The sequence below is a fragment of the Nesoenas mayeri genome (assembly GCF_963082525.1).
Source record: "Nesoenas mayeri genome assembly, chromosome: 21".
Lineage (NCBI taxonomy): Eukaryota > Metazoa > Chordata > Aves > Columbiformes > Columbidae > Nesoenas > Nesoenas mayeri.
Window position 1 is genome coordinate 5705829 of NC_137571.1, and position 138156 is coordinate 5843984.

General features: G+C 53.6%; 8 protein-coding genes across 18 annotated transcripts; 3 read left to right on the plus strand and 5 right to left on the minus strand.

Moving 5' to 3' along the window:
• The first annotated feature begins 16587 nt into the window (after positions 1–16587).
• Positions 16588–24511, plus strand: ZC3H12A (zinc finger CCCH-type containing 12A). Its single transcript, XM_080357623.1, has 6 exons — positions 16588–16737; positions 16821–17330; positions 20261–20400; positions 20744–20978; positions 21485–21591; positions 21685–24511. The coding sequence occupies exons 2-6, from the start codon at positions 16864–16866 to the stop codon at positions 22704–22706; spliced, it is 1971 nt and encodes a 656-aa protein (XP_080213749.1). The 5' UTR covers positions 16588–16737; positions 16821–16863; the 3' UTR covers positions 22707–24511.
• A 6923-nt stretch (positions 24512–31434) lies between these two features.
• On the minus strand, positions 31435–37872 carry MEAF6 (MYST/Esa1 associated factor 6). Of its 6 annotated transcripts, XR_013923118.1 has the most exons (9): positions 37669–37872; positions 37420–37535; positions 37257–37344; positions 36828–36873; positions 35888–36080; positions 33484–33513; positions 33323–33380; positions 32654–32687; positions 31435–32209 (listed from the first exon to the last, which is right to left on the minus strand). XR_013923118.1 is itself a non-coding variant. In XM_080357446.1 (8 exons), exons 1-8 carry the CDS (start codon positions 37762–37764, stop codon positions 32201–32203), a joined length of 585 nt encoding a protein of 194 aa, XP_080213572.1. In that variant the 5' UTR covers positions 37765–37872; the 3' UTR covers positions 31435–32200. The 6 variants fall into 6 exon arrangements, 4 of the variants coding, with proteins under 4 accessions (XP_080213572.1, XP_080213571.1, XP_080213573.1 ...); XR_013923117.1 differs by lacking the exon at positions 33484–33513; XM_080357446.1 differs by lacking the exon at positions 33323–33380 and having other exon boundaries at positions 37257–37317.
• Positions 37873–38422: 550 nt separating this feature from the next.
• Positions 38423–42251, minus strand: SNIP1 (Smad nuclear interacting protein 1). 2 transcript variants are annotated; one of them, XM_080357440.1, is made up of 4 exons: positions 42032–42251; positions 41879–41954; positions 40289–40878; positions 38423–39844 (listed from the first exon to the last, which is right to left on the minus strand). In XM_080357440.1, the coding sequence occupies exons 1-4, from the start codon at positions 42190–42192 to the stop codon at positions 39580–39582; spliced, it is 1092 nt and encodes a 363-aa protein (XP_080213566.1). In that variant the 5' UTR covers positions 42193–42251; the 3' UTR covers positions 38423–39579. The 2 variants fall into 2 exon arrangements, with proteins under 2 accessions (XP_080213566.1, XP_080213565.1); XM_080357439.1 differs by having other exon boundaries at positions 41864–41954.
• A 124-nt stretch (positions 42252–42375) lies between these two features.
• On the plus strand, positions 42376–44967 carry DNALI1 (dynein axonemal light intermediate chain 1; the record flags this gene model as incomplete). Of its 3 annotated transcripts, XM_080357442.1 has the most annotated exons (6): positions 42376–42458; positions 42549–42673; positions 42753–42922; positions 43475–43653; positions 43930–44094; positions 44838–44967. In XM_080357442.1, the coding sequence occupies 6 exons, from the start codon at positions 42378–42380 to the stop codon at positions 44871–44873; spliced, it is 756 nt and encodes a 251-aa protein (XP_080213568.1). In that variant the 3' UTR covers positions 44874–44967. The 3 variants fall into 3 exon arrangements, with proteins under 3 accessions (XP_080213568.1, XP_080213567.1, XP_080213569.1); XM_080357441.1 differs by having other exon boundaries at positions 42378–42673; XM_080357443.1 differs by lacking the exons at positions 43930–44094; positions 44838–44967 and adding an exon at positions 43848–43903 and having other exon boundaries at positions 42378–42673.
• An 847-nt stretch (positions 44968–45814) lies between these two features.
• On the minus strand, positions 45815–54677 carry GNL2 (G protein nucleolar 2; the record flags this gene model as incomplete). Of its 3 annotated transcripts, none has more annotated exons than XM_080357428.1 (16): positions 54518–54677; positions 54351–54435; positions 53802–53896; positions 53300–53439; positions 52432–52616; positions 52009–52075; positions 50606–50764; positions 49928–50041; positions 49529–49657; positions 48812–48916; positions 48542–48700; positions 48287–48394; positions 47548–47981; positions 46972–47051; positions 46179–46282; positions 45815–45964 (listed from the first exon to the last, which is right to left on the minus strand). In XM_080357428.1, the coding sequence occupies exons 1-16, from the start codon at positions 54579–54581 to the stop codon at positions 45815–45817; spliced, it is 2178 nt and encodes a 725-aa protein (XP_080213554.1). In that variant the 5' UTR covers positions 54582–54677. The 3 variants fall into 3 exon arrangements, with proteins under 3 accessions (XP_080213554.1, XP_080213553.1, XP_080213555.1); XM_080357427.1 differs by having other exon boundaries at positions 46179–46285; XM_080357429.1 differs by lacking the exons at positions 54351–54435; positions 54518–54677 and having other exon boundaries at positions 46179–46285; positions 52432–52608.
• A 5563-nt stretch (positions 54678–60240) lies between these two features.
• RSPO1 (R-spondin 1) lies at positions 60241–64401 on the minus strand (the record flags this gene model as incomplete). Its single annotated transcript, XM_080357444.1, has 5 exons — positions 60241–60398; positions 61240–61428; positions 61851–62000; positions 62641–62832; positions 64308–64401. The coding sequence occupies 5 exons, from the start codon at positions 64399–64401 to the stop codon at positions 60241–60243; spliced, it is 783 nt and encodes a 260-aa protein (XP_080213570.1).
• A 64118-nt stretch (positions 64402–128519) lies between these two features.
• On the minus strand, positions 128520–130201 carry AIRIM (AFG2 interacting ribosome maturation factor; the record flags this gene model as incomplete). Its single annotated transcript, XM_080357610.1, has 4 exons — positions 128520–129228; positions 129323–129441; positions 129518–129697; positions 129924–130201. 4 exons carry the CDS (start codon positions 130199–130201, stop codon positions 129161–129163), a joined length of 645 nt encoding a protein of 214 aa, XP_080213736.1. The 3' UTR covers positions 128520–129160.
• Positions 130202–130382: 181 nt separating this feature from the next.
• Positions 130383–134186, plus strand: CDCA8 (cell division cycle associated 8; the record flags this gene model as incomplete). Its single annotated transcript, XM_080357732.1, has 10 exons — positions 130383–130464; positions 130568–130696; positions 131028–131068; positions 131364–131439; positions 131670–131812; positions 132077–132156; positions 132489–132587; positions 132764–132890; positions 133387–133473; positions 133835–134186. The coding sequence occupies 10 exons, from the start codon at positions 130383–130385 to the stop codon at positions 133877–133879; spliced, it is 909 nt and encodes a 302-aa protein (XP_080213858.1). The 3' UTR covers positions 133880–134186.
• Between the last annotated feature and the right edge of the window lie 3970 nt (positions 134187–138156).

Sequence of the window (138156 nt, forward strand, 5' to 3'; positions counted from 1 at the left end):
CCCCGGTACCGCGTGCCTGCTGCTGCACCCTCTGCTTTAGTGCCTTTGCGCTATATATATAGATTAGTCCTGCTTTAAGTAGTTTAATGAATCCAGGCCTTTAGGGAGAATTAACAGTGTATTAGCACTGCATCTGAAAAATTAAAGGAATAGTCAAGCAAATTTGTTTTTATTGACTTTTAGTGAGGCATTTAATCCAAACATCTCGTTAACTGCAATATAACTGTACTATATAATGGGTTTTGCAATAAGAACAATTAGCTTTGCAATTAGCATAGAGCGAGCTCTCTGCAACTGCCTGCGATTGGCAACGGGCCTATTAAAAACATGTCCTGTGGAGAAAAAATAATAGCATTTCAGATGGGTGGATTGAAACCGCTTGACTTTAAGCACCAATAATATTTCTGGTATTGATCCGGTGTCCCGGATGATGGAGCGGGGAGGGAAGGTCAGCCCTGAGCCCTGAGCCGCTTTCTCCCCTGGCATCGGCACGGCATCGATCGGCATGATTGGTGGGTGAACTGCGGAGCCCTGCGGTTATTAGCCCATCCCGTTAATACTCGGCCTGTCTGACCGAGCGGGGCTGGGTGGAGATTGTGCTGTGGGGATTTTCCGTGTCCCTGGGGCTGCCCCCGAGCCCGTTTTTGGGGGAACACTCACCCAAAGCGCAGATGAAGTCCGGATCCATCACCTTGGCGCAGAGCTTCTCCCTCTCTGGAAACTGAACCCGACAAGGTTTGACATCTATTGAATAAATAATAGCCATCCAAAATGTCAGGATTTAGGTTTTATTTAAATCTCCGAGCCAGCAACACTAACTTAAACTTTATGATGCACCATTACAGTCTCCGAGAGCGTTCTGCCTGCCAAACAATATGTTCCGTGAAAACTGATATAATCTGCTTGTTATCTGCAGCGCCGCCTCGTAGTGGTGCTTTATTGATTTTCTGCACAATCACACTAAAAAAGTCTTTTTTTTTCCCCCCCTCTGGTATCTTTTTATGATTCTGGAGGATTTGTTGCTGCTCATCTGTCATTTTTTACCCACTCGGATCTTGGCTGTTCTGTAATGGTAAAAAAGGAAAGAAACAACAACCCGCTGTTGATTTGCTTGACCATGTTAACAAGCGTAAAGCTGATGAGGAGTAGAGACGGTGATAACCAGCTACATGGACAGACAGACAGACAGACAGACAGACCCTCATGCTCTGCCCTCCTTCCCCGCACCACACTCCATCTCCAGCAATAATCTAAAGTCAATTTGCTCTAACAATTGAGAATATTCCCTTCTGATGAATGCTTGTTTGCCTTTAATTTGTTACAAGACGATGAGACTTAAAGGAAATGTTCGGCTGTCAGGGAAACGCGCTCTTAAGACACTTAAATGTGTGAACTCTGGTATAATTTCCTAAGCCATTTTCTCTTTTCTAACTCCCAGCATTGTCACTGCTGGATTTTCTGTCTCGCTCGCATTTTCTAATGCAGCAGGCAGAATATTTTACTTCTGGGGAGCCTACCTGTGCCTTGCTGAGGTTTAGATGCTTTGAAATGTCACTCGCCATATGCTGCCATTATCATTAAGACCTGCATTCAAACGAAGAGCCTTCTCTCCCGGGTCCGTAGCACCAGACCGTTGCACTTCGGGGGATGCAAAGAGTCCCTCATTCAAATGCCAGTGGGAATCTCATCCTCCTGGTGAGCACCTGCTCCATTTTCAGCATCTGCACATGTCCCCTTTGAGAGCAGGTCGTGGGTTCGGCCAGGGCTGGGACCTCATCTCCAGCAGCACTGGGGTTGCAGCCTGGCTGGGGGTCCTGGGCTGGGCCACTGCAGCAGAGTCATTAAGCTCAGCTTAAGGCCCTCCTTGTCCTCAGGCAAACCACTTCCCAGCTTCTCCTTTGCAGCCGAGAGGCTCCTCAGGGACAACTCAGTCTTCATAACCCAGAAGGAGATGGTTTTCCTCCGGCACATGGCGTTTGTAGGTCTGGTTTACCATGCTGGGGCACCGCGGCAGCATCGGCGTGTGCGACACCGCCTGCTCTCCCAGCGCTGCAGTGCATCCCTGCTCCTCCTGCACAGCTCTGCTGCTGCTTCCCTTTAAAGAAGGCAAGGAAAGAGTGGGAAAAAACCTCCTTGCATTTCTGAGAGTTATGAAATAATCATGCAGTGCTGCCCTTCATCACTACTAATCACAAGAGCAAGCTCTCACACAGAGTTAGTTTGCACTAAACCTTCTGTAAATCTCTGAAGCCGCAGATGAGAGGTCGCAGAACTGGAGATTATGACTTTTAAGTACAATTCATTACCTCAAATTAGCATCAAACTACACAGACCCGTAGGCAGAGCTCTCACATACAAAACCGCCCCTGCCCTGAGCCATGAGCCGTCCTAACCCAGCGGCTCAGATTGGATTAGTCAGAGCAGGTTTGGAGAGCAAGGCTGGAGGGGAACAGTTCACGTTGGATTGCATTCAAAATAGCGTCTTCTCCCCTGCTAGAACGTATAATTGCGTTATTAGGCAAAATAGATTTTAGCATTGATTTATCATCCCCTTTGGAAAGGCGTTTTGCTGGGGTATTCCATTTAAACTGAGCTTAACAGGCCGTGCATGGGAACGCATCATGAGCCGGTGGCCGAGGAGGAAGGAATCTGCTGTCAGGGCTTTGTGTGTGTGTTCTTGTCACCCTGACAGCAGCAGGAATAGGGCGGGCAGGCTCTGGATGGTGTTATTATTATTTTCACCTATCAAGAAAAAAGGTCCGTTACAACCTGCAAACATCAGAGGGAGGATCTGCTGACAGTTTGGTGGCTCCCGTTCCTCTGTGCCGGGGGGAAAGTGTATGAATAACTTATTCTGACTCCAAGAGCTGTGGAAACTTGAGAAATAATTCCTGAAACTGATGACTGTGAAATGTCAATAATATCACTGAGGGCTCTGGAAGGAATCAGAGCAGTGGGAGCCCAGCGCTGGGCCACCACGCTCCCCGCAGGAGGGCTGCAAGGGACGTGCCGGGACAGCCGGGCAAGGGGGACATCGAAGCCCTGGGTGTTTCCGTGTTGCTTGTTTGCTTTGGCTCCACAGCGCTTAATCCTGGAGAAGTTCCCCTCGTGAAGCTCCCAAATGACAGAACATCCCGTCAGCGCTTAGCAGCGCTCAGGGGAGACAGCCTCTGATTACCTACCCTCGTTTGTGCGTGAGTCGGATGAGAACTATCAGCTCTCTTCTTAAAAGCCCTTTCTTAAGCTGCAGTAGCCTCAGTGGGTGCCTCCACAAGCCCACGGTGTGGGGGCCTGAGGTGACACAGTGACCACCCTTCATGCCCAGCCAGCACCGTGGGCTGCGGCAGGGGCCGGAGGGGGACCCGGCTGTCACCAGCACCGCCGAGCCCGTCAGCATCGCCGCTGTCCCCATCCCTGACCCGGGGGCCAGAGAGGGACACACTGGGGACACAGCCTGGGGACACACTCTGCCCCTCCCTGCACCCAGAGCCAAGGCAGCTCATCGCTCAGCACACAATCCAGATTTATTTATATGTGCACAACAGAGGGAAATGGCTTTGCTGCCAGGATCAATCCTTCAATCTAATGCCTCTCACTCCATTGTAACTGTATTTCATGACCTTCTCGGGGATTTTCAGGTTTTTCACTTGAAGGAACAAGAGCTGTGGAGAGAAGGACGTGAGAATAAAGAGCTCTCTGGCTTCCATTCAAGTGCAGGATGACCCAGGCGGGAAAGGAAAACTCATGAGTGATGATATGCCGTTCAGATCTTTGCGGCACCCAGCGATGCTGTGTTGTGTCTTTGTGTTCTGTTACCACAGGGGTCACCTACTCGAGCATCTTCTGCTGCTCGTGAACCCGGCGCCAGCGCCCGGCTCTGTGTGCGGGAGCAGGGCCGAGTCCTGCACCGCGTGTGCCCGCAGCTTCCTCTCGCACTCCTGTTTCCTCCCATTTGGGATGCAGCCAGGAACGCGACCGTGGCGCCTGTTCCCCCTCGTTTCGGAGCAGACTGGAGCGGGAGGGCGGCTGAGCCGACCCAGCGGCCGGGAGGGCAACCAGGGGCTGTGTCCCCCGCTCCCCTGCCTGCCTGCATGAGAACACGCATCCCGCAGCAGCGGTACAGCAACAGTCCGTTAATTATGCCATTTAATTAGATAACGAATATTCATATTTCAGTAATGACTCTGCTGCTCATTCTGCATTTAGCGCCTCGTGCTGCGGTGACGCAGCCCTCACCCGTTCGCTCACTCTTAATGAACAACCACTTAGAATTTTAAAAAGTGGAGGATATCTTTCTGAGTTAATTAGCTTGAAATTAGCTTAATCACAGCTCATTTAAACCTATCTAAACAACAGCACAAGGAACTCTAGGAAAACTTGGGCTCAAGCTTACTCTGTGTTGGGTGCTGTGAGAGGAAGAGAATCGTTCTGACACCAAAAATGATTAATTGTCTCTTTTAGAGATAAAATGAAGCTGCTTTTGAAATGTAAGCCAGGCTTCTGCCTTAGGACACTCCAGGTGAGCTCCAGCTGGGAGGGTGTTCACCAGAACAGTGTGTTGGTGGGAAGGGACGTGTGTGCCCGGTTAATGCCACCTCAGCTTCCCTGCCCCGGTGCTCGAGTCCCCCCGGTTCCTCCCGTGAGCTGTTTCCATCCTTCACGCTGCTCGTGCACAGTCTGCAGGTATACGAGATGTATTATTCCTCGCTCTGTGAGATTGATTTGAATATTAATTGTACATGACCTGTTGACTTCAGCTCGTGCAGAATCCACCCCACAATTAGTTGGCTTAACTGCTCTGTCTCCTGCAATAGCTGTCAAGAATAATGAATTAACCCTGAATTTGATCCTGGACAGAGAAGCTTCACACTGGAACAAGTTTATTATTTCATGTGCTTTTCGGAGTTCTGGAACTCGTCGTTAAGATCTAATCAATTGAACATCTGGGTTTCCTGGAGGCTGAGGCAGGATCATGCAATATTTACATCAGTATTCTGAGATCAAAGGCCGCTACAGGTCTTGGAAAAAAACCTCCACGCAGAGGGATGAAACAGAGGGGAGAAAATCAGAGCTGTGTCTGAGCCCTGTGCAGACAGAGCCCGGCCCGGGCGGGACACAGAGGTCGCTCAGGGAGCCATGGGACCCGGGTGCCATCGAGGGGCACGAGGGAGGCGGCAGCGTTTTCTTCTTCAGAAGGAGCCGATCACGTTGCCAGCGCCAATCCCAGAGAAACCAGCTCCTGTTTCTGTGTTTGCTGTTGGCAGCTGTGTTGCTAAAGCTCCTACAGCACAGCGAATGTCCCCGAGGAGCGGTCGGGGGAGCGCAGGGCCGAGCGGGACGGGATCCACTGAATCCCGTGGGCCGGTGCGGAGCATGGCAGCACCGTGCGGGAGTCTGTGCGCTCCGGCGCTCCGTCCGCAAACCGCCACGGGTCTCATCTGCCCTTAGCTGCAGCTTCACAGAGGGAAACCCTTTAACACCACGTCGCAGCTTGCGGAGCAAGTACCGCATTAAATTCCCTTGCGAGCGGCCGCGAGCTGCGTGGGAGCAGGAGACGCTGGGGATCTGCCCACCGTCCAGCACCGAGGTGTTTCTGCATCCATCCTTCTCCCCTCCCAAGTGTCTGGGTGGCCCCGTTTGCAGCCTCGTTACCCAGGGCTGGGGCACATTCTGCAGGAGGAGGACGGGGGCTCACCCAGGTAACAACCTCATTGCAGGTTTGCTACACGAACGGATTATTTCCACTGTGCTCGTACTTAACAGAAGCTGCTCCCTTTGAGGACTCTCTTATTTCCCATATCATGAAAAATGTAAGGGCTATTTAGGGCCTGTTTTCCCACTCTTCGATTTGCGTAGCTCTCATTAGCAATAGGCGGAAGCGTTGTGCTGCTCTTGGAGCTGGAAGTGGCTCCTGTGTTTTTAAATCAGACACAATATAGAAATACTTCAGGGCTCCTTCAGAAGAGAAATAAACACCTCTCTAACCACTGCAGCGAGGTACCCAGTCCCTCTGGCTTAGTCATTTAGTCTGCAGTTAGCAACAAGGTGAATTTTAATTCCAGGCCATTTTTTTCAGTCCTGCTGCTCTTTGCGTGTGTGCTGCTTTTCTAATAACAATGCGAGCCATATGGTGCCTCCAGCGCTGGGACCGCAGCCACGGGGTAACAGATGCAAAATGGCCCTAGACAATAGATTTAAAAGTTTGCCTTCTCACTTTTGAGGAGTTTGCAGAGCTGCTAAACACAACAGCATGAAATATTCAGCAAACCAAACATGGCTGGAGTACATAAAGACCAGCCCTTCTGGACGTGATTTCTTCTGGGGACCCTCTCTAGGACACTTTGGAGGAGCAGCTGCAGGAACCACGTCTGCCCGAGAGCAGCCGCAGCTCCACCCTGGATCATTTTGGGAGCCCTGAGGTGTCGTCAGAGCCAGGGCGAGGGGTGAGGTGCACCCTGGGGTCCTGCCCATCCCTGGCTTTGACGTCCCTGGACTCTCTTGCGTTTTCGCACCCCCAAGCTGGCCTGACCTGCGCCGCTGGGCTCCGCGCTGTCCTGCTGTAGCCAGGCAAGTCTTGTTCTCCAAGAGCTTCCTCTGGCTCAGAATAACAGAAACAAGGGATAACTCTTCAGCTCTGGAGAATGGGCTGCTCGGGTTCAGCGGCCTGAGCTGCGCAGAGCTAATCCTGCTCATTAGGAGACATTAAAACCTGAGTTACAAATGACTGCGAAGTTCCACAAATGTCACTTCCGCCGAGCTGTTATTCATTCATTGATTTCTATTAAACAAGTAGATAAATACTTAATCTGAGCAGCAACGGCGCTCTCATCATAAAGTGAATTAGTGCTTAGAGTGTGTCTGGCTTATTAGCAGCCTTGCCACACTTTGTCACTGTTCCCAGGACCGCCAGCCAAACCTTTTCATCATCATCATCATCATCCTCATCGTCAGTGGAGCCGGTGGGCTGCGCCCCAGCTGCGGTGCTGGCACCATGGACACGGCACCAGCAGCAGGGCCACGGTGAGGAAGCAGGAGAATTGTAAGTAGTTTGGAAAGGTAATTAAGACTTTGGACAGCTTTCTTATTACAGGCAGGAGCTGGTACTGATAGCGTTCTTCCCGGGCTATTCTCCTGTGAAAGGAATTGCTGCCCAAAAGCGATGCAACAGCATATTGGAAGAATCCATACTCGTCATCCCCTTTCGCACCCCGTTTCCCTTCCCTGGGCGCCTCCTCTCCTTCCTTCACCTATCAACCAACCACCAGTTTGGCTCTAATTCCATAGGACAAGCGTTGGGAGCTGCGAGGGCAGCGCAGCGATGGGCGGGATGTTCCCTGTGTCCCGCTGCACGGGGCGGGGAACAGTCTGGGCTGATGTACTTTAGATTTGAGCTGGGAGTAAATTGGAAGACATGAATCATCTTGACACAGACGCTCCTCAGATGGATTACCTGGTCTGGCAGCTTGTTCCTGTCTTTCCACAGGCTTGCTTTCTTCTTCCTTTCAGTGAAAAGTGTAATTTCCCAGACGCAGGAGGTTCCCGCTCCATGCCCCGGCACGCCGGGGAGCGCAGTGCCGCTCTGCGGCGCTGCCATGGCCAGGCTTGATGCTGCCAGGCAGGATTCAGCCCCTGCTCTGGCCCAGCGGGCCTAAATTGCTCGTTAAATACATCCAGACACCTTGCCACCTTAAAGATTCAGCACTTCACCCCACAAATTATGTGCAAAACAGGCAAATAAGCCCCGTCCCCGTTTTGCAGTGATTGCAGCAATCAGAGCCCAACTCTGACTTGCTCCCAGGGACTGTAAATCGTGAACCCTGCAGGCACAGCCCCCAGGTTGATAACGAGTGATTAGCCTTAATTCCACCTCTTCCTCTCCTTTAAGACGGTTCATCGGGAGCCCCCACGGCGTCGGTAACCGCGGGTTAATCACGGCCCCGTGCGGGAGCGATGCGCGGGCAGCAGCCCTGCCTTGCTGCTCTGCCCTGGCCTCCTTTGCGTCTTTGTCTCCATCTTCTGCTGGACCTGATGCTTTTTTGTGGTGAGAAGGGATTGGAAAGCACAGGGACACCTGGGGAAGGAGGCAGCACCGTCCTGGGGGACTCTGGAGGAGCTGCCAGCCTGGGGCAGGTACATTTGGGAGCCAGCCCCTCTGCAGCACCGAGCCCTGAGCTGGGCTGCCCCAGCTCCCTCCTGACGCCGCCATTCCCATTATCTTTGCCCTTCCGCGGTGTTTCCACCTGGGCCGTGGGGTCTGAAGTCCATCTGAGGAATGTGAGGTAGGACGCAGTTTTGTTTGCATTTATTTTCTTAAGAGCTGGTGAATTTTGGAGGGCAGCGTGGCTTCCTCTCCGTCCCTTTCTCCACCCCTTTGAACACATCATTCCTTTTGCAGAGCCCCGTTGTTTCATTTTGCCAAGTGCTCATGTTAATTAGTTTTGCCCGTCTTTGTGCATTCTGTTAAACGAGAAAAATGCCACACATAAAATTCTAATTTCGAAAGCCGCCTTGTTTGTTTTATATTGAAATCACCCACGCCGCTCCGGCCTGCAGAAACAGACGCTTTCTCGTTTCATTAAAAACTCTTTGTGATGATAAAACGCAGTAGAAATGAGATAAAAAGTGGTGTTTCCTTAAAGGCACATGAAAGCGAGGGAGATAAATCCCGCGTATTGTAGGGGATCAAATGCACGGCGAGGCTGCCGAGCGGCGATACTGGTGGGTGGCGCTGTGCCCGCCCGGCCCTGTCACCACCCAGGGGACACGTCGGGCTTTTAGTGCTCCCACAGTTATTCCACCCAACAGGACCTGCAAATCAGTGCAAAGGTGAAACAAACTTCCAGCTTCACGCTTAATTGTTTCACTTTTTATTTCCCCTCGTCACTTCACATCAAAGTGAGTTTCTTTCTTCTTGATTTTCAATTTTCTGTTGCTGAATTGCTATTCGGCTTTACTGAGTTTTTCCACCCACTGCCGTTTTAAAGGTCATTTAATTATTATTACAAAGAATTACAGAAAGATAGAGAATTGTCTACGTGCCTTAAGCTGCAACAAGTTATTAGAATGGATTTTTTCTTTAGTAGCTGTGTTAAATTAATTAGTGTTTGCAGCTTTGTGCTAATCATAGCTCAGAAGTCTTTGCGTGGGACTGTGTCGTCCCGCTGACGTTGGGTGGGGGGTCAGCCCCACGTGGGGCGGTGGCTCCTGCCAGCACCGCTGCCTTATACAATAATGGAAGATGTTTTTGGGGGATTTCAGGGTGGTTTCACTGGTTCCGCTGCAGCAGGACCAGAGCTGAGCCTGCACGGAGCATCAGCCCTGTCCCGCTGGGAATGTTTTATGAGCAGCTGTTGCGTGCACAGGTTTTTCCCTGCATTTCAGCAGCTCATTAATGGGCAGAATCCCTGCTACAGCAAAACCTCAGCGGGCACCGAGAGCCGGGCTTCTGTTTCCACGAGAACACGGTTTGTATCACAATGCAGTTCTCGCTGGTGACCAGCCAACCTTCCAGCCTTGCCAGAAACACAGAGCGAGAGGGAAGAGAAGGGTGTGCGGGCACCACGCTGGCAAACAGGGACTTGGGAGCGGCACACCAGGTTTATCTGCTGCTCTAAGCAATCAGAAGTTATTGATATTTACTGTACAGACAATTCAAGATTATAAACCAAAGTAAATACTTCCCCTTTCTACATGTAAGATTGGACAGACAAGCCCAGAAATGCAACACGTGTTTATTGGCGTGATGGGAAGGTGGCATTAACTGGACCTCAGCCTCTCAGTAGCCTCCTCTCTGTACCATATCATCCTTTTCATCCCCAACGCTCATTCCACAAAGACAGGCACAATCAGCCAGAAAATCTGGACTAAATTGTAAAACCTTGTTCAGTCCTCTAGGTGGAAGGCTGAGAAAACAAATCTAGTTATTAGAAAAAGGGTAGTTTGTCCCGAAGAGCAAAACTAGGAGTGCAATCATTTCTTTACTTGATGTCAGATGTGAATCAGGCATGTGGGTTGGGAGGATATTGTCAAAGGCTTGAAACAGTCTGACAAACAGACCTCAGATCCCACATGCTGTTCCTGAATATTGTGTCTCTTGAGCCTTGTGCTCCAGATGCTGTTTTGCAATTAATGCATCACTTCTTTTGTACGCTGTTGTGTAAAAGTGGAAAGACAGGCTGGAGCCTGGCGGTGCTCTCCTGGTGCGGCACGTCGGGGCTTTGCCGAGCAGGACGTGGTTTGGCAGCGCAGGGTGGCAGTGCCGAGGTGCTGGCCGCAGCGTCCGAGCGCGGTGCTGCGCCAAGGGGGTCCCTGCGCCAAGGGGGTCCCTGTGCCAAGGGGTCCCTGCGCCCTGGCTGCTGCAGAAACCCGCAGCTCCCCAGAGCCTGGCACAGCACAGGCTGCTGCGGCGCCGTGCCAGCGCGGCACTCCTGGCGCTGGGGAAATCCCCAGCCACGCATAGCGAAAGCACCGTCCTCTCCCACGGAGCCAGGACCAGGGAGAGGCCAGTCCTGCTCGCACTTCTGCATTGTGTGCGTTGCACAATCGCTGCGCCAAACGCAGAGCTTCCCTCTGACACCAGGCGGCTCAGCCCTTGCCCGTCTGTCAAACGCTGGGAAGGAGCTTTGCTGCTGGGCCATTGGCCAGTTAACACCTTCTCTGTTTTAGCCTGAGCAGGTAGGAAACCACATCTCGGCCCCTGCCCACCGGCTCGGCCGGCTGCCGCGCTGACACAGGCTGACTCACATCAAATCGGCAGCCGGAGCGGCCGCTGCCGCTGACATCATGGGAGCCGCGCGGGGAGAGCCGTGCCGCTGTTTGTGTCTCTCGGTGACACACATCCGTCCCGTGGGAGGGCGTGGGGCGGCCGGCGCTGTCCCGCCTTGCGCAGCCGGCGGGCGGGCAGCGGCGCAGCCCCATGAGCCCGGGGTCCGCGCTGACCCCGCCGGCCTGGCCGGGGAAGGAGGAAATGAGAGTTTCCTGACAGGCAACGTGTGCTCAGCTCCGTGCCCTGCGGAGCGGGAACCCCGACCCACGCAGCTTCACTGGGAGCACTGGGGAGATCCAGCCAATGTCCCAAGGGGCTCCCCATGAGCCCCCATAGCACAAGAGCTGCTTTCGGGATTTAACCCCTTGGGTTTGGAGACTTCAGCGGGGCTTGTAAGGGAAGGACTGGAGATGTCCGTCCCTGAGCCCCTGGGTGCCCAGAGCAGACACTCCAGCCTGGGCACATCTGGAAGGTGGTTCCGGATGGACAGTCCTCCTCCCTGTGACACTCCCTCTGCATGGTGGCATCACCAGTGTGTGCCGCGGGTCGGGACCGGCCTGTTGGAGAGTGGCTGCTGGCACCGGTGTCCTGGGCAGGGCCCCCCGAGCTGCTGGTGCGAGCACATCCCTGTGACCCAGGGAGACGCTCCTGCTCTCAGGGCTGGAAACACAGCAGCAAAGCGCAGAGCAGACAGCGCGGGGACACGTGTCCCTGTGCTCAGGAAACGTTTGACACTTCTGATTTTTGCTGCATGTCTCCGTTCATCCCGCAGACGTGCCTATGGATGACTAATAGCTGCGAGCCATGACACCGCACGGTCTCAGCGCCTCTCTGCGCAGCCAGCCTTGCCGACACGGAGCCCGGCGTCACCGCACGCCCGTGGCACGTGAGGGACGCGCTGCCACGAGCGGGCACGGGGCTCTCCCCACTTGCTTGTCTGGGGCGCGCTCTGCCTTCCGCTCCTGAGAACAAAATCTCTTTCCCCAATGGATGTGGCTTCTCAAGAGGTATTTGCTCAGCAATGGGTATAAATCCTCCGTTCTTCACATTGCCCTGGGTGGGATAAAATAGTCCGTGACTGTCTATTTAAACATCTTGTATTAATACCATGAAGTGTTTGTTCAACTTATATTATTCTTTGAGCTCTGAAGTAGTAAACCCTCCCCAGCCTGCCAGAGTACAGCAAATCCACACCTACGGATGCTGCATCTAAACCAAACTTGGCTGAGCAGGCAGGGCTGCATCTGGAAAAGGGGCAGCTGACATTTTCCGGCAGAGGGGCTGTGAGTGGGAAAACGGTAAATAGCTGCTGTCACAGACACTTGCGTAACTGCTTGGTTTTCCCCATCATTATTTATTAGTGAAACATGTTGCCTGTCTCCGCTTTTGACTCTGCTGCAGTAAAGCCGAGCTTAGCCGGTAAGCCGGGAACGCTGCTTTGGAAATGAGAAGGTGCTGCCAAAGTGTAAATGCTCTTGCGTGTTTCTGTTGAACAGCTGCTGGGACGGGCTGGTGGCAGCGGGAGGAACCCTGCAGACATCGGGCTGTGGGACCTGGCGGCGGGCAGGGCCGTGGGGACCGTTCCCCAGCACAGCTGAGCCCCGTCCTCGTTGGTGCCACCTGGGAGCCATCCTGGCACAGCGGGTTCGTCAGGGCGTCGCTGGGTGCAGGGTGACCTCTCATGGAAGACTTTGGGAGACACCCCGAGCGGCACAGCCCCGGGTGGGTTCACTCGCAGCCCCTCGCAGGCTGCTCAGCTGAGGCCACACAGCGCTCGGAGGGACAGCGGGGTGACAGCGCGGCTCCCGCCATCTCTGTCCCGTCAACCCTCGACAACAACAGATTTATAGGCAAAAAGACCTTGAAAGGGATGGCTCTTTTCCTTGATGGAAGCGCAAGAGGAAAAAATAGCCAGGGTGTGCCTGATCCATCTGTCACTGGGGAAATAAGCCCGCCCTCCTCTAGCTTAATGACACCATTCACTAGGACCAAAGGTAGAGCTCAAGGCTGCTTACACCAAGTAGTACCGTGTATAGTCGGCACACGGGCCGTCGCGGTGACAGCCAAATAAATGACTCTGGCACGGTCCCTCGGGAGCGAGCGCTCTCCTCCAGGGCAAGCAGTTGCCTCCAGAACACATCTGCTCCTCAGGGAGCCCTCGGGCTACGCAAGGAGTAAGTTACTCTGCATAGTGCTTAGCAGGATCTCCTTAGAAGCCAGGAAATAAGTTCAAGACAGAATATTTGAGAGAAAAATCAGTCTGTCTGTCTGCAGCTGCGAACGAATCCCGTTCTCCTGGATGAAGGCGGCGTTGGGAAGGCAGCTGGTGATGTGCCGAGTGCTGTGGGCACACGGGCTCAACACGCGAGTCAGTTCTGCACATCCTTGGTTAACTTCTCCTCTAGTTCTCCCTCACCACGTCCCTCTGGTTCCTCTGCTCCCAAACCCCCTGAGGTGCTCTCGCTCTGCACCCCGTTATGGTGCTGCCATCAGGGACATCTTTATTGAGGCGAGCACGAGAAGCAGATGGTCTCTCAATCAGCATCTCCATAAATGTGAGTGGTTGCGGCTATAAAAGCAAACTGCTATAAAGGGACGTTGCTAAGCTTTCCTTCCAGCATTATTGCTCGTCTTTCCTCATGAGGCACGGTCACCCTCTTCCAAAGAAAGGGCATACATCATCCCTTGCTTTTACCTTTAATTCCTGAGTGCTGTGTAATAAATTATACTGCTCACTGTAAAAGAAAACTCAGATGCAGCTCTGCCAGCCTCTTGAATCCCTGCGTTGCAGGTGATGGGAGGATTCAGTTAATCTTCCTGGTATTGTTCGCTTCCCCAGGAGCACGTTGGTGATGCAGTGAGATGAGCCATTGGGTCGCTCTGCGGGTGAGCGGGGGGGTTGGGATGGCAGAGCTGTGGGCAACGCACAGACCCACCGACAACCAGCCCTGTCCCCTCCGAGCAGAGCAGCTGGACCTGCGCTCAGTGCTCAGGGCTCGTCCACACAGCAGCCTGGAGAAAGCTGAACTCAAGTAACTAAATCGAAAGTGGATCAAAGAGCATTAAAATTCTGCATAAAACTCTCATTCAGAATTGAAGTGGCCTTAATTCAGTTTAATTTACTCCCAAACGCTACTAAATAAAGCCATTTAAGTTGTTCTTAATTAACATAAGTGTTCCCATATAGGCATTTATAAATGAAGTTTAATTAGCCCGTTTTTAAAAGGGAGTTTACTGCCGCGAGCGGCCGTAGATTGGCAAGCCGGGTCCACGGGCTCTTTGCTGACGCGGCTCCCGATTGAGCTGGTTAGTGGTGGTTGCGGAGCGCTGGCATCTCTTCCCGCGGCCGCGGCACCGGGACGGCTTCCTTCCCAACAGCAGGTATTAATAATGAGATCCTCGATACCACCTCTGCTGGCCGTGTTAAATGCCAGAGGACAAGCTCTTCCTTTAAAACCCGGGACATGGGAGGCGCAATCCCTATAAAAATTCCCTAGAAAAAGGTGATGTCAGGATTTTACAAGAATTGTTGATGAGCAAGGAACCAGACGGGAGGGCATCGCGTGCTGAGTCAGCAGAGCTGGAAGGACACGGAGCACGGGGAGGGACGGTGGAGCAGCTCTGGCTTCCAGCCCCTGTCCCTGCACAAGGGACACTCCGTGTGCTTGGGCAGAAACAAAGTCCCCGGCCTCGTAGGTGACAGTGAAGGGCCACCCGTCATCCTGGCAGCAGCTTCACTCTGGAAACCTTCACATCCTCCACAACGGTGCCAAACAATTGAAGCACTTTCTCTTCAAAGCAATTTGAAAATGAAAAGGAAAAACCAAAAGTAACCACGGGGAGTTTGGGGTGCAGCCAGCATATGACCCCTTTTGACTCGAGGGTGGAGAAGCCAACAGACCCTCTCCAGCCTGGCTCGTCACCAAATCAAACCAGGCAGCGTGCCGTTGCTGTCAGTGCTTTGCATCAATCAGAAGATCCAGATTTGTGGTTTCACTTGGGGGTTTTTCCTATAAAAAGCACATCTGTGGCCATACTTTTTGGTGCAATAGACTTTAGCCTGGAAGCAAAAGCACACAAACAGTGCTAAATTCATGCTGACTGGAGTAGATTCCAAGGGAAAGAAGAGTTGGGAAAGCACCTACTTAAGTACTGACTAAGGATATTATCTCTGATCTGAATCTCGCCTCTGTGTGTGTGTTACTGTTGAGTACACAGTGCGGTTTCAGACACGGCCAGAGACAAGAAAAAATGATTGTTTCGGGGTAACCACAAGGAAGATGAATGCAAATGTATTCCTGTAACTGGGAGAGTTCCCTTGCTCTTAAGCTGGGCTCTGGTACATGGCCTCGGGGAAGCAAATTTGCAACTACCTTCATTAAATTGTTTAAGAATGATTAATCAGAGGGCAGAGACATAAGACTTTTGCACGTTGTGAAATGTGAGTTCAATTCCTGCAGTTACATACAGTGTGTATGGATGGCTTTCGCCAACAGTCAGGGGACAGGTCCTGGTGATTGATGGACGCTTCCTGCGGGCTCTTATCTCCTCCACAAGCCCGGGCTGATAACTCCGCCGGCTGAATCACATCCAGCCGCATCCCTTGGGGCTCAGGGTGGTGTGGGAGCCGTGTGTCGCCGGCTCTGGCACAATGCGTGCCTGCCGTGCAGCCCGTGTGCCCCCGGGCTGGCCACCGCGGCACCGAAGCGGCCACCGCGGCAGGAGGTGCTGCCAGCACCCCAACCACACTGCCATGTCTGACCATCATTCAGTGTCACCGGCTGCTGGAAGTGCAGCTCCTGCAGAACACAGAAGTCCATAGAGCGCCTTTGCTGATGTGCCCAAAGCTTGCAGCTGCGCGTTCACACATTCCTTCTGCCTAAAGCTGCCTACAGCTTAGGCTTGGCTTAAGTGCATTCTCAGCCTCTCCTCGGTGACAGCAGGATTGTCCTTGCGCCTGATACACCATCCCCTGCGCTCTGTCCTGTTCCCTCCCTTTCCAGCTGCCGCTCGTGTGTCTCCTCTGCTTTCCAGCTGGGTGCTGAGTGTGCTGGGGCTGGCGTGACGTTCTGAGAGCCCTTAGGCCAAGGCCTGGTCTTTAACATGGCAGGTTGCTAACACCTGGCACCCTTCTGGGAAGCACTGAGCACGTCTTGGAGCTCTGGGACTCAATTACCGTTTGACATCCGCCTCTGATGGGGAGGACAGGGAAGTAAAAAAGGACCAGGGCTGGAGTTTAAGTGTGTTAATGTTTTTAACCTGAGTAACAGCAGCCAACAAGAAGCTGGAAAACCCTCTGAAGAAACAGCTTCTCCGTGCATCGACCCCTTTGATGGGATCCGCCTCCCACCTGGGCTGCGCTCGCAGCCCCGGCCGGGGGCCGCGGGGAGCGGGACTGTGCGGGGGCCGCGGGGAGCGGGGCTGTGTGGGGGCCGCGGGGAGCGGGGCTGTGCGGGGACCGCGGGGAGCGGGGCTGTGCGGGACCGCGGGGAGCGGGACTGTGCGGGGGCCGCGGATCAGGGGCTGTCCCGGGACCGGGAAGCAGGACGGAGCGTTTACCCAACGCATGTCGGGGCAAATCCGCCCGCATTGCAACACGATTTGCATAAACCCGGGTGTCGCGGTCCCGGCTCTGCGCCTGCCGGGGCTGCTCCGCACGGAGGCGCCGGGGGGAACCGCGCGGGCCGGGGGTGCACAGACCCCGTCCCAGCTCCGCTCCGGCCGGCGGGGCAGCCCGGGCCGCAGGGCCCGAGCGAGGCCGCCCGGCGGGGCGGGGCCGTGGGGCGGTGATCCGGTCCCGCCCCGGAGCCGCGGCCGGGCGGGGCGCGGGGCGGACCGGGAAGCGGCGGCCGCTCTGCCCCCGCCCGCTCTGCCCTTCCGCCTTGGCGCGGCGCTTCCCCGTATAAAGCGGCGGCGGCCCGTCCCGCTCCGGTCCCATGGAGACACGGCGGCGGCCCGGCGGCGGCAGCCCGGTAAGCGAGGGCGGGCTCGGGGCGGGGGTCGGGGCCCGGCCTCGGGGGGGCCGGGCGCTGCTAACGCCCGTCTTGGCCCGCAGGTCCGGGGCGTGAGCGGAGCCCGGGAGTCCCCCGCGGGGAGCCATGAGCGTCTCCGCCGTCCCGGGCTGGCCTGAGGCGCTCCTGGCCGCCCGCCCGCCGGCGTCCCGGCTCGGAGAGAGGATGAGCGGCAGAGAGCCGAGCGAGAGCCGCGGCCCCGGCGCGGAGCCGGCCCGGGAGGCGGGGAGCGCCGGGCGGGAGCCCTGCGACAGCGCCGAGATGCAGCTGAAGGTGGATTTCTTCCGCAAGCTGGGCTACTCCTCGGAGGAGATCCACGTCGTGCTGCAGAAGCTGGGCCTGAACGCCGACACCAACACGGTGCTGGGGGAGCTGGTGAAGCACGGCCCGGCCGAGCGGGACGGCACCGAGGCCCCGCCCGAGGCCCCGGAGGCCCCGCTGGTGCCGCGGGGCGGAGCGGCCAACAAGCCCCCGGCCCCCGCGCCGGCCCCGGAGGAGCCGGAGAGCGAGAACCTGCGGCCCATCGTTATCGACGGCAGCAACGTGGCCATGAGGTGCGTTTGGGGGCTGTGGGTGCTCGGTGCTGGCTTTGCGTGACCCGGAGCTCTGACGTGTGCGGAGCGCTCGGTGCCTGAAGATCTGCGGGGGTTTCTCACCATGAGCGGCTGCTGCTGGGTGCCCCGCAGTGCCTGGTCATCTTTTCTAGGGCTGTCGGAGGTGAGCGCTGCTCTGCCTTGGCGGCCACGCCTGGCTGTACCGGCCCGTGACCACTGGTCACAGGGCTCTGACGAGGGAAATGAAGACATTTCCTTCCACTTTCTAGCTTAGGAGCAGGATAACTGAAGATACGCTCTCCTCTTACCTAATGGCTTTATGTAAGTTTCTGTAGCAGGAAGTTGCTCAATAAATAATTACAGGTTTAATTAGGGAAGGCTTTGTAATATGAAGCTGTCTCCAGTGTTAGAGACCAGTCTCCAAATTGTGACTCTTACATTTTGGTTAAATTTCTCTCCGTTGTAAGAGACGGATGGGGTGCCGAAGGGGCACTCTGGTGTCACCAAGGCAGGGCAGTGACTTGCCCCCAGCATCTTGGGTGTCCTGGTGCTGACAGCACAGGTCCCGTCAGGCCCTGCACCCTGAGCACACAGGAGCCCTGGGCTGGGTGTTTATTGGCCTCATGTCCATGCTGTCACCTCTGGTTTTGCTCCCCATGACAGCAAGTGTTGCCAGCCCCCCCAGCCCCTCTGCTGCACCCCTACATGGGGCTTCTGGGCTCCAGTAATTTAGTGCAACCGAGCTTCTGAATTGGGCTTTGTTGGCGCAGTTGAGAAGCAAGCCTCCCTCACTGTATTTTAGCTTGATAGATCTTCTGATGTGTGTTTGTGTACACAGACCTTTCTATAAAGAAAAAACAACAGCCAAGAGGGTGCTTGCAGCGCTGCTGCGTTCCCGTAGGCTTTGTCCCAGGTGAAAGTGCTGAGTGGAGCTGCGCTTGCAGGTGTGGTTTTCCCTAAGCTGCGGTTGACAGCTCTGAGACGGGACTGAGAAAAGACGAGGTACAGTCCGCGGTGCGGCTGGCGGGCAGAGCCTGCGTGTCCCAGCGTGGATATGGAACCCCCGTGGTGATCGAGCGGGGCCGGAGGGTGAAGGCTGTGACCTGGGCGTCTGCGGAGAGCGCGGTCCTGGTCCCACTCGGCTCCACGGCTGCGCGGTCACTTGAGGAAAATGGCCCATTGTGAGACCTGGGCTGATAAGTGTGACTCTGGCAGTGAAGTTTACCTTAGATAAGTGCTCAGGCTTAAACAACAGAACTGGTTGTGTATTTTGAATGAGGAGCCTCTTAGCTGTGAGACTTATCCCCAGAAGAACAGGGGGGATCACAGCAAATGTGACTCAGGGCAGGCCAGGCGGTAATAACGCGGCCCATAGGACAGAGTTTGATGTGAGAAAAGCAGTCTGGGTTTTTTAAGCAATTTGCTAGAAGGGGAATTCCATTCTGAAACTTCCTGTATTGATGGTGTGATGTTCCCTGCTGATTCATTTGCAGTGTGTACCGCGGCCTCCCTGAACAGCTCTTGACAAACATATGCAAATCATAGTGGAAATTAGCTTTTACTTCCTTCTAAGGGAATTTTTCCTTGGCTGCTGCCAAATCAGATCACTCCAATTAGTTATTTTCTGTAGACTTGAGATTGGTAGCAGGGACTGAAAAAAAAAATCTCTGCTTTTCTCATTTATCACTACACAACTGCAGTAATGTGTGTCTGACTATCTATAGCAAACCAGTCTGACACTGGGGGAGATTTTTAGAGCATCTTTCTTCTGATTGCTAATGTCAGCCTTTCTGTAGTTTGGGTCTCTATAGGTGTTAGTTGTATAGAATAATTATTTTGGTCCAAATATTAGACTTTCCTAAGAGCTTCATAGAAGGGTGAGGAATGGAGTTTCATTCTAGGGGTAGAGTTGTGCTACCATAGCAGTGCTTTTTAGCAGCGCCTCTGCTGGGGTGCAAGCGCTGTACTGATTACAGAGGAGTTCCTGGGCACGTGAGTGGTGGTGGGAGTTGAAATGCCATCCAGGTGTAGGTGGGAAGAGTGAGACTTGGGGCAGGATTAGTGCCCAGGTGGGGAAAACCTCACCGAACTCTGAGAGCTGTTATCTTCAGTACAGCACATCTTGGCAGGGTGTTATCCTGAGATGCAGGCTGTTAGATCCCCGGAGTGACAAACCGGCTGTCAGACAGAAATGCTGAAAGTTTGCCAGAACTGTTATCAACAGAAGAGCTGGTGACATGGTAAATACTGGCACTCGTAAAACAGGAGCAGTAGTTTCCTCTGTAGGAGTTCAGGAAACTTATTGATATGACCTAATGAATAATTAAGCAGCAGCTTTTTGCTTTGGTACAGCTTGCGTTGCTGCTGTCAGACTTTGTTCTCAACCTGCCAAGGGCTGTTAAGACTTTCAGCACTGATCTTGTTTTGTACAAACAGTGCATTTGTAACTGACTTTTTGGGCCATAACATAATGAAGAAGAATCTTTCCTCAGTGCTGATGCCCTTGAGTGCAGAAAATGCTTTCTGTTCCTTCGCTTGGGAAGAACAACACCTGGTGAGGGTGCAGTTTGCACTGGCAGAGGTTGGCCGCTGCTGGTAGCTGGCAGAATAGGACAAAGGGCGTTCAAGATCACATTGTACTCAGGGCTAAAAATAGAGCTCTGGAGTCCAGAGATGAAGCAAAGGCTGTTGGAGAGCAGCTGCTCTCTCCCTCCCATTGAGCATTTGGGTCTTTGCTGTGCAGAGCTGCTAAAAGCACCAGTAATTCTGTGAAATCTCGCTGCTGCGTTTACACAAGATGAGCAATGAGTGCTGGTTGTGCTGCTCTGACGCTTCTTCGCTAAAGGTCGTGTGAATTGCGGGATGCATTTGCTTTACTAGTCCTTATATAACCTGCATATTGAAATTCTCCGTCTTCCTCTTTGATGCAGCCATGGAAATAAAGAAGTGTTCTCCTGCCGAGGAATCCTTCTGGCTGTCCAGTGGTTTTGGGACAGGGGACACAAGGACATCACAGTCTTTGTGCCGTCTTGGAGGAAGGAGCAGCCGCGGCCAGATGTACTTATAACAGGTGTGGAAATATGAAAACCAAAAGTAGCTTGTCAGGCTTACTGTTTTGTCACTTAATGAGCTTGCAGAGTTCTGGCTAGTTAGTAATTAACTTATGAATGGAAGATGTGAGTAGCAGGAGGTCCAATAAGCCGAGCTGACCAGTGAGAATTAGTCATTAACTCTCTCCTAAGCAAGTTCTTGCCTGGATCAGCTGGAATAATTCAAAGAACCAAGAATGTCATACTACTCTGATAAATAATACTTTTACTTTACATGAGTTTTGTTATTTATTTATAGTGTTGCTTTATCTGTGCTGAGACCTCTGGGCTGTGTAAGTGTGTTCACAGTTGTGTTTGTTCTAGACCAGTACATTCTCCGTGACCTTGAAAAGAAGAAAATTCTGGTCTTCACCCCTTCCAGGCGGGTTGGAGGCAAACGCGTCGTCTGCTACGATGATCGGTTCATTGTGAAACTGGCACACGAGTCTGATGGCATTGTGGTTTCTAATGATACTTATCGGGACCTGCAGAACGAGCGTCCTGAGTGGAAGAAATTCATCGAGGAGCGGCTGCTGATGTATTCCTTTGTTAACGACAAGTACGTTCCCATTCTTCTTTTGCTTTTAAAACGGATTCGTGTGAGCGTGCAGTCTTGTTTTAATGAAACAATGGCAAGTGATGCGTGAAAAGAGCAAAATGTTAGTACAGAATGGGGGGAAAGAAACCTGTAGAGATTTTTATGGTAGAAGGAAGCATGGTGGGAAGAACTGCAGTACAAAGGCGTAAGGAATTGGAGTCATCTTCATGGCTGGTCATGGTTTGGAGCTGGGACTTTGCCATAGCTCTTAAGAGAGCCCCAGGATTGGTTTCCTCGTGAGAGGATCATTAGCAGGCCCAGCAGCAAGTATTCTGGTCAGCAAAGAGCAGCAAACCCCGCCTGTGCCTGCGGCTCACGGTGCCAGGAGACGTGTCACTGCAGTGAAATGGGAAAGTTCTTTAGGGCTCGGAGCTTTTGACCTTCAATGAAATGGGAAACTTCTAGGAGAAGTGAAACCCTGATCCAAGAAAGGAAACTGCTCCTCAGTGAGGTTTCATTTTGTTTAGGTTTATGCCTCCAGATGATCCTTTAGGGAGACACGGCCCCAGCCTGGATAACTTCCTCAGAAAGAAACCTGTGGTGCCAGAACACAAGAAACAGCAGTGCCCGTATGGTAAGAAATGCCTTCTGAACGCGAGGACTGAGGTGTGATTCATGCTTTTAGTAAAACTCAGCTGCTCATTCCGTGCTCTGCCTTTCCTTGCAGGGAAGAAATGCACTTATGGAATTAAGTGTAAATTCTACCACCCTGAAAGGATCAATCAGCCCCAGCGCTCGTTAGCTGATGAGCTCCGAGCCAATGCAAGGTTGTCTCCTACCAGAAGCACCAGTGCAAAGGAGGAGAAAAAGGGCAAAAGAGGTTCCCAGGCAGAGCTCTTGTGCTCTGTGCCCACAGAGAGCGAGAAGAGCTCTTTGCAGAAGGTCTCTGCAGAGAGGAAGAGCTTGGCCCACAAGGCAAAGCCCAGCGATGTTCCGCTTCAGGTCAAGGGCTGCGTGTCAGGCAGCGTCCCTCCCAACAGCGGGAGCCACCGGCCGGCTGACAGCTACCAGCAGCCCCACATGGACTCTCTGTCTTACATCTCTCAGGAGCACCTCGACTCGGGCATTGGGTCTTTGGAGAACCAACTGTCCGACATGTGGCCTTACAGATGTGCCAGTCACTGTGATCACTCGCGTGCCGATCCGCTGGCAGTCTGCACCTGCGGGAGGCAGAGACCCATCTACCCGCATTCTCCCAGCTTAGAGCAAAACGGTCTGGTCTCTTACAAGCACGGTTCCCATAAATCTTCCTCTGGTGCTAGCTTCTTGCAGTATAGCCCTGAGCTGTCTCACTCAGGACCACCTCACTCTTTCTCAGGCTATGGGGTGCCTGTCCACCCCGCTAGCGCTGGGCAGTACAGTCTGCCCGGTGAGTACAATGCCTCCCTGCCCCATTCTCGGGAGTTCTGGTCTGAGCCGTACCCGATGCCGCCTCCGCAGGTGAGATCTCCCAGCGTGCGAGATCCCCGCTCGGTGCCGCGAGCGCCGGGGCCGGCGTACGGGGACTCCTGCCAGTGGGCTGTCTCTGACCAGTTTGCGGAGGAGCGTGCCAACGTGCACGTCAAGCTCTGTGGCATATTCCATCCCCACCTGGTTGATGCCGTCATGAGCCGTTTCCCTCGGCTCCTGGATCCCCAGAGGCTGGCTGCAGAGATCCTGACCTACAAGTCTCAGAACCCCGGTATCTGAGGCAGCTGCTGAGGGCAGCCATGTGTGTGACGAGCTTTAGGGACAGTGTTTGCACCTGCAGCTGCCACAGATGCCTTCTGAGGCTCCTCCTTATTCCTTGGAAGCAGCAGATGGCAGCTGGAGGCCGGATCGCAGGTGTGCTGTGCTCACAGCCGGCTCTGGTCTGGATGTGACCGTGCGCCCTCAGGTCCCATCGCTCCCACAGAGCGCTGGGGAGGCTCTGGGTGCTGGACAGGGGAGACTGCAGCTTCAGAGGGGGCTTTTCCTTGGGACTTGTGTGCTGAGTCAGGCACACCTGAAATCCTGCAGTCGCTCACTGGATGTGCCCCTCCACCTCCCATTAGCTTGGTTTGGGGATGGTTTGGTGCATTATCGGGCTCAGCAGGCTCGTGGAAGATAAGCGACTTCTGCCTTTGCAGTGCTGTGAGGATTGTTTGTGAAGACCCAAATGCATTCTTAAGGCCCCTTAGCTCTTAACTGAGCCTCTTTACTAAATCCTGCCATGCGAATCTGTGGAAAATGTTGGACTGTAAATCTAGTATGAATCCAGGTTTAGCAGACTTCGATTTGGTTTTATTGGCGCACTTGTTTAACGACGCTTTCCACGGCCCTCCCGCTGAAGCTCGCCTTCCCGAGACAACCGCTCGTGTACCCGGCTGCTCCGCAGCAGGAGGCGCCGGGGCTGCGATCCCCCTCGGGACGAGGGGCCCGACGTGCTCCGGAGCTGCGCGCGTGGTGTGTTCGCTGGTTGAAGAACGCGGCTGTCAGACCCGCGGTGACCGCGCTGCCGCGCAACAGCGACCTCGGTTGTAACCTGTCTCAGGCTGTCTCTGCGCAGCAGCATTTGTGATGTTGTGCCTTTTGTCTTCAGACAGCAATAGTTTTGAGCACTCAGTAGAACGGCTGCACTGCTGCCAGTGCTGTTCCTGACCATTCCTTAATATTTTTCTCTGTAAAGCTGTTGCTTCACCTTCCTCCTCACTCATGTTTTCCTGTCCCCTTCAGCCTTGTCAAACCACAGCAGCAGCCAGAAATGTAGAATAAGACTTATTTGATAAGACTGTTTCCGCTTCCTTCCCTTTTACTGTAAGGTGGTTTTTTTTACTGTAGATACTGTAACAGATTTTAAATATGCAAAACCAATTGCTGTAGTAATTGGTTCTGGTCCTGGAGTTTCACTGTGCTTAGAATGCAAAGGTGTATCTTGCACTTGCGGGCCAGAAGCAGTTGATTTGTTGATACACATTGTATCTGCGTGTTTGGTTATGTTTTTAAATACGTCCATCTGGTGGTTAAAGCGAGGTCAGCGAGCAGCAGATCGCAAAGGGGAGAGTGGAACACGGCGCTTTGCGAACCCTCTGGGAAGGGTTTTGTCTGTCCCTCTTCTCCCCCCTGATGTCCAAGCGGGACCTGCCCAGACTGGCACCATGTGCCATAAAACCACAGGGACACAGAAACCTGTATACCTGGTTAATTATGATACATTACAAATTAGTAATGTTTCATGTTAGTAAGCAAAATGCTTCTTAATTTTAAGTAACCTGATACTTTGCATATTTGTAAATTACAGGAAAAAAAAAACAGTTTTTAATATTATTATCCAGCGATGTGCTGCTTGATGCTGTTATTAATTAGTACTATTCTTGACTCAGCCATTGTGTTACTTGGTGTGGTGTTTTATTTTCTGGTAGAATGCTGATATATGCTGCTTCTCTTGCAATCAGAAGATTAACATTTTATACTCACAAGCTGACATTTTGATGAACTTTGTGTATCATTATGCAGTATATAGTGTATGTACTGAATGGAGGCAGCCGTGTGGAAGCCATGGCCAAGAAAGAACTTGTGTTATAGAAATAAAAACTGCTGAGTTGAACTGTTTGGTCTCTTGTGGCTTTTTGAAAACCATTGAACATTTTGGCTTTTTAATTGATGGAGTGTGACAGGTCAAAAAAATCACATTTCTCCAAATTTGTGCTCTTAATTTAATGCAGAACAATGGCTATGACTAGTTAATCAAAACCAAGGAAAGCGGGTTCTCCTGGAAATAGTGCCTGGTTTAAAACAAACACTAAGAAATCTGAACCTTACAGTCCGAAGGGTCATTTATTGGCTGTGGGAGAGGAGCCTGGGGAGGGTGTCATCTGGAGTGACAGTAAGTTCGTGTGGCTCTATACGTGTGCGACGGGGAGGGCGTCAAGTGATGGGTCACAGATTAGATCAGACCTTTCAACCAGGGGAAGACTTTTCCTGCTGTTAGTGGGGTCTGCAGTGGGAAAATGCTGCAGGATTTTAAGGCTTATATTCCTATAAAATACCTTAACAGACAATTGTAGCTTTGCAGGATGTGTAGATGTGAGGGGGGATGGTTATGTCTATTAAATTTCTGTCCATACCGGACTGATACAACTAAAGGAATTGGCACAGAGGTTTGTTACCATAACCAGGAAGGGAAGAGCTGGTGGTGATTTAGTTGGGTTGTGATGTTATAACAACCTTTCTGTTGCAGTGACAGTCCAGGTGGTGCACAGAGCCATTTGGGAGGGTCAGTCCCTCACACAAGACTGGTCAGAATTATTCCCCCAACCTTCCGCTGTGCCACCCAAGAACCCTGCAGAGATGCGGCCGCTGGATCCTCTCGTCCTCTCACACGCGGCTCCTGTGAGCGACGCTGCCTCCTGTTCGGGACCATCGATGCTGCCATGTAAGTGCTGCTAAGGAGCTCGGGAAACGCGGGCGCTGCTCGTGGAGGTGTCGCTGATCTGTGCTTTCCCCTCCCGAGCGGAGGAGCTGCCCGCAGCCGCGGGCTGTGCCCGGGAGCGTTCCAGCCGCCTCCTGCGGTTACCGCTTCCTCGGGAGGGCTCGTCGTGGCTGCCGCGCATTCGCCTTTGTTTCTCATCCTTCTGCAAGTTGGGCCTGAGTTTAAAGAGGTCACACGCAGGCATGCAGTTGTTTCCTGTTCTTCGGGGGGTTGCAATGCCTCCATCGGCTCAATGCGGCTGCTGCCTCTGCAGTCACTGCGGCCGGGGCTGAGCTCTGCTCGGGGCAGTCTGCCCCAGGACACACTGCATGGCAGGACAGCACTTCAGCTCCCCAAGGGAAGGCTTTCCCCAGGCTAACCCTGGCCTGAGGGAGCACAGGGGTGTTCAGGGCCTGAACCCCAAGGCACTGGGAAGGCTGGTGACAGCTGAACTCAAATTGTGCAGCTGAGGGTGAGCACTGACAGGGACCTGCAGCATCGCCAGCCCCTGCACGACCCAGACCCTCTGTGGCTCTTTCACCTTTCTGTTCCCTCAGGTGCAACATTTACCCTGTGCACTTACTCGCTTCATGCCTCGTGCTGAGCCCTGGGGGCTGGATCCTCTCCCAGATGCTTTTCCTACCCCCACAGGGTGAGGAATTGCCGTTGTTGCCCCCAGAAAGACGAGCAGCCATGCTGAGCTGGAGAAGGGGCTGCAGAGGTGTCAGGGCACAGCCATCGGAAGGAGCAGGAGGGTGTCTGAGGTGGCCCAGGCTGTTTCTGTGGCACAGCGAGCTCTGTGAGCTCTGCAAAACAAGCACTGAACCCATCCATCGCCAGCTCTGTCCTTCCAAACTAAGCCTCCCGTCCTTTACCCTCCAGCAGTGGTTGCTGGTGCTCCTTGGGATATCTCCACTTGTGTTTTTAAGTCAGTGCTCAAAAGAGGGAAGGAGAAGAGGGGCAGCTGTGTTGGGCAGAGCTTGGGGCAGAGGCAGCTGGATTCCTGTCTGCGTCCCCTGGGCGGTGGGTGCAGCCCCAGCCCAGACACGGTGTCTGCACCCCGGCCTCCCCTCCCCTGCGCCAGCCGCCTGCTGCCCTCCTTGCGCACCCAGCTTCTGCTTGAACCCATCTGGTCTCTCCCATCGGGGGATTTCCAGGATGTGGCAGGCTCGACTCAAAACATTTTAAGGCATTTCCAGAGGCAGGAATCTGACCCCAGGCTCCCGTCTGGGCCGTGGGAAAGGGGCCGCGAAGGAATGGCAGTACATGGGGCTGCGGTGTCATGTGGGGGCTGTGGCCGTGCCACCCGACACGGAAGTAGGTTCAGCATCAAACCGCTGTTTTCACCCAGCGCTGAGCCCACAGGGCTGGTTCTGCCCCTGCAGATAGGAAGAGGTGCAGCAGCAGCTCTGCACCCCGTGTTGCAGAGGCAGCTCATTCTTGCTGTGACACAGAAATGCAGGAAGCAAGTGCACAGGGTAAATGTTGCACCTGAGGGAACAGAAAGGTGAAAGAGCCACAGAGGGTCTGGGTCCTGCAGGGGCTGGCGATGCTGCAGGTCCCTGTCAGTGCTCACCCTCAGCGGCACAATTTGAGTTCAGCTGTCACCAGCCTTCCCAGTGCCTTGGGGTTCAGGCCCTGAACACCCCTGTGCTCCCTCAGGCCAGGGTTAGCCTGGGGAAAGCCTTCCCTTGGGGAGCTGAGGTGCTGTCCTGCCATGCGGTGTGTCCTGGGGCAGACTGCCCCGAGCAGAGCTCAGCCCCGGCCGCAGTGACTGCAGAGGCAGCAGCCGCTCAGCCCCCGGGCAAAGCCACGGGCAAGAGGCAGCCCCGAGCTCCCCCGTGGCCTCCCCAAGGGCCGTGTTGCACAAGTGTTCTGGAGTTAATGCGGTGTCCGGTTGAGCAATAGGTCAGGAGGATTCGCATGGTGTGTTGGCCCTGGAGAGGGGTTTCTGCAGCCTGTGCGGCAGCTGTTGCCTCATTGTGTGCGGATGGTGCAAGGGTTGCGTTGGGGCTGCACAGGGCTGGGAAATGCTGCCCAATGTACCGATGCTGCTGGATCTTGCCTCCTGCAGCCCGTCCGTGACCGCTGGTGGAGCGGGGCTGGCCGGGGATTTCCAGCACAGCCCGTGTGTTGCTGCTGAGCTGCGGCTGCAGCAGCACCAGGACCTTGTGCCATCGCTGCCGTCTGACACGGCCGGTGCTGCTGCCGCGTCCTGCGCGGCTGTGGTTCCTGTGGGAGTCTGGGGCTGGAGTTTGCTGCAGCAGGAGTGGCTCGTTTGCAGGACCTGATTTATTTTGGTATTTCTAAGAAGCGTGGGGCTGTCCCACCTCAAACACGGCGCAGGAGCCAGGTTGGTGCAGGCTGAGTCAGGTTGCTGTTATTTGCATTGCATCAGTTCCCTGACGGTCTGGGGTGCTGCTTGGGCACGTTGGATGATCCCAGCTCGCCGAAGGAGCCTGTCCCCAGTCCCTGCGCTGGGCCAGCTCCCCGGGGACGGAGCGGAGGCTGCAGCCGGGCTGTGGGGATGGTTCCCCTGTGCTCTCCAGGGCTCAGGGGACGGCAGCAGGGTCACGGTAGCTATTCCTCAGCATTGCGGGGCTTATTCCCAGGCAGCACCGGACAAGTCTGCCTGGTGCTGGCAATAAAACTGGAATTAAAGTATTCCCATGCAAGCCTGAGGGCTGGAGGCCAGGCCTGTGCTGCCTGTGGCAGAGGGTGGATGCTCCTTAGTGTTACCCTGTCTCTGGGGCAGCTGCAGCTTCTCCAACAGGCCCATTGCCAGTGAGTGGCTCCGATTCCCTGTACCTGGCACTCAGCAGGAGTTACCGGGTGCCAGACACTCGTGGGGTCAGCGCTGCCAAGGGCGTAGGCAGCTGGCGGTGGCAGCCAGCGCGGTGCCAGGGCCCGCAGGGAATGGCTGTGCACGCAGGGTTGGCGAGACGTGTTCCGAGCGGTGGGAACGGCAATGAAAAGGGTTTGCCCATCTCTCGGTGAGGAGCGGCTGGTTTGCACGGCCTTCTCGCAAGGCAGGATTAGCTCTGGGCTGGGAAGCGCTGCTGCTCCCGTTCCCCTCGGCGGGGAACGCTTCCCTGACTGAGTCTGGGCACACGCTGTGCCGGGCTGGGGACCCGTCCCCTTGGCACCCCCTCCCCGGAGCTGTGGGATCGGGGTCTGTGCAGGGTCGGTGGTGCAGCCGCCCCAGCCTGGGTGGGGGAAAGACCAAGCGAACACAACCAAGTGGGAGGCAGCCGCCTGTATTTCGCAGCAGCTGTGGGGGGGTCCCTGGCAGGGTGGGGGCAGCAGGACCAGAGCACAGAGTCGCCCGTTGACGTCCCAGATGGGAGCTCAGCATCCCTGGCTGAGCCGTTCTCTGGGGATGAGACCCCCCCGCCCAGAGCCAAGAGCTGCAGCGTGTGGAGCAGCTGATGGAGAGGACTTGTCTGGCCAACAAGGAAGTAAACCAGGCAGCACTTGGGTTTTGCAATTCATCCGTGACACCAGCGGCTCCGGCTTGTGCAAGGTGAGCGGGAGCTGGCAGTGAACTGCCTGGGGACGGTCAGCTGGGGGTGGCTCTGGGCGCAGCGCGGGGGTGACCGGCCCCGGGCAGCGCGGGAGGCAGCAGCTTGCCCGGAGCTGCCTCCCCACTGTTCCTGCTTCTGGGAAGTGGCTGCAATTCTGCGGAACGGGCAGGACGGGACAGGGCCCGGCTGGCACCGCGGGATGGCGGCACATACAGGGACATGAGAACACAGCCGGGACTGCGGTGTCCTGGCCCACGTCCCATGGTGTCTGGGCACAGAGGATGTGGGCTCCTTCTTTTCACCACCACCCTGCTTGCACATTCACTTACATGTTCTACCTGTCACAGAACTGCTGGCCTCTAAAGGCTGCCTGGGCACGGGGCCGGGTGCCAGGGTGGCTCCATCCACCAGTGTCCTTTAGCAGGTCCCCACCTGCCGGGCTCTCTCCCTCAATCCCGCTTGCACATTCATCCTCTGCCTCCCCCAGCAGCTCGGGACTGTCACCGCTGTCCCACCGCCACGGCCGTTCCTGCAGCTGGGATAGGGCGTGAGGGCCTGGGGTCCCAGAAGGGACAGAGGGGCGGGGGGCCACGGGGACTCACCCGCTGGCGCAGACCCTGCTGCTCCTGCAGCAGCTCCAGGAACCGGCTGCTCCACAGCAGCTTCTCGGCGCCCAGCTCGGTGCAGAGGAATCGGACGTCGGCCTCCAGCGCCTCCAGCCTCCCCAGCACAGCCTCGCCGGGGTCACCACGCCGCTGCCCTGGTGCCACAGCGCTGCTCCTGCCACGGCCCCACAGACCCGCCCTCCGCCCCATGGACATCGGGACCCACCTGCCTGCCCTGGCTCCGGCACGGAGGTGGAGCCCCCGTCCTCTTCCTCCTCGCTGCCGCTCTCCAGCCTCGCCCGCAGTGCCATGCCGAGCTGAAAACCACCACGGAGAGCAGGGACTGACGGAGACACCGGACACGGAGCCTGGACTGACCCAGACCAGGGAACTGTGCGGTGCCCTGGGGACCTACAACCCCTGCATGGCCACACGTCACCGGGCTCCGCTGCGTCCCGGGGCTCGGAGCTCACCGCAGCCCCTGCGCTGCGGGGACACGGTGGGACAGTTACCTCCTCGGTGACCTGGAAGGCGCTGTCCCAGCACATCTTGTAGCAGATCAGCAGGTACTGGGGGAGAGGATGTGGCCACATGGTGAGTGGTGACTCAAACCCGCCCTGGGGAGCACAAAACCTCGGAGCACTGTCACCAGGGCTCATGGGAGGTAGAACCACCCCCACTCCCACCAGGGATGAGGGTCCTGAGCCCTGTCACGCTGCCATATGGGGTGGTGACCCCCTCCCACAGCCCCCAGTGCCACCAGTACAGAGGCAGAGTGCTGGCAGCACCCACACCCCGTGTCCTGGCCCCAGCTCTGGATACGCGGCAGGTTTGGGGCCAAGGAGTGTCTGAAGGTCCCTGGGGACAGACCCCATGGTACTGACCCACAGCAGCCTCCAGAGCCCCCGCAGCCCCCGCAGCACCGTCCCCGAGAGCGACAGGAGCCGCCAGCACCCGGCGCGCAGGAGCTGCCTCCACCTCGGCACCGGCGGGACGCGCCGCCGGCCCATGGGGACCCTGTGGAGTGGGACACAGAGGTGACGTCCCCAGGACCCCCCCGCCATGCTCTGCCCACCCAAGGGACGTGCGCGTGGGGGGCAGCGGCTCCCGCTCCCCAGCTCTGCCCTCTTATCCATGCGCGGACCCTCCTGCTCGGACTGGATAAACTCCTGCTAATCCTCTTGGTGACGAGGTTGTGCAGGGATTAGTGTCTCTCCCGCTCCACCTGTGGTGGCTCTGAGGGCAGTTGCTGCTCTGCCACCCTTCCCCTCCCCATTTGCTCTGTTCGGGACTCATGATTTATTTTTAATCGCTACTTTCAGCTTTCATTGCCATAGGGCAGCTTCACTTAGACATTTGCCTTTGCAGCGCCCCAGGAAAGCGGAGGGGCAGCAGGACGGGACGAGCTGTCCCTGGGGACAAGGACGTGTGTTGGCACCGGGGCTGTAGGTGACACAAGTCTTCCCGGGGTGCAGGAAAACAGGAGCCACAGAAGCAACTCCCCCCTTGAGAGAAGCGGCGCCTGTTCCCGCACCAGCACTGATGTCTTGACCCAGCTCCTGTCACAAGCTCCTGATCCGCGGGCGGCGCGCCAGGAGCTGTAAGAACTGACTCACATCCCCATCCTACCTTGAAGCGGGATTAGTGGAACACAGCTGGAGATTAGTGCCTGGCAACCCTTTCAAGTACTCGGTGTTTTGTCTACCAGAGGAAAGCAAGCAGCAAGGAATCCTCCTCAGGGTCACGAGACAAGGAACAGCTCCCACAAGAAGGTGGAAGCATTCCAGCAACGTCTTCATACAGCAGACGGAGAATAAAAAAGCACTAGGAGTCAAATTTTGAACTGAATGAAGCAGGAGAAGAGAGACAAACACGTAACTTTTATTGTTTATGTACAAATGACAGAAGTTTGTATTAAAAAGAGAATCCACCCAGCCTCAAAGATGGGAAAGAGCAAGAGGGGTCTGAGCTCCAGCCTTCCCTGCAGCTGAAAGCACTGCATGAGCTTTAGGGGATGGTGGTGGGAGAAAAGGGTTCACCCCCCCTTCTCTGCTTGAGTAAGAATCAAAATCAGCTGTTCCACAAAATGAAGAACCTTCCACTTTACATGGATTAAAATAAAGAAACCAAAAGTCAATTTGTTAACTATACACTTTGGTTTAAAAAAAGAAAAAAACCCAACACAACAACAACAAAATACACACCAACCCCAAAACGAAAATTAAACTACAAAGCGAAGTATCAGCAACAAAAGTAATCTAAGCCCTACAACACGGATGGACGTACTGACTCATACCCCGGTTCCAGTGGAGAAAGAAACACCCCCATGGGTTTGCAGATGAGGGGGCGGCAGCAGCAGGAGCAGCCACGTTTAGGAGCTCCGGATGGAGGTGGAATTCGGGAACCCCATCTGCCGCTGCTGCTGCGCCCCCTGCAACCGCGGGACCGAGAAACGATGCGCAGGACATGGCCCAAGGTTTTCTTCCCCCCCGTTAAGTTCTTTAGAGCGAGCGGCTCCGTCCGCGGAGCGTGGGCAGAGCTGCCGTCCTGCTCCTTCAGCCCACGGGCGGTGTTCTCGGAGGGGACTCGTGGACCTAAACCCCAGCGGCATCGGCACCCGTGACTCTAGTAGTCCTGCGGAGAAAGGCAACGACAGGCACGTTACGACCTTTCCGCCTCCAGTTCTGCATCAGAGCTGGGCTGCTCAGGCTTCTCTCATTCCTACACACCATTAGTTGCAGGCAAAACAGCAAAGAGATATTTACATTCCAAAGAAAGGACCCTTTAAAACCTGAGTGCATCAACTCAAACCAGATGCTTTTAATGCTCCGGATCATGACAAGATAATAAGACACAAACCAGCTTTTTGCATAGGAATTGACTGCGACCTCGCTTCGTAACAAGCCGGCCTGGGCTCATTTACTGTTAAATCCACAAGACAATGCTTATTTCATACCACGATACTCCTCAACCATGAAAACAAGGTCTTGAATTACAGCAGAGGGAGGCTCGGAAAGGGTGGGAGTCAGCCAGTCTAGAGATGAGCAATGAAAACAAGGACAGAGCACTGATACTTACGGCTCTTGGCTTTTTGTTTAACTTGAGATCAATCCTGTGGTTGGAAAGATAAGAGAAATGTCCATTTCAATACATTAAACCAAGACCAGAGTTCAAAGAACCAGCTACTGCATATGGCACAGGCTACAACAAAGACTATTTGGTTAATTCAATCCACATTCTCAATTGGGCTGAGCCAAATCGCTGTCCCAGTGGTACTGGACCAGAGAGCAGCAAAGAGACCGAGAGTGGATTCTTTATTATTTGGCAAAATGCATATTCCGGCCACTCACAAAGAGAGTTAATAAAGGTTCGTAATAAAAATCACAGGGGAGTTACGCAGCATAAAGAGCTCGGGTTAAATACGCATGCTCTACGTTAATTTGTTAGATGTGTAACTATGCCATGGGTAATTACTCAGACATAGTGGTAATGGTTATTTACTAGGACTAGAGATAGGCAGGAGTTTAAGAGGACAGGGATTACATGAGGCAGAGGTACTGAGTTCATTACATTTTTCCAGCAGGAAATATCCAAGTCTACACTAATCTCCTTAAGCAAAGCCAGAAGAATCAGTTTTTAAACTAAGATTTTTAAGTTAAAAAGTTGATATATTTAAAAAACGAAACGGAAAGGTAAAGAAGAGTGAAGTTAATTTAATTTTGCTGAAGTTATTAAATAAAATGTTACCTCCATCACGCTTTTCTGTTTTTAAAAAAAACTTCCCAGCCTAACCTAATATACATACCTACAATTAAACAGATAAACTATGGGTTAGAAAGGTCTCAAAAGGCACATCGGTGTCTACACACTAACAACACAGCACAAGTACTAATTCAAGTCAAACTTACTCAAAGTCATAATCAAACATGCCAGACGGGCTGAGGGGCAGCATTTGAAAGGAAGAAAGCAATAGAAATTAATATACTAATGAATTAAATAAATTAGTTGATTAGCCACCCTAGCGAGATCACTAAAAAAAAAAAAATAATAAAATAAAATTTTAAAAAATAATAAAGCCAGTGTTCAAATGCCATAAAGTTCTTAAGGTTTCTTAAGCAGAGCTGGGCACAAAAAGCTCCCCCGATGTGGGAATGCAGGGTCCCCCCCGGCCGCGTTTTTGGGAGCGGGGGTGCAGGGCAGAGCGGTTCAGTGCACAGGGAACCCCATGGAGTGGGAAAAGCCCCGAGTGTCCAGATTGTGACAGCGAAGCAACGCTGGTCCGGGATGAGCACCCGACCGACCCTCATCCTGCCCCTCCACAGCCCGGTTAACTGGTAATTACAGCCTGGGGACAATCCCACCCCACTTGTCACCAGAGCAGCTGCGTCTCCTCAGCACTGGGGTTCTCGGTGGAAACAGTTTTGCTTCCTCCTGAAATACTTTTTAGCCACGAAAAGCGCTGATAGAAGAGAAAACGCTCATCTTTGTGTTCCTGTGGTGGCCCCGATAATGACACTGTGACTTCAGCTGCCTCCTGCGTTCAACCGCTGGGACGTCCCCAGTTCAGCCCCGTCCGAGCCCATTCCCCCCGCTCTCACCAGCACAACCAGCTCTGCACAACAGCGCCCAGAGCTCACACCTCTGCTGGCACATGGAAGAGCTTCTGAGCAAAAAGAAACACCAGGATTGCCTTATTTTTGAAATAAACATCATTCCAGCGCACCCAAGGAACAGCCCTGTCTGTCCCATTTTAAGCGCTCAGCTCTGCTCTCAACAGGCTGCGGCTGCTTCACCCTTTGTAACCTAGAGAGACTTGGAAATTGCTTGGTCTCCTACCAGTTTCAGGGGGTGGACCGCCAGTAACGGCATGCAGAATTTTACCAGTGTTTTTATCACAGATAAACTTCTCTTCTATTAATCATCATCTCTCCGTCTGGCCATGCCAAGCGTTACAGAGCCTCAGCTCCTAACTGCAATGTGTCTGCGTCCCTCAGGGTGACACGAATCGCTGTCCCAGGGCGGACGCAGGAGAGACCCCAGGGCAGCAGGACCTGTGGGTGCAGCCGCCTCATCCCGGCGCTTAAGTCCAGGTTATGCAACCAACCCAAAGCATTTCTATCATTTCCAGCATTTTCGGTGCACCCCCCGGCGCCTGCAGTGGGTTGTTTTGCTGGCCGTGTCATCTCTGAAACAGCACCTGTCTTAAGCTGCACTTCAATTTACAGCTTATTTCTCAGAGCTTGCTTAAAGATGTAGGTTCTGGTGTTATTCCCGAACTTCTTGCCAATTATCTAAAGGCAAAAATAAAGAGTTTTGACCTGCTTTGTGTTCCCAAAGGGACACCCAGCACTTCAGGATGTCGGCCCAATTAAGACCGTAGGAAGACAATTCTGATCTAAGAATTAAAGATATGCTAGCGGCTCAAAACCCAACGAAGGAGGAAAAGGAGTTAAACGTTTTCCAGGTGCTGTACCTACCTCTGCATCTCCCAAACCATCCTGCCCCCAGAAACCTGCACATTTCCACCATTTCTCTTGTAATTTCATGGGACGGGCCCCTAAAGAGGAAAGCCCACCCATACATGAAGGCAACAAGCTCAACGTTAGCAAGAACGTTTGATTTTTAAAAGCTCCTTCACTCTAATAATCTTTAGGCACCAGTTCCAGCAATCATTTCAGAAGAGGCTGTGTCTGCAGCGTCTCCTCTCTCTAAAAACGTGGATTTACAGGGATTATTTCCCCTTGGGGAGTGACTCCCATGTCCTGTCCCTCGGCGCAGGGGCCGCGGGACTGGGTGGCAGCAGGTTGTGTTGGCCCATGGGGAGCATGGGGAGGCCAGGGGGTTATTCCAGATTTGTGAGCCCCCAGCCCACGACGCTGCAGACAAACCTTCAGTTCACCATGAAGAGCTCGGGAAAGCTTCATTTCGGGCGAGTTTGAGGTTAAGGTGACAAAGCAACCCTTCCATGTGACAATCCAAAGAGACTCAGTTTGGGGCACTGCAAACTGAAAGGGCTTGGAGGGGAAATCTGAGTGAAGAGCGTCCACAACCCCCAAAATATTCCACTTTCCTCTTTCACCTTCTCTCCCAAAGAAACTATTGCCATTCCTATCCTGTGTGGCTCTGCGGACGGCAGGTTGTGCTGCTGCGAGAGCCGAACAGGACACACACAACCGAAAAGCAGAGAAATGCCACAACAAGGACCTGAGCTGCTCGACATTCTGACAAATTACTGGTTCCTTCACACAATAAAGGTGATTCACCGAGAGCCAGGCACTCAGAAGGCACAAGAAGGCTGCTGGTGCCACTAACCTGTGTCGGTTTTTGTTCTTCCGTTTTTTGTGGCTGCTGTGGTGGCTCCCGGACGAAGTGGAGGATGCAGCTTTCTGGGGCTTCACCCCCTGCACAGACCCGTCCAGCTCCTCAGCATCCTCCTGGTTGGGCTCGTTCTCCTGATTGTGAAAGTCTGGAGAAGTGTCACTTTCTGTGCCACTGCCTGGCTCCCCTGGAGCGCGACAAAGGGGAACGAGCACAAGGTTACACTCCAGCAGAGCCCCGCACCGCAGCGACCCCCAGAAACAGCGCCCGGGGCAGCAGAGACAGGCTGAGCATTGCAGCACCAGCGGGAAATAAGTGAACCTGAGGAAGAGGTGTGAAGCTGCCTCCTCGGCGGCTGAACCACGCAAAAACATATCTTAAAATCCTGAACAAAGCGGCTCCTCCCTGTGTCACTTGCAAGTGACTTGCAGGCGGTTGCCTCAGCAATCCGAGCCGCTTCAAAGAGCACCAAGAATAAGTTTGATGCACAATAAATCCTTGCTGAGCATAAAGGTTGACCTGAGAAAAGAAGCTCAACTTTACTTCTGTTCCTTCCCAGCGCCACTTTGCTGACCTGGAGCGCTCGGGAGCCCCCGAGGACGGGAGCAGCACGGACCCACGCGGGAGCAGCACGGACCCACGCGGGAGCACGGACCCACGCGGGAGTACGGACCCACGCGGGAGCAGCATGGACCCATGCGGGAGTACGGACCCACGCGGGAGCAGCACGGACCCACGCGGGAGTACGGACCCACGCGGGAGCAGCACGGACCCACGCGGGAGCAGCACGGACCCACGCGGGAGCAGCACGGACCCACGCGGGAGCAGCACGGACCCACGCGGGAGCAGCACGGACCCACGCGACCCGGGGAGCTGACGTGTGGGGAGAATGCAGCTCTTCCCAGGCTCTGAGAGGAATTAAGAAGTGACTTACGCTTCTCAATGAGCTGGTCCTGGACTCCAGCTAACGCGCTGACCGCCTAGAAAACCAAAAAGGGTGTTAATGAAGGCAGGAATTCGCTTACCCCTTTTCAAATGCTCCAAAGCCACAGAGATCACTGCACAGAGAAAGACACATCAGGCCTTTGCCTGGAAGGGCTTATGGCCCAGCACTCGCACAGCACAACGGGGGTCGAAGCAAAGAGAAAAAGACACAGGTGGCAGTGACAAGTGTGTGGCACAGGTGGCTCTTGACAGTGGTTCCTTTCACCTCTCTGGGCAGCAGGAAAAGGGGTTTGGAAAGAGGCTGCAAGGGGAGCGAAGATGCTCAGGGTCGGGGCTCAAATGGAAAACGGGTCCTGCAGCAGCCCCGGCAGCCGGGAGGAGCAGGGCGGGACGGGGACGGGGACAGCCTGGCACTCACCGCTGCCGACGTGACCGACGACTTGCTGAAGAGCCGTTCGGCCTCCTTGAACTTGCGGTTCCTGCGGTCGTTTTTGCTGTTGGAGTTCCTGAAACGGAGAGAAGCGGCATGGCGGGGGCCCGGCGGGCGGCACCGGCGGCACCGGCGGCGGCCCCGGACTCACTTCTGGTTGGTGAGGTAGCGGTCCCAGCCGCGGATGATGTTCCCGTACATCTGCGTGTCCTCCAGGTAGCTGCCCTCGAAGGCGTAGATCTGCCGCTCCAGGTTGGCCAGCGTCTCCTGCCGGGCACAGCGCGGCCATGGAGCGGGCCCGGCGCGGCCATGGAGCGGGCCCGGCCCCCGCCCGCCCCGGCCCCGGCCCCGCCGCCCGCCCGCCCCGGCCCGGCCCCGCCGCCCCGGCCCCGCCGCTCACCGCCAGCTCCTGCTTGCGCTTCACCAGCTCGGCCAGTTCCCGGCGGGTGTCGGGGATCTGCGGGGGCCCGCCGGCCTTGGCGTGCAGCGCGGCCATGGCGGCGGCGGCTGCGCGGGCCGGGCGGGGCGGGGCGGCGGCTGCGCTGCCGGGAGGGGCCGCCGGGGGCAGCGCCGAGCGGGACCGGCCCCGCCGCTCCGCCCCGAGCCCGCCCGGCCCCGCCCCGAGCCCGCCCGGCCGCGCCCCGAGCCCGCCCGGCCCCGCCCCGAGCCCGCCCGGCCCCGCCCCGAGCCCGCCCGCCGGCACGGGGACCCGCGCACACGGCTGCGGGGCGGCCCCGGTGTCCGCCGGGTGTCCGGTACCGAGCGGGGCCGCCTGCGGAGCGTCCCGGCTCTGCGCCCCCGCTTCGGGGAGAAGCAGCCGGTTCGGAACAGCCGTCGCAGCCGCTGCCACCGAACCGGGCGCTGGAGCTGCCGCCGCGTCCTGCTGGGGGTCCTGCCCCGACCCCCCACCCGGCCCTGCCCCGACCCCCCCGGGTATTTGCCGTTTCTAAGTGTGAACCGGGACAAAGAGCCCCCGGGGTGCGGCACAAACCCTCCGCGCTCCCCCCTACACAAATCACCCACTCTCTTTTTATTAATAAACTTACTCGGTGTCTCTAGTACTGAAATGAACACTGGAAGTTCATTGGCTTCGGGGAGTATTAAAGGAAACAAAAAAGGGACACTAGAAAAATATTACAACTAAATTAAGGGTTAAATTTACAAATTCTTTATTTAAAAATCCCTAGAGCATATATAAAGGAGATCCTCCTAGTCAAAACTCGCTCTGCCCACTGCTTGAAAACTGGCATCAATGCCCCATATTTACACCATCAATGTTGGAGCCCGTGTATACAAAATGCAACACTTGTATACAGCAGGTATATACACAGCAGGTAGGGAGAGCTCCTGACCACAGAACAGTGTGGAAAATATACATTTCTTATACCATAAAGCAAACCACGGGGAGGAGACATCCAAAAACCAGGCAAGATGCAAGTACTTTCCACGAGTGGAATTGTCTTTTCTCTTCCAAAAGCATCGTTTTCTTTGACGGGGGAGAAGACTATTTTAACCAAGAGACAGTATCTGTTTTATAAAACTTAAATAGTGCAAACTCTGGTTAAAACACATGACCATAGAAAGGGTATTTATGTGTGACACGAACAAACCAAGGAGGCAGAGCTGCTCCTCGAATGCTGCAGCACACCCCGGGCAGACACCGACCCCACCTCAGCCCCAAAATCCCAGTATTGTCACCCAAAAGCCCAGGAAGCGTTCACGTCCATCCAGATGACCCTGTAATTCGCAGGCAGCGCGTTCCAGCGCAGCGTCCGGCCCTGGAGGGTTTCACGAGACAAACGACCTGCCGGGGAAACGCTCCTGCCTGGAACTTCTAACAGGGAAAGGAATTTGGCCAGCTCCACCAAATGACGCGTTACAAAAAGCACTGGGTTACTTTCTAACTAGTATTTCAGTTCAGTAGCGTTTTCAAAGGGCTACAACAAAACAATTAATGAAAATAATTTAACATTCGCCATCTGTGTTTCACACCCTTCCTAGAAGAGGACAGTCTCTTAACGTTTGTTGAGTGTTTCCAGCATCAGAGCGTTCACATCCAGGTGCAATTCTGCTCGTCAGGGGCAAAAAAAGTGAAGAAAAAATCTGTATTCCCTGATATGCAGAACTATCAAAGATGAATAATCAGTGAAGTCCCCCAAAATAAACCACGAGAACAGATCAACAACAGAAAAAGGACTTTAAGGCAATAAGAGGCGTCAGTGCTGCGATGCTCCAATGTTTACAGCCCAATGCATGGGCAGCTGCAAAGACTTGCTCTCCCCTGCCCCCTCCCCGGCTTCCTCCTCATCCGTTAACTGTCAGACTCTTCCTCCTTCTCCTCCTCATCATCATCGTCCTTTGCGTTGGCCTCAGATTTATCTGAAGATTCATGGAGAAGAACGTATTCCCTGCTGCTGAACCCGAACTTCAGCACGTCCTTCTCCTTCAGTTCGTAGTAGCGCTGGGGCTCGATGCGCTGGTTGTTGAGGAACGTGCCGTTCCCCGAGCCCAGGTCGATGATGTAGGGCCTGACGCGGCGGCCCACGGTCCCGTCAGCACGCGTGTACTCCACCAGCCTGCCAAAACAAAACGCACCCGCTCAACCACAACACACACAGAGGGCGCTCTCCAAAAACCTCCCGTGACGCTGTAACCGCGGTTCCCAGCGCCGCAGATCAGCCACCTCCGTTGTGAAAACCCGAGCGAATAAAACCTCTCCTTGAAACGCTTGTTCTGCCGATTACACCCGCTGGTTTATTCCAGTTTAGATGATCAAACCGTTCTGTGTTTAACCCTGCTGGGTTATTAGCCTGACTCAAAGGCTTGTGGTTACATGAGAAGAGTGACAGATATTTCTGGTTACTGCTAGGATGACACGCAGCAGCCAAACATAAATTCCCCCTCTCTCTCTCATGTACTTACAGCAAACTCAGACCTCTCAGCTGGGGCTGTTTGCATGTTTGCTTTTCCCTCACAAGCTCCTGAACGCTCCTGTTGGAGTCGCCGCGGCGCGTACTCACCGGTACTGGAATACGGCGTGCTGCTTGGAGCAGGACGGGTGGTCGATGGGGATGTCGGCGATGCGGCGGTGCCTGCCCAGCAGATACGCGCTCTGCCTGTGGATGTACATGACCGGCAGAAACTCGTCGTTTTTGAAAGGGTAGAGGCGCCACCGCTTCTTCGGGATCCGAGCCTCGGGGGGCTCGCTGTACTTAATCACAACCCCTCGGAACGTGTTGGCGTCCTCTAGAAGTGCGCCAGACAGTTCAAAGTTTGGTTTCTCCTTGCTGACAGGAGCTTTTTCTTTAGGTTTGTTGTCAGGTTGCCTGAGTTCTGGATTCTGGTCGATGCCGCTGCCCTCGTTATTTTGTCGATGCTCCCGTCTTCTCTCGTTGTAAAACTCCCTCTCCGCTTGCTGCTCGTGGATGTTCTGAACATCCCTCTCTCGCTCATGGCCCCGAACTCCGGGCCTCTCATTTGGATTCTTCCTCCGGTCTGAGTGCTCTCTGTGTCGCTCTCTGTCCCCGCTCCTGTCCCTCCGGTGTTCTTGTTCTGTTGGGTGTCTCTGCTTCCGCTCCTCGTTTCCTCTGCGACAATGATCATCCCGCTCCTGCAACCAAGAACCGCTTACAGTGACGTGTTCAGTATCACACAGTATCACAGTATGTTTGGGATTGGAAGGGACCTCAAAAGATCACCTAGTCCAATCCCCCTGCTGGAGCAGGAATGCCCAGGTGAGGTCGCACAGGAACATGTCCAGGTGGGTCTTGAATGTCTCCAGAGAAGGAGACTCCACAACCCCCCCGGGCAGCCTGTTCCAGTGTCTGTCACCCTTACTGAGAAGAAGATTTTTCTCAAATTTAAGTGGAACCTTTTGTGTTCCAGCTTGATCCCATTATCCCTTGTCCTATCATTGTTTGCCAACGAGAAGAGCCTGGCTCCATCCTCATGGCACTCACCCTTTATATATTTATAAACATTAATAAGGTCACCACTCAGTCTCCTCTTCTCCAAACTAAAGAGCCCCAGCTCCCTCAGCCTTTCCTCACACGGGAGATGCTCCACTCCCTGCAGCATCTTTGTTGCCCTGCACTGGACTCTCTGCAGCAGTTCCCTGTCCTGCTGGAACTGAGGGGCCCAGAACTGGACACAATATTCCAGATGTGCTCTCCCCAGGGCAGAGCAGAGGGGCAGGAGAACCTCTCTTGATCTACTGACCACCCCCCTTCTAACCTACCCCAGGATGAAAAAGCAGCGAATCTACCTCGGCTCGTACGAAACACACAATCCTACGCTTGGAAAACATGCGCTCGGGCGCGTTCCGTGCGGGTCTGACACAAAGCGAGAGAAACTCGTTCCCTCATCAGGTCACTGAGATCCGTACAACGGGCACCGACCAACGCGGGGCCAGCGGACGGCGGCCGCGTCCTCCGCTCCGGGCGCGGTGTGACCGGGCAACCGCGCCGCGCTGCCGACAGCACCGCAACCGCCGCGGAAAGGGGCTTCGTACCTCGCTCGGCCGAGTCCCGCCGGGAAGGGCCCGAGGCGCCGGTGCCGCTGGGCGGGCCGGCCCGGGCCCCGCTGCCCCCATTTACCTGCTTCACCTTCACCTGGTGCGGGCTGCGGCTCCTCCTGCCGCGCGGGGACCGGCTCCTCCGCCCCGACCGGCTCTTCCTCTTGGGCGATCTGGAAGCCAAGAGAGCGGGATGAGCCGCGGCCGGGCCGGGCGCAGCGCGGGGCCCGCGGCCGCCGGGCGGCCCTACCTGCTGCTCCTGCCGCGGCTGCCCTGGCACGACCCGGCCGGCGGAGACTGGCTGCCCCGGCCCGAGCGGGACGGGGAGCGCCGGGGGCTGCGCCTCTCGGCCTTCAGCGCCGCCTCCCGCCGCCGCCGCCGCTCCCGCCGCCGCTCGGCCGCCGGCTCCATGGCGGCCACAAAGCGAACCGAGCGCCACTTCCGGCCCGCGCGCCGCCGCCCGCAGGCACTTCCGGCGGAACGGGTGTGGCCGGCACCGCCCCCGGGCGGTTCTGCACCTGCGCAGAGGCGTGTCCGGCCTGCGCACGCGCCCTCCGCACGGCGCCGTCTCCATAGCGACCCGGGACGCAGCCGCCATGATCCCGCCGCCGGACTCGCTGCTGCGCTACAACCCGCCGGTGCTCGTCACCCGCCGCACGGAGAAGCGCTCCCCGGGGGTGAGCGGGGCCCGGCAGCCGCCGCACGGGGCGGCGCTCCCCGGGGGTGAGCGGGGCCGGACCGCCCACCGCGCTCCGCTCTCTCCGCAGGCCCACCCGCTGAAGGGGACCCCGCCGACGCCCGCCGCCGCCGGGCCCGTCCCGCCGCCGTCCCGCACAGCGGCCGTGGCCGAGAAGCCGCCGCAGGAGCTGCTCAACGCCATCCTGCCGCCGCGGTGAGCGGGGCCGGGCCCGGGCGGACCGGGCAGCGCGGGGCCGGGCCGGCCCGTTGACAGCCCGTGCTTGTCGTTGCAGGGAGTGGGAGGAGGACACGCAGCGCTGGGTGCAGGAGGTGTCCAGCACGCCCAGCACGCGCGTGGACGTGGTGCAGCTGCAGGAGCTGCTGGACCTGCGGCTGCGGCAGCGCCAGGCGCGGGAGACCGGGATCTGCCCCGTGCGCAGGGAGCTCTACGCGCAGTGCTTCGGTCAGCACCGCACCGGCACGGCGCCCGCGGGAGGTTCAGCACCGCGAGCTGCCTCTCGCACCGGCCCATGCCACTGCTGACACCAGCAAAGCCATAGGCTTTTATACAGAACCGCTCTTGTCAGATCGTAAAGCGCCTACAGATCATAATAGTAAAAGATGCGAAGAAGATTAAAATTCCCCTAGTTGTACTTAATCCAACAGTTAACTAACTTAAACCCCTGTGTGAGAACTCTTACATGCTCGGCTGACATGGTGCTGGTCAAACGCCAATGCTGGCCTGGCTGAGGAGGAGGCTCCTGGGGATCTTCACTGTGCCAGTGGTTGTTGTTCAGTATCACTGCTGTTACCATAGATTCTGTACCACCACTCCACTTTTCTTTGCTAAAACTTGATGCTAGAGCGGTAATGTAACAAAAAAAATTATTACTACCTCTAGTAAATCCACGTTACTTTTGTGGTGCAGAGAACAGGTGAGAGACAAGAAGCCCATTCCCACACAAACGTACAGTAGCTGCTCTAAGGAGGTGGTTGTACTCTTTTTTCTTTAAAGATGAATTGATCCGTGAAACTACAATCAACTGTGCAGAGCGAGGGCTGTTGCTGCTCCGCGTCAGGGATGAAATCCGGATGACAATCGACGCTCACCAGACGCTGTACGAGAGCAGCGTCGCGTTTGGCATGCGGAAGGCGCTGCACGCCGAGAAAGGCAAAGCTGACTTGGAAAAAACAGTGAGTTGGGCTGTCAGACCCATAAAGCAGTTTTCTGCAGGTGATACAGCATAATGTAAGATTTTAGATGTAATATCCTTAAGTCACTTATTTCCATTTCCACTGGATGGCAGTAAAGCTCAAAATACTTGTCCTACTGTTTTCCTTAATTGCGCTTCCTAACTTGTCTGCTTTGCATCTGGAACACTTTAAAGACTGTACAAGATACAGTTTCATCCCATCTTAACTGAAAATCATTAACAAGCAAAACGTGAGAGATCTGTGCTCTTTTCCAAGATTGCAGAGCTACAAGAGGAAAAGCGGGAGTTGCAAAGACAAGTGAATGAGCAGAAAGCGAAATGTGAAGCTATCGAAAAACGTGAAAGCGAAAGGCGACTGATAGAAGAGAAAAAACACGCCGAAGAGGTTCAGCTCCTGAAACAAATAAATCAGCAGCTGAAGGTGAGCAAAAAAATAGGACTTGTCATTTTTTTAATTAGATCAATATAAAAACAATTTCCTTCTTAGGGAAGATTGTGCTTTTGCCTTCTCTGCTTCCTCGCTCAGTCAGCGATTGGGCAACGCTAATAAACCTGATGATGGCAACAGCAGGTCAGATTAATGGAATCTTGACCGTACACATTGGGCAAGAAGAAATCAGAATTCGTTCAGAAAATGACCAATTGTAGCCAGTCCTGGAAGCCTCATGCTCTGCGCGCTCCCCAAGCACAGGGAACTCCCCCATCAATCTACTAATTGGCCGTCAAGTTGTCTCAGGAACTGAAAAACTCACTGTTCCCAGCTACTTTTGTCCCAGAGTTGGTTTGTGTTCCAAATACTCCATTTAGCTAACACAGTCCAGCCTGAAATCAGAGATTTCAGACCACTGTTTCAACAGCTTTTATTTAATTTCCTCTTCAATGCTTTACATTATAAAATGAGCCTTTCATCGTATGGAACCAAGGCCAGCGCTTTTCTTCTCAGAATGCAACAAGTGTGCATGCCAAGAATGAAAAGCTAATTTATAAAACATGTAGTAAGGAATCAAATAGCTCATGAAAAAAACCCCCAGCCTGCTTCTCTTGTGAAGTATTGCAGCATCCCTCAGCTCCTCGCTTTGAATATCTAATTTATCACTTTACAGCAATGCAGTTTTATTTTGTAGGTTGAATCTAATTTGACTTACTGTCTCATTTGTTTTTCAGGCTCAACTTGAAAGCATCCTTGCACCAGCTAAGTAGTTTTTTGTTGTCCTCCAGGCAGTGCTCAGAAGAGCTGGCAAAGCAAGAAGTTTGCAATTAGTGGCAAACATTTGTCTTCATAAAACAATCTTGAATTTTCACTTACCGGTAACTGAAGGCAGCGTCATTGTATTCTTTCACCCTTTTTCTCTTCAAGAGCTTTGTTAATTACTGCACGCTCTTTCAGTGCCACCTTTGCATTCAACTCCTTTAGCAGTGAACCTGGGACTGGCCTGGTGGTAATACACTAGATGACCTTCAAAGCAATAAACTAATACATGTTTTTATATGCAAGCATCTCTGTAACATTATTACTTTGAAAATGTAGAAAATTCAGAAACAATATACAAAGTGTCTACTAGGAACACAAGTCACCTTCACCGAGAATCGAATGGCAGGTAATCTCGGACACTTATTTGGAGGGTATTTCCTTGAGTAGGTGTGAACTGTACATCCAAATCCCTGTAAGAACCTTTGGTGGTCACCTCGGATGGGCAACACGATTATTCCCCATGAAATGAGGGTGCGACACCATTCCAAGCATCAGCTTTTCAGTGGAAGTGACTGAAATCGTTACTTGCGGTACCTGTGTGACCAGCGGGTCGTACGCAGCAAGCAGAAAGACAACTCGCTGCACGCACATGAAAAACTCCACAAAACTAGTTTCCAGGAAGAAAAAAACCCCAACAAAACTACCACCACTGAGCACTTGAGGATATGTTCTCCCAGTGCAGTGTTCCTGGCCTGAGATGGCAATGTGGAAATACCATCATCTCCAGTTGCATAAAGGACTTTCAGATGATGCAGAAACAAAGAGGGAGATGCTACTCCTGGGAACAAGACAAGTCAAACCAGGCTTTGAATGGGAACTGCAAGTTTTATATTAAAAAAAGCCACTGCATGCTAGAGCTGTTTTATGTAAAATTTAATAGAATAAGCAGTTACTGCCTGTGTTTGTATTTTTTGTGCTTTGATCTTTGTCCCTCCAAGCCAGTTTTTTTCTTGTTCTTATTCTTATTTTTCACGTTGTGAGTTTCATAATACCGGACTCCGACTTTCTTGGAGCGCTGTTGCCTCTCAGCTCGTCTCCTCTGCAAATACACACAAAACGCATTAGTAAATCCTCAGTATCCACAGCCTGAATTTGTTTGCATTATTTAATGTTGTTCACTTTGCATTCCACATGCTTTAAGTAAAATAATTTGAAACAAAACGTTACTGATGTGTGTATATGGACATCAATATGGAATCCACCCACTGCCCACCTAGTTCCAAACTGTCCCATTGCCCAAGAACCACACTCACTTCTTTGGATGTAAGCTTCTTGCAAGGCTGTTTACCCGAGTGGTCATCATCATCATCATCATCTTCCTCTTCTGCTTTCCTTTTTCTTTTCTTCTCTGTGCTGCCTGCTAACAGCAGAGATCACATACTCGGGCATCTTCCAAAACAGCGTGCCAAACTTAAGACTGGCTTGACCATCCTATCTACTTCAGCAAAGCATTCCTTTGGTCGTATTTTAACAGCTTCTACCAAACAAACCCACAAGTTTCTTACCAGAGAATCACTGGCTATTACTACAAACCGCTTTCGAGAAGCCAGTTGCTCAAAGCCCCAAAGCCCAGAAGAATTTCATAGTCTTGTCAGAATAGGGCTCTCCCACACGATTTTGCGTTTAATCACACTTACTATGGAAACCAGAACCACAGATTCTTGACGTCACCACAGTAAAACCTGTAGCCCAGTAGCTTTTATAATGTTGTAAACCCCTTCCGCTCCCTTTGTGTAACATTACACCGTGTGGGACGGAAGCTGCTCAGACTGCAACCCATCCTCAGTGCCATTCTTTTGGAAACACAACATCTTAATTTGCTACGAGAGGGATGTGACTTATCGTACAGACAGAGGTTCTACAGAAAGGCTCCAGCAAGGCCATCAGGCAGCCCTTAGGTGAGCTATAGAAAGATTTAAACAGCTCTGGGGCGAAAAAACTCTTGCAATCAGGAGCTAAGGAACGCTTCTTCCCTTAACTCCCTCTCTTCTGTTGCTTACAGGATTTCTAAATGTAAATGAAGAACATCTACTAATCTTGTTTTACCTCCAACTTCAGTTTCCTTGGGTTCCTCAGACTTCTGCATGGATTTCGCAAACACTTTTTCAGTCAGCTGCTTAGGGATTCTACAAAATAAGCAAAAAAAGAATGTTGTAATATCAGCCATTGGAACAACCTCCCCAGGGAAGCGGTTGATTCCTCAACATTGGACACTTAAGGGTGCTGGGCCAGCTTGTCTAGACCAGGCTTTTGTCAAGAAAGGTTGGGCCAGGTGATCCTTGTGATCCCTTCCAACCTGGGATTTGATGATTTTATGATATTGCTACCCAGAGTGCCAACAGATTTCTAATCCAAAGCTTAAGAGGCAGCTTTCCAAAACTGGAAACATTTTCAATTATGATGGCAAATAGGACTTCTTGGAATAATGTTTCAAAACCAAACTGCTGCTTAACCAAAGTTCAAATACCTACGGCTTAAGTAGGTAAGCCGTGGCAACTGGTGTGTGGCAACACAAAGGAACCAGTCACGCAAGCCAGGGATGGAGGGAAATGGCAGCAGAGCCACATTAACGCTGTTTCCCTGCTGTGGGATACCCGCGAGCCACCGAACGGGTTCAGATACCTTATTGCCGAGAATCTCTTGGCTTTGGCTTTATCCAGAAATTTTTTGTATTTTGCAATCTTCTCCTCCAAAGCCTTAAGAACTGTCTTAGAGCTCTCCCTGGCAGCTGGCACCGCCAACTCCGACTCCTCCGCCACTGAATCCTCATGTGGCTCATTTTCCTCTTTCTCCTCTTCCTGCTCCTCCTCTCCAGCAGAATCATTGTCCGTTTCATCAAAGCCTGGCACATCCACAGGAACCAGGTCTTCTTCTGAGAACTCAGGTGCCACGTTAATCTTCCCAAAGTCCTGCCGAACGTGTGACATGAGCTGCCTCATTTCGGTGTTTGTATTATTCTTCTGTTCTGCTGGCTCCACACTTGCTGCTACTGACTCTGGGGTTTTCTCCTCATTATTGTCTTGGCTTGATGTCACAGCTACTTCCAACGCAGTAGGCTACAACAAAGAGTGCAATGGATACATTAACCACAAAATCTGTCCCAGCATCTCCGAGAGCGATCGCCACTTTATCTCTGGAAAAAAAGTAAGATGAGATGCTTGCAAAATGGCTCAGACATCTCTGTGAATAACATTGCTACCTAATCCTCGCCAAATCCGAGTGTACCTGAATCACCAGACTTGGGCAGCACCCAAGATGTGCACTGCCCAAGTTACACGGCTCTCCAGGAAAAAAACAACAGTGAATACTATTAGGAAAACTGAATAATACATGAGAAGAGGCATGAGCACCACGTTCTTACCTGGGGACCTGTTTCTGCATTCGGTGGCTTCACAAAGAATGGAATTCTGCCTCTCTGCCAGTCATTGAGAACCATCTTGCTCACAGTTTGTGTGTCAGGTTCACCACCCTGAAAGAACCCAGTAACAATTTATGTCCACGTTTGCAGGACACACCACCTTTCTGTTACCTGTAAGCAACAGAAACAGTCACATTTCCCATGTTCAGTAACAGGCCACAGGCTCTTCCAGCCCGCAAATGCAGAAAGCTGTCACACCTTGAGCAGTTTCCCAGTCCTAGCAGCAAGTTTCTCAAGGAAGTCTTCAGTATCGTTCCAGGAATCAATTTTGTACGTCTTCCTGATGTACTCTGGCTTGGCTCTTTCCAGCACAGCACTAATGTGATCTTCAGGGCTCTTAATCTTTTCAACTTGAACCTGAAAATGAACAGTAGAGTATCAAAGTCTTTGCAAAGTGTGCGTTCATTCCTTTGAACCCGCCACATAGACAACAGCAAATATTTTCCAGCGTTTAGTGCAGCTACGTACCACTCCCTTCAGCACAATGTCTGTCTCCGAGTCTCCAGATGGATAAACTACACCTGGGCAGTCGATGAGAAAAATCCGCCGCATCAAGGTGATGTATTGCCACACCTGAAAGAGATCCAGAGTTCCCTGTGTCACCTCCTGCCACGAACAATATTGTTCTAATACACAGGAATTACCTTAGAAAGTTGGTATTAACGCACAGAAACACAATACAACTTGGCATTTTTGTGAGCTGGCCAAGATGTACTGCACCTTGCTCATTCTGTGTCAGCCAATGCCTTCCTTACGGCTTTCCATCAAACTACTAACTCACGGGACCAAGGTGAGGAAACTACCATTATGACAAACTCTGATATTCTCTGGTTTTCCTCTTCTACCATTCTTTAGTGACATCTAGAAGTAAAATATACAAGCTAATAAAGAAGACTCCTGTAACTTTGTCTTCACATTTACCGTCACGTTCTTGAAGAACAGCATTAGAAAACCAGCACGAGCAGAGCCTGAGAGCACAAATATACCCGATCATTCGATTTGGGAAAGCACAGACACTGAGCCAGGACAGCTGAGCGTTCAGCTCCCAGCAGCAGAGCACAGGTCACAGTGCCTGCACAGTACAAGTGCTTGGGAATGTCACTGAGCTCATTTTACGTGGGTTCTGCCTTTGACAATACACTCACATAGCTAATTTTTATCTTTAACGTAGGGATCTCTTCCTACCTTTGTTTCACCTGCGATAGGGGCCACATTGCAGACCTTCTTAGACCGTAATGTATTGATCACGGAGCTTTTGCCAACGTTTGGGTAACCGATGAAACCCACGCTGATCTGTTTCTTGTCAGAATGTAACTGTTAAGAAACAACACATTTTTTCAACACCACACAGAGAAAGGCGGATGGTCAGACCCACTTCTTCTGGATCTCCTCAGTCTGACAAACATTTTGAAGATATTTGAAGGAACATTTTCTCTCCAAGGAAGGGAACTTTATTGAGGAGTCCTTTGCTAATAGAACGGCCATAGGAAAGCACAGGGAGCCCCAAACACTAACAAAATAAACCAATCCACGCTAAACACTCCCCAATAAACAACACTACAACCCCCCCAAATTGTTCTGTACCTTTCCAAACTGCCTTAGGAGCTGTATGAAAGCACCTTTGCCAAAAGGGTTCGTGAGGCTGGCGTGAAAAGCAAGTGTTGGGTACTCTTGGGAGAGGACAGCAACCCAGCGCTTCTGTGGAGGAAAACAGGACGCGGTGAGCGATCCTGCGCTGCAGAGGCGCCAAAACAATCTGCTTCCGAGCACAAGTACACAGCGTCTTCACTTTGGTCACGGATGTAACCATCTATGAAAATTGCTATGTAACAACCTTTGAAGCATTTCACCAACCCAACGCTAAAAGCACTGAGCATTGTTTTTATAAGAGACAAACAATTTCCCAAAAACGCCTTCACTGCTAGCTAAAGCTAATTAGTTTAGCAATTTAAAGCAAACCAGCTGTGGTGGATATGGATCTTAAGCGGACTAACATTTAGCATACTCTGGAGACATCAGCTGAACTGTTAATCCAGACAGAGGAAGTAGAGAATTTGTGGCTGGCGAGTGTTGCCCAACTCAGCCAAACTTGGACAGATTTACATTGTAATTGTTACTTTTACAGCAGGCAAGCAGAGAGCTCCCATTGCTCCAGTTACATTACGCCCTTTGAGACAGCATGAGGACTGGCAACAGAATTAAAGCAGAGGCTACAAAAGGAACAAAGAAGGCCCGAGGAATAACAGGCAGGACTGTGCTTACAGTAGCCCAGGTAGGAACAAGATCACATTTGTTCAGGACAAAAATGAGATGTTTCCAGTGTTTCTCCTTTTTAAGGTAAGATTCCACGTGAGGGGAGCGAGTGCCCATGGGATCCCTGGCGTCAAGAACTTGAACAACAACATCTGATGAGTCTATCACCTAAAAAACAAATGTGCAGAAGGAAAGGATTTTACAGAAAGCAAGACATCTATACCTTCAAAATGAAAACCAGTAATTTTCTAAACTACAGCACTAATTTAAAAACCTCGTATCCTTCACAAACAACTGTTAGATCCCCACGGACTAGAGAAGCTCAGAGCAACATGCACTGACCCTCCATACGCTCCCTTCCCAAACCCACCCCAGTCAGGCTGGAGAGCTGAGCAGCTCTGATCTGTTCGTGTGCACCAGGAATTGCTCGTAGCGCTCAGGAAAGGAAAAAAGCTGCACCCGAATGGGAAAATCAACTGCTTCAGTAGACAAAAACAATGCTCGCCATCCATCCCGCAGCAATTCAGTTCTGCCTTTTCATAAAGGATCACGACATAAAGTGTGTTTTCTGGATCAATATGAAACGCAGACCAGGCAGGAACCTGCTGTTAACCCGCGAAGCAGCTACAGCAGGGAGCTGTCATTTAGTGCACTTGTTTCACAGCTATTTCCTGCACTTTTGGCAGCATCTTACTGAAATCTGTTTTGCTCTATTGTTCCCAGCGCTTTAAAATCCAAGTGAAAAGGTTGCAAGCTACATTCAGAAATGTAGCTTGAGCAAAAGCTCAAGCAAGCGCACACCTAACAGTCATGGGGAGCACAGAAACTGCTCTTACAACCCTCATTCCTTTTCAGTTTCCATTTTTCTAGCAGGCAAGGTGACTCACAGGGAACTGAGGCACAGCACCTCCCAAAGACAACCCTTTTTAGCCTAAAGAAACTAAAGACTCTCTGACTGGTTTATCTGTGGTGAAGCCAACACCTTCACTCTGCCAGTCCATCCCTAGACCATAGATGGATGTTTGTTCCAGTGGATAAGAGCTGAAGAACCAAGCTGAGTCAGGCAGAAATTTGAACATTAATCTCTGCTCCCTTCTACAGTGACTGTTCTCGGTTCCCGTTTACGTTCCGGGTCAGTACCAGGAAAAGGCTGCGCGGTTCCTAGTCAGTCCATTCAACAGGGTTGACGGGAAAGGAGAGGGAGTGACAAACTCAGGACATCTCTGCCTGAAAAAAGTCACTGAATGTTTCCAAGAAACTTTACAGCAAATTCAATTGTACCAAAGCTCCCCAATGGAGCAATAAATGGTTTTCAGAGCTTTTCTGAGTATTACTGTACAGGATTTCCAAATGCTGTGCTGAAGCACCTAACTTCACAAAGGCTGGAAGACAGACCTGACGCTGCTGCTCACCTTGTAGAGCTCACCCCAGATTCTCTTGGACTGCCCCTTCTTAAATATTTCCTCTTGCGCTTCATCCCTGGAAGCGGATTACAGAGACATCAGCACCCACAATAACAGGTTATGGCTGCAGAAAGAACCCACCAAACACACAATTCTCCCATCTGCCCACTGCTCATTTCCCCACCCAACCCAAAATGTGAGCTTGGAAATATTCTGATGCGCAACAGAAAATGAATTAGGAATAAAGACAGAAGGGTCCCACGGAAGCAAGTTGGGTTAAATACACAGGGACAAAACAATTTCCAAATTCAGCTAATTTCAATTTCCTTACTCCTCGTACAGTAAGAGCATCGATGGATGTACTAAGTGCTTATTTGAAAACAAAGGTGGCTTTTCTGAATTCAAACAATGCATAACTTCCTTTCTGTTTACCTTACACCAGTGTCTTCCGTCACCAGGTCTCGGTCCTTGCTCTGATCGTACGATCCCGAGGAGGCTTCGGCATTTTCCACCAGGGACTGCACGTCGCTGGCAGAGAGATTTGGCCTTTTCCTCTGCGCTTTGGGGCCAAACGTCGTTTCAAATGTTTCTGTGTCAAGAATGTGAACCCTGGAGGTCTAAGGAAAAACAGGTTGGTAAAAAAACCCACAAGTGCTGTTTTTTCCCCATCTCTCACGACATGGTGAACAAGACCTTAGCTCCTCACAACCCTGCAACCTGTGACAAGAGTTACAGGCACTTTCCTAACAATGTTTGAGTTTTCCAGCTTAATCTTTGAGAAACATAACAGTGGATATTTAACAAGCAACAAAACACATTGCACTTGCCAGAGAACTACGCTCCAGTTCCCTCAGCATAAATTATGTCAAATGTAATTAAAGGTACAATGATGAAAATTTAGCTGCTATCTTTGATCATTTCTTATTTTTCTAACAAGTGCACCATTCTCGACAAATTCGCAGATTTTTGTCAGGGGTAATTACAATCAAGACTGTAGACTTTAAAGCCTGTAATGAATGCCAGCTTTTCCTGGAACTGCATCCAATTCATTGCTGAAAGAAGTTATTTGTTTTTGTAATGTGCATTTTAGTTTCTTATAACTTTCTCCTTAATTTAGGTAATATTTTTATGACATAAACCTGGAAAGCTTCCATGTGAAAAAATAGCTAGCGAGGGCCCAAAATAATAGTTCAGATATCAGGAAAGAAACTTGGTAATAACTACAACTAGGTGTACAAAAAATGAGAGGCTGCATGCACAAGAATTGCCCATTCAAGATAAAAACCACCGCAGCACTCACGTGAGGTTTAATCCGATCATAGAAAAGGGACATCGGCAACTTTCTCTGCTTCATGACAACTTTGTAAGGATCTTTCATGACTGTTTCCATCTCTTCTTGAAACTTCTGCAGGGACGATTGCTTGATCACACGAGTATTTCCTGTGTGTCAAAACAAATATTGCACCTTATCACTCCTCAGCTTAATGGCTTCAGAGACCCCAGCTACACTAATAAAATAGTAATACTCTATCTGGAGTAATATTAATATTAATTAATTATGGAGTATTATTAATATTCTATCTGGAATAAAACAGTGACAAAATAATAGGATTTTACTTAAGACAGCCCCCAAACTGGCATAAACAAGCCAACCCCTTTCCTTCACACCACTTAAAGAAGATTTTTAAACTATTCTGTCCCACACAGAACTGCGACCACAATTCAGAAACGAACACACAACGTTCAACAGTTTTTAAGTTTGCGGAGTCGGAAAGTTGAGGGGGAAAAACCCCAAAACTCACCAAACCATTTAATATTTGGTTCCACTCTTGCCACTGTGCCCGGTGCCACCGTTGACTGGTACTGCAGAGGCTTAATCACTTTGCCGTGTTTGTTCCTATGGGAGAAACGAGCACCCGAGTCAGTGCCCCCAGAGCACCCACCCCCAGGGCTTCCATTCATGGGACCAGCAGCCCCTCCACACCGCTCAGAGACCCCCAGGGCTCCTTCCTCTGGAAGCAGCGCTGCTGTTTGCCGCAGCAGGAGCACCCACCCCAGCCCCACCTCCACACCACGCAGGGACCCCCAAAGCCCCTTCCTCTGGAAGCAGCGCTGCTGTTCGCCGCAGCAGGAGCACCCACCCCAGCCCCACCTCCACACCACCCAGGGACCCCCAGAGCCCCTTCCCCTGCAGCGGGAGCCCCGCGGTGGCTCCCGGGGCTGCCCTGCGGCAAAAGGGGCTGAACACACCGGCACCAGAGGCCAAGCTGCCGGTCTGTGCCCAGCAACTCGCTCCCTGCGCGGCCCCGAAGGGAAACCGGGTGCACAGAGCCGCCTGCACCCGCGCTCACCGGCGCTCCTTCTGCCGGTACATGTTGAGGCGGCGGATGGTGGCTCGGTCCCGCATGTTGTTTCCTCCCGCGCCCCCGACGCGATCTGCGGAGACAAGACAGTCAGGGCAGGCCCGGTACAGCTCAGCTCGGCCCGGCCAGAGCAGGCCCGCGACCCCCGCACGAACCGGGATTGGTGCTGGCGCGGGAGGGGTTGATGGTGCTGCGGCCTTTGTAGCGTGGCTTCACCATCGTGCCGAGCGGGGCCGGGTCGAGGAGAACCGGGAAAACGGGGACAACCGGGAGAACGCAGAGGCCGCTCCGCCACACACACCGCACCAGCCAGGAAGCGGCGGCACAAACGCTTCCGGCGTGCGGCTCGGCGGGATTACGCACTTCCGGCTAAGCGGCGCAGGCGCATCAGGTTGCCCTGACAACCACGTGTAGCCCCCCCCGGTCGCCATGGCAACGCATGGGGCCGGCCTGGCCCCGCCGCCCCGGTGCCCCAGTTTCCCCGCTTCCCCCCGTTCCCCGGTTCCCCGGTTCCCCGGTCCCCCCCGGCCCGTTCGCAGCGTGTGATCCGGGGCCGGTTCCCACCCTGGGCACCGCCGGCCCGTTCCAAGGCCGCAGCGAGCAGGCGCTGGCCCCGGCGCCGCCATTGTCCGTGACCGCTGGTTGTTCCAGACACACAATTAGAATCATCGGGCCCTGTTTTTTTTCCCCTGTTTTACCAGCTGTGACTTTTTAAAATTAGAAATTACAACACTGGCGTTTTTCTATGCATGTAGAGAATTGCGTGGACAGTGCGGAAACCTAAGTCAAATTATATGTCTAAAGACAAAGCCTATGTTCACGTTAGTGCCGGATTTTAACAGCCATTGGAAAGATTCTCACCTTGGGGGGATTAACAAAGCTCCACTGAAACCGTGTTAATTTATACCAGAGATCGGGCTGGGGTGGAACTGCCCAGCACATCGGGGAATCATCCCCCAAACGGAGCTCTCGCCCATCGTCTCTAAGCGCTCATTAGCAGCAGAGCATTCAGAGCTTGTTCAATTTCCTTCTAGTTCTGCTAATGCTTTTCTCAACCCAGAACAATAACAGAGATGCTGAGGTTTTGTTCTTTTAATGATTTTCAGCATTTCGCTTTTAGGTAGTGCATAGTCCCGGGCGTACAATGAAGCCCTAATGAGTCAAGGCTTGTGCGATGTTTTGTAAGATGGCACTCTTCAATTTTCAGTCTGTTTTGGTTAAGCCTACAATTTCCATTTTTTCTCTTAATAGAATTATCTATGCCTTGGGCATTCAAAAAATACACATTGATGTGGGCATGAAAAATTAATTCCAAATTGCAGATAATTGTTTAAGCTATCAGACTCGAGGCTCATGTTGAAGAGTTTTCCCAGGACAAGTGTGTTTTCTATTAGAGTTGATATCAATCTGTCAGAAGATCCTTTTGATTTTCACATTTTTAGACTAAATAGTTGAGTAATACTTGCTCTGTTCTCCCCCACTCTTTCTTCCTTTTCCTTAAGAAAACACTCTTTTTATTGTTAGCAAGATACCTTGGAGTGCATCCAGACAATTGCTGCCTCTTTCTGTGAAAGAGCAGAAATCGCTCGCTTCAGAGATGAGGTTACGTCGTGGAGAATTCCTATTGCAAACGCGTCCGAGTTAATTGTTGTTCCCACGTTAAAGCTTCACCGGGGAGGTCTCGGCACGACTGCCTGGCCTCGCCCGCGGTGAGCCCGAGCGGGCCACAATCCCCTATTTTCCATCTTAAGAAAAGATCACGCTGATAATGTCTGGGAGTTGCATTCAAACTGGAATAAATTCATAAATAAAAGCTCCTCGCAGGCTTTTCCTGCCCAAAGCTCCATGGCTGGGGCTGGCGGTTCATGTTCATCTTGCAGTGTCTCTGTAGCCGGGGTTGTTTACTTGTGTATCTGATAACATACGAGTCAGATTTTTACTCTAGTATAATTTTTGTTGCTGTGTGACTCACAAGCTTTTCATCTGCTATTGATGCATCCTCCTCTTTCCATTTTTAACGGGCCGTTGTCCGTCCCGTGTGCCGGACAGGACAGTGACAGATGCCGCGTCCATCAGATCTGCCAAACGGCCTCGGCCCCATTGACAAAATGAGCCTGAAATCAAATAATTTTGAATTGTATGTGGCCTCTTCCTTGTCAAAATCCCAGTGAATGTGGTTCCGTGATGCTGTCAGAGTGACTCATCACCATAATTACATATGTTCTAAGAGGTTATTCCCATTGTATTATTAAGAACTAGTGATGTCTGATTTTTGGCAGGGACTGCCTTCTTTGTATGATCTACAGATTTTGTCAATTAAATGAAGGAAAAATAGATTTCCAAGACTTCAGAACAAGACTGGACTTGTACTCGGAGCACTTTCAGTGTGGTATTGAGCTACTTTGCTTTATTTAAGAGGAGGAAGGCACCGCCAGCCATCTTGCTCTTCTCTCACGATTTATTTATGGTGACTGGTTAAATACAGCTGGTATTCCTGTAATTTTAATAGAGGTGGGGTTTTTTAATGTTATGCCTAACATCTCTCTTTGTGAACACTATTGACTTGTTAAAATCTGTAAATATATATAAAATATCGTTTTGAATGTTCTCAGACAATGTAATCCAAATAATAGTGCTAGGGATAACCTGTCTCACTATCCTACTCGATTTCCTTTCATCAAAGCTGAGATTTCTTCTGAGTGAGAAATCACTTTAACATAAACATGAGCTAAAAAGTATATACATTGCCTCTATCTCCATGGGGGCAGAAAGCTAGTAAATTATTGTTTGAGGAGTATGTGTGCACACATTTAGCTTGACTGCAGCTGATGAAAAATACAGATTTATATTACACAGAGAGGATAAGAACATCATACAGCCAGCCTGTGTTTGGCGAAATTTGTCTGCCTTAGCTCCTAAATCCCAGCAAATGAGATCAAAATTAAACAGTTCCGAACCCACGACTACGAGCTGTTCAACAGATTATTCCTTGCCCTTTGTTTCCCATTACATGGGATGAATTACCCCCCAGCTGGGTCACTGGGGAGAAAGGTTCTTGCTTCCCAACATTTTGGCTGGTTGGGATTTGACTCCAGTTTTGACGAACGAAGCAAACAAAGCTTGTTCAGCAAACCTATGTGTTTATTTATTTGTTCAAAGAAGCGTATTTTACAGCGATACCATGGAGAGAACGCCACGACAGGTTTTATTTGGGCTGAAAGAGACTGTTCACGTGCATTGAGTTGAGGTGGCATCAGCTTGTCTGGGGAAACCTCTGGCTTGGGCTGTTGAGCTCGGCATGTAAATCACATTGGTCAGGGGCAAAATGTGTCTAAATTCATAGATAAACCAGCTCTCTGGGATGGGAACAAGCACAGCTTGGGTGCTGATTAAAAATAAAAATAAATGTTATTTTAAAAAATATTTTCCTCCTATTTTTTCTAACCCGATTTAATTTTTAAATCGCGCATACCGAAAAATGCTGCGTTTTAAACTTTCCTTTGCCCTTCTCCTTTCTCTTCCCATTCTGCTGTGAAAAAGGAAGACAGACTGGAAAAGGCTACAGCAGAAAGAAGCTTGTTGGGTTTGTGTTGATTTATTATAGTTTGGAAATAGTTGTGCTAATACTGCCGTGAGTTACCACTGGGGATCCCGCTGGTGATCGGAGCTCCGGGTACAAACCCCCAGCGCCCCCGAGGGTGCGGGACCGGGGCTGAGCTGCTGTGCGGGGGAACGAGGACGAATCGGTTCTGAATTCACAAGCTGAGGCTCACGAAAGGGTTACTGGTTATCGCTGCTGAAAAACGGAAGGGAAAAATGGTTCTGATTACATGCAACGCCGTGGCACAACCCAAATACTTATCTCACGGGCTGGCTGAGGCTGGAAAATAAAGTGAGATCTGATCTTTCAGCTGGGAGGCTTTCAGGAATCGTCTGAACATGATCCATAAACAACTCAAGGGGTGACTTTTAAGAACCTCTTTCTCTCTCTGCCTGGTATGCTGGTCATTTATCATTGTGCTGAAATGGAATCCCCTTTAAAAGATATAACGGCTTCTTGTTTACTTAATCACAAAGTGGATGATGGGCTGAAAGGTTCTGCTGCCAGCGGGGCAGTCACGGAGAGCTTGGGGCAGCTCCGCAGCCGAAACAACCGTGCGGCTCCCCCATCCCAGCCCGAGCCCAACCGGCTGCAAAGCCACCAGGCTAAGGAGGGTTTTCAGGGTCCCTTGTGGAGCCAAGTCCTCGGTGGGTGCCAGGAGGTGACCAGGACAGGCAGACACAGGCTGGCAACCCCTGGGGCGAGCAGGGGGCTCCGCGCAGGTGTCCCCGCATGTTCGCTGCCTCCCGTGCCCTCCAAACCATGGAGCAGAGCAAGTGTGGCAGAGATCGTATTCTCCAGGTTTAGCTTTGGGGTGAGCTTCTCCCTGCCCATCACCTTACCAGGGGAGCTGGGAGCTCCAGCAGCACGTCCCTGATCCCCCTGGGCGCATCTCTGGGAGCCCCCGCACCTCCCCAGCTCTGTCCCCCTGGACCAGAGGCTTTTGCTGAACTTCAGAGGAATTAAACATCTGCACGTGTTTGTATCGAGGAAGCACACTTCAAAACGTAAGGGAAACGGAGCTGTATGCCACCTCGTGACGGTGCTGAGGGCAAAGCCCTCTGTACAGATGCAGCACTCGTGTAACCGCACGGTCTCACCAGGTCTGTGTCCCGCGGGCTCCTCGTCCCAGTGCCTCTGCCCTGGTGTCGGCTCTCGCAGAGCAGCTCATTTGGAACCCAGGCAACCGCAGCCGGTAGCACGGCACGCAGACCAGCGGTTTCTACCAAACCGAACAGTTTGCTTCTCCTCTGCAAAGCCCCAGCGGCGCTGTCCCCTCCCGCCCGCCCCCCCTGCCCCACGCTGGGGGTGTCCGGACCACCGACGAGTGTGTCCCCAGCCCAGGATGGGTCCCGCAGCCGTGACTGTACAAGCAGAGTCACAACATTTCGGCAACCTGCGGTTTGTTGTAACCTCTCGTTTTCTCAATCTGCTGCGTGTTAACTGGATCCTTCAGTGGGAATTCCTCGGGGGGCTCTGCGGAGCACGGCTGGGGCCCGCGAGCGCAGGACGGCCGGTTTGTGGCTGCAGGGCAGCTGGCAATGTTTTCTAGGCTTTCCTTAAAGCTTTGGTGGGTTTCCCTTCTACCAGAGAGTCTTTGTCCTGTGGGACACCAGCCTCCATAGGGGCCAAGGCACGAACCACACACTCAGGAAGCTGGTTGTCATTTTGATTTGGTTTTTTTTTGTTGTTTTTTTAATTTGAAATAACTCTTTGAAGCAGATTCAGGGCAGATACCACTGACCTCTTACCACAAACGTTTAACATGTATTCGCAATGATAAAGTCATACAGCTTAAAACACAAAATAAAGGGTGGGGAGAAGAGAAAGAGGCCGCTGCCTTTATGCGAGTCCAGGTCCCCGTTGGGCAGAGCGGCCGTGCGGGTCCAGTCTCGTCCCGCTTGCTGCACCAGTGCTGGGGCCGGTCTCGAGTTGAGGCCTTTGGTCATGAAGTCTCGCGTCTGGGTCCTTGGCGGACTCCCCCCGCACCTCTGCTCCCCGCAGCGTCCCCGCAGCGTCCCCGCGAGCCCCGGGGAGCCGGGCTTCGCTCCGTCCCGCTCCTCGGCAGCGTCCTTCCGCGCTCCCGGGCAGCGCGCGCGTCTGCAGCCTCCTTAAATATTGTGTATGTGGTTTCCGTTGGGTCTGTGGGTCGGTCTGGGAGTATATGTCTGTCTTTCTGGACATGTGTACGTGTTGTGTAGCAGTGCTCTGGTTCATTAAAGCTTTCATATACATAGCAGCAATGAAGTCTTGCCATCAGGTGACGAAAAGGGGCAGCTACTGGGCAGGGCTGGTGGACGTCACGGGGACCGCGGCCCCTCTCTGTTTGCTCTTTCTCCTCTTGGTGCCAGACTTAGCGTCTTTGGTGTCTTTCCGATTTCTGTTCCCATTCGCATTGTCTTGCTTTCCTTGCTCTTCCTTTTTCTTCCTTTTCCCTGCAGGAAAGCAAAGGGGCACGGTGAGGCTCTCTAGCAGAACGAGCTGGCCCATGGCCCTTTGCCGCTGGGGGTGGCCCAGGGGCCTGCACCCTCCCCGCACAGGGGTGCCCCCGAGCCACCCATCTGCCAGGCTGAGCTTTGCATTGCGAGCTCTTGCCTAGATATAAACAGGGAAGAAGGAGCAAATCTGGATTTAGCTGTGTAATTGTCAGTCTCCAGCAGAAGTGTTAACACTTGCATTGCTCTGCGGCTGCATACCAAGCCCCTTAGCTAACGCGGGCTGCCGGGTGCATCAGCGGAGCAGATCGGCTGTGTCTGCCTCCCCATGCCCGGCTCTTTAATCCCTGCGGTGTTAGCTACTGCTCAGAACCGGTTTCCTTCAAACACTCAACCCAGCTGCAATCCTTGTCCATCCCATGAGAGGATGACCAAACCACCGTTCATCTTGAAGACACCCTAATTCCTGGGAAAAACACAGACCTAAGCGCTCAGGTGGAGGAGAAGACGGCTCCCACCACCGCAGCGCACAGGTGTGCACCTTTGCTGCTCAGATCCTTGCTGCTTTCTGCCCAGGGAAGGAGCTAAAATATCTGACAGCTCATGGGACACACGACCGGCCGTGCTGGGTATGACCCCTGGGTCTGTGCTGGGTATGACCCCTGGGGTCTGTGCCGCTTCCACCCAGGGTCTCTTGCTGCCATCCCATTGTGTTCCCCACACTGCAGAGGGGGAGTGAGATGAGCAGCGCATTTGTGACATTGGACAATGGGCTGAATGCTTGTGTCTGACAAATAAAGGGTGCTGGGGAGGGATGGTGAGATACTCCACGCCTGCTCACCTTCGGGGCACTGGTTCTTCTGCACGGTGCATCGTCGCAGCTCCGTGGTGGCGGGACACAGGGACACGTCTCCAGAGGGAGCCTGCAGAATCTGCCGCGTTCGCTCCTCGTTGCCCTTCTTGAAACCACAGAGCTTCCTCTTCTTGGAGCAGGGCCCCCAGGGCCCCCACTCACTCATTTCACATTGTGCTGCCAGATAACAAGAGAGGCCAGCAGTGACTCTCGTTTGTCCGTTGCTGTCTCAGGATTCCTGGAGCCCTTGCACACCTCTCCTCTACTTTGGGCTGGATGGGTACGTGTGTTTCCCCAGCAGCTTCCACAGTTTCCGGGGCACCCCCTTGCTTGGCACACTGCACAGACTCTGAGTCACAGCCCAGACAGGCAGCAGCAATGCTGGGGTGCTGCTCCCCATCTCGGCTGCTTCCCAGAGGGCTCTGCCCCCTGAAGGGCTGGATCTGGCCTGCACCGTCACCCACCCGACACGGGTCCGATGAGCTGCCATCTCTGAGGGGCTCATTTTATCTTCCAAGCCAAACTGTAGCAATACATGCGACCAGGCACAACCACCGATGCACAGAAAGCTCAGTGGAAGGTGCCCGAGCATCACTTACCAGGACTGCTGCACTCCATGGTGCCGTTGGCAGCAGAGTAGCCTTCGGGGCATGTGACGTAACATCTCCCTTTGTGCAAATACAAACCTTCCTTACATTTTGTGCAAAAGTTTCGACTGAAACAGGACTCACAGTTCTCAATTTTGCATTCTGGGGAAATACAAAACACACAAAAAACAAAACGTCACGTAACCCGAGGTGAGCAAAAGCCTCAGGAAGCTTGTGACTGCTAACTGGCGTTTGCTCCTGGCTCCAGGGGCTCTGCCAACAGCCAGGGCAAGTCAGTGTCCTGCCAGCCCTGGCTGTGCTGCTCAGATAGAGTCAGTTTTCTGTGCTGTCCCCTGGTACAGGCCAGAGCTGCTGTGCTGCAGCTCCCGTGGCCAACAGCAGCTGCTGCCAGATTGGAATTGGGCAGCATGGAAAAGGTTTGGGCTGGTGTTCAACTTGAGGATCAGTCAGCCAAAGGGGGACAGTGCAAAGAATAAAGTCCCATATCCACTGCTCCAGCTGCAGCTCCAGTACGGGCTGCGAAGGGCTGGGGTTAGATGGAAATCTGGCCACGAGGGTGGTTTGCGTCAAGCTGCCAGGGAAGTGATCGCATTTTTCCATGTCCAGTTTCTTTCTGGTGCTCTGGCTGAAAGACGCAGCCCCAGGCTGGGCACTCGGGGTGCCTTGGCCATCACCAGCACAAATGATGGGGTTATTCCCTGGGGAGATGGCTGCCCTGGCCGGCACTGCCTTCTCCCCTTCCTGTCCTCGTTCTGCCCGCTCCCTCCCGCCCCCTACTCACTGATGCACTTGTTCATGTCTGTGTTGCGAAGGCCGAAGTATCCCAGTGGACAAGATGGCAGGCAAATCCCAATTTGCCGGATATCATTCCTCTCCAGAAGGATGAAGAGTTTGGGGGAACATCTCAGGCACCCGTTGAACTCAGAGCACAGGTCGCAGCCTCTGGCACAGCCCTGGCTCAGCTCGGTGCTGACTGCAAGAGCAAGAGAGGCAGCGGTTGGCGCCCAGCTGTGCCGTGGGGCTCTGTACGCCCCAGCCCCAGCCCCACAACACCGACATCACGGGCGGGACGGGCACAGATGGCGACTCCAAGGGCTGGGGTCCCGCTGCACTGACACCCTCACCGTGGCTCGTGGCACCGCCCCTGCACAGCCCGGTGCCCGACGTCCTGAGCCGTGGGCACACTGCCGGATGAGCCGGGATGGAGCTGTGCGGTGCCGGAGCAAAACCCTCTGACTGATTCTGCACTGCACCTCCAGCCCGGCTGCATCCCCAGCTAGATCTCACCCTGACCTCGCTCATGTTGACTGTATCTGGCAGTGCAGGAGGTTTCACTGCCCCCAAAATAGAGATGTGTCCTCAGCTCCTAAATTCAGTCCAAGAAAAATACTCAATCCCATGTCTTGAGAGTTTTCTGCTTTTAATTATCATAGAAAATGCTGCTTGTTTTGAAACCAATAGCATTCTTTGCAGGCTAGAATGCAGGTTATTTTTATTAGTTTATTATGCAAGCAGCGTCCTTGTTTATAGAAAAGCTGTGTATTTTAAAAAGTATTCTTTTGAATACTGTGTTTACTACACTTCAAAAGCATCACAGTGTTCATATGCCAGACTGAGAGGTAAGAAAACTTTCCTCCCCCTCCGCAGTGACCTGAGACCCCGGCAGCTCCCCCATCGCAGCCCCAGCGCTGGGTCTGCAGGACCAGCGGCTGCCGCAGCCTTGGGCGGTGACACAGAACACAGAGGGGTCCCCAGCCCCCCAGACCCTCTGCACCCGGTGTCAGGAGGTTTGCTGGGTCTGGACTGGGATCTCCTTGGCATTTGCAGGGACCCCCAGGGATCCAGCCCTGTCCATCCCACAGCACTGAGCCCCAGTGCCCTGCGTCCGTAACAAAGGATAAACCTGGCCCTCGCGGGAAATTGCGCTTTATGGCATTAGCCACAACGTCAAGTTTTCACTGTTCTCACAGGGCTCAGCAACCCCAGTTTTAATACAACATCATTTTAATATAATTTAATTTAAAGCAGTTTTAATGTAAAACAGTTCTAAAACCAGTGTACAGAAATGAGGGCCAACCCATGGGACTGCTCTGGTGCCGGTTCAGCCCGGCTGCCCTGCGTGAGCCCCGGGCTGGGACCGGCCGAGGACCGGCCAGGCTGGAGGGAGAATAAACCCCCCATGCACCCCGGGTCCCCCACGTCCCTCCCGTCCCTGCCTGTCCCTGCCTGTGGGGTTAGCGGGGACAGCTGCCGAGGTGATCGCCGGCGGCTCAAGGCTGCGGCAGATCCCACGGGACAGGGCACCACACATCTCCACATGTGACAGGGACCGGGGGAGTGCTGAACGTCACCCCAGGCTCTGCCCTGCATTCTGTGTTGGCAAACACATTCACCATCCGCGCAAAGCATCGCAAGAAGAAGTAGAGAAGAAAAGCGTTTCATACATACTTCGTCTTTGCCTCTTGCCCTTCACCACTTTGCTGCTGCCTGTTAGATCCATTGAGCTTAGAAAAACCACCACCACAAACAGTCCAAGCTGCATAGTAACGCTCCAGCGCTGCGGCCCCTCCGTGGCAGGGTGGTTGGAGGAGCCGATCCACAGCTGGGGATCCCTCTGCTGCCGCTAGAACGTCTCGGGCTGGATCAGAGCTGAGAGTCTGTGCGCAAAGCCTGGTACGGGACCATATCCACACACTACAGCAGCGACAGCGAGCTTAGGTAGCAGGTAACATGGCTCTACCTTCATCCCCGTGAGGAGCGCAGGAGCTGGGCTCTAGTCCCATCTGGGGCTCCGGCAGCGAGCGTTAGCTGCTGGCAGGTTCCAAATGTGCTCGCAGGAACTGCAAAGGAAGAAGAGAACAGATTAACTCGCCGGTCGACATTGCTCCCGTATCGGCTGGGCTCAGCACGGCGTCGGCAGAGCATGGAAATCGTGGGGAGAACCGGGGGAGCGGCACACAGGGGGTGCAGGATGAATCTCCCTCCAAGCTCATCCCCGAGACACTGCATTGCTTAATAACAGTGAGACACATCGGAACGCCTAACGCAGCTTTGCCATCTGCCGATGCTGCACACGGTTATAGCTGAAAGTTGTTTAAAATGGTGCCAGTCCCCCTCGGCTGCCCCTCCTCACATAGCAGATGGCCTCTGCGGATGCCAAGCGCACAAGATGTTTCCCATCAAGTGGGCATCTCTGGGGCCGGTGGAGGAGCAGAGAGCGAGCCTGCAGTCTCAAGCTGGCAACAGGGCTGTCTGGGGACGGGGCGGGATCGTCCTGTGAGCTGCCCAAAATGCTGCGTTTCTGCTCAGAGGGAATTTCCAAACCTCCCAGCTCCCGTTCCCCCGGAGCGGCAGGGAAGGGTCAGCGCTGCCTGCGTGGGCAGAGGCAGCACCGAGCGTGGGAGCTGCGCCGCCAGGGCTGCCCAGGGTAGAGCAGCCAGCGTGGCTGTCGGTGCCGCTCTGCCCTCGCCAAGCGGCAGCTGTGAGTTGCCCAACATGCGTGGTGGGACAGGACCATGAGATGGCTATGCCAGGAGGACAGGCTGGGTGACACACCAACTGCTCTGCAAGGACTTCTTGGAGAGCAAAGAAAGTCCAGAGCAGTGGGAAATTGCCCATGGCAGCCCAGGGTGCAGGGCTGCGGTGCGGCCAGCCCAGGAGACGCTGAGCCCCCGCTCCTGCCGAGCTGCTGTGCAGGAACAGCCACCTCCGGGCTGCACCCAGAGCTCCGGCACTGCCGGGCAGGGTCACGATCATCCCTCTGCAGCTGGCAAAGCCCCCCACTGGCTGCTGTTGTGTGGGAATAAAGGCGACAACATTCACCCTGTGAAATCAAATGAAACAGAAAAGGGTTTTAATCCCTTTATAATCACTGTGCAATCACCAATGCCCCAAATGGCCGGTGGCGATGGTGCTGGAAGGAAGCCCGGCCACAGCCCGTGTGCTGCCTGCGGGATGGACGTGGTCCCCAGGGTGCCGGCTCCCCCATGCCCAACATGGGCTGGGGGACCTACCGAGGGGCCATTGGCTGGAGTAGCTCCCCTGTTCCAGCCCAGCTGTAGGCTGGTTACGGCTACAGCAGCAAAATACCTGACCAGAGAGGGCTGCCCATGGCAGCACAGTGGGCTGGCAGCATCCTGAGTTGCTGCTGCAGATGTAACCCAGGTGCTGCTGGGCCTTGTAGAAGCTTGTTCCTTGACACCAAGATGTGTCCCGGCACAGATGCCTCACGGCAGCTTTGGCTCACATATGGCAGCGAGGCCCAAAGGCCATCAAATGCTGCCGTCATCCTCCTGCCCTGATGGCTTTGAACTTTCTCCCCTGTCCCTGCTGCGGCTCTGTCGAGCTGCTAGGGCAGGAGCACAGCGCTCCCCATGTGCTTGTCGTTACAGCACACAGCTCATCCACAGGAGTTTCAAATAAATAATTAGTCGCTTGTGTAAACACCAACTTGTTCTGCACTTCCAAGTCTGTTTGCTGCAAGCAGCTTTATAAACACTGTCAAGTGCTTAAGCTGGGCTGTTGGGAGTGTTTACCGGATCAGAGAGCTGTACAGAGGGATCCCACCCGAGCGCCCTCTGCACCACGCTGATGTGCAGGGACCTGGGCAGAGCGCGGGGCTCCCCTCCGGACAGATGGCACGGCACAGTATGGCAATGCACAGTATGGTATGGCAATGCACGGCTCAGCCGGAGGACCCCAGGGATGCTGGCTGGTTTGCATGGGGCAGCGTCAGTGCAGCACAGCGCAAACTCTCCCCAGATTAGCGCTGAGCACCAGCTGTGCTGGAGGGAACACGGTGGGGCCGCCCCATCTGGCTGCCCCTCATTTTCAATCACAGCAGGTTTGCAGGTGAAACGCATTCACAGGAAGCACATGCTGAACCTGCTCTGCGTCCTGCAGTGTTTACACAACACTCCCAGTTTAGCAAAGTCCCCTCGGTGAGGGGACAGCAGCAAGGGACGTTCTTCGGCAGCAAACACAGCCCCAGCGTGCCAAGAGCCAGTGTGAAGCTTGTGCTGCCGCCACATACCCCATCCCTCAGGGCTTGTTCAGCACAAGGGCAGGGAAGTGCCATGGAAAACCTTGGGGCCGTGAGCACAGACCAGACAAGCACACACTTTTCCTCCTCGTTTCCTTGCTTTCTAGCCCAAATTGAGCCTAGGCCTCTGGCCACAGCTCTTGCTCAGCACAGGAAAGCTACTGGCATCCTGGATGCTGAAAAGGCACTGTCGCCATCTCAAAACGTCCCTGCAAGTGCCTGCAGCATGCCCACCAGCACCGGCTGCAGCAGAAGGGCCAGGCTTCCAGCTCTTCCCACCCTCACCTCAGGACACAAATTATGGTTCTTCCTGCTGTTGCAGCTATCAGTCAAGCTCAGGTTGCTGCAAACAATTTCCAGTCTAAACATTAGTAGGATTTATGCCATTATCCCATCGACAGGAAGAATTTGGGGTAACCTGAATTGCTCTGAATTAATTGATGGAGAGACCTGGCCCCTGCATCTGAGATGACAGTAAGCCTTGTTTGCAATTCAATCAGGATAAATTGGTCCTTGGGAGCTCCAATACAAACCAGAAAATGTAAACCATCCAGATAATTTACCATTAGTCCTCCTACACACAAGGTGAGAAAGACCAACATTATATCCCCAGGATATTCAAGACCTAATCCACAATAACTAAATTGCTGATATATTGCCTCTTGCTGAATGTATCAGGCTATCCGTAATGTAAACGGGCTCTCCAAAGGTTTACTGAGCCTGGGAGAGAAGGACCAGATGCTTGTGCAAGGGCTGGACTCAGGACAAAGTCCAGTTCCAGCAGCAGGAGGAATGAACCCCCGGAACTGTCAGGTAGCTGGTGGCTACATGTGCAGGGGAATTTAGGGATCCAGGCCCTGGAACTAGATACAAAAACTGAATTTCACCTTGGGAGTCTGTTTAGGGGCTCACCGGGCCAGTGTCGAGCAGCAGTAGGATGGGGCGATGCTGGCACAGCCTCCTGCACCCCCTCTAGTCCAGCCCTGTCCCAGGAGTGGCTGAGCTGCTATTGCAGTGCGGCTGAATGGCACCAGGTGGGATATACCAGCAGGAGAAGAGGCATCTTTCAAACAAGCAGGAGCCCACACACACCGTTTTCTTGCTGCATGCCTTGCCCTCCCTTGGCAAAACTCTCCGGCAGGCAGCGCTCGCCCAAGACATCCAGCGCTCCGGCCCCAGGTGTGGCTGCACAGCTCCCCTGCCCGTGGAGGGAGTGGGACCAGCCAGCCCCCAAGTGAACATCGTCCCTCGCTCCCTGGTGCTGCCAGGAGACGCGGGTGTCAGGAACCAGACGGGGAGGCGAGTGCCTGCAGGCACATGGGGCGGGACCCTCGTCCAGCCGTGGTCAGGGAGCATCGCCAGAGCCAGCCTCAGCAAAGAGCGAGCACGGAAGGGCAGCTCAGTGCCAGCTGCGCGGCTGCCACGGCACAAACCTGGCACTGCAAACTGCGGTGCTGCAGGACCAGCCATACCAAACACCTGTCCGCCCGGGTGCCCCAGGCAGCTCTCTCAGCCCTGTGGCACCGTTACTCCTATTTTACAGGCACACAAAGATGTGCCTGTGGTGCTGCTGCTCCCTGAACCCGGTGCCCTGTGCCAGGTGACCCCACGGGCAAAGCTCCTGCCTGCCCTGCCAGCCCCACGGCACCGTGCCTCAAGTATTGGGGTTGGGGGCACTCATTCTCTTTGGGAAAGTCTCTTGCTGTCTTTCTCAGGGGGGTTTTGCTGTCGGCAAAGCAGAAACAGCGCTAATGCTACATGAGAGTGCTGTGAAAGCCTCCGTGGAAGAAGGTCCCATGCATGGCTAGGTTGTCGCGGCTGCCACGGGGTGTCTCACGTGCCTCCAGCAGCAAACATCTCTGCCCATGCACATGCAGAGCCACTTTGTTCTGCCTAATCCTTGAAGCAATAAAAGAAGGCTGCATTAAGTCAAATTTCTGAACCAGAAGGTCTTCATTTGATATTCTATCCGAGTGCCAAAATCCCTAACCCATAAACTTCGCTGAAAAAATAAAATAATAAACCCCAATCTGGCAGCAGAGTTCTCCGCAGCATTGTTGAGGTCTGACTCCTTCCACCAGCTTCTGCACTGCATTCCCCGGGTCTGCAGAGCCGTGCTGTGACCCGCTCATGGGGGAGAGCCGAGAAGAGGCTCCTGCCTGCGGGGAGTCGCTCCGGGGCCGCGCCGCAGCAGCACGGGCCCCTCCACCAGCACCAGCCCCGCTCAGCACCAGCTCCGTGCCCACCCTGCGCGGTGCCCGGCACAGCAGCTGCTCCGAGTAACGCTGCGATTAGCAGTGCCACAGGCCCCGCTCCGGGAGCGCTTGTGCTCCAGCATTGTAAAACATCAGGAAGTTTTTTACTGGGGTATTTCCATTGCTCTCCCCACTTGCGCAGGGGGTGGCATGTTGGGGGGGAGCAAAGGGAAGCAGAGAAGCTGGGCAGCAGGCTGCAGCCTGGGGTGCGCTGCTTCTCCCAAACGCAGAGCAGCGTCTGAAGCTGCACCAGAGCCATCCCAGCACGCACAGCTCCGGTACTGCACACCGGGGAGCTGCCCTGGGAATTAGCTGTAGTCACCGAAGAATCAAACCTATTTCTATTATGTACAACTTCACATAGCTTGGAGCCTTCTACAGTTCCATGACTCACTGAATGTCAGTCAGGGACAAAAGTTCTGTGGTTTTGAGGGGTTATATCAACCTGCACCCCAGGACAGGGGGGCACAGCAGTGAGCCCTGCAGAGCTCGCGTGGTTTGCAATGGGGACATCCTGCAGCAGCCCATGCCATCCGCTGCACAGGGCATGTGGGAAGCCACAGTCCCAGGGGATGGCGCTTGGAGGCTGTTGCTGGTGGGCACGGCTGAAGGCTGTGTGTGCGTCTGCCAGGGGCTCAGGCAAAGATGGGCATGTCCATCCTCGGGAGGTGACAAGTCACCCTTGCACAACCCCAGGGAAGGCATCCCTACCTCTCTTAGCTGTGTGTCCCCACTGTCCCTCTGCGGGTCCATCCCGACAGGCTCGGGGAGCTGACCTGGCCCCAGCTCTAGTGTTCACTGCAGCCTCATGGCAGCAGCGCAGCAGAGAAGCACTGTGCCTGCCTAAGCCTAGCCTGGGTGATGGAAATGTGGAGTTTACGCTCTGCTCTGCCACTACCTGACCACGCTGGCATAGCCAGCTCGTTTGGGCTGTGCTCAGGGGTCACCCCCGTGCCCCTGCACCCTGGTGCGGGTGCTGCTGCACCCCGGCCCGCGTCCCTCAGGGTGGAGCTGCTGCTCTCGCAGCGCCGGGGCTGGGGAGCTGATCCAGCTGAAACCAGCCTTTTTTCCAGGGTGGTTTCCAGGCATGTCACAGCGTTCCCAGGCCCGCCGTGCTGCTGCCACCCTCTCTCCCAGCCTCCACAGCCCCGGCCCCATGGCAGGGATGGGTGATGGGGCAGTCAGGAGCTCATCTGCTTCAGGGTCGCGGGTGGACTTTGGACAAAATCATTCAAACTGGAGAACACTCCAGGCAGAGGTTTTACTGCAAGTGCTGGGTCCCGGCAGGATCTCAGCGTAAAGCCGACCACCACAAACAGCACGGTAAACCCTGCCCCACACCCACGGACCCGCGGGTAACAGGATTTTTTGCACTGGCACCTGCCAACCCCTGTGCAGGAGAGCAAAGGCTCCATGGCTGTCATGCCGTGCAACCTTTGCTTCTGTCGGTATTATCCTATTTTAATTCATTTTATTATAAGACACCCCTGCAAACCCAAACTGCATCACCTGAACACCCCCTCATCCATCTCCAAGGGAACGCACACACCTGAACCTACAAGAAACCTCAGCAGTCCGGGGGTCACCATTCCCCAGTCCCTTGAGCCCAATTCTCGCAGCTCCCCGGCTCAGCTGGCACGGGGGACCAGGAGAATGGAGGTGGAAACGTCCCTTACCACTGCCAACCCGTGGGCTGGCAGCCCAGCGCCCAGTTCCAGCAGCGCTTCCCCTGTACATCAGCACAGGCTGTTATCACAGATGTCTCATTATTACCGTGGTTGCTGTTAACCATTTCCCCACTGATCCCCCATCTGAAAACCCAGGGAGAACATACTTACCCCGCGCCCACCAGGTGCCTGCCGTGCCCCCATGGCTGCCGTCCTCTGCAGGAGGCTGACTTAGGCGCAGCCACCGCGATATTGAGACAGCACCTGCTTAACTGTCTGGTCCTCTCATTGCTCAGCACACTGCTGTCCCTGGACGTCGGTGGGGAGCAGGCAGGGCACTGCAGCCACCGCGCCGCTCTCAGCCTCTGTGCTGCAGAGGACCGGGACCCCGGCGCTGGTCCAGTATCAGCAACGAGCTCCAGCGAACCGATCGGTATTGCGACTAAGGATCCGCATCCCCTTCCCGGGTGTGGGAAGGTAAAACAGTGGCTGGGGCAGCACGCAGCAGCCCAGCTTCCCTGCACAGCCCCACACACCTTGGGGTGGGGGAGACGGGGATCCCAACAGATCGCGCTGCGATTTCTCACAGCTTTCATTGTCTGAACTCATTATCCACATTGCACAAGGCAAACCCGCAAGTCGGATGCTGACAAGGCTTGCGTTCCTCATTAGCAGCCCACATTGCAAAAGCTTCATCTAAACAAACATGCATTCTGAAACCCTTACCTCTGACTTGTCACTCCCTCATCACTGCTGAAAAGACTCTACTGGTTTCTCAGTTTTAAAACACTACAAGACCAACTACAAAAATCCTCGGTGCCTCCAGAGAAAGTTACACGCACGTTTCTGTCAAAAAAAATGAAAAATATATTCATGGCGAGTTCATGGAGAAGTCTGGTGCGTTTGGCTCTGGGTATTTCGTTCACTTGGTTTTTTGAAGCAGGTTTCTAACAGCTTCCCAGGTTTTGCGCAGAGAAACAACCCCTTCTGTGATGTGCAGGATTTCAGCTCGTAAAGATCGCCCAGGCTAGTTCATACTCCATCAGCCCACGCTGCTCCCTGCGTATGCAAAGCAGAAAGTATGTGATCATATCAGAGCTATTTGCACGTTAATAAATCCTGGTCTCAATGCCGTAGACTCCATCCCCATCCACCGGGTAGGGGCTTTTTATTATTATTATTACCAGAGTATCCAGCTTTGTAAAGGCATTTAGTGCAAACTCCTGCATGAGGGAATTCCACCCCACTAGTACCACCTCCTAAGACAATATCCAGCCAAAATATTGTGACTGTTGCAAAACCCGGACTGGAGCTGCACAAAGGACCTTCCAGCGTTGCATCCAGAGCCAACAGGGTCTCAGTAAATTACGGCAGAGTGACACACCATCCAGTTGTCTTTGCAGTCTTTTTTATTTATGACAGTTAATTCCGAGTTATTACTAACATTTCAGTGGTAACTGGCATATGAAGTCATCAGCTGTCACAACTGCATCTGCTAATAAACATGTCAAATATTAAAAGCAGCTTATGATCCTCTAAGAGGGGGAAGGCACTAAGGCAAAGAGCTCGAACGCCGGGTTATTTTTCGATCCCTGGCTGTGCAGCGGGAGCAAATGCTGGCGCTGGGGAAAACGGCGTGGCTGCGGTGGGCTGTGCGGGGACACCTGCCCTCGATCACCCCGTTCCTGCGGGCGCAGGGAACACGGCGGCTCGGGCGCCTTCCCTGACCCACCGTGCGCCTGCGTGTCCCCAGGAGAGCCCCAGGGAGCCCTGTCCCCTCCGCTGGCCCTGCACCCGGGTCCGGTGGGGACCTGCTGCTCCCGGCACGTGGCCGTGGAGCCGTGCTGGACCCGCACTGTGCGGAGCAGCAATCGGTGCCCGCTGGCTTCCCGAGCGGCTGGCAGAGCCGTGTGCCCTCTCTGACGCTTTCCTCGTCCAATTGCCACTGGCTTTCTCTGGCTGAAGGCAATTTGTAGGCTGTGTTTTTTGAGGGGCGCTGCAAAGATCAATGGCAATGTCTTCTAAACTCTCTACATGAAAGTTATTTGGCCATAACACAAGGTAGTCAGTCTCCTTAGAGCCCAAGCCAGTGCCCTGCAATGGGCAGGAGTCAGGGAGCTGCTGAAGGAAATGCACTGAATGCTCCAGCTTTACCTTCCCCCTTTTACCGCTCAACTCTCCGACCATCTGAACACTTCCAGTATTTATTTTAGGTGTAAGATCCACTCAAGCAGATGCCATAATTCTTCTGTAATGAGTAAAATTCTGTCTTAGCTTCCAAGTGTTCCTAGGGACAGCACAGGACAACACGCTGACGGGTGAGACGCCCGTGCCAAGCAGGGTGAGTCAGCCTGCAGTGCTTAGCACAAGTCTTGAGGCGAGGAGGAGCAGCATTGTCTTCCCTCAACCCTCCCCAAGCTTGCAGGGCTCCGAACTGGAAGCCGGGGGACACAGGCTCCTCCAGAGGTTGTTACAAGCCCTGTGGTGGCTCCTAAACCCCCCAGGTCCTTTGCTGGGGCCAGGGCAGGTCCCTTTGGATACCCCGCTGAAGGTGGATCTTTGGCACCTCAATAAATGTCCCGAGTTTCATACTTGTATATTATATCTTCTGAGGGCATCACTATCTCGCAGGAGCGCTAATGAATGTGTTTTGAATATTGCGCAGGTGCAAAGTGGTCACTGTTGTGAGTGTCCATATTAAAGACTGTTTCTATTTATATTTGGAGGTTTTTTCCTATTCTAGGAAATTCTGAAGTACCATCAAATATTGCTCTGGTACAAAGTCACTTAGCTGACCGCAAGAGTAAAAACTCTTACAAACAGAAGATATTGTATTTTATGCTCACATTGAATAGCTGAACCTCATTTTTCTAACCTCCCTCAGAGCACTGCAACTCCAGTTGACAGTTGTAGATCAAGTTTCAGTCTGGAGCAAATGTTTATAACTGAGCAATAAGCCCCAAAGACAGAGGTCTATAATGGAAATGCTGACAAACCTGGCTGCAAGAACAGGACTACCGGACACGTCAGTGATGAGCGAGCGGAGCAGCGTATTCGACTGGAGGCAAAGGAGACGAGCGTGCCAGCTCCTCATGTTAGAAGGTATCATTACAGAGGACAGTAAATCACACTAAATCTGGCCTTAACACCCTCCACAATAAATCCAGCATCAAGTCCCACATCTCTTCCCCTTCTGACAGGCAGCTAATTTACCATTTTGTTTTTCTTTAGTTAATGGCTGTTGAGGCTGATCCTAAATTAATCCTAAACAGGCTGTTCCTCTCTCGTACAAAAGGACAAGAAATTCCACATTTTAGCGGGGTAAAAAGCACCAAGCGGCTCCAGATTGAAAGCAGAGCTGCTGATTTGGGACGCTTTCCCTGCTGCCCACAGACATCCTGGCCGAGCAGGTGCCCGGCAGCCGGGGCCAGCGGCAGCTGTGGTCCCAGCCTCGCTGCTGGGACCGTCACCCATCCTGCCCTGCCTGGGGACCACGGGGACGAGATGAGCTGGTTCCTGAGCCTCTGGGCGCAGCCGCGGTGGGTCTGCACCCTGCAGCTCTGGCACTCAGCACCGCAGCTTCTGTCAGACCAGGGCTCTGCGCCTGCCACGTTAACCCTGTGTGCAGGGGCAGGTATCAGCGCCTGCAAGCTGTTGGCTGACACAGGGGGTGCATTACTCATCCCTGGTGCCTCATCAGCCTTTGATAATATCTCAGCATAAGCAAAAAGTAAGAATGACGCTGGCCGAGAAAGCAGAAGGAAAGCAAGAACGTCCTGAAGCTGTCTCTGACGCTCCTAGCCCCAACCTGCGCACCCTGCTTCGACACAGAGGTTTGCTTCTCAGAAGGCTTATCTCCTGCAGGATGATTGATGGCCCAGGCAATTGTTTTTAATAATATCTGAACACCTGCAGTCCTCAGTCCCCGGTAATACAGTTATCCCAAGTGCCTAACTTATTGCATAAACAACTGCTCTGGTTGCAAAGACAACTATCAAGTTCCTGACACAGGCTGTGCAAGTGGAGCTGGGGGGTCAGGCCTGGGGGCACGGGAGATCACGCTTCCATGGGGAGACATGGAGTGAGGGCAAGGGGAGCTGACTCTGGTGGGCTCACCTGGGCATGCCGCTTCTTCCCAGGCAGAGCAGACAAGCCCGGGCCTCCAGACAGCGCTGCTCGGTGGCCTCGCTTGGAAGGGACGGCATTGGCAGCCCAGCAATGGCTCTTGCTGGAATCACGTCCCCATCCAGGGATGCCCCTGTGCAGCCACCCCGATTTGGTGCTGAGCAGCTGTGAACTGCAAAGCCATGAAAACCACTTCCGTGTAACACTCTTTGTGGGTGAAGGAAGAGCAAGGTCCGTGTGCGCCGTGCCAGCCCAGTCGCGGCACGGGCAGCATGCCAGTGCCCCCTGCGCCCCAGCACCGGTCTGGAGGGCTCTGGCAGGACCGGCTGCTTTTGTGGTCGCCGGGCAGGGCTGTAGCGTCCGAGGGCGGACGTGTGCGCCCTGGAGTGCTACCCTGCTTTTCAGGATCTCCCTTTCATGCCTGCTGTGCTTTCTGACACCGTGCCCTGTGCAGGCTGGACATTTCGCCTCTTTCCAAGGAGCGATGTTATGCGCATGTTGGGAAATGCTCCTTTTTCATTCGCTTCGAAGGCCTTTTTCCCCTGTTGTTTGAGGAATGCTGTTTGAATTAGCTCCATGGATTGCAAACAGACCCCGTTGTTTTCCTTTCCCAATGCAGGGAGGCTTCTGTTCTCTTTGGCCTGCTGGATTAACCAGGGGGCCTCACACGCTGACCCCTCGGCAGCTCAGGGAAGCTAATTTAATCCCAATATTGTTACAGATCACAGCAGGATGGATCTCACAGATTCCTTGAGGCAAACCAGCACTGAGCTCTGGCAAGGACAACAGCGCACTGTGTTTGTAGAGGCAGGAGCTGCTACATTTTTCCCTATAAAATTTCCTCTGCAAAACTCTTGAGGCTGGGGAGGAGGGCAGTGCTGGTGGGATGGGGGTCACCCTGCGCACGGGGGTCCCACTGAGGGGCTGCTCCACCTGCATCCCCCGGCATCCCCCGGCACGCAGGAGGCTGGCGGACCGCTCCAGATCCTGGCAGGAGATGCAGCCTGGCATTTCCTCACTGTTTCTTTCTTCTCTTTATTTTTTTCCCCTTGGTACCAGCTCCTGGGGCTGGATTTTTGAGGTGTGTAGTCATCAGGCCATACCCTATGCCTTGCCCCACGGATGGCCCCAGGCGCTACCCTCTGCTGGCTCTCTCTGAGTTTATCGGTTCCCCACTGTGTAAAAGCCCAACAGCAGGCGGGTTTGCAAGCACCTTTCTCAGACAACTCAGCTCTTCATCAGCTCAGCTCCTCTCTGCCCTCCCTTCCCCACACATACGACAGAGCCCTTTGAGGTCAGTCGCAGCAAAACCACTGGCGAACGCAGAGACATTTGCCTGCAGCCTTTTCTGTCCCATAATGAGCTCTGTGGAAATGGTCTGTGACGCGACGCTGAGCCTGGAAAAAGGCAGTGGGGCAATCAATATAAACCTCACTTGTATTTTCACGGGGAAGATCTGCCTTCACTGCCTGCCCAGTGTGTCTCCGCTCTGCCTCCCCTTGCCCTCAAACCCCACCCTGAGCTCAGTCCAGTCATTCAGCAAAGCCCCGATCCATTGCACAGAGCTAATCCATTCCCAAAGCACATCACACTCTCACTTGGGCCAAAGCAGGGTCTGTTCTATGGGCCACCATGTGAGGGGACAGCCAGCCTGGCAGGGCAGGGGCTGCGGGAGCCACTGGGATCCACAGGGGAAGCCCTGCCTCTCCCAGTATCGCTCTGGGGGTTTTGATGTTCGGGAAAAGTAAATTGCTTTGGGACGCTATTAAAGACAAGTTTAAATGATGACACACCACAGGGCTGGGACTCCCAGCGTTTCTTGTAACTCTGTCCAGAGCTGGAAGTGGAAGAGGCCACCGGCACAGCCAAGGGGACACGAAACCAAGAGCCTTTGCAGCAGGAGTGGCTCAGCGAACAGCTTGTCCCTCTCCAGGCTCCTGCCACCTCCCTTCTGCCTCTGCTGCCATTGTGCCCAGCGGTGGCATGGCATGAGAGGGTGCTGCCGTGGGGCTGGGATGGCCTCGCCTCCCCGGCAGCGTGGGGCAGAGCTGGGGAAGCAGGGACGGAGCACCCAGGGGACCCACAGCCCAAAGAGCCCGTCTCGGGAGGCCGGGCACAGGGACGGGAGCTGGGCATACCCATCCTCCTCTCGGCCATGAGCAGCTCTTGGGAACATTCCTGCTGGATGACATTTCCCAAGGCATTGAGAAAAGAGAAAAAAAATAAAAAAGGCACTTCTTTTCCCAATATAAATTCTTGCAACATTAAAAAACACACAATAGCTGTAAGCCCTGAAATGGCTAGGGGTAAAAAAGCTACAGCTTGGCATGGAAATAGCACTACCATCCCCACCAACTGGTCAAATCCCAGATGTGGGACATCATGTGTGACAAAACCCCAGAGGAAGGACATGCAGGAAGCTTGTGATTGCTGTGGGCTCCCCTCGCTGCGTGGGGACACAAGCTGGTGGCCTTGGGAGTCCCGAGTCCCCCTGCCAGTGACCTGCAGAGAGGGAGCCATGGACGGCTGGGCTGGCACTGGGACTCTTGGATGGTTTTGGGGCCCTGGGGCAATTTGGGAACCCCACAGACACCAACCAGAGGTTCTCCATGACGCTCAAATGGTCATGGCACTGACGCTGGTGCTCTGGGTGGTACCAAAGTGGCACTGAAGGGTGAATAGTGCCTGTCCCCGCGTCCCCACTCACGAGGGACACGCACACCTGGGGACGGAGCCACGCGGGTCAGACAGGAACATCACTGCATTGAACCCGGCAGAAATAAATCAGCTGAAAACATATGTTGAGGGGATCCTTGTGCAGCAAAAGCTGTAGAAATGTGCTTGCTCCACTGCATTCTCCGAGGCATTTGCACTACGTCTGTAACTGTGTTAATTGCAATTAAAACCTGCCCCCCGTGACTGCACCGAAGCAGCATGGCGAGGCCGGTGCGCGGCCACCTCCGCTGCACCGCGGCTCTCGCAGATTTCCAGCGGAGCCAAAAGCTTTGCTGGTGCGGATGGGCTATGCCTACGTATTGTGTTTTAAACTATATAATTAATTGAATGCAGTGCTCTGCAAGGAGCTAATTCTGCCAAGGGACTTTGGTAATTGTACAGACACGGAGAGGAGCAAGGCCTAGCCCCACGCTGGGCCCATGGCCCGACGGGAGGGATGAACACAAGAGCTGCGGCAGCTTTTCCCTCCCTCTTTTTGCCTTTTTCCCCCCGTTTCTCTCAGTTTTTGCAACTGTTCATCATGCAGGACCCCGAGGCGATGCTGGCCCTGACAGCATCACCCCACCTCGCCCCACGCCGCCGCACTTATTGCACACACACCATCCACTTTAAATGTCTCTGTCTGCACGGGAAGCGTTTGTACCTCTTTTCATTTACAAGGGGGAGAATAGTAACGCTCCAGTGACTGCAATGTCGGCAAGAGAGCTACCGGAGCCTGGACAGCCTCTCGTAGTGCCTCTGCCCTGGGAGCTTTGGGGTTTCGCTTCCAATTAAGTTCTTCATATGGTAACATTCAGGATTTTGATGGGAGATGAGGCTACTTTTGTCTAAGAGAGAACATACTTTCACTGTTGCACCCGGCCTAGGAATGAGTTCTCCACTATTAAAATGTAATTTAATTTATCTCCGTGGATTTTGTGATGACTAGGATTTGTTCTAAGGAGACCTTTAAAGGAGAACTTTCGCATTATTAAATGTATGTGCTAGGAAGTTGAGTTCTGGCATCCTCTGATAACCAAATTTCTTTTCTATCCTCCACTATATCCATCATGATAAAAGCCCCTGCCAAAGCCCTAACTCAAGCCATTCTTCTGGCATATTGTGAAATGAATCAGGGAAAAAAAAAAGAATGAAACCCACAAGATGCTCTAATCCAGTATTTTTTTAATCAAAGTTTCAAGGATATTGATGGTTTACCTCATAAGGTAAACATTTGTAGGCCAGTTGCTTTCCCAGGGTTAAACCAGAAACAAGTGGCTAGCTGAAACTGCAACTAATTTGCTCTGACAGGCTCCAGTCAGCTTCAAAATGAGTTTTCTTAAAAATCACAGGCCCTTTACACGCAGAGCAATGGCACCGGTGCCGCCCGCGGGGGGCTGTGGGATGATCCCCTTTTCCAGGGAAGATCCGACGGCCGCCTGGCTCCTGCCGTGCCCGGGCAGCCCTGCCCCTTGTGCTGCGGAGCTGCCTCGCCGGGGATGTCCCTGAGCCACCTCTGGCCTCAGCAGACCCGGGATTAGCGCCCAGGGGGTCCAGCCGCACGGTCACTCCCTGCCAGCCGATGGGAACAATCCGGGCTCTGACCCCAGCCAGCACCTACCTACACACCGACTCCTGGCCCCAAGAGATCTCAGCACACCAGAGATCCCCCTGTTCACCCCAGCCTGCTTTGAGCGAAGCCGCGCGAGTGCGTCCCCATTCCTAACGGCCTCCCCAGTGCTTGTCCAGCGCGGCGCTGGAGCCGCTGCTCGCCCAGCCAGCACGCCGCGGCTCAGCAGAGACAGCACAGTGGTCTTTAACTCACCCCAAGGCTCACGGTGCTACTGTGCTCTCTGTTTAAAGCTCTGTGCAAGCACATGAGGTTTCCTGCGCACAAAGAGGAAGGTACCTTTTTTTAGAGTCTAATTTTATTGCTTCCCTGATGCATTAGCTCATGGATCGGAGCCACAGCAAACCGCGCCATGGAAAGAGCTCCCTTCCCTAAGAGCATCTCCAGGGCATAACAACGGCTCCAAAGCCAGGAGAGAGCCAAGATGATTTCACCACTGAGGCTGGCATGGCCCCCAGCACTCGGCGTGGTGTTGGCACCTTGTTGGCACAGCCCGCGTGCCCTCCCGGCAGGTTGTTGTGCTGGCACGGGAGGACGACGTGCCTGTGCAGTCCCAGCTGCTGACTGCAGAAAGCTGCGGTTCTGCTTTGCGTATAAGTCAAAACCTGTAAGCTACTGGTTACGGAGACACTCGCTATTTCAGCAGACCGAAGTGGGAGAAGGGAGAGAGCTGCCAGAGCCCAGCTGGTCTCTGCGCCGGGAGCTGATGGCGGATTAGCCCAGCAGCATGTCTTTACAAATTGTCAGTTCCCAGAGTACACAAAACAAAGCTCTGAGGACTGAGTGTCTCAGCACAGAGGCAAAGACAAATACTTTGGGAACCTGGCAGCCCTTTCCACCCCGCCACACAGACGCAGGGACCCTGGCTTCCTGCGGTCCCTGCCGGCGCTGCCTGTCCCGCAGTGCCTCAGATGCAGCGCCAGGGTCAGGGCTGCGGGGCAGAGCCCTGCTGCCTGTCCCCACTGCCCTCAGCTGACACCGCCGCATGTCCTGCTCCCCGTCCCAGCTCCGTGCCTGGACGATGCTGGGACGCTGTGGCATGTGCCAGGCCCAAGCCGGCGCCGTCCCTGTGCCTGCTGCTGCCTGCGGCCACAGGGACGTGCCAGATGCTCTCGCCGTGCCCGTCCTTCAGCCTTCCCTCCCATTAACCTCCCACCCCAATGCACAATGGCACTTGTGCTGCTGCAAAGCAAATGCATGCCAGGCTGTGGCAGGCATGGGGAGAGGCGTGCTGCCCGCTGCCCGTTCCCTGCTGCCTGTTCCCTGCTGCCCATTCCCTGCTGCCCACTGCCCATTGCCTGCTGCCCATTCCCTGCTGCCCATTGCCTGTTCCCTGCTGCCCATTGCCCGTTCCCTGCTGCCCATTGCCCATTCCCTCTTGCCCGTTGCCCGTTCCCTGCTGCCCGTTGCCCGCTGCCTGCACACAGGGCTGGGCCTCCCCGCCGGCCGCCCTGTCGCACACGACGGCTGAGCTGGAAGCTCTTGCTACTTGTTTCACGGGAACTTCCAACATTTCAAAAATTGTTTTCATTCTGGCTTGGAATGAAGACAAATATTTCAGAAATTTCCTGGATAACATAAAGTTTAAAATATCCTCCAAACTAAAATAGGAGTAGGCTATCTCAGCTCTTGTGTTATGTCATATCATGCCAACTCATGGTACACTGCGCAGAGTTACAGATGACTTGTCATGAGGAGACGTAAATAAAAACACAAATGATGTCAACAAGAGAGGAGAAATGAAAGGCTGAAATGAGAAATTCCCTAAAATGATGTTTTTCTCCCTTGTGCAAAGTAATTCTCCATGGGAAACTGCTTGGATTTCATAAAAGAGCACGGTCTGGCCAAAGCAGCTCTCCTGTTCTCCAGAGAAGGAGGAACACCCCACCAACCCCGTCCAGCCTCGCGGCGATGCTGCCCCAGCTGGGCCATCCCGCGCTGTCCCCCGCTGTCCCTGTGCCCCTCACCTGCCCGCTCTCGACCCCTTATCTCGCTCCTGGCCGGCCAAGAGCAGGCGTGCTGGGTGCGCACCCGGCCCCACTGTCTGCCGGCAGAGATAACGCCAAGATGGATAACGCCGGGGCTGGGGTTAATGGCCGAGGCAGCGGCTGGTGGGGAGAGGAGGAGGAGGTCCAGGGCCCCGCTCTGCCCGTGCCGGCGCTTACCTTGGCTCAGCTCTGCCCGGCCGGGGCTGGCTCCTGCCCTCTCGGTGCCCGGTGCATCGCTCAGCGCCGGCGCGGCTGCCCCATGGCGGGGCTGAGCGCCGGGCGGACCCGCGGGCGCCGGCTGGCACCCATCCCCTGCCCGCCCCGCGCCGCTGCAGAACGGCTCTGCTGGGAAGGAGCGGCCGGGCTGATGTCTCCACGCTGTATCCACCCCTTCCCACCCTCTGGGGCTTCCATCCTGCCAGCTCCACTTGTGGGCTGTCCTCACCACTTTGGGCCTTTCTACCGCTCTCCTTCTTGTGGCTCCGGGTGTCACCACAGACACGCTTTTATGAGAGTGGGCTTGTGCAAGGCTTGTATAAAGTGTTCTCAGAAATACGAGGTCCTGTCATTTGTAAAACTAATAAAAATGTCCAAAAATTTTTACAAGGGAAAAATGAGTCATTGGATGGCACATTTCTCATTACTGGCATTTTACAATTAAAAGGAGCATCTATTGAATCAATCCAAAGCTCTTATTGTTAGCAGACACTAATAACTTCCTGAGCTATTGAAGATACTTTTTTTCTGAAGAAACATGACCCCTGACCACGGCATTTCTCATCGAGAGCGATATCCAGCTGAGACCAGCTCTGCTCAGCTCCTGCTGGAGTGGTTTCAAACGCATCCTGATGAGACTGGTGGCTAGAACTGGGTGGGAAATTGTTTTTAAGCCCTCAAAAATGTTCAAGATTTCAAAATTTTTCCCGCTCCACATGGGGAGGAATCCAGAATTGTTCAACATTTCTACAAAAAAACAGAAGTCTTCATGGAAACCAGCTCCGGAATAGCCAATGGCCACCGGTCACACTGAGCTGGGCGAAGGGGACTCCCACCGCCTCGGCCCGCCGGCGGCTCGGACCGCCGTGCTGGTGGCTTTGCTGGCATGAGCCAACACCTCCTCCCAGCATGGGACATCCATCCCGGACCTCTTGACCTTCTCTGGTGAAAAATGAATCCAGTGAAACTTTCCCGGTTTCCCCGCGGCAGCTGTGCGTACGTGGCTGAGCGCCGGTTTGTGCCGGGCTCTGCCCTGCGCAGAGCCAGACCGGCAAAGCAGAGGCATCACCACCTTCTGCCTTGGGGAGACGGAGATTTTTGCAGCCGCTTGCGTTTTCAAAACCCACTAGAAACTTCAGGACAATATAGAAAGGGCGTAATTTTCAACAGGCACTAAGCCCATCTGCTGCTATCTCCTGAAAGCCAGCCTCCCTCCAGATGTCTCAGGATGGATCCTGGTGAACAGAATCACCACCTGCTTTTGGAAATGGACACCCTGATAGAAAATGAGGAGAGCTCAATGAGAAGCAGTCCCGCAGCAGCACAGCATGTGGCTGGTGCTCGGGGGCTCTGAGAGCCCCCAGCCAGCCCTTCCCTGCCCATGCAGCCTCGTTCAGCCCCATGGCATTAATCTGAGAAGAGCCAGCTCAATGGCAGGACTCATTTCTCAAAGCTTCTCCAGATGAAGCAAAATGAGTTTAAATGCAGAGCCCACGTATCGCCTACAGCAGAGACGTCCAGGAAAGCTCCTGCTGCAGAATTTGGCAGGGGGAGCTCCTGGTGGCTGTGTGGCCAACCACCAGCCAACCCTCAGTGCATGCTTCGAGGCGCACGTTCCAAGGAAATGTCACTGGTGCAGCCCAGGCGGTGCCATGGCCACCCACACCATTTCCCAGGACACTTTCTCCCACCTGCCAGCAAATCCCAATGAAAAGAAAATCCGCTTGGGCTTTGGGTGACCTTTTTCTTCTCTATATGTGCATGCTGGTATCATGTTTGTTCTGAGCTTGCTTGTGGAAGGCAATGCCTTAGGAGTGCTCTTTTCCCACGCGTGGCCACCTGCCTGTCCCAGGGCAGAGCGAGAAGCTGTTTCCCTGCCATGATGCCAGACAAGAGGAGCCAAATTCTCTCCATGTGCACAGAGAATACAGTGAGTTTCTGGATGAGAACAGACATCTTTCCTCCAAAACCCCGACAGACCCTGGGCAGCCAGGCTGCTGTCACTTGTGGGGAGGTTCAGTCCCTATTCATATGATCAAACACGTGCGAAGCTGATGAAAAACTACCATGAAATCCCACTGCACAGCAGTAACAATGAGCAAGAGCTGGCTTCCAAATACCGAGTGCCCTGCCAAAACGCAGGCAAGAACAGTTCCTGCTGGGCTGCGGGGGTCTCCAGATGCTGCTTGTGCCATTGCAGATCCTCTTTGTGCAGGTCTGTGAGACAAGCCCCAACCCAGCCACCTCCCCAAGAGCCTGCTCAAGCCCTTTGCTAGAAAAGAATGCCCCAAAACTAACCCCCATCTGTGATGGAGACTTCACTCTGGCTTAAAAAGTGCTCATCCGCGCTCAGCAGAGGGCTGCAGTGGGCACCTGGTGTTCGGTGGTTGAGCAGCCCAATCTGGGCGCATCAGGGGGCTGCTGGGCTCTCCTCTCTCCATCCTCCTTACTTGTTCCTGGAGGGGATGGTTCTTTCTCTTGGGAAAGTGCCGTGGGAGTGGGAATGCTGATGTTGGGGACAAACAGATGAGGTTGTTTTCCATTCTCTGTTGTTGTGCAATGGCTCCAGAGCTGGAGACACTTCCCACTTCTTTTCCTTTGCTACTGAACACGGGGTTTGGGATGACAATACGTATTGTCATTTATAAGCACTGTAAGACCCTCCTGGGACCTACATGCATAAATCTTGTGTTTGCCTTAGCATTCTTTTTCTCTCTTGCATCCTTGCAACACAGCTTTCGCCTGTGCTGTATGTCCGTGAGAACGAGCTCTGAAGAAAACGAAGCCCTGCTCCTGGGAGCATCGCTCCGTGTTGCTGCCATGTTCCTCCGCTCCAACGGGAGGGAACCAGCTGCTGACTCAGCCTGTCCCAGCCAACGTCCCGCCGTGGCTGCCAGGTGCCTGAGCGCAGTGCACACAGCGGGCATCGCCGACAGCCAGCGAGAAGTGCCAAGGGCTTCCCTTTATGGCTCTGTATTTCCTGTTAAGTTTTTATGGGATTTCCTCAGCAGATTTATGAACTTGCTCGCCTGGCTGAGGAGGCCAAGGAGCCTGGTGTGGGCATAGAAAGATGCTGGCAAAGCTGAGCAGGGACCCGCTGCCCCAAGTGCCACTGGCCTGGCCATGCTCCCACCCGCCGCAGGGACAAGCCGCAGGTGCCACCGCCGGCACTCAGTCCCCAGCTGCCTTGTGCCCGGCCCTGCGGGGAATCTGGCGTCCCCACTGCGGGGACTTATCGGCTGATGTCGCAGGATTTCCTCACCCCGCCGGGAGCACACAATAGCGAGGACAGGCTGCTCCGCAGACACCCTAATCCCTTGGCGATTGTGCTGTGTTTCGGGGGGTGACAATAGTTCAATGCAGGTTTGCAAGGTTAGCAGGAACTTTAATCCTTACAGAAGAAAAATGTGACAATTATTTAATGCCGTGGCTGGGAGCTTTTGTGCTGCCCTTAGTACGATGTGTTTGTACTGGGCAATGTCTCAGTTAAAGTATAGCCAAGAACAAACACCACAGAGTCTACCTGGGCGCTGGTGTGTGGGTATGAGAGGGGACGGGCACCTGTGACCAGGGGCTGCAGCTGGAGCTGCCAGACGGCTGCGTAGTCTGGCCCATGTCTGCCCTGTCCCTTTGCATTTCCAGACGAGCAAGGGAGTTTCTGCCATCATCCAATGAAAGCACAAACATGTACACAGCCGCAGCACACAGGGGCGGCTTTTGTGAGCAGCAGGGCTTTTTATTGTCTGAATTCAATATCCAGAAAATTGGGTGACTTTTAGAATTCAGAGATGCTGCGCAAGAAATGCAGCTGACGAGCTCCTGGGCGCTGCGGCGGGGTGAGCTGCGGGAGGAGAGCGCGGAGGGCACACGCCTGCGGGATGGCCTGGGGAGCGCGGGGGAACGTGCCCAGGATGGTGCAGGGGGGCCGGGCAGGGGGAGCTGGGGTACCCCGGGTCACTGGGCGGGTGTCCCCAGGGCAGGCAGTGAGACTGAGCGGAGGGGGGCAGGTTGCCGCTTCCCCTGCCCGGTGGTCCCGGCGCCGGGGGCAGCTCGGCGGGTGGGGAGCACCCTGTGTGTGCCTGCAGAGCTGCTGTGGGTGCAGCGGGGTCAGCACGAAGCCTCGGCTGCTCCCCGCAGGACCGCTCTTCTGGCATCAATGAGGCGCTGGGCGGTCGAGGAATGAAACACACAGCCGGCTGGTGAGCGGAGCCATGACACCGTGCGGGGTTCCTCTGGCTGCGGGGACAGAGAGAAGATCAAGCATGGAGATGGCAGAGAGGATCCCGCCTGCTTGCCCGTGGGCAGGCGCGAGGCCACAGCGCATCCCTGCAACCTGCTCCTGGTGGTGCGGGTCAAACTGCCGACGTGCTGTCCCCGCCTGACCCGCACACGTCCCCGGGACACCGACAACCAGCGGCAGCAGGAGCTGCTGGGGCTGGTGGCAGCGCAAAGAGCCGGGCAGGGCTGGCGAGGCAGGGGGACCTGTGGCCGTACCTGGTGCTGCAGCCAGGCTGGGGCAGCATCTCAGCCTGGGCAGGAGCGAACACCTCCCAGACGTCCCCTGCGGGAGGGTGTGTGTGTGTGTGCTCGTGTGTGCGTGTTGGAGTCACTGCTCCTTGGTGGATTTCAAGCACTGCAGGCAGAAAGTACAAATCTGCGTCTGATTAAAACGGCCCTTTGTAATATAACCTATATGAGCCTGCACTTAACACCCATGGTCCCGAGGAAAGCCCAGGCTCCCTTCCAGCCGCCGGGCTGCGTGCCTCCGGGGCATATCTCCCAGGGACATGGGACTGTGGGGCAGGAACTTGGATGCTTTTCTGTGCGGATTCTTCCCCCTTCGAGAGAGGCACAATGGGGCTTCGCATGAGTGATACAAACATGCCAGTTGTACTTAAGGTTGACAAATAATGTAAACCACACAATCTGGTTTGAGGGAAACGACTTCACCACAATTTATTTTAGTGCTTTAAACATCACGCCAAACTCTGTAGTGAATTGCTAAATTAATGCCGGGCTGCCATCTAAATAGACATCTTCAGATCACAAGCATGTTATAGGGGGAATGGTTTCCTTTGAAATGGTTCCCACAGCTTAAAGGCTGTGCAGAGAAAAAATGTGCCCAGGATTCAATTGCTGCCAACATGTGGTGGCCACATTTCTCTGCCGCTATTGGCCAAGATGTGCAGTAAAGCTGAGAAAGCATCATTTGAGGTGGATAGATAAACCGGTGATTGCAGAGAGATGGGGAATGTCATAAGCAGCTCGCTCCACAGAAAGTGATAAAGCAAAATAGCCTCAGTTCCAAGCTCTTAGCCTGGAAAAATGTGCCCTGCCCAGGAAGGCATCTGGTTGTCCCCATCATGCACTTTCTCGGCTGCTTGTGATGCAGCAGAGAAGCCCAGCGAAAGCACGGTGGATGTTTCTTCCACTCTTGGCTTTCCATCGGCGTCTTGGCTGATGTGGCCAGCATTGCCGTGCTCCTCTGCTCCCTGGCTGTAGGCGGCCGGTGGCACTTTCCACCCGTACACAGCAACACCCCCAATCTCTTCGGAGAAGAGCCCATCAGATCCACTTGCCCGGGGAAGCCAGGCTCCTGAGACAGAGCGCTGGGAGACGGCACCTGGGACTCGCAGGGAGCGAGAAGCTGGTTTAACACCTTCCACATCCACAAGCACACCCCTGGTGCAGCCCACCCTGCGGAGCGCAGCAGGTGTGTTTGGGCAGAGGCTGCCGAGGACGCCCTGCAGCAAGGGGTCCCTGCCCTCCCCAGGCAGCCCAGCGGGCCCTATGCTTTGCTATGCTTTGGGTGGCTCCAGCTGCGGGGTGCCAGGAGCTCATGTAACCGGCCCTCATCACAAGGCACTGCTGGCACTGCCTGTGCTCCCGGGGGAGCAATGGGACCAAGATAGCTGCCCCCTCCAGCCCCAAGGAGCCAGGGACGCTCATGGTGGGCACTCACGCCCAACGTGTGCTTCACAGATGCACTTCAAACATTGGAGATACCCCGGCATCCAGCGCCTGGTTCAAGCAACCACTCTGTAGACAAAAGACGAGACGACAAAGGAGAGGCAAGGGAGCTGTCACTTGGCTACTGCTCCCACCCAGGCAAGTTGGGTTTTGTTTCCCCATCACCAGCCCAAAATCCATCTTCCATGCTTTCGTGGCTCGGTCGCTCTTTCCCCTTATGGTTTCCTTCAGCTGAGCTGGAGGAAGAATAAAGAAATGTCTCTCCGGGCCCCAGCCTCTTACAAGGCTCATAAATATGTCTCTGCTTAAAAACTCAAGAATTAATTAACTCATGAGTATCTCCTAACCAAAGCTCTGGGAACGAGCACCGTCCCATGCAGGGGGCTGCACATCTGCCTCTCCCCTACCCACAGACACCCACCGGGATGGACCTGGGACCAGGCAGTGCCCAGTGACCGGCACCGCAGCCCCGTATGGCCACCGAATGCCAGCTGCACCGCACCGGGGCCCTGGTGCCACTGGGCTCCCAGGCCATGTTGCCGTGTTGCCTGCACAGTGTTTTTGATTAGGTGCTTGACAACGCCCAGACTCGGTGGTCCGTCGTAAATTTTGAGGGCTAACGATGCCATAGGAAGGTTTGGACCATGGGGGCTCCTGCCATGGGCTCCCCCGTGCCCTCTCGGGAGGTGCAGGCTGCGTGGGGGGGTGCCCCTTCTCCCCAGAGACGTGGGCACTGGAGGGTGTGCAGGAGCCAGCCCATCACTTACAGCTCCCTCCACTGCCATCGCTCGCTCGGGCTGCCCAAAAGTGGGGTCGTCTCTGCAGCACCACGGCCAGCCCGGGACCCCACGGGTGCCTTTGCCAGGGCCATTGCCACGCTGAGGCTCAGCCGTGCCAGAACAACCCCTGGGGAGGGAGGGTGTCTCCAGCAGCCGTCTGGTCCTTGGCACAGCGTGTCAGCTCAGTAATCGCTGGTCTCCGAAGAGCAGGAGCTGCCAGGAGCCACTCCTTCCTCAGTGGGTCTGTGCAGAGCTGGTACGAAACAAACAACTTTTGCAACATGTTTTGTTTTCCATCATTACATTTAAAAAGTAAATAAATTAAATCCATTTCGCTGCCACTTCGCTATGTCAAGTGTAACCTGAGCACTGCTCGCAGGGGAGGCAGAGCGCGGTGCGAGGCCTCCCCAGCTCCCCGGCTGGCATGGGGTCTCTCCTCTCTCTGAATCTCTGCCACCTCCCACCCTCTTCACCACATCCCCAGGGACGGTGCTGCCCGGCTCGGCGTGGGAAGGAGCGAGCTGCACGCGTCTGTCCCGCTGCCGTGTGTCACGGGGGTCTGCACATACCGAGTGCCACCCAGGAAAGCGCCTCGAAGAGCTCTTGGCTCTTGGGTGTCCCCAGTGAGGTTTTTGTCCTCAGTCCAGGTGGAGAAGAAGCCCCAGGGACAGGTCCTGCCAGTCCCTGCCCCATGACCACAGGGCTGAAAGGATCTGGTGTAGCCACGCTCGCCTCTCCCAAGGGCAAAGGAACTCTGCACACTCAGGTCCGCACTGCCCCAGGCAGCCCCTGCCACCCTCCCCAGCCCCTCGGGGAGGCAGGAGGACACCCTGTCACAAACCAGCTCCTCGCACTGGCTCTCTCCAGGTGACATGGTGCAAAAGCCGCATTGCTGTCCCGATGAGCGGCTCGGGACGCCGCAGACGTGCCGAGGGCAGAGCCTGCCTGAGCTGCAGCGCGGGGTGATGCACTCCAAACTCCCACAAACACAGAGCAGGGTGGGGACCATTTGCCCTGGGAGCTCCATCCGGAGGCCTGGGTTTTCTCCTCTATGCGAAGGCAGCTGTCCGCACCCGGGACAGACCCCGGTTACGCTGGCATCACAGTCAAAGCGCCCACTGATGTCATGTAAAGGGGAACTTGGCCCTCGGTGCAAGAGGATGCGGCGCCGCTTCCAGCTGGCCTCCTCGCTGCTTCTCGCGCTGCCTTTGGGACGTAATTAATTTTCTCTGTTGGAGGGGTAGTTTCCAGCCGAGAAGCAGGGATCTGCTGGGTTTACCAGTCAGTGAAAGTGGTTTACAAAGCACAGGCCACCCTTTCTTCTCAAGAGCGAGCTGGAGAGGCAGCGGCAGCACCGCCAGGTTCCTGCCCATCACAACACCAGGCTGCTTTTTTGCACAAGCCCAACTGTTAAGCTGTATCAGAGACCTCTAGATACAACATGATTTCAGCACTACATCTTCTGGTAAGCTTTGCTGAGCCGACTGCACCTCCGTCCCACCTCTCCCATGCGTGCACAAGCCAGGCCCTGCGTGTGCTCCCGTCCCTTTCTGCTCTGAGCTTGAGGGGAAGAGGAAACATTTCAGCAAACCCTTTTACCAGAAAACATGCAAGTGACTTCTTTAATAATAACATCCAAATGAAAACAATGTGGGCTTCAAAGTCCGTCCTCGGGATGCTTTGTGGTTCACGGACTCTCTGACAGCAATACTCCTTTCCGTCCCGGGAAACGCGCCCAGAAACACCAGCCCCTTCTGCGGTGCCCACGGTGCCCCTTGCACTTGGCCACCCCATGGAGCTGAGGTTGGGGAGCGGGTGCCGGCACCCACGCAGGGATGTCTGGGATCCTGTGGCTGCACAAATTGGCCATTCAGCGGCTTCCTGGCTGCCGCTCTTTGCCAGCAACACGGGCACAAGCCCCGATGAGCAGCGTGGCCACGGCTGTGGCTGCTCTAAGGGCGGTCTCCTGTTACCGAAACGTAAATGTTGACGTTTGAGAAGGGGAGATGCTGATGGAAATGGAGCTGGCCCTGTTTGTTTGTTAAAGCAGCTATTTTAAACAAGTTCTGTTCACAGAGCTTGCAGTTCGGAAGGAAGTTTTCCCAGCCATAATATCCTAGCTCAGCGCTGGGCAGACAATGGTTCAGCAGTTGCCCGGGATTAGTGCGGTGAAATCACCCTGCGCAGCCGGGGAAGGGCGTCTGGGAAAGGGCAGCCGTGGATTTTGTGCCGGGGAGGCCGGGGGGGCAGGCGCCGGGGCACGAGCTGCTGCCTGTGCCATGAGAGCAGCCCCGCACCGAGCCCCGCACCGCGGCCACCGGCCACCGAGGGCCTGGCATCACGGCCCCCACACCCCGGCGTGTTCACTTGGGGAAAGCAGACAGGGCTCTTGGAGGGTGGCGGAGGCGGCAATGCCAATTCCTTTATTCATTACAGCCTCGTATACACATAAAATCTTTACAAGCTTGCCTTGAGCTTTTAAAAAGGCCGTTTAGGACGTGTCATTTGTATTGTTTGACTTCAGCTGCCTTGCACCATGGCTGATCTCAGAGGCAGTAAAACTCTGCTTCCACGTAAAACCCAAATGAGTTGAGTTTATTTGCCGTGGCAGGGCGAGGGAAGCACTTACCAAGCAGCTTCCTTGGCTCAGATGTGACACCCTGCTGCCCGGGGAAGTGTCACCCTGCCTGCTGGGGATGTCTTGCCCCAAATCTCCCTGCAAGCGTGCTGGGGGTCTCATGGGATGGGGACACGGGGCTGCAGCAGATCTGCTGCGGATGCTGCTCCCACCGACAGGCCCGGTCGCTCCTGCACATGGTGGGATTACCCGACCTGTCTCTGGCCAGTGTCCCATCAGCGCCCCATTGCTGGGGTCCCAGCCCCACGGTGTCCTTGCCATTTGCTGCCCCACACCCAGCGACTCGCAAGGTTTTTTGCAAAGGGCCACGGGGCACAGCCTCCCGCCGCCTCACGTGTTTCCACTTGGGACACCCCGGCGAGTGGCCGTGGCAATGTCTGCGATGCCACAAACATCAGAAGAACGTGCAGAAGATTAAAGCAAATAAATCTCTGCCATTCCTTTGGTTGCTCCGCAAATGCCAAGGCGTGAAAGCTCTGACTCCGGAGGTGCACATGGAAACGCTCCACCAAGGGGAATTAATTACAGGACCACTGGCCCGTAGCATGAAGATTTTTTCAGTAAGGGCTCAGATGAAGCTTTCCATTTCTTCCTCCTCTTGGTGAATCTTATTGTGATTAAATTAAAGGAATTCTTGTTAAAATGTTAATATCCTTCTAAGACTGTTTGTTGTTTTTCTCAGCTGCCTCTGTTCTCTTTATAGGCTTTGCTGCCTTTTCCTAACGTGTTCCAGCTCTTCCTCTCTCTTCATGCTGCCCTCCCCTCTTTTTCCAAGGCAAACTGGGAATTTACAGTTGTGGTTCAGTTGTGGCCGCAGGCGGTGAGTCACGCCGAGGATCCCCGGTGCCACTCGTCAACACACGCTCCTGCCCGGGGCTGCGGTGAAGGCACCAGCCCCCTCCCCGTGGGCTGCCTGGGGGCCTCCAACGGGAGAGGATGGGGACAGGAAAGGGGATGGGGTGGGGTTGGGAATGGGGATGGGGATGGGGATGGGGATGGGAATGGGATGGGATGGGATGGGGATAGGGATAGAGATAGGGATGGGGATGGGAATGGGATGGGGGTGGGGATAGTGATGGGATGGCATGGCATGGCATGGGGTAGGATGGCATGGAACGGGATGGGATGAGGTGGGATGGGATGGGGATGCCTGTGCCCCTGCAACACCCCCCTTCCCGTTGCTCCCACCGGGCACAGGTCCAGCCCCAGCATGTCCCCTGTCCCCGCAGTCCCTGGCCAGCAGCTGCTGCATGGGGTGAACACACAGGCAGCTTCCAGAACCTCAGCACCAGCACCTAAATCTTACTAAGAAGTTACCGAAAAGTAGAGAAACAATAGGGTTTTTTTTCCACAGCTAAGGAAAAAACATTTATTTGTAGGCATTTTCCATTCAGGAGCATCCAACGCAAATACATTGTTCCTCTCCGAATTCCCAAGCATATGGTATTTTGTGCTGTTAGAGTTTAATATTCTTTTCATTACTGATATCTAATACAGACAAGTCTTGAGGGTTACGCAAAACATATGTGAACCTAATTTGTTTTTACTGTGCCACATGTTTTTACTCCCTGCATCATTCAATTAGTTTTTTTTTTTAATCATGTGATCAGCAAAAACTTAATGCTATTTTTAAGCATGGTAAGAAAGTGAAAAACACATTTACTGTGACTGCGGAGTAAAAGGAGTGTACATAGATCACACTCTGCAAAAACAACTGTTACAGTGTGATGGCAAAATGTGATACTGCTGCTGTGAAAATGGCATTTCTGTAGCTGTGCAACTTGTCAAAATACTGCACAGCTTGTAAAGCAAATTCCTAAGAATTCTGGGTTTGGAGTAATTCAGCTGATTGACAGAGATGAGAAGGGGCTTCACAAATACATGGCCAGCAAGCCACTAGCTCCCAGCCTGCTGTGGAGACCTCACCATCTTCCCACCCTTCATCCTGCTCGGGACGCTTCACCTTCTGACATCTCTCTGGAGAGGTGGACACTGATTTATGGAATACATCATCTTTAATGCTCTTTTTTCATTTCTTAAATTAGCCATGTGTTCATATGGGATCCATATTCATACAGGGGCTACAGAAGGAGAAGTAACTGTTAGTTGTGGTCACTGCATCAGCTCTGGTACATCAGGACTTCATTCTTTGCTCTGCAGTCATGTCCCCAGTCAGCTGCTCAAGTGGGGGTTGAACTGATTTGGGAATTTTGGAGGCTGGCAATGAGGGGAGCAGGGAAAACAGGAGGGTTTGGGTTGCTGTGTGCAGAGAGCAGGCGGAGATGCCAGTGTTGCGGGCAGGCTCAAGAGTTGCTCATTGCCACACAAGACAGGTTCCTGGACACAGGTCTCTGTGATGCCAATAACCAGGATTAAACCACAACCAGCCTCAGGTGTAGATGGATCTTTAGTCAAACTCTCAGCCCAGGTCCTTGTGGGTGGCAGAGAAGGGTGGCACGTGGAGGGACATCAGTGCCATCCTGCTGCCGGCTGAGGCAAAGTGCCCGTCGGGGCGGCCCAAGCCCTGGCAGCCGGTTGTGCCGGAGAGCTTCACATGACCCCGCATGCAGGAAACCCTGGTGCTGCCACATGCTGCATTCTCTGCTCACACACATGTGCCTTATTAGCAGTGTCAGAAGCCTCCAGCTTGTGGGTGACTGCTAACCACAACCGCCAGCATTAACCTCCTGCTTGGGGGTCATTTGCAACAACCCACAGAAGTGCCTCAGAATGGGGCCATGTTGAAAGAAGCTGGTGGGCTCCTAAAAAAAAAAGAGAAAAAAAAAAAGCTTTATTATTTATTTGGGCCTTTGAGAATTCTGGAGTACAGTAATAAAAATGCTGTGGACATCTGGAGCCTTCTAGGCCAGGAGTCGCAGGGTGGCCGTGGTGTAGGACAGTAGGACAGCTCCATTCATGGGCTGAGCTCACGGTCACCGGGCTCTGCCCACCCTCTGACAACCCAGCGAGCTGGTGTCAAAGCCATCTGGCCATCCCAGGATGAGCCTGTCCTCCAGCCGTGACAAAGCCGTCACTGCAGAGCACCCTGAGCACGTTGGGGACCAGCCCAAGTCGTTCGGGGGAGTTACGTGCATTGAAAAACCCTTTGCAGGGGAAGGAGGAGCTGGGGGGATCTCAACCAGAGAGGGATGGTGGGGAGGCCAGGAGACAGCAGCTTTCCCAACACAAATACTTCTGCTCCCTCCTGCAGGAAAACTCCAGAACCTGAACTCAGGTATCATCCTGGGACCCCAGCTTGCCTGGCAAAGCCAAGCCCAGGTTTGCTGTGCGCGGAGCGGTCGGTGCCGTGGAACCGCGGGGTGCTGCTCCGCACATCTGTGTCAGATACTCCCGGCATCAATACTCCATGGAGCCGGGAGCCGGAGCCAGCTGTGCAGCTGGGTTCTCCCACGGGTCACCGCTCATCTGGCCAAGATGCTGAATCTGCATCGAGGAGCGCATCGAATCCGAGCCCCTTTGTTATGGGCAGGGCCTGGCCTTCCAAGGGTTAAGGGTAATTTGAATGATTCCTTTTGTTTAGATTCATTTCAGGTTTCGTGATTTCTGTTATTACTGCATAAAATCACTTGCAGGCGCCTGAGGTGGGGGCTGGAGGGCAGGAGAGCTGTACCAGATGTGAGCTAATTGGAAGCACAGCAGCAGTACCAGCAAGTGCTGCCCGGCCCGTGGGGGATGAATGTCCCCACAATGGCTTCGTCACACCCCACAGGGGAACCGCACCGGCCGCGGGGACAGACTGGGGACAGGAGGACATGCTGCGCTGGGATGGAGGATGCTGAATAGCAAAGCTCTGCAATGCAGTGGATGTCGAAGCTCTCCCCACCCTGGGCCACCACGGGCTGAGGTGAGAGCTCCAGGTGCTGCCCAGCTCCCAGCATCTCGGCTCTGCTTTGAAGTCGGATCATTCTGATTTCCATCCAGTTTACAAATGAAGCTGGCTGAGCAAAGGCAAATATGATAATTACTGCAAAGCGCAGACTGTTCTAATTGCAGCGGCTGCCTGGAATGTGGATAAGAAATGGACCCAGAGGCCTCACCAGAGCTTCAGCAGATGGGCCATGTGCTCCTGGGCAGGGACAGCCCTGGCATGGCCACCTGGGTCCCAGTGGGATGGGATGGGATGGGATGGGATGGGATGGGATGGGATGGGATGGGATGGGATGAGATAGGTGGAGTGAGATAGGGGTGAGATGAGATAGGGTGGGATGGAATGGGGATGAGGATGGGATGAGATGGGGATGAGGATGGGATGGGATGGGATGGGATGGGATGGGATGGGATGGGATGGGATGGGTTGAGATAGGGTGGGGTGGGATGAGATGGGGTGGGATGAGATAGGGTGGGATGAGATAGGGTGGGATGGGGTGCGATGGGCTGGATGGGTGGGATGGGGTGGGATAGCAGGCATGCCCAGCTGGGAGCCCTCCTCCAGTGTGAGTCAGGCGCCTTGCACCCGAGAGGGACGAGAACCTAAGGAGCCCATACAATAAAAATCCAAAGCATCCCAATCCAATAACCAGACGGAGCTGCAGGTGCTAATGAGATTGTGCGTTGTCTGTTGTTCCCCAGCTTGCATCTGTCAAGAGCTTTCTATGCCCCACCATGGCAACATTTGCTTTAATTAAAGAATCTCCGCACGGCACCAGAGGGCAGATTCACCCGGCTGGGATTTGCTGCACTCACCAAGTCACTAGACAGTCCGTCTCTCGCTGGGGATTAGGCTCAGGGAAACTCTCAGGCTGCTCGGCACAGACGAACAGGGGAGCTTCTGTGTGACTTTGAAGAGCATAGTTCAATTAACTTTTCTTCCTCTCCCTTTGGGCAGGACACAGAGCGTGTCTGGGGGTTCACACCATGGGCAGGTGACGAGGCTCAGGATTAATTAAGGAGCTGACATTCCCGGAGCCCCGCTCTCCCGGGAGAGCGGCCAGTGCTTCCCAGAGGGTCCCCAGCCCCCTGCCCACCCTGGGGGGGGCGGCAGCTCCTGGCTCCGGCCTCAGGACACAGCTCCTGGGACCTGAGCCATTGGGGTTCATTAGCTGCTGGCGCTAATGAGCGCTGGGAGAGAACGCTGGAGCAGCGACAGGGAGGGAGTTGTGTCTGCCCTGTCCTTTCGGAGCACGTGGTCCTTCCAAAACCACAGCACCTCCTGCAACCTGGGCGATTGAACCAAAATATCTTTCGAAAGAAATCTGGAAATAGACTGCTGACACTATCAAAACATCCTGTTTTGACATTTTTCTGAATGAATCACTTTGATTTTTTATTTGGAATGACCTCACTGCCTTTTTTTTTTTTTTTTGGTAGAGCGAAAAGAGGTTATATTTATTGAAAAGTTTTAACCAAAACAAAGCGATTGATTTTTGCCTCGATGGAACGTGTCGGTCCCCCTCCCTCAAAATTTGCTTTGAGGTTTGATTTTCTCTAGCAGACTATTTCTAAATATTATAGTTCTGATTTAAAGCCAGATTTCCCAAGACGAGCCCATTGATCTGGGCTCAGCCCTGGACACGTTCTGCTGGAGCAGCCCCTCAATGGGTGGCACAGGGGGGTCCCAACCCAGCCCCACAGCCCTGGGGTGCAGCCCCGTGACGTGGGGACCGTCACCGACCCCCAGAGCCAAGCGCTGCTGCAGGCTCCTACCTGCTGGGGGGTGACGGGGGCCGCAGGTGACCTGGCTATTAGTGCTATTTGACAACTTGTTAGGATTAGAAAGCTCATCATAAAAATCTCCAAAAGGAGTGCTTTTGGTGTGTGTGTGCAAGTGAAGCTTTTCTGCCCCAACCAGGAACAGATGTCTGAGCTGGTTGATGAATTGGAAACATCTGAAACAACTTTCCAAGCTGAAGTACAATAAATATACCTTTCATCACGATCCCTGCAAGAGGGTTTTAGAGGCAAAAATCACTGAAGTGTTTAATATGGCCCACGGTGGAGAATCATTAGAACAAATGAACCAAATTAAATGAGAATTTCTCCCCATTTTAGTGACTTTGCTGGGACTCCAGGTGCCACCTTTTCAGCCAGCGGCGGGACCTCGTCCTGCCAGCCTTCCCAGATCGCTCTTTGTTGGTTTAGTATCGTCACCTCCCGCAGGCAAAGGGGGAAGCGGGGCCCCCAGGTGCCCCCAGGGCAGGAACCGGGTGCTGCTGCATCAGGGTGGGGGCAGTTGCCAGATCCTGGTACCGCAGGATCCACATCCCCAAGACACAGCCCAGCACCCCTGCGCCAGGACGGGGGCAGCGGACACTGAGGGGCTCAGGCATCCCCCCCAGGTGATGCCCAGCACCGGGCTCTCCAGGAGGGCATCACACCACCTGCCAAAGCCGGGTTTCACCCTCCCAGCGTGGCACACGGGGCTCTGCCTGGTCCGGCCGGGAGCCACCAGCGCCGCGTCCTTGCGCTGCCGTGCCAGGAACATCTGCGGAACACGGCGGCTGCCTGTCCGAGTTCAAGTGGCTGCCATTCTGCTGCTGCTCCCGTGACCTGGGGAGATGAGAATCTTTCAGCAGGAGTTGTCAGGAAGAGTTTATTTTTCCATGTCTCCACTTGGCTTACTCCACCAAGCAAAGTCATGTTCTATTGATTTATTCTGAAATCACATTTATTTTCCTTTAAGAAATAAAACCTAATATTTCTTCCCTCAAAATTCATGCGCGTTGCACGGGATTTGAGGGTCAAATTTTCAAGTGTTACTACATCCATAAAAAGCTCCCACACTGGCAGGTAGTGTCATTCACATTGGGAACCCAACACCAGAACAAGGGCGGGCGTTCAGCAAGCAAAGCGCAGTGCAGGTCTGCAAACACCTCTGCAGGGCAGCTGTGACATCCCTACGGTGACACCATCCCCACGAGACAGGACCATGCCACGTTACATAACACTAGGTGCTGGTTTTATGCAAATACATTATCAGAAGGGCTAAAACATCCCCCAACACGTGCTCTGAGCAGAGTGAGTCACTAGAACATGACTCATAAATAACGCAGACACCTTCGATGTCTCCGTTTCCAAACACGCGCAGGGCGGCTGGTGCGGCCGGCCGGGAGCGCCCGGGCTATCGCGCAGATGTGGCTGATGGGATGCTTGTGCTCGCACAAGCCCGGCTAAAACTTCCCTGCTAATCCCCACCCGTGTTAGTGGAGCAGCTTTTGGTGATGGATGGGATGGGAGACAGTGAGCCAGCTGTGGTGTTGACCCAAATTTCTTTCTTTTTATTTTTTCTTCTATTCTGTATTATTTTTGTTTTCAATTCTGTTTCTACAACGAGGAAATTCCAAAGCCCTCCCTGGCCCTTGTAACAGACAGGCCCTTGCTAAAGCTGCCAGGCACCTTGTATCGTGAGCACCTACACGCAGTTGCTATTAAACTTGCACAACACAAGACGACCGGGTTGTCATTTTCCCGGCTGCATGCCTTCCTCAGGACACATTTTATTTCATTGCATTCGCTTTGTTTTCTGGAAAGTTTCACCTGAAATGGGTCAGTTGCATCTAAGAATGAGACTAAAGGAAACATTTTTACAATGTCTAAAAAAAAAACACTCTGGCAAATCTGTTCTTTGAGAATCCCTCGTACTTTTATGCCCTGAACCAGAGGATTGAAATTTGGCAGCGAGCAGCTTTCATGTGAGGGATGCGGTTCGTGCTGTCCTTTTGAACGAAAAAAACAACACCCATCTTTGGCCAAGCTGCTCGAAGATGTTGAAAATATCTGCTCACACGCTCGTCTTCGGGACGTGATCTGGTGCTCTCCAAACCCCAACGGGCTCTGCCGCTTGGGGAGGGATGGGGGACACCAGCCCCTGCTCCCACCGGCATCTGCAGGGACCGCGGGTGCTCCAGCAGCAGAGGAGTGACCCTGGACCCTGCACCCCAGAGCCCCCATCCTGCCCCGCGGTGCTGGGGGTTCGGAGCGGGGGCTCAGACTCCGCCAAGCGCCGCCCGAGAACCGGCGCGATCTGAAAGCAACTTTTTCATTTAAGACAAAATATTTTGGAAGCCGCCAGTTCCCTCCCCTCGCCCGCGGGTTTCGGGTTTCAGACAACCCGCCCGGTAATGGGTTACAAATGCACCCCCGGCCGGACAGTTGTTTCCATTCAGCGCAGTGAACTCCGCGCCGAACCTGGCGGTGGGCAGGGCCGGACCCCCCGCTCCCCCCAGCACACCCGCAACGGAATTGTTCTGCCCTAATCTAAACCAACACTCCTCGCCGGCAAATTGGATTTCGGTTAAACCCTGTGACTTATGTGCAAATCCTCGCAGCACATCGCCTGGCGCAAAGCTCCCGCGGGGAGCGTAGCCACCGCAGCTGCTGCGGGCGACGGGCACAGCGTGGAGGGCACGGATTGCACCCCTGGATCCCAGGTGTTGCACCCCCAATCTGGGCATTGCGCCTCCAATCCGGCCATTGAAGCCCCGATCCAGGCATTGCACCCCCAATCTGGGCATTGCGCCCCCAATCCAGGCATTGAAGCCCCGATCCAGGCATTGCACCCCCAATCTGGGCATTGCACCCATGGATCCCATGCGTTGCACCCCTGGATCCTATGCATTGCACCCCAGATCCCGGGCATTGCACCCTCAGGTCCTGGGCATTGCAGCCCGATGGGGTATTGCACCCCCAATCTGGCCATTGCAGCCTTGATCCAGGCGTTGCACCCCCAATCTGGGAATTGCACCCCTGGATACCAGGCATTGCAGCCCCAATCTGGGCATTGCACCCCAAATCCCGGGCATTACACCCCCAGGTCCTGGATATTGCAGCCCCAATCAGGACATTGCACCCATGGATCCCATGCGTTGCACCCCTGGATCCTATGCATTGCAACCCAGATCTCGGGCATTGCACCCCCAGGTCCTGGCCATTGCAGCCCAATCCGGGCACTGCACCCCCAATCTGGCCATTGCAGCCTGATCCAGGCATTGCACCCCTAATCTGGGCATTGCACCCCAAATCCCAGACATTGCACCCCCAGGTCCTGGACATTGCAGCCCAAATCTGGGCATTGCACCCCTGGATCCCATGCATTGCACCCCTGGATCCCATGCATTGCACCTCAGATCCTGGGCACTGCACCCCCAACAAAGCATCACAAAAAGAACCCCAGCAATGAGAAAAATAGCAAAATCTGAGTTAAAAGAGCCTCATTTTGATGTCAGAAATTCAGAATATAAAAGCTATCGTGGTAAAATAGGCACGGCAGGCACTAGCTAGATATCATAAAAGATATCTTTTTTTCTGAACGTTATTGAACTTTTGGAGATGTAATAAAGTACAGTTCCCAGACGAGTCAACCAAACAGATCTTGTTTGGATCATGCGAAACTGAAACTAAGCAAAGTCACCCATTTCTAATTTAGTTACATGGTGATTACATGGGTTCTCGACTGAAAAGCAACAAGGATTTTTCTTTTCGATGATGAATGAACATTTTTAGTGCCTGGAGTAGCAGCTGTCACACAGCTTGTATTTTTGCCAAGAAAGTAACTCAGAGGGGAATGCGAACTTTTAGCTCAACTTTCTTGTCTGATTTTGAGTTGTAGGACCAAAACGTGACCAAAAAGCTCCAGCGTCCATGGGAGGAGCCGCCTGGCACCGTCAGTCTGTTTGTCCATCCTACGTGTGGGAATGGTGGCAAAAGGATCATGAAGCACCTGAGCAGCGTCCCAGCGCGGTTCAGGTGTGATCCGAGGCCCCGGTGCGCCCAGCCCTGCTCAGGGCTTTCAGAACACAAGATCTGGGAGTGAAGGTGACTGAGCACCATGCAGGACACGCAGCATTGGGCCCACCACAGCTCCGAGGGTTTGTTTGCTGCAGCTCCCCGATGTCTGAGCAAAAGCTGGAATGATTAGTGAGATGCACTTCCTGAGCAATTATTCAGATATTATGGGGTCCTTCATGATTGACTTTGCTGTGGAGAGTTCTCAGATGGAAAAAATCTATTTAATTTTGTGGTCTGTTAGCAATTTAAGTTGAAGAAGTGGTGTTCAGTTCTATTGTTTTCAGACCGTGATGTTCGTGTGAAAGATTTCTTTGATTCGGGATGCTGCAATATACGAAGGAACTGCAGACACTATACAATAACAGCACATTTGTGAAAACATAGATAATTGATCAGGAGCTGATTGCCAGCGAGATACCGATGTTGTTGTTTATTTAAAGGGATGTCATCAACTGAAAACTCATGTTTAATTTATAAGTTAATTTGCATGCTGAGATTGGAGAGAGATCTTGCGCTGACTCCAAATGAATGAGGTTGGGAACGGGTGTTTCTCGCTGTTTCACCCCTTTTCTTCACTTTGTGGTTGTTGCCGCATCTCAGCCGTACCCTGCACAGACCCTGGTGGAAACACCCGCTGTAGTAAAACCCAGCATGTGTTGACGTCCCTGCCTGGCGCCCGGGTGCACAGTCCCTGTTGACGGCATTGCCCTCACCGCGTGTTCACCGGCACCCAGGGCAGGAGCGCTCGGCATGGGGGACGTGCGGGGGGAATGTGTGGTTTTCATCCTCCGCCCTTGTCTCTCTGAATTTCCTATCTGGGTTGCATTAATCAGCTCCATTGTTCCCATCATCCCGGGCTGCGTGGGGCAAAGGCTGAGCCTGTTCCAGGCGGGCTGCGGGCACCGCGCTGTGTCCCCTCCACTCGCTGCAGCTCAGCACAGATGTCACCTCGTTCCCCTATGAACTGAACTGCGAGCAGCCGGCCTGGGGCTCTGCTTTCACCAACAAAACATGCACTGTGACGGCTGCTCCCCTTGCCAAGCGACTGGTGGTGGGCGATCCAGCACAGGGCTCGGAATCTGGTGTTTTCCTGATTTCACCAACCTCCTCGAGCAGTTTAATGACACTGAGAGGTACCGGAGCAGCCACAACACAGAGCAGGGGCCAAACTTTTTGCTGGCACGTGATAAACACAAAGAGGCTTTTCTGTGTACAGGCAAGCTCAGCTTTCACATGTTGCATGTGGCCTGTTTGGCCGCTCACAGATCAGCCTGCAGAAACGCAACGGAACCAGCACGAGAGATGAGATACGGGCTCCTGCACTGGTTGGAAACCTCGCAGGGGGAAGATGAGCCCCCAGCATCGTGTCCAGCACATGCAATAGCTATTGTTATATATCCTGCCCGAAGTATCAGCACAGACACTGATGTAGCACTTAACGAGTCAAACTGCTAATTCCACAGTGAGATTAAGCAAATCTGCTTCTGATTATTATTTATTTTATCGGCTTAACAAAGCAGCAGGGACAGCTCCATAATTAAGGTCAAGCTGAGCATCGCATTCAAAGTAAAACCCTCTCCCTGAAATGCCATCATTTGTGAAAGAATGCTGCTTCTGAAATTTTACAAGAAAACCTCTTGTTTGGGTCAGTACTTTGAGCGGGAATTTCCCACAGAGGAAGATTTTATATCACAAGATTGAACAAAATAAATCCTCCCTATGGCTGTGGTGGGGAGCGGCGGCACAAACCCGCAGCGGTGCGCCTTTGAGTGATTCCCAGAGCAGGCAGCAGTGCAGGCGGCAGCATGGGTGGCTGTGCAGGCAGCGGTGCAGGCAGCAGCATGGGCAGCAGTACAGGCAGCAGTGTAGGCAGCAGCATGAGCAGCAGTACAAGCAGTGGTGCAGGCAGCAGCTCAGCAGCCACACAGGCAGTGGTGCAGGCAGCAGCACAGGCAGCGGTGCAGGCAGCAGCATGGGCAGCGGTGCAGGCAGCAGCATGGGCAGCAGTACAGGCAGCAGCGTGGCAGCCACATGAAGTGGCTCGTTCTCATGTCACAGCGAGTGTCCCACGCACCGGGACGACGGGTTTCCCTGCCTGCAGTGACATGATTAATGGTCTCATTACTGCAGCTTTCACTGCGCTGCCTGACACACGCGCTCATGCTTGTACACAACTGCTGAGTCCTCCTCGCGCTCGGTGCCAGCTCTGATTCATATGTCAATAAACACAGTGAAAGAAAAGTGGATTTTCTTGCCAAACTCAACAAACAGTATCTTTTTGGTTAGGGCTGCAGCATCCCTGTGAAATGGGCGCCAAGGGGCACGGTGCTGCTGTCGCTCCCTGCTCTGCATGGGCCGGCAGACCCCAGTGTGTCTGGGGCACCAAGGACCGAAACATCCCGGCTCCCCGCGCGCTGCTCTGCCCACCCGCTGCCAGGCACCTTGCAGCGAAAAGTGGGAAGGGATGGGGGAATGCAACGTTTAATAGCACTTTTATTAATAAAACGGAGAATTATATTGGCCCGTATCCCTCCTGAAACTTTAATAAAAGTTGAATGATAGCTTTTTCTTCTCTCCTTTTTCATTTATTTCTAATACAGACCTGCAGTGGGACCAGATCAGGAATGCTTTACCCTTTCCAGGAGGCCTGCAGAGGCAGCTCTGTCCGGCTGCCCTGTGCAGCAGCTTTGTCACCAGCCGCTGCTGTGACCCTGCAGCTGCCCCAGTGCAGGGACATCTCCATGGCCACCATGGGCAGCGATGTCCCACCGGCCCCGGGAGGTCCCACGCTGTCCCCGCGCTGCCCCTTTCTCTGTGCAGGGATGTAGCAATCAGGACACCCCTGTGAAAACCGTTTCTTTTTCCTTCCTGGAATTTAGGTCAGATGTACTTGGTGAAGATGACGAGATTTAACACAATGCAGTTTTGTAATTTTAATGAAAGTAGAAAGATCTACCAGAACTCTGGAAATAAATACCCAGAAATGGGCTCGGAGACGCCCAGCAAGCTCGAGGAGCAGGACACGTCCAGCTCTGCCTGAGGTCTCGTGCTAATTCTCCTGGCTTCCATCAAACCCTTTTGCAACACTGAGATATTCTCCCTGCTCATTCCCCACGCGGAGCCCATGGAGTCGCATCCAGCCCCGGCAGCGCTGCCAGGAAACAACTGCAGCTTCAGATGGGATTAATGGTCATCTGTCTGCATTGGCCTTGCAGCCGCTGGAGGAGATTGGGCTCTCGGTGGACTGGAATTGTCAGGGTGGCAGCACAAGGGAAGGCTGATCAAGCTTAGAATGACCTGTGATTGTTTGCGACTTAGTTTTGTAAGATTCCAACGTGCAGCTGAACACCCAGCCATCCCTCCTGGACCCTGGGAAGTTTTCTACCCCTTTCTCTGCCTGCCTCATTGTGCGCTGGTGTCTGGCTCTCTCATTTGTCTGACATGAAATATTTCTGAGCTGTCATATTAGGATAAAGAGATTTATTTGTTCCTTGTACCACTCGCTCCTCTGCAGTTTTTCTCTCTCTGCCAGAGGATTTCTTTCCCCTGCTGCCAGCGCCGTGCTACACTTTGACTCGTATGAGTTGATAATATGGCTCAACATGTAAACCCTTGCACCTTGCAAAAATCCGATAGCACTAATCAGATGCTGGAGGAGCCTGGGATTAGCGCCACTCTTGGTGTTCTGCTCCTTCTAACGCTTCACGCCCTCAAAGCCTGGCCATCCAGGCTCTTCCAGTTCAAATTCCACACTTCCTTGGTGGAAACAGCTGGATTTGCCACAGAGAAAGGAAAATGTTTTCCATTAACACATCTACCACCCCCCATTAGTGCATTCCCGGTTGTACGCAGGTGCTAATGAGATTTCGCTGGCACCATAGGAGGAGAGACGATAATTGGGGCACGTTTCATTCTCCCGGCTGGAGTGGCTGAATTAATTGATGGAGATTAACCCTTCTGCAGGAGACAGCAGCCACCTCAGGTGGAAGAAGGGAGGAAATTAGTTAATACCGAGGTGATTATTGGGTGGGTGGTGACAGGTGCACGAGCAGGTGAAAATGAGCCGTTCTGCAGCAGTGCTGGTTTGCTGGGGTGATGGAGCTGGTGTGGGGAGCAGAGTTATGTTACATCAACCTTTGCTTGTGCTTTAATTCCCTACAGCTTCTGTTATGCTGTGTCCTTTGTCCAGCGCTGCTCAGGAGGAGAAATTCCCTCCCTGGATGCATTTTGCACCCCCAGAGCTCCCAGCCCTGGGAAACCTTCCTGCTGGAGCGCAGCTACGCACGGGAATATTTCTCATCTTAGCAAATGAGAAACGGGAAAAATAAGGTGAGTGAATGTTTTGTGTAATGGACAACTTAATTGCTGACATCTGTGATAAAAGCTGTTTTTTTCCAACCTGGAATTTGTTTCTATCTCAGGGATGTGGGGGCAAATTCTTTGGAGAGTCCCTTTGAGTCGCATCCAAGGAGGACAGGGAATGAAATGTGGCACATGTTAAACATGTAAATGAGGTGCTGTTTTACTGATTTATCTGTTTCTTGCATGAGATCTTCTTTGGCTGCATCAAAATTACTGTATTATTTATAAGCCTTAAACATTTAAAATTAGACGTGTGGTTTTAAAACAAAACATCAAAACCTTCACGCAAACCACATTGTTTCAATAAGAAATTAGATTAAAAAAAGCAAATTCAGAATGTTTCTGTGCTGGATCAAACCTGCACCTCATGTGATTCGCATCCACACTGGATGCATTCTGTAGGACTGGGTTCTTTTTGCAGTGATTTGCAACAGTGAACTGAAAATAAACAGATCTGGTTTCATTCAGGGAATATTTCCTTGTTATTGAAAAGCATCATTTTCTGCACTGTCCCTTGATATTTCTTGGGGAAATCCTGGAGACTCGCGGCTCATCTGAGGCACCAGGACGTTGTCGGAGATGGTGCCATGGGATCCACTGCAGCACGTACCCAACAGGCCCTGTCTCGTCCTCTGTGCTGTGCAAAGTCACTTTGACACCCACACCGTGGCTGAAACGGTTCACAAGAGATGCAGTAAGTCTGCCCTGGAGGGATAAATCACTGTATTGCACACTGCAGCTGGAACACTGGCAACGTCTCGGCCCCGCTGCAAACCCCAGCATCCGGAGAAGACGTGGATGCTTGTGGTCCACAAACACCCTCTCCCATCCCAAAAGCAAGATGAAGTGCAAGGCAAGCAGCACCCCACTGATCCGCTCGCTCGCAGGGACTTGCTCTGCCTTTCCAACACTGGGAGCTGCACCTTGGGGATGCAAAGAAAAGCTCTGAGGCTGCTGCGGTCGCTGTTTCTGTGGAGCAGCGCAAATCGTGCCCCGGAGCATTGCGGAGTCCTGGATTTAGTCGTACCCTGACTTCCAGCTTCTGGCTATTTATGCAAGTTGTGCATTCTTCAAACAGGGGAAAAAAATGCTGATGTCTCTCCCTTACCCACAGGGGCCGTTGCCCCAGCATCATCACCCCATAAACATGTCAACAGCGGAACGCAAACCAAATTGCAGCAGAGAAGCGCAACCATAGTCAGGATCGCATCTGCCGGTTTGCTGCTTAGATTACAATTGCACTTGCGACAAGAAGTTGAGAGAGGGTGAAGGAGTCTGGGGCTCCACATCGTGGGACAAAGGTCCACAAGGAGCTGTGCTGCACCTGTTCTGGGTCACATCGTGTGCTCAACGCTCTCAAAATCAGCAGCTTTCTCCCCATGAGGCTGGGCAGGACTGACACCCCTCGGACCGAGGGGTTGGGTGGCTTGCCCAGTGCCGGGCACAGGCACCCTGTTTGGTGTGATCTGGGGACAAGAGGCAGAGCAGCGCTGGGCTGTCCCGCTGCAGCAGTGGGAGCAGCAAGAGGAACCGCAAGCCCATAAAACAGAGCGCGAGCTGCCCCTGGTGTGTATCGTGTGCGTCACCCACATACCGGCACATCACAGATGTCACTGCCTGTTGTCAGCGTGGGGGTCACCTGTCAGCCTTTTCCCATTGATGCTGATGCCTTTTCTGCACTCCCAGCTTTGTGGTGTCCATTGGTACAGGTCTGCATTGCCCTCTGCGGCTCTTCCCCTCTGTCCTTCTCAGCACCCACTCCCTGCCTGGAAAACTGGGAATGTTGCTGGAGGACAGGAAGCATTTGCTAACGCTCCATTTAATGCACATTTTTGTAAGAGCGATGGAGGAGTTGAGGGGAAAAAGCAAGAGCTGCAGGAATTGCTCCTTTCATTTCCTGTGGTTTCATAATTTTGTTGCTTACCAATTTTGAATTTCACGAAGTTTGTGGTTTCCCAACAGCCTTCGTCTGTGGGGAGGATACATTTCAGTAGCGTACTGAACTGGCATGAAATCCCAAACAAAAATAATATGACAGCAATTGGCATTCTAAACTATGTGAGAAAGAAATACAAATACCCCGCTGGCTGCCTTTGGCCCAGACAAGGAAACAAAGCAAAACATCCCAGGGTCAGCGGGTCACGTCCGAATGTCAGGAACAGACATAATCCGAGAGCCTGGGTCACCATCTCTGTGCAAAATGTCCCCAAGCGCCAGCCAGGGCCTGGCAGCCCCGCCAGCCTGGGACTGATCACCGACTTTTACCAGCGGAAAACACAAAATTGCACGTTTGAAAACCACCGCGCGTTTCCACTGAGTTTGGGTGCTGGCAATGGCTGTGCTGCAGTAGGTGGCAGGAGGGGATGTGAGGGGCTGCGCTGGCTCTTCATCCATGAGGGTTTTGGTGCAGGTTTTGCACTGACTGGGGCTCAAGGATTTGAGGTTTGTCCTGATGCAGCTTTGGGGATGTCACAGCACGAGTCCTGCCGTGGCCCTGGCTGGGTCTGCGGTGGATGCGCCCAGTGATGCTGGAGCGGAGCCTCAAGCGACAGCCCCAAGAGTCCCCTGGAGCCCTTGGGATCACAGCTGATCAGGCACAGCAAGCGCTGCTAGCATCCCTGCCGGGGACTTAGCTTGTGTTTATTGAAAATAAACTTTCAGAGGTGAAGAGAAGCCTATTGGTGAAGAAAATAGGTTTGTGAGCTCAGAATTTATAGCCTGCCTCTATAAAGCTGTCCAGAATCCATGGATCTTTGCTTCAGATACTCATGTTAAAATAATTTTCATTCTGTTAAATGAAAAGTGCTTTAGGTTTGGCAGGGCTGTGCTGCTTATGCTCTCACCACTTCATAAATAATACTTTATAATAACAGCTCAGAATAAAACAAAAAAAAAAGGGGAGGCCAAGGTCCAGGGCGAGCTCTCCTTGTCGGCTGTAAATACCTCTCGCCATGATGTCAGCCGCTCTGACGGAGGATCTGCCCAAATCACAACCACATGTGCAGCCGGGGATGGGCTTTACCTGGACTTTCCGCTCATTGAGTAACATGGCTCGCGGTCCTGGCAAGGCTCACGCGTGGCTCACGGTGGCGGGTTTCTATGTTCTTCTGTTAGTCGGTTACTAATATTGGGCAGCGCAATTTCATCACATCATCTTATTTTTATTTCCCCCTCGCTTTTTCATCCTCCAAATAAAAATTACTTCACACTTTCCTGAATGCTTCCAATGTGATTTAATTCTAAACACGCAGCCATGGGAACGGGCACAGGACGAGCTCCGCGCTCGGGCAGAAACCGGAGCTCGCGTGAGGCCGGAGCGAGACGGTCCCGGCTCCGGGAGGGCCGTGAGGTAAGCGTCAAGAAACAAACTCCTCGATGCAGGAGATGCACCCGACTGTTTGAGGTTTTACTGCAACATTGCAAAATGGGATCGGTGGCCTGAGCTGCCCAGCTCCTGTCCCACGGGCGGTTTGCAGTGGTTGGTGGCAGAGCAGCATCCTTATGCTTGGGGACATGGAGGAGCTGAGCACTGTCCTTGTGCTCGGGGACACGGAGGAGCTGAGCAGCTCGTAAGGGACAAACTGGGGCAGCCACAGCCCCGTGCTCCCCACATGGCCATCCCACTCTGCACGCCCCAGCGGCTGGAGTGTACTGGTCCTACTGGGTATACAGGGCTTCTAGGACCAATAATACTTCTAATGACTCCTGAAAATGGTTTATTAGCCCTTAAAGGGGCTGAATTACTGAAATCTGCCCAGACTTGGCCTGGGTGCGCCAGAGCCTAGGGAGGGACCTGCCCCTCACCCTGCAGAGCAGCCGGGGGGCTGAACGTGACCCCCCCACTCTCTGAGTGTCTTCAAGAGGACTTTTTCTCCCTGCAAGGCTTTGTACCCATGATTTTAATTAGTCTGCTCTCTGAAGTGGTTTGGGGATGCAGCTCGTTTGAAAGGCACAGTAAAAAAGAGCACAGTCGAGCGCTAAATAGCAGAAGGACGTGTCCACATGTGGCAGATGTTAGTCACATCGCTGAGCCCTTTGTCTGGAAGGACTCGGCCACATACAAGGGAAGCGTGGGGAACATCTCGGGAGCAGAGCAGGCGCTAGAAAACCATGTATTTTGGCCAAAACCTTGAGAAATGTGTGTGTAATAGCCTTTTGCTTATGTCTGACTGCAGCAAAGCTTTTCCAGCGCGTATTTGACATGAAGCACGAGGTTTAACTCGAACCTCCTTGCCCCAGCAGCACGCTGATGCTCCGGAGCTCCCGGAGGTTTATGCTCCAAGTTAAGGACATTAGTGCAGGTGTTTTCTGAGTTGGGGCAAGGAGAGCTTGGGCAGCTCGTCACCCAGCTACGGGCTTCGTAACCCAGCGCCAGCCATGGCTTTTGTGTTAGCAGGAGGGAGATCTCTGAGGATTTGGCTCAGTGCAGACAATGATGCCATGAGCGCAGAGTTTTTCTCAGTGCCAACGAGTCTAACCTAATAAAAGGGGGAAATTTCCACTGACCACAGGGGAGCGGGATGGTTGAGACAGAAAAAAGAGGTGGAAAATTATTTATGACAGTGTAATTGCATTTGAGACAACTCGTATCCAGCCAAGATTCCACAAGAAATTTAGGAAAGAACAACTTTAGGTCAATCTGATTTGTTGTCCTGTGTGTGCAGGGGGGAAATTTCCCTTGTGAAAGCTGGAGTTTGCAATCATATAAGAACTCGCAGTCAAAATTAATGTGGAAAATAAATGGCTGGCTGGCATCCCTGTCAGCAACGGCCGCTCACTTTAACTCTGCCGTCCCGGACAGCTGCACGTCCCAGCCCCGCGGAGCTGGCATCTTCCTCTCCTTGCTTTAAAATCTGGTTTTGTTGTCCCCAGGGCTGGAGGGAGGAACAAAAGGATGCCAGAGCTCTGGGCAGGGTGGCAGAGGCTGTGTAACTGGGTTGGGCGCGGAGGGGCCCGTGGGCAGGACCTGGTCCCTTGTCCCCGCGGTGTCCCCTCTGCAGACACCAACCAGGTTATCACGGCCCTGCCTGCTGCTCCTCGGAGCTCTGGGGCCCAGCTGCTGCTCCCTGGTCAGCACAAGTGCTCGGAACTTGCGAAAATGAGGAATATGTGCTTTTCTCACACTCCAGCTGGACTCTGAGTCTTTAGGTGTTATACTTTCCAGCTTTTCTCTGCCACCAAGGAAGCTAGAAGCCTCAGTTTTTCCAAATTAGGAGGGAGTTTCATGAACTCTGCAAGAGTGTCTCTCTGGGCTTGTTTAATGGCCCAGAAGTTGGGTCTTTAAGGAAAAACACCAGTTATTGCAAGAAGTTGCATTCTGTGAGACCAGGGGCTGCTTGGTGTCCAGCAGAAGGGCCAGGGAGCTGCCACCTCCGCACGGAGAGGGGACGAGACTTTCACCTTAGAGAACGTGCTGCTAATTCCAGTGGTTAATTCTGTCACGTGTCGTTTCCCTCCGTTATTTGGTTCAAAAGATGAAGACTAAACGTAGATTTTTAAATTGTCCAGATTTCGGATGCTGCCCTTGGGAAAGCGTCAATCTCATATTTTATTTTCATTTAGGTTCTTTTGCAGGCCTGCAAATGTGTTTGTTTTAATAATGCAGCTGCAGGACAGATTAAAAAAAAAAAAAAGCAAGTATCGCTGGCATTTAATATCTCTAATCCAGCAGTAAGACAAGCCTGCCGACTGTTTGCTTAATGTTCAACATCCTTTTCTGATTAAGCAAAAGGTTTGAAGTGATTATAGTTTATTTACAACAAAAGTGGACTTAAATGAGAGTTAATTCCTCCCCCTCCTCCCTCATTGGGCCAGTTGCCAGTTACCATGTGTCTGCTCAGCTCCCTCTTCCAGAGCATCCACAGAAGCCACGGGTAGATGTTCCCACCCTCCAAGGAGGGTTTATCCTGTAGGAGCCCCTGGGGGTCCCAGCTCACCCCACCGCACGGCAGCTCCCATGGGGTTCATCCTGGCACCCTGGCCCTCTAGGGTGCTGTCCTTGCAGAAGGTGCAGCATTCCTTCGGTTAATATTGCATAAGAGTGTTTTAATTTCCAGCACTGATATGCTTTATTTTTATTATCGTTCATCAAGTAGGTTTGGAAAAGCAAGAGGTCACTCTGGTGAGTGGTGGCAGCAGCCCCTGTGGCTGGGGTGCTGGGGGGTGTTTCATGCCCCCCCACCCCATCATCCAGGGGTACAGCAAGGAGGGAAGGGGAAAAAGAGAGATGAGGTGAAAGTGATGAAAAAGAGAAGGCAAAACCCACTCCCCATGAGACCAAAAACCTTAGTGAGTTTATCTAAAAACTAAGTGGATTTTGGTTTGATTTCTAGTCAAAATTAAAACACTTCCAATGGTAGCTTGCAGATGGAAGGGATTTTGTTTTCAACAGACACCAACATTTGCCAGAATATAAAAGCCAAAATCCAGGGTGGCAGCACCCAAGGGCTCTTTCCGATAACACCCAGGGACTCCCTAGTGCCATCGTCCTCGTCCCAGCCCCCGTGGTGCTCGTCAGCCGCCACAGCCGCTACAGCTGCAGGCCTGTAATGAGATAATTATTTAGCAATGTAATTGCACCTGCTAGGCACGGGTTCCTGGTGCCTGGCTGACCACCGGGTTGCTGCTGAGACCCATTTCTGGTGAGTTCCACAGCCACGGGCCACGCGTCGCGGGGAGGGGACGCTTGTGGGGCAGCACCTGGGGACCCCCTTTCCAACAGACTTTTCTTCCAATGGGCAGGTGCAGGTTCTGGGTGGGAACCCGGTGAGTCTCAGACCTCCTGGGGGCAACTGCAGAAAGTCAGAGGGGGACACATGGGAACCCCCAGTTTTCAAAAGGCTCTGGCTTCTCCCCAGTTGCACAAACGTGGCTGCAGACTGTTATGGCCCCACTGGACAGCTCATCCTCTCCTCATCCTCCTCCCAGTTGTGACTTCCAAAGCATCATTTTTCTGCTAATTGGAAGTAATTTGCTTATAAAAATGTAAAATTGCTTCTCCAAACAAAGCGTCGAGCGCGTGCGCCGCACGCCGACATGGCACGATGCCACCAACATGGCACGATGCCGCCGACGCGGCTGTCTGAGCGCGGAGGGGTTGCCGCGCTGCCGGGCACGGCTCCGGTGGGATTTGGCATTTCCCAGCAGCGACAGCGGCTCAATGGACACAAAGAGGCCGCGGGACCCAGGGCCGGCATGCTGGCACTGCCGTATTGCTACCTAACGGATCAATGGAGGCCCCGGCTCTCACCGGCAGGGAGTGCGAGAAAGAAAGACACAAAAGCTGCAGAGAGTGAATAAACTCAATTAGATCGCTGTAATTGCAACAAGAATTAGTGTGGGGGTCGGGCACATGTGCCGTCTCAGAGCAGTAATTAAAAGTGCCGTGTTTGCCATGCTGGGGAGGTGGCCTGCTGGGTCCCAGCGGTGCCCTTTGAAAAGCTCCTTGATGGAGCTTCTAGCCTGGATAAATACAAATGTCAGTGCCTCGCAGCCCGTGGGGGCACTCAATCCACAGCCCAGTGGGAGAATCCCCTGCTTTACATTCCCAACAGTTGGGCTAATTTCAGAGTCAGGCTTTGATGTGCTTTGGGGAGCCCTGTGTGCTACACACTTTCCCAGCGAGGCGCTCTCTCCCTTTCTCAAATGCTTTATTAATTTTCTCCTGTGGTTTTTTTTATCCTCCCTTTCTCTTGGGCCCGCCTGCAACTTCTCTTTTGTGCTCGCACAGCGGGATTCATAGCGGAGAATTTATATCATTCTGAAATATATATAAAGAAGGGATAAAAGAGGAGATGTAGGGACCTGCAGAGACTATAGCAACAACCAGTCCTGGGACCCACGGTCCTTCCTCTGGCCACCAGCCCCAGGTGCCCCCAGTGCTGGTGTCACCAGCTTCCCAGCTGCAGCCAGGGCTGCTCCTCCCCATCTTTGTCACTGGGGAGAAAGGGACAAGGGATCGCCCAAGGGCCAGCAGAGGTGACACTAGGCTGCCCCAACCCAGCCGTGCGGTGGGCAGGATGGAGCAGCCACGCGTCCCAGGCAGTTCCTGCAAAGCCAGGCCTGGGGTTTCGGAGGCTTCTAAGCCGGCATCAAGCTCCTTTCCTGTTTTTTATTATCAACTGAACTTGGCATGGAGGGGATTCTCTCCCCACATCCCGTTGGCACACAAGAGGCTCAAAAACCAGCAAAACCATTGTTTGTGCTTGAAGGGCGGGGACGAGGGTGAAAAGAACAGCATGTTTTAGAGCCCAGAGCTAGGAACCATTAGAGCATCTGGAACAGCTAGTGGGACAGGGGCGTTACAATTAAATAAAAATGGGTGATTACAGAACCGTTCCCTGGCTCTGACAAACACAAGGGCAGTCGCGGCACACGCAGCTCAGGGGATTCCTCTCCTACGGGCCCGGCACTAACAGGGTTTTCATCGGGAGAGCCTGAGCGCGGTGCGGCTGCGTGGCGCGGGACGGAGGAGCGCGGCCGCCCTTTGCCAGGACGCGGTGCTGAGGAGCCACGTTCCCCGGGGCAGAGCGGCACCGGGGCCGGAGGAGCCGGGACACCGCAGCCCGCGCCGGCACGCACGGCGGGAGGCTCCGCGCCTGCCAAGCTCCCGGCCGCGCCGAGGGCGAGGGGTGTTCAGCCTTGGCTGTCAGTTTGCAGCTGGGACGGAGCTTCTGAGCCAGAAATGCAGCTTTCTCCTTTAACAAGTCCCTTAGGAGCGTTCGTGCCTCGTCCCTCCAGTTCCTGCTGCTCAGAGGGAACTGGCAGGGCTGGACAGCGCAGCTTTTGCAGAGATATACAAGTCCTGCAGAAAAAATCCTACTGTTCAAGGACCTCAGCCCTGTCCCCTGAAATATGCTGTTTTCATTAAAGCAGTGAAATCGGATTTCAAAAAACCCAGACTTTGGATAGCGGCCCTTGATTTGGGCCTGATGAACAAGATCCAGAAGCAAAACAAAGGCTGTTTCCACAATGGTTGGAGGGAAAGGGAACCGCTCCAATTGCAAAACTTGGATCCTGGCACCGAGGGAGTCTTTGTGTGCGAGACCTGTGGCAATGGATGGCAATGACTTCGGGAAATTTAATACTCGCCCAGCTCATAAACAGAAAACAAGGAAAATAAACTTGGGCGGATGGGAGGAAGCAGAGAGCCAAGCCGTGGATTTCTGCTCGGCTGGACGAGAGCCCGTCTGTCCCGGGCAGCGGGTCCCGGGCTTGGTGGCTGCCGAGGCCGCGCTCGGGGTGCTCGGGGTGCTCGGGGCACCAGGCTGCGGGTGGTGGGAAGCAGCAGCCACCCCTCTACCATGGGCACTGGCCTGGGGGAGAGGCCATGGGGGGCCAGGGAAGGGGACACAACGGGGACAGCACGGCAGGAGCCTCTGCGCTGCGGGACAGGAGCAGGGACGGCGGCAGCGCCGGTGCCCACCGCGGCTCCCCGGGGCACGGTGCAGGGAAGGCGGCAAATTGCCTTGTGCTGTTCCATGTGGAAGCTGGAAACACTTGGCTGCAGCGGTGACAGGGGTGGGATGACAATGTGAATAGAAAAGAAAAGACGCGTCTCTGCCAGGCTCCTCCTGGCACGCGTTGGTGCGTGGTGCAGCTGGACCCCTCCTGTGAACCCCCGCAGTTGTGCAACGTCCCGGAGCAGCTCCTGGTCTCGGCGCTGCCGCCTCCCCCTGCCGCGCGGGGCTCCGAGCAGAGCTGGGATGGGTGTGTGCCGGGACGTGTGGCCGGTCGGTTAAACCATTCACCGTCGGCGCTGTGCGGCAGAAGAGCAGCCGCATGGTGCACACCAGGCGAGGAGGTGACGGCTGGGGATGCGAGCGGAGCAGGGAAGGGCTGAGACGGGATGAGGGCAGCAATTAAAGGTTCAGTGAAAGAAATGACTTCGGAAAAAGCTTTTGAGAAACAGAGACGATGACTCCATAAAGCCTCAAATCCGCTGCCAAACGATGCCGCCTTGTTCAAAAACACAAGAACTAACTGTTCTGTCCTGGCCACAGACAAGAGGAATCAGTATTTAGACCATTTATGGGCCACAGAGGGTCAGCGGAGATATGAAATGTGTGGATTCATTGAATTCCCTCGTTACCACAACCCTACATTTGCAATTACAGACCCATGAAGCTCGGCATCCCGCCTGCAAACCCACGTCATGCGCTGCCCCGGGGCCGAGCCGGCTGTCCCCGCACCACGCCAGGCACCGGCCTCGGGTGCACCCCGGGGTGACAGTGTGACACGAGAGGTTCCCCAAGACCTGCTACCGGCCGGCTGGAGTGTCCCGAACCTCCCGGCCACCGTGGGGGCAGCCTACAGTATTTTTATATTCCGACCAATTGTCGTTCCGTTGGCTCGGGAAGAGAAGCCGCGTCCTCCCCTCACATCAGGCCATTGTAGTTGTTTATTTCAGGCTTTAAACTACAGGCTCATTAAAGAAAAGCGACCACGAGCGGAGAAGGACATATGAGCTGTGCAATGCTGGACTGTGTCACCAACGCCTGCGCAGCACCGGCCCAGCACCCCGAACCGGCCAACAGGATGGGTGTCCCCAGACCAGGGGGGGTCCAGGCGGTGCCCCCCACCAGCACTGCTGCCCGGGACCCAAACCTGCTCCTGCAGCCCTGGGGCCAAGCGCAGACCCTGGCCCTCTGACAGTCCCTGCCATGAGGAAGCCTTTGCCTGTTCAAACCAGCACAGACAGACTAAAGAAATCCAAGCCAGCCACCTACTGCTCCTCCTTGGAAATTCAGAGAAGCATCACTGGCCTGCCCTTCCTTTCTGACAAAGAATGGCATGAGAAATACTGGTGATAAAATACAGTGGATACTTTGTTGGCCAAAAAAAAAAAAAATCCTTAATCAGTATGAGAAGCACACTTGAAACAGTATTTTAGAAAAATATGTCAGATACGCTGGCCAGCCATTAAATTTCACAGGTTCATTTTAAGAACTTCAGGAGATTGCTGGCATTGCCTGAAAGGGAGAGGAAAATTATAAACACATGCTAGGGGCTTCAAGTGAGATGCAGAAATCTGGAGGATAATCCTTATTGCCATTCAAGATATCACCAAATAGCCACAATAAAGAATTCCATTCACCTGTTTGGAGAATGACTGACTGTAACCCTTAATGCCAGGGAGATTGAAAACATTTCTTTAGGCTGAGTGGACCAGATATTTTATGGTGACCGTGGGTTTGCTCAGACCTCATTTGGCCTTCAGCCCACGCTCCTCTAGCAGCTCCTCTCCTCTCCTCTCGTACCACTGGTGTACAATGTTGGGGAGTGGATGCGCAGCTGCAATGGCAAAGCTCGCACCGCACCAGCGGGACCCCCCAGGAGAGAGGTGGGCACCCAGGACACCGATCCCCTGGGACGCTGCTGCTTGTGGGGCTGCGTTGGGAGGGCAGCAGAGATGCGGGCTGTGGTGGGATGCAGAGGAAGCGGGGAGAGCCGTGGTGCTTTCAGAGATCTCCCAATGTGAAATCAGGCCTTTGGGAAGGCAGAGGGACGTGCAAACCAGGGAGGATGGGATCACGCTAGTCCCTGGGACACTGTCTTTCACACTCTGTCACAAAACACTCCTGCCCAGCCCCAGGCGCAGGTGGTGCTGAGCAGCCACAAGGCCAAGGGAGCACCAGGATGTGGGATGCTGCACCAGGGGAGCACCAAAATGCAGGATGCTGTACCAGGATGTAGGATGCTGTACCAGGGGAGCACTGAGATGAGAGATGTTGTACCAGGATCTAGGATGCTGTACCAGAATGAGGGACACTGTACCAGCATGCGGGATGCTGTACCAGGGGAGCACTGAGATGAAGGATGCTGTACCAGGATGAGGGATGCTGTACCAGGGGAGCACTGAGATGAAGGATGCTGTACCAGCATGCAGGATGCTGTACCAGGAGAGCACTGAGATGAAGGATGCTGTACCAGAATGAAGGATGCTGTACCAGGATGAGGGATGCTGTACCAGGATGAGGGATGCTGTACCAGGGAGCACCAGGATGCAGCTCTGGAAACATGCCCAGGAGCTCCATGGATCCAAGCTTACTCCTGGGAGTAAAGGTCTTCACCAAGCAGCAACACAGAGAAGTGAAGTGCTTGGAGCTCAGGGGCATCCATGTAGACGTGGTGGGAAAGCCAAGGAGGACCGTCTGCAGGAGCTGCGGAGCTGGGAGCCTCTGGGTCCAGGAGATTGTTACTATACTTCAGATTATATAAATAACTCACTGAATAAAACCACATGTGACCACATTCTGCTCTCCATCCCTCAGTGCTCTGCCGACAGCACACAGGCTCTTGCAAGGCTTGTTTACTAGGGAGACTGTATATAAAGTGAAAATAATTTGCTAAGTCTTATGTTTCCACTTTAATTCTCAGTGTATAAAAAAAACCTGTGAATTTGCTAATGGGCTTTGAAAACTGATTTTTAAAGCTAGGGCAGCATGAGTCGGTGAGTTGTTACAAAGGATTACAGAAGGAACAAGGTTTGCTAGAAAGATTATTCCCTTGAGAAAATCTGTAGCAGCTGAAAGGCCAGGGCCTGTTTCTTTCCAAGGAAATAAACACATTTCTGCATCCAAAATCAAGCTTCATTTCAGGTATGAAGTGAGCTTGTTTGTTCTCTGGTGTTTATGTACTTCCCATAGGCTTTGGTGTTTGGTTTAACATGTTTGAAGGCTCCGAGCTTGTTTGTTCTCTGGTGTTTATGTATTCCCCACAGGCTTTGGTGGAGTTTAACATGTTTGAAGGCCAAACATACACTCACAAATTCCCTCCGCAAAGGAAGATTCCTGTTGCATCTTTAAAGCACACTTTTGGACAGAGATAAATGGCTGAGAGCTTTGGGAACGTTAGAGCCAGATGGTCAATTGCGATTTCTTTGTACATTTCTGTATTTCGCTCCAGAGTTGATCTTGCATAAAATATGGTGTTTAGCATTTGCTATGACTTGCAGACTTGGGGAAACCTCCGGCACCTCCCACCCCTGGGTGCTGTGTCCTCCCCCAGCGAGGTGACGCGGTGCCTGCACCTCCCTGCAGGGTCAGAGTTTTGGTCACAATAATCTCTTGATCTCCTGCCGCCGGGCAGTTGTGCCATTTTCCCCATTCCACAGCCACCTCCATCTCTTGGAGAGACTGGGCTTGATTTTCTGCATCACATTCATCCGAACCAGGCGTGATTGCTGACCCGTGCACCTTGGGCTAACGGGAGAGCGGGAGTTAACGGATCCCGCGGGATGGGGCTGTAATTGCCACGAGGCTCGTCTGAGATGAATGAGCTTTTAAGGACTGCCAACTCCTGAATGGACCAGCAGCAGCATCGACTTTTAATAACCAGCAACCAGTGGCAGGAGCACATATGGAGGCAGCGTGGTTCGGCTTGAAATAAACGCTGGAGGTGTCAGGGCAGCGGATGAAGATTGTGCTGGCAGCGGGAAGGTGGAAAAGATGAAACTCGGGATGCTGGGAAAACAAACAGCGCTGCCCTGGACGTGCGTGTGAGCCTCGCTTCGCTGTTCCAGCCCGCGGACCCTGAAAGGGGGGAGACTAACAGCTGCTGGCTGGGTTGGAAAGGCAGCCCGGGCTCTTGCAAAACAGCTGCTGCTGCACGGCTCCAACCGGGGACATGGTTCCAGCTGGGGACACAGCTCCTGATGGGGACACAGCTCCTGATGGGGACATATCTCTGACTGGGGACACAGCTCCTGATGGGGACACAGCTCCTGATGGGGACACATCTCCAGTGGGGGACACAGCTCCAGCCGGACTGAGGCTCCTCTGAGCCCAGATGCAGGAGCCCAGATGCAGGAGCCCAGCTGAGGAATGGGAGAAAACAGAAAACAAGGGTTTGACTCTTAATGTAGGGTCACCTCCCTGGGAACACGGCTTGTGAAACACGTCCCGCAGGGCAGGATGATCTCCTGGCTGGGAACCATGCAGGGCTGCACCTCATCCTGTGTGCTGGGGTCACCGATGGCACCGTGTCCTCCCACAGCCCCTCTCCAGCAGGTCCTGTGGCACAGGGGACTCGCTGTGGCATCAGCTCCAACTCCAGCAGCTTTTGGAGACCCAGGCAGCAGCAAACACGTTTACAGCATTGTAAATAATCTTGCAAACAGCTCCACTGAGCAGGAGCAGTGGTGCTCGTACGGAGGAGCAATAGCTAAGTTTAAACATCTGGTTCTGCGAATTCCTATATTGTAATAAAATAAGTCTTCCCACAGATTTCACATCATCTTTGTCTGGGCATCGCTGAACTGTGAAGGGAGAAACTTTTTTATGGTTTTCGGAGGAACAAAGAGACAATGTGCATCTGGTGAGGTGTCCTGGCAGCCTCCTGTGCTCAAAACCAGCATCTCGTGCTGGCAGCGTGGCCCCGTGTCCGGGGACGGGAACCGCCTGCCCCCCAGCACAGACCCTAAATGGCACAGCCTGCGAGGAGACTGTGGTCTCCGAGGTGTGGGGGGCACAAGATAACCTCGCTGCAGCCCATGAGACCAAGAACAGCAACCCCTGAGCAGAAAGAGGCACTAGGAAAATGCCTGCAATCTGGATCCCACCTTTTTGGCCCTTGTTCAGATGAAAGGGCAACAAAGAACATACAGCAAACTGGTAAAGAACTTACAGTCTTAATCAAGCCCAGAAAGGACCATTCCCTGTGGCTCATCCAGTCCCACAGCCTCCATCACCTCGCTGGGCAGGGCTGGTGCGCTGCAGGGATGGAGCCAGGGGCTGGTGGAGCAGGATGGCCATTGTCCGGGTGACATGGAGCTCTGGGGACCGCTTCTGCGGGGATTTCTGCCTTAGCAGCGTTACTGATCTCTCACCCAAATAGCCTTCTGGAATGGAGAGCTTGGTCCCAGGGGAGCCAAGAGCATCGGCGAGCCGCAGTAGAGGGATGGATGCGCCGACCTGGGCTGTGATGCTCAGCCTCCCGCTGCCAGCGCTTTCCTTCTCGTGCGGGAGGACAAACTGCTGGGTCTGCCCCGCGCTGCCGACAGCAGCTGCCCGCAGGCTCGGTCCAGGTGCTCGTCTCTTTTGAGAAGCTTTCCCTGCAAAATATGAGTCTGCTGGAGCAGGTGGCTCGGCAGAGAGAGCGGGCACGGAAACCTGCTGGGGAATTAACAGTGCAAAGCTGCAGCGAGCCGGACTGGCTCCTGTTTTGCGTTAAACACAGGGCCGTCTGTGTTCCCAGACTCGGGCAGCAGCACATGCGTCCCCTGGGCTCCTCCCAACCCCGTTGCCTGCACTCAGGTGCTATTTGCCTTTGATTATCGTCCCCAAATGCCATTATGTGAGTGTCCTTCCAGCCTGCCCAGCATCCTCTGGGGACAGGTGACCCTCCAGCATCAACAAAAACACAAAGAGCCTTTGGTAACACATCTCACCCGCTGTGTTTATTGGGAGGTGGGCATGTTTAAGAGACCCTGGCCTTATTTTAATTCTGCCACTTATGCAAAGAAGAAAGGCCCAGAGCTCTGTTGAAAGTTGGGGTGGCTGCAGCCGTCTCTTGAGGTGGTAAAAGGGTGATGGGGGAATGAAATGGGAAATGTGATGAACTTGGCTGTAGATGCATGTGGAAAAAGGGGGTTTGATGAAACCTGAGCATTTCAATGGGCTCTCTCACCTGGTACAGGCTCACGTGTGTCCCCACTGGTGAGAGCCAGGTGGCTGCAACCATAGGTCCTCAGGACTCATTTTTCAGTGACTTGGTTCCATTTAGTGCGCAGACTTACCAGTCTGTTGGGGGGAAAAAGGATTTCATTTCTCTGCTTCTTTTTGTCAGGATGGATTTGCTGATCCCCAGCATGTTCCTCACACTTTATTTAGGGCTTAATGTGCATCATTTACATTGCCGAGCTGTCACCAGCCTGTCTGAGCTCCGTAGGCAGGCAGGCGATGCACTTCCCTTGCCCCCTTGCTCTCCCTGCCAGATGTGGAGCTGTGAGGATAAAGCAGCCAGGGGGTCCCTTGATAGGTACAATTTGCCTTTTGAGGGGTTTTGCTTATTCCCCTCCACGCAGGGCCAGGCAGGCTCAGCACGGATGGACTCCTTCCTCCAGCCATGTTCCCAGGAACAAGTCACCTGCAACAGGCAGTTTTGTTGGGAAGGATTCAGTTTTCCCATCAATGGATGCCGAGCGATGGCTCTTGACCCCAGCAAAAGCCTAACCTCATCTGCATCTTTACTGAAGATCCCCCAGTCTCAATAATGTTCACTAGATAACGCACATCTGCCTGCAACGTACGTGTGCTTTCCTGAATTAGTGGAGTTACAGAAGTTCCAAGTCACTAGAGAAATCATAGAAATCAGGGTGGCATCTACTCTATAATGAAAAGGAGTGGAGGATGGGGGTGAGAGGGGCACGAGGCTTTTGAAACCCTCTTAGGAGAGCGGAGAAGTGACCAAGGCCAATGACCCCCCGCCACTGCGGGCAGCCCCCATCCCTTGCTTCCCCATCTGCTCCAGCACCGGCTGATGGAACCAGGGAACCCCAGATGCGGCTGTTTGACACCTGTTTGGGTCGGTGAAAAACTGATGGTGTTTCCAGGCTGGCCACAGCTGGATGTCTGATTCCAGCTCCCAGCTGCGCCAGCTTCCCAAAGGACTTTGTGGGTTCATCCAGGTCCCCAGGAATGGAGCTGCTGACCCCCAGGAGCTCTGAAAGCAGAAGGGACAGCATTAGCATGACAGGGCCCTGATGATCTCACAGCAGAGGAAATGCAGGCAGGATTTACTATTCTGTCCCTTACAAATAGTTTGGCTGATATGCCAAAAGCCGGATGGAGCATAGAAATGGAATTTATTCAAATTAAATGGTTGCAAATGTCATATTGCATTGAGCCAGAAAGTTCTCCTACATGCAACAAATGGAATTTATGCTTCTAGAAAACATGCAACTTTACCTGCTACTGCCTACAAAGGACATTCTTGTCCTAGACTTCTGATTTTAAAAATAAAGACCAAACAGCACCATCTTGTTGGGGTGCCAGAACCTATCCAGAAAGATTTCAGAAGAGCAGAATATGCTTTTTCAATTAGTTGAATGAACACTGTTTCTTTCCAGGTGAATAGCAAAATTACCTGCAGATGTGACTTTAACAGCAGTTGTTAACATTTAACATTTGCCCTGCAGCTCAAAATCACTCACTCCTGAAGTGGAAGGAAAATCAGGCTGGTGCTGATGTTGGTGTCTCACGAGGAATGGAGGGGCTTGGGGACCCCTCTGAGGCTTTTTGAGGACCCCAGGCTGTGGTGTCGCATGGATGGAGGTGACACGTCACTGACGGTCATGGGCGGAGGCAGGAACCAGAGCTCACCCCTGGGGGTTTGGGGAGCGGAGCTCAGCGCCCGGGGCCCTCCTGGGGCTCCCCCATCCCGCACCTGCTCGTGTTAAGCACATGACGGGTGTGACTCGAGATAACTGGATTACCTCTCTGTCTGCTGTAAGATGTGTATTAAAGTTAAGCAGGCTTGGCCTGGGCTGCAGCACTCAGTGCCCATGGGTGGTGGGCAGAGCTGGCGGCTCGGTGCACACCCAGCAGCTCTCATCACACCTTCCTGTACATGCGGAGCCCGTTTAAATCAATGGCTTGTAAACGCAAAGGCCTGGCTCCAGTTACTGCTCCTCCGCATCAGCCCGTCCCCTGCTCTACATGAGATATGTTTCAAATGATAGCATTTGTCTTTAATAAATGGTCACTCCATAAACTGCCTCCTCTGGGAAACCTGGGGTGTATAAGTAAAACCTGATGTTTCCATTTCAATATCATGCATTCGCTCTAAGATGATTGCCAACTCATCCTCTGCTTAATATCAGCCTAAGGTGTACAGTGGGTTTGTATTACTATTTATGAAATTCATATAGCTGCGCTTAATTTGTTTCAGATCCCACAGCTGTACCTGTATGTGCATCAGCCCGACCTGAAACAGGGGAGCTCTTTTGCCAGAGTCAACGGCATCACCGACATTCAGAGGTAAGGAGCAAAGCTGCTTCCATGGTCGCAGAAGGTCTGACTGCAGGGTGGAGGTTCTTTAGCCAAATATTTGCCTCAGAACAGAAATCAGATTCAGGGAGGCACCACTGATTCATGTCACTGCTGCAGAAAGAAGAGAAGCTATTACTTTACGTTGTACAGAGTCATGAGTGGATGGATGGATGGATGAGAACTACCTGGGGTAGCTGGACTGCTCTGCTCCCCCCTTTTCCAGGGCTGCAAAACAAGTACCCCCAACAGCAGAGTAACTGAACAAAGCCACAGAGCAAGGGGGTGAACCCTCCAGCCTTGGAGATGTCCCACTTAGGACAGCCTGGAGAGAATGGGCTCCCCAAAGCAGCTCCTGCAGTATGTGGCGGGTTCGCTGCCGATGGGGACAGTACAGTGGCTGCCCAGTGTTGCCCTGGCCAGGGACAGCTCTGCAGGGACCCTGCTCACAGACCCCTGGTCAAACCTGTCGTTTAGTTCATAGCAAATGCCCTTTGGGGAAGAAAAATGAAAAAAAAAAAAAAAAAAAAGAGACTGACCCATCTGAGTTCCATCTGTTGGAGTTTATAGCTGTTCTCCTTATAATTGCCAACAGACAATGTGAATTGCAATTAGCTAATTGCTTGCTAACTTTCCGTTCTAATAATAGTGATGTTCCAGAGTTATACAAGCTTGGAGGCTGCTGCTGTTCCCTTGCAACTGGCAATAATATATAATACCGTATTCCCTCGGCATTGCCCTTTGGTCCAAGTTTCATCCCCATGCAAATTGCTCCAGCGTGTACTAATCCCTGACGGGATGGCAAAGGCATCAGCAGCGTTTATTTGTGGTTCGTTGCACTGGGAGCGTTCAACACTTGCACGGTGATGTGGCACCGGGAAGCTGTGACCCCCGTGCGCCGCTTGTCCCCTCCGCACGGCCCAGGCGGCAGGGCTGGGAGGTGCCTCTTGGTGGGGTGGGCAGTGGGACCGAGTGCTCCGCGTCCCTAGAGATCCAGCCCTCCTCTCAATATGTGTTTGGTTTCATTTTGGGATTTTTTGGGGGGGTTGTTTATTTTTTTTGCTTTCCCCTCACAGGATCAGATGTGGCCCTGGCCCCTGTAGTGACATGTTTTACTACCAGTAGCTTCAATAATGTCAGCGCAGATCTAAACCGGAGCTTTACAGAACACAGTCTGAGCAGCAGGAGCTGTGCAGCGTCACCGCTGCGGCGATACGGCGCTCCCGGCGGGGACAGCCCTGGGGCTGTGGGTGCAGGGAGCTCCCTTCCCCACCGCTGAGCTTCCCCGCACCCCTCTCTGGGCTTCCTAATCCCCAGCTCGTTACTGCCCTGCAGATGCGGCTAATTGAGAAGCAAAGCGACAGCCTGATCCAGCGAAGCCGAGGCCAACGCCATGAGCAGCAGCATTCCCTGGCGCGCGAGGAAGTCCCGAGCACAGCCCTGCCAGCGAGCTGACATCTCCGCAGCTCGCAGACTAATCTTGTTAAATTCGACCAAAAAGCCTTTTAGAACTGGGGGAGTTGTGTCCAGCAAAAGCTGGTCTGGATTATTCCCTGGGTGCCTCGGGGGCTTTTCCGCACCACCGGCTCCCCACGCCTGGAGCTGCAGGACCCAGCGCCATGCGGGAATGGGGGGGCTCTGCCCAAAGCCCCCAGGCTGGGGCTCAGCCCACCTGCAGCCCCCACATCTCGTTAGCAGATCCCTCGTTAGCAGATCCCTCGTTAGCAGAGTGGTTCCATTGCTGCCTCACTCAAAGCAATAAAAATCACAGGATTCCTCTTGCATTACAACGGAGCCTCTCATTTGTTTCAAACCAGGGGGTGATGTTCTCTGCCAGGTAAGCAAGACCTGAGGCCGCCGTGGCTCATCCCTCCCCATGGCTCAGGTGCGTGGGGCAGGAGTGCGTGGGGTTCGTCTTGCTCAAACGCAGTAGCGGGACACGATGAGCTGAAGGAATTCAGCCAAAGGAACAGCTTTGGTTACTTCTGCTTTGGCTTCCTCTGCGAATGTTTGTTCTCAGCACTGGCTGATGCGTTTCAGGCTGAGGCAACATTAGGAAATGAAAGGGAGAAGGCTGTGACACGCTGCTCGCAGCGCCAAGGAATGGCGGTGACACACGGCAGCTGGCGGGTCTCCGGCACGCACCTCACCGGCGCTGCCGCACGAGCCACCCTCCCCAGGTCCCTGCGGTGTCCCCAGCTGTCCCAGCACCCACAGCCCCTCGGTCACGGCCTCCTAGCACCAGCTGCAGCTTCTCTGCTCACAGCAGAGCTGGGGACGGTCACCTGCTGCTCGACACCTCCCAGGGAGGTGACACTGGCCTCGCCAAGGGGACAGCAGGGTCTGCAGCACCTCTGGACACGTCCCCGCCGAGAGCAGGAGGGGACGGCGGCAGAGCAGCCTGGGCTGGCACAGCAGGTCCTGGGGCTGCCACATGTTGCAGGAGCAGCATCGCCATGGAGCACAGCGGCCACACGTCCCGCAGAGCCAGGAGGGTGAGGAGGTACAGACCACGCACCGGCCCCAGGTGAGCGTCCCTCTGCTGAGCGTGCAGCTCCTGCCAGGTGCTCTGGGAAAGGAGACCGTGGGGTCTGAGCAGCTTGAATTCATCTCCTGACCTCAGGAGAAAAGGTCCCGTTGTGCTCAGTGCAGAGCTGGATCTGCGCTCTGGCTGACAAGTGGCTATGGACTGCACACAAAAATGCTCTAAAGCTGACTGCACCAAATGTTTCTTCTCCACCTAACGCAGTTGTTTGGGATTCGCTTAGAAACAAAACTGCATCTTGTAGTTTTTAATAAAGCTCTTGGCGAACAGTTCAAACACTGTTTGGGGAGGAAGCAGGAGGGAGATGTTGAATTTATGGGAGCGGGAGGAGATCATTTGCTTCCTTAGGAATTGGAAAAGATTAATAGTGTGCAAAGGCTCTTGGATTCATTCCTCACATAGCAGAATGGTTGGGAGACTTACCGGCTTGCTGTTCTTTATTCTGCCTTCCCCAGGTGGCCCAGAGAAAAGGCTGAGGGAGCCACCCCACATTGGCCCTACCAGGCAGGGGCGGCTGTGCTGGGGGACGCGAAGCTCCCGGTCTGACCGAGACTTGCTTTGCTGGGCAGTTAAAGATCTACCGTAAGTGCTGCTCGTGCGGGAAGGTGATGGTGATTGTCCTGTGCTTCCATCAGCTCACAATGAAGCAGCTTTGTCCCACGGCACACGGTTATTCCTGGAGCGCAGGGCACCGATGGCACCAAACGGTTCCGCAGCAAGAACCTGAGGCTGGGACACTCTCCTACCGCCCGCGTTTTGCAATCGATGTGTAATGTGACTGCTCAGCATCAGAGACGGGACACGCGTGTCACCTGGAGAAGCCACTGACCATATCCCCTGCCCGAAGTGACCATCACCTCCACAAAACCGAAGTTATGCTGCAAACTAGATGAGAGGACGGGCAGGGATAAATAATACTGGGAAATGCAATGTTTGCTCAGTCTGAGGATGAATGAGGAACTTGAGCAGAACTGTTAAACATGAAAGTTCCTGCACATCTGGAAAGGATTAGTGAGGAAGGTGCTGGGGACAGGAGTTCAGGCGAGTTCAGGAGACACCTACTGTGGGTTTGTTTCCCCAGGAGGAGGGAATGGGCTGAGGGAAAAGCAGGAAGGGAGGACTGAAGTAAAACCTGCGCAGGACTGGCACATGCGGAAGCGCAAAGGGCAGAACCGGCGGCCCCAGAGGGAGCCCTGGAACAGAGCTGCACTCCCAATTAACACCAGCGGGAGAAAGCTTGGTTTATTTCTGAGCGGATAAGCTCTCGGGCCCTGCAAAATCCCCAAGGAGTTCAGCTTTGGGCCAGGATGAAAGTCTCAAAGAATCAGCATGGAAACCACAGGGGCTTGTGAAACCCCCGCTTGGTTTATTCAATGACTCACAAAGCTTTTTATCACATTTTTCTGTCTCCAATTCACTTTGCACTTAAATTCAGGTGCCAAATCCTTTGTCGTTTTCCTGACGATGGACCCTTGTGGTAAATTCAATCTTGAAGTCTGTTTGGAGTCCACGGGCTCAGGCTGAAGTGAAGCTTTTGGGGTTCTTTGGGAAGTCTGGAGTTACCCGCGGCGGGTCCGCATCCCTGCGGCAGAGCCGGCGGACACCGCAGCAGCAGAACCCGACTTCCACCCTACAGGAAAACACAAACTACCCAGATAGAAGTCAGATGCTCTCCATAAATGTTTGTGGGTATTCAAATTTAGTAACTGGTTTTAGTTTGTGCTTTCCCTATAAGTGAAAAGTAACTCTTTTCAAATTAAGTTAGCAGGAGGTAAAGCTGAAAATCAAAGCATGAGCTTTGTATTTCCTGAAAATGTGACTTTAACAAGGTAGCTCCAGCTGCTAACTTGTTTTTATTGCATTCCTGAAAGACAGATCTCCATGCAAGAATACTTTAAGAGCTCTGCTCCAAAAACATAGGCCCTTGGGTTTATTTTTATGGTTGTTTTATGTTACCAGTCAGTCTCAGAGCCCGTGGTGCTGCCCTCGGTCCCTGCCCTCGCTGGGGTCTGGCACAGGCGGAGGGGACAGAAGCACCTGCCAGGCAGGTGCTGCTGCTGCCACTCGCCTCCTCCTGTCCCCATACTCGGATGCCGTTACTTTTGCTCTTTGCTGTACCACAACAAACCTGAACACGGGACGTGAATTTCTCAGAAGCAATTTGCAGCTGGAAACGAAGCTCTGGAAAAGGGATCAGATGAAATGGCTCATCCTGCTGCAGACAGGAAAATAAACGCCTTATACCGAACTGGTGCTGTGACGCAACCCGCAGCATCAGCAGCGCTGACATGAGTCAGTGACGGGTCATGGCGACACGGAGCCGCTCGGGGATGGAAGTGCTTTGCACGCACAAGTGTCTGCGCTGAGGCTGCTGTGCAGCCGTTCGCTGAACAAGCCGCGTTCCCAGCTGACGTGCCAAACCAGTATCTTCACCGCATCATCTGCTTTATCTTAGCTGAAGCAGCAGCAGCAGGACTCTGTTCCTCCTTCCCTGGGAAGGGGGTGGCCAAGCAAAAGGCTCTGGGCAGCCACGCCGTGACTCACCGTGCGGTCACACTCTGGTGCGGATGCTGCAGGGCCAGGGCAGCAGCTGGTGGGCAGGACCCATAGGCGTCTCGCAGTGACACGGAGTACGCGGGCTCAGAGAATCCCCTTCAGCAGCAGAGAACCACCCCCCACAGCCGCTGAGCTCCCCACCTGTGCCTGGGTCCCCTCCTGCATGAACTGGGGGCAGCACCCACCTCACCCCCTAGATTGACACCCTGCCCTCAATAAACGCTGGTTCCATCAGCCGTGACGCCAGCAGCCGCACCAGCGCCCAGAGGGTGATGTTATTTCTCTCTGCAGTTATTACTGCACAGAACAGCCCGTGGTTCTGCGCTCGAGCAGTGCCCTCAGCTGGTCACACACCTCCGGGCTCGAGAGCCGCTTCGCTGCAAAAACAGGGAGCACAAGCGTGGCTGCTCTCTGTCCATGAACAATTCTTTATTTGGTCATTTTCTTACAAAGCGTGTTATTTAGAGACAGGCATCCCACTACTTTCTGGGAATGTGATGTTTTAAGACTGTGATTTAAACGTGCCCTAGCAGAGGTATCACACACTGAAACTGCCTGTGTCAGCACTCAGGTGTCCAGGCACCTCCACAATTACCTTTTCAAGCCAAATTTGCTCCTCACTCTTCAACATAGAGGTGGGATGAAAACAAAGGCATTACTCAGAGGCACAAGGTGTAAACTGTTTTCTAGCTCTGATTTGGTATGCTTTATTTACGTGTAAGGACAGTACCTAAATACCTTTCTGACATGGGATCAGCCTGCTGGACCTGATGTCACGGTCACTTATTTGCTGTGCACCTCAGGTTAGTAAGTCTCAACTTTTTTTCAGTATACAAAATATCCATGGCAGGCAACTTCTGCAGCTGAAGACAACTCCTGCCCACCTTCGTGGCTTGTTTAGCTCAGCCTCTTCTTCAGAATTCTCCACTTGAAAATGACACAGTCCAGGCATTTGCCACTGAGACCTAGTACCAAACTCATTCAGCTTCCAAAAAGCACCAGTGGAGCTTCCTCAAATCCTCCTTGTGGTCATCTCAGAACATACCAGCCACTTGTAGAAGCTGGTCAGCATCAGCCCCTCTGTCAGGAGTCGGGTGAGCAGCACAGCTCTCGCTGGTTGTCCACAAACAGAGAGATCTTGAGAAGCACGTCTGAGTTGGAAGGAAAAAAAACCACCAACTCCATTAACTTCGTGCATCTTATCTGTACTACTCACCTAGAAAAACCTGCTGGAAGCAGAGCTACCTTGGACAATGTCATCCTTGCAGTGCTCCAAGATCCTCTCCCAGGCCTGCGGGAGAGCTTCCATGTCCGCCAGGCTGTCACAGCTGATGCGGCGCAGGAGGAGGTCACTCTCCAGGTACCTTCGTGGCCGGTAAGGACGACAAAGCCAAAAAGGCACCAGCCCGCGCCGCCCAGAGCCCGCTCACGGAAGGATACAGGTGCCGGTAGTAGCGCTCCACGTCCTGCAGCCCCTCCAGCGCGTCCGCCAGCGAGGGGCAGCGCGGCCCCCGCCGCAGAGCCGCCGCCAGCCCCAGCTCCGCCGCCCGCCGCTCGTACAGCCGCAGCACCGCGGCCCCGCCGGCCCCCGCGCCGTCCCGCACGGCGCGCAGCTCCGCCCTGCTGGCCGAAGCGGGGCGCTCAGCGGCAGCCCCGCCACCCCGGGGCTCCCCGCCCGGCCCGCCCCGCGGTCTCTCTCCCCGCCCGGCCCGCCTCGCGGTCTCTCTCCCCGCCCGGCCCGCCCCGCGGTCTCTCTCCCCGCCCGGCCCGCCTCGCGGTCTCTCTCCCCGCCCGGCCCGCCCCGCGGTCTCTCTCCCCGCCCGGCCCGCCCCGCGGTCTCTCTCACCCCCGGCCGCACAGCTGCTCCAGCAGCGCCTCGGCAGCGCCGCGCTGCTTCCGCCACAGCCGCTCCCGCAGCTCCCCAAAGGCGCCCAGGGGCGAGCCGGCCCACGCCAGCCGCCGCGCCGCCCGCATCTGCGCCGCCAGCCCGGCCAGCGATTGCAGCAGCGCGGCCCAGCCCGCCAGCGCCGCCCGCCACGCCGCGTCCCGCCGCTCCGCCGCCGCCGCCCAGTCCCGCAGCGCCGCCGCCAGCACCACCACCATGGCGCCGGCGGGTGACGTCATTGAGCCGCGCCGAGCTCTGATTGGCCGTCCAGTGCTGACCGCTGATTGGCCTATCGGTGGCCGTGCTGAGCTCTGATTGGTCTATCGGCGGCGACGTTGCGATTTGAACGTGTGGCGGCGGCGCTCCAGGCCTGTTCCCGTTCCCGGTCCCGTTCCCGGTCCAGTTCCCGGTCCCGCCGCCATGGCTCCCCCACGGAAGAAGGCCGAAGCGAGTGCGCGGCGCAGGAAGCTGGCGGCGTTCCTGAAGGATTTCGACCGTGAGGGTAGGCGGGGCAAACCGGGGATCGGGGCAAACCGGAGATCGGGGCTGGGGGAGCGGCGCCGGTTTCGGGCTGAGCCCCGGGCTGAGCGTCGTGTGTCCCGCAGTGCAGAGCCGGCTCGAGCGGCTGCGCGCCAAGGGGGAGCGGCTGGTCAAGGAGGTGGAGGACATGTACGACATGGCGATCCTGAGGCTGCCCGTGCAGATTCGGGAGATGAACTGGATCGAGTACTTCGGTACGGGCCGGGGGGGGGAGGGTCACCGGGCTGGGCCGGGGGGGGGAGTCACCGGGCTGGGCCGGGGCGGGGGGGTCACCGGGCTGGCGAGGGCACCGCTTCCCTCCGGTAACGAGAAACAATAAAAACTAAAGGAACAGCCAGGATCTCTGTCCAGAGCCCCCGCGGCTGTTCCAGCGCCGCTCACTGTGAGAAGCTGCTCGATCGCTACCGGTGAAACCGGTTTATGCCGCCGTTTTGCCCCCGGGTGGTGACGTATTAAAGTGCGTCTGGTGTGCAGTGTGGACTGACCTAGATATGTATTGTTTTTAACCAAATATTTTCTTTTTAGCTAAAGGAGGAAGCGAGAAGGTGTTGGAAGAGGCCGCAACGGTACGTACCCAGCCCAAAGATTCAGCTTTTCTGAGGATGTTACACATCGTTGCAAGAGCAGAGGTCACATCAGCGCTCTTGCAAATGCTGCTTTGAGACTTCCCAGTAAGAGGTGTCTCTGATACCAGCAGAGGATTCATGTCCGGAACAACTGAAAGGTCCTATTTTGAGCAGAACAGAAAACACAGGGGTATTCTTGCAGGGAAATAATTAGGGGTTTGCTTTACAGTGTGGACTTATCAGAAGTTTATGATACTGATATTCCTAATGGTGTTTTGATGGTTTTTAATTTCAGGCAGACTTGGAAATAACAGAAATAAACAAGCTGGCAGCAGGTGTTATCCAGACTCCTTTAAAAGTCATCCAGAAAGGTCAGTTTGTGTTAAGCATTGTGATGAGTTCAGCGAGATGGAAGTTTTTTGTAGTTTGCATACTGTGAATAATTTGGTTCTTACTTATATCCCTCAATCTATTTAAAGACAGAAAAATACTCCAACTTTTATCGCTACTATCTGCAGTAGCTCTACTCAATTTTATTAAAACACTCAAAATAATTCAAGATAGTGGTTCATCAACCGTTGATAACACCTTCTCTTTCTAGTGCAAAAATGTAATCAGGATATTGAAGCTATTGAAGAAGAAGAAGTAGAAGCTCCTTTGCTTCCTCTAGCGAAGAAAGCAAAACATGACACCCAATGTCCAGGAGACTTGGAAGCTGAAAACATTAACCCAAGAGCTGCAAAGGTAAAGAGCTACAACTTGTGGTGCCTTTATTTCCCAGATGTAAATGCCTTCCTGAGTTGCTGCCCCTGTCATAGATGCTCAGAAGGGACTTGAACACAGATGTCACTTCCTGACGCTTCTAGTGATAGAGGATGGTCACAGAAGCTTGTATGGGGTTTGGTTCTGGACTCTTGTGCCAGAAAAAGGAGTTTATTTTGTGGAAGTGTCTGTTTGTTGTGGCCTCAGCTGTCACACAAGGGTGAAGCCACTGATTTGGTGTTTCAGGTCAAGGCGTCCACTAAAAAAGCACCAGCGTCCAGGAGCAGAAGGGCTCCTTCAGCCAGAGTGAAGCGTGTCAGTAACAGGTAATAGGGGATATCTTTTAACCTGAGTTTCAGAAATGGAGAATAAGCGTATAGTGCTAACATGACTCTTAAATGGAAGGGAGTAGAGTTTAGCTGGTTGATGTAGTTGTGCCATGCTACAGGAAAAAATCCATGATCTGGTAGTGAGTAAAAGACGGGCAACCTCCTCTCCTGTACTGACCAGCCATCCCAAGCTATGGGGTTTGCCTTTTTCAGCTAAAGCCTCTGCTTTGCTGGGGCGATAACCTCCTTCAAGTCTTTGATAAGCTGGTGCTTGTACATTGGTTAAATGTGATCTGGTGAGCAGATGTTTGTTTATTGTCCCCTAACAGATCAAGCAAAAGCAACTTTATCACCCCAGCTACCCGTAATACAGTTGATCTCTGTGCTCGGGGAGGCACCTCCATGATAACACCCAGATTTGATTCCAGGTTTGTGTCTATTGTTTCTCTATTAATCTCTTATATAGGGGAGCGTCTTGCCCTTTGCTTTATGTACCTGTCATCTATTGGCACATAATCCTTAGTGGCTTTTTAATGAAAGATTTGTAGTCAAAGTGCTTCAAGCAATGGCAGTGAAATTACTTACCTGTAACTTTTGGTTTCAGAGTCTTCAAGACGCCGGGTTTGCGCACGCCAGCAGTAAACGAACGTGTCTACACCATCTCTGCCAACGGCAGCCCCCTCGCTGACAGCAGCGACATCTGCATCAAGGTCCCTGTAGGAGGAGGGCAGGTGAGGCAGCAGCTTTAACCTGTAAAATCTGTGCTGAAGGGTCAGCTTGTCACTTCCTGGGGGCCCTGCCCAGTTTCAGGTCATCCCCTCGTCTCTTTGGTTGTGCCAGTTTATCAAGGGATTGAGACGGACTAAAAAGAACCTGGAGAGATTTTGAGTCAGAGGCAGGAGCTGCTCAAGCTGGTCCAAGCAGAATGTAGAACAATGTAGAGAGAATGTAGAACTGCTGCTGGCCAGTAACGTGTTAATGTGCTGCGAGGAAGGCAGGAGATAAGCTTTTGGTCAAGCTGAATGTTGTTCTCTGCCTGTACAAGGTCTCCTAATCTACTTGGATTTGATTTCTATTTTATTTTTCTAGGTTTGTGTGGTTTTTTTGGTTGGTTCTGTTCAGGCTTTGGTTTTGTAGCTGGGGTTGGTTTCTTTTTTTCAGCTTCAGGCTACTACAGCTCACGAAACAGAAACCCTAATATTTGCTTGCCTTTTTTCTTCTTTACAGAGCATTTGTTTAACAGCAAATGATTTGACCAAAAAGAATCTTCTTCATCTGGATCCAGAGGCCCAAACGATTATGAAGAAACTCTCGGTAAGCCTGTGATTCGGTCAGCCCTGACCTGCAGTTGTCGGGCACTGTTGTCACTGTCATTAGTCAGTGGACTGTGGAGCTGTAGTAGAAACTCCTTCTGTCCTTCTTGTCCTGTATTTTGGCTCATGTCACTGGCCAAGAAGCGGCATGACCTGAAAAGGGCAGGAGGGGGAGCAGCTTCACATCACATCCAGCTTAATACAAACTGGATGAGCCACGTGCTTCTTGAAAAAGAACTATTGTCAACATTTTGAAAAACTAAATCAAAACTGGAAGTGTTTTCTACTTCAGGCAGGAGTTGTAAGTGGTTGTGGGCTATCAAAGTGCCTCTGAATGCTGACTCATTTCTCTTTCTTTCTAGGTTCGCCTCGCGCAAGCTTGCAGTGGTACAAAAACCCAGAGATGAAACCACCGAATGCTGAGGTGCCTCTGTAAATATGCAATGTTACATTTAGGGCTGCCACCCTTAGTTCTTGTTCTAATTCATACTGAACTTATGCTTTTTTTTTTGTTTGTTTTTTCTAGTAAGTAAAATTTTCGAAGCACTTCATAGAATCGACCACTTTTGCAGCTGGTTCCATGAGAAAAACTGGTTTTCCTGGTTGTAATTTCAGTTGTGGTGAGGGCTGGTTTGATAAAAGATTGCTGAGTACTGACTTTTTAAGGTTAGAACCCCTGACCTGAAGCAGAGCTCTTTCCAAAAGTGTTTCCCTTGGGACAGAACAAGCTGCAGCAGAGCGGGGGGTGTGTGCAGGGGCAAGTAACAGGGCATGTCTGTGTGTCACTAGGACATGTCTGTGTGTCACGGGGTGTTTGTAGCTGGAGAACCAGAGTCCTGGGCCCAGCCTGACAATGCTGCTTAAGCTTCTGAAATCTGCAGGCTCTGCTCCCAGCGCTGCGGCTGCCAACGTGCTCCCCGAGAGAGCACCTTGAACCATGGCCACGGTGATTGTCATTAAGAGAAAATCCACTCCTGCAGCCCGATGCTGTAACGGTGTCTGTCATCTGCTGTTCTGCTGGTGCCACGCAGCCCGGCAGCAACGGGCTGAGAGCAGCTTTCCAGGGAAAAATCAATATTTACTGGTTATGGGTCAATCTTCTTTATAAAGTACAAACCCTGCTGATTTTGCACAGTTCAGGGCTCCACTGCGCCACGTTTCATCCACAAATTGAAATTAATTCATTTGCTGGAAATATGGTTAAGATCTGGGGGGATGCTGGGAGACGGGGGGTATTGGGACCTGTGTGCAGCCCCCTGGCCCAGGGGGTGGGGTGGGAGGGGACACAGGGGTCTCTGGAGGGGACACAGGGGTCTCTGGAGGGGACACAGGGGTCTCTGCTCCAGACCCAAAGCTGATTGCACCCATGGGTGATCTTGTGCCAGGAGCCTGGGGAGCTGCATCCCCACTGCAGCGTGAGCAGCACCCAGTGTCCTTGGGAACACAGAAAACAGCAATAACCTTACAGAGAGGTTTCTTGCAGACCCGGGATTTTTCCACAGTAATGTCGCCCCAGCCTCGCTGTGCCCACGGGGGCTCTTGGGCAGGAAAAGTCAGCCTGGCCTGCCAGCTGTGAATGAGCTACAGGTTCTTTTTCCCATCTAATATCTAGCTAACCTAGAAATCAGAAGGCCCAGTGGCAAAGGGAGGGAACTTTGGAGACAAAGTTTGATGCTAATAGCCTGAGTTAATTGCCGATTGTTTGGAGCCTGTGGCTCACTCTGCCTGATAGCATCTCCCTCCTCAGCCACCTTCTCCATCTGGCACCGGCCATCTGGTCCCCGCAACAGGCGCCTCAGTGAAGCTTTGCTGGGGAAGCTTCTTGCTGCAGAGCTGGAGCTGTGGGATCAAAGGGAATCGGTCACGTTAAAGTGAATCGTGAAGCCGCTTTGGAAAGCGCAGGGCTGTGCAGAACAGCTCAGCTTTGTTCAGAGCCCACACATTTTACAGTGCCGTAAACCTCCTGGCACGTGCTGAGGAGCGTAAATCCCGCCCTGACCCTTCCACACGCCAGCTGGTGACAGGGGCATGGCACGGAACGAGGTGACCTGGCACGGGGACCGGGCACCGTGTCCTTGCTCTCGCATCGCTACTGAGATTTATTTTTTGCCAAGTAGACAACTCCGCGCTGCCGGGACACGATAGATGGTGCAGCTTTCCTGTCGCTGCAGCTCTCATTGTAATGCAACTTGCTGAGCCGCTCAGACTTCAGTGATTTTCCTCTTTGTCACCTGTCTCCCCATCATGTCACCTTCTCTCCTTCCTCTTGGCTCTGGCCCAAATGGGCATCGCAGCTCCTCTTCTGCCCTGATGTTTGGGTCTCTGCTTACAAAGAGGTTTCTTGCAGATGTGGGATTTGCCAGAGTCGAGTCCCCTCGGGGACACGGGTGACAAATCGCCAGTACAGTTGGTGTGGGGAACATGCACGGGCAGTAATAGGGTTATAATGAATTAAGTGCTGTTCAAATTGATGCAGGGCTACTGTAATGAATGTGCGTGTGTTGCGAGCATTGGGACAGAGGTGTGATGAATATTGCCTATCGGCTGTGATAAAAGCCTATCATCCCAATACATATTTTCAAAAACTAATTTAAGGCTGGAAGAGATGATTAAAAATGAGGGGAGGAAATTGTCTGGGTTATATTTAGAGTCCCTTGCTAGGTAAGATGAATTTTAGAAGCCGACATACCGCCTGTGGGGCAAGAAGGATAGATGGGGAGGTTGTGGTAGCTGGTGAGCTGCTGGGGCCGAGCAGCCGCAGCACCGCAAGCCAGCTGTGCCCCAGCATCTGGAAATCTCAGTTCTGATCTCGACTCTTCCCTCGGTCCTTTATTTAATCTCCCTGTGCTGCTCAGGATGACAAGATCATTAGAAAGCCGGTTCCCGGTGCAGAGCTCTTCCTCCCGAGCGCAGTGTAACCATGCGGCCGATGCCTGCAAGACAAGAGACTTAATTGTGTTCTGCCAGCATCCAGGGGATGTCAGGACTCAAATTTAAAGCCAGGCTGGCTGGGGGTGGGAGATGCACCTCCATTACTCACCCAGCCCAAATGAGGTTTCGCTTTTATTATCTCCTGAAATAGCCGGTACCTGGGAGGTGCTGATTGAAGCCATTTGAAAACATGACAACATCCTCAGGACAATAGGTGTCTAATCTAATGAAGCCAGAATGCATTAGCTAAGAGCTGTGTAAAGCGAAGAAAATGCAATTAAAGCATTCCTGAGGACAGATGTCAACCTACGTAGGGGACACTGATATGAAGACGTTGGCAGAAGTCTAATGAAAATAAATGATCTGTTTGAAACATTCCTCAAATCAATAACGGAGTCCAAGCCAGCGGCTGCCACCTCGCTCGTCACTCACCTGCGGTTTGTCACGTCCCAGCAGAGACTGGGACAGCCTGGGGACAAAGTGGGGATGGGGGACATGCTCCTTTTCCCTGATTGCTCAAAGCAGATCATGTTTTGCTCCCTTTTCAAGTTCTTCTACGCTGGAGCTACATTAAGGATCTGGGTTTCTGTTGTACAGTTAACAGAGACACCTTCTCTCTTTAGACTTTTATAAATAGTAATTAAAACCACCCACTTTTGTAAATTGCTGGCAAAAGTAACTTGCATCAAATTACAGCTCTTTGGCAAGGGTTTAAATTGGCAGTGACAAGTATATTTCTAGAATAAAGCTTTATTTTGGGAAGTTTGCTTCATTACGCCACATCACATTTTGCTGCCGTGTGATGCGATACCTGACACATCGCGTTTCCCCACAAGTCAAAGCAGAGATTTATCTCTTCATCTGCTGCCCTGCTGTGCGCTGAGAGACAGCGGCGGGTTGTTGGAACACAACGAAATCAAGGCAGGGAAGGGGCTGTGCGGGATGTGGCCACACGGCACAGCCCGTGCCAAGGCGGCGGCTCCGGCACCGATCCCACCTGCTGGCTCCATCCTGTTCCTCGGCTCTTTTATGTGCCATTTCAGCTGCGGCTGCTGCCCAGGACGGCCCCCCCTGCACGGAGCGATAACGGCCCCCCCTGCACGGAGCGATAACGGCTTCTCTTTGTCTGATGCTGAAGGTGCTCGGCCGCCTCAGCAAGATAAAAAGGCCAAAGACATTTATAATTGTGTAATTAAACGGCTCCTGTGCCTCCCGGGCATGTCACTGCTGGGCAGATGGCTCCGTTGTCAGTGCAAAGGCAGTCAAGGTGACTGGGGGCTGTTGGTGGCACCCAGCCCTGCGCCAAGGCCACCCAAACCAGGACGTGCCGCAAACCCCAACACTTGTTCCAGTGCGGGTGCCCTGGGTCGGTCCCTGCTCCCCGCTGCTCCCACCGGACCAGCCTGGGACTGTCACCTCTGTCCCCGCGGGGTCACCAGCGGCACAGCGGGCGGTGGCAGCGATGGGGACAGCAGGAGTAGGTCCCCGCGGCCTCATCCCTGCAGCCTCCGCTTGGCTGGGACTCGCCATCCACTATTCATAACTCCAGAGCTCTAATTATTTCTTTATAGTGCCAATATAGCCCTGGCCGGGCTCCTCGCAGAGACCAGCTGAATTAATTGATCGACAGACGGCAAATAGACTTCACCCATTTAAGCGCCCATTCAGTTCCTTTTTCCTAGCAGCTGTCACTGTTCCCAGCACAGCCAAACGAGCCTTTTGCTCGTGTCCTTTGGCATTAAGCAGCCTAAGA

What these genes read in the sequence shown, in the direction of transcription:
- ZC3H12A (XM_080357623.1), top strand. Translation starts at nt 16,864, where the DNA reads ATGAGCGTCTCCGCCGTCCCGGGCTGGCCTGAGGCGCTCCTGGCCGCC. An exon ending in GCCAGATGTACTTATAACAG is followed by an intron (nt 20,401 to 20,743) that starts GTGTGGAAATAT and finishes TGTTTGTTCTAG; the next exon opens with ACCAGTACATTCTCCGTGAC. An exon ending in TATTCCTTTGTTAACGACAA is followed by an intron (nt 20,979 to 21,484) that starts GTACGTTCCCAT and finishes CATTTTGTTTAG; the next exon opens with GTTTATGCCTCCAGATGATC.
- MEAF6 (XM_080357445.1), bottom strand. Translation starts at nt 37,764, where the DNA reads ATGGCCGCGCTGCACGCCAAGGCCGGCGGGCCCCCGCAGATCCCCGAC. An exon ending in AGCGCAAGCAGGAGCTGGCG is followed by an intron (nt 37,536 to 37,668) that starts GTGAGCGGCGGG and finishes TGTGCCCGGCAG; the next exon opens with GAGACGCTGGCCAACCTGGA. An exon ending in CGCTACCTCACCAACCAGAA is followed by an intron (nt 37,345 to 37,419) that starts GTGAGTCCGGGG and finishes TCTCCGTTTCAG; the next exon opens with GAACTCCAACAGCAAAAACG.
- SNIP1 (XM_080357439.1), bottom strand. Translation starts at nt 42,192, where the DNA reads ATGGAGCCGGCGGCCGAGCGGCGGCGGGAGCGGCGGCGGCGGCGGGAG. An exon ending in ACCAGGTGAAGGTGAAGCAG is followed by an intron (nt 40,879 to 41,863) that starts GTAAATGGGGGC and finishes TCTTGGTTGCAG; the next exon opens with GAGCGGGATGATCATTGTCG. An exon ending in CACGCCGTATTCCAGTACCG is followed by an intron (nt 39,845 to 40,288) that starts GTGAGTACGCGC and finishes TTGTTTTGGCAG; the next exon opens with GCTGGTGGAGTACACGCGTG.